The 144,179-nt window shown below is 42.6% G+C and overlaps 5 protein-coding genes and 1 long non-coding RNA gene across 13 annotated transcripts; 2 read left to right on the top strand and 4 right to left on the bottom strand.

The window, feature by feature from the left end:
* The first annotated feature begins 35,532 nt into the window (after nucleotides 1–35,532).
* foxp3.L (forkhead box P3 L homeolog) lies at nucleotides 35,533–50,127 on the top strand. Of its 2 annotated transcripts, NM_001127727.2 has the most exon segments (13): nucleotides 35,724–35,791; nucleotides 36,014–36,164; nucleotides 36,539–36,637; nucleotides 37,452–37,502; nucleotides 37,976–38,111; nucleotides 39,251–39,416; nucleotides 39,931–40,020; nucleotides 43,220–43,307; nucleotides 43,999–44,079; nucleotides 44,266–44,425; nucleotides 45,178–45,254; nucleotides 45,667–45,768; nucleotides 49,851–50,055. In NM_001127727.2, coding segments are annotated over 13 exon segments (1,374 nt in total). In that variant the 5' UTR covers nucleotides 35,724–35,744; the 3' UTR covers nucleotides 49,977–50,055.
* Nucleotides 50,128–51,544: 1,417 nt separating this feature from the next.
* ccdc22.L (coiled-coil domain containing 22 L homeolog) lies at nucleotides 51,545–60,840 on the bottom strand. Of its 2 annotated transcripts, none has more exons than XM_018241057.2 (17): nucleotides 60,692–60,840; nucleotides 58,951–59,128; nucleotides 57,859–57,991; nucleotides 57,611–57,717; nucleotides 56,582–56,660; nucleotides 56,328–56,497; nucleotides 55,914–56,120; nucleotides 55,481–55,546; nucleotides 55,075–55,191; nucleotides 54,880–54,999; nucleotides 54,404–54,520; nucleotides 53,750–53,851; nucleotides 52,856–52,963; nucleotides 52,585–52,680; nucleotides 52,444–52,503; nucleotides 52,284–52,358; nucleotides 51,545–51,905 (listed from the first exon to the last, which is right to left on the bottom strand). In XM_018241057.2, exons 1-17 carry the CDS (start codon nucleotides 60,808–60,810, stop codon nucleotides 51,792–51,794), a joined length of 1,968 nt encoding a protein of 655 aa, XP_018096546.1. In that variant the 5' UTR covers nucleotides 60,811–60,840; the 3' UTR covers nucleotides 51,545–51,791. The 2 variants fall into 2 exon arrangements, with proteins under 2 accessions (XP_018096546.1, XP_018096547.1); XM_018241058.1 differs by lacking the exon at nucleotides 60,692–60,840 and adding an exon at nucleotides 60,501–60,685.
* Nucleotides 60,841–61,917: 1,077 nt separating this feature from the next.
* cacna1f.L (calcium channel, voltage-dependent, L type, alpha 1F subunit L homeolog) lies at nucleotides 61,918–97,719 on the top strand. 4 transcript variants are annotated; one of them, XM_041573150.1, is made up of 49 exons: nucleotides 61,918–63,300; nucleotides 63,444–63,624; nucleotides 67,059–67,344; nucleotides 67,859–67,964; nucleotides 70,523–70,662; nucleotides 71,346–71,488; nucleotides 71,944–72,096; nucleotides 73,441–73,637; nucleotides 74,245–74,348; nucleotides 75,273–75,430; nucleotides 75,889–75,972; nucleotides 77,607–77,688; nucleotides 77,871–77,897; nucleotides 78,240–78,400; nucleotides 78,765–78,990; nucleotides 79,109–79,316; nucleotides 80,342–80,462; nucleotides 80,937–81,015; nucleotides 81,432–81,474; nucleotides 81,662–81,713; nucleotides 82,768–82,900; nucleotides 83,411–83,540; nucleotides 83,636–83,695; nucleotides 84,045–84,151; nucleotides 84,235–84,322; nucleotides 84,459–84,566; nucleotides 85,552–85,604; nucleotides 85,758–85,904; nucleotides 86,327–86,528; nucleotides 86,955–87,113; nucleotides 87,419–87,529; nucleotides 87,809–87,892; nucleotides 88,733–88,753; nucleotides 89,065–89,193; nucleotides 89,898–89,963; nucleotides 90,395–90,486; nucleotides 90,581–90,740; nucleotides 90,866–90,993; nucleotides 92,136–92,232; nucleotides 92,624–92,726; nucleotides 93,860–93,961; nucleotides 94,267–94,397; nucleotides 94,744–94,851; nucleotides 95,039–95,286; nucleotides 95,579–95,701; nucleotides 96,018–96,175; nucleotides 96,282–96,394; nucleotides 96,487–96,750; nucleotides 96,847–97,719. In XM_041573150.1, exons 2-49 carry the CDS (start codon nucleotides 63,597–63,599, stop codon nucleotides 97,126–97,128), a joined length of 6,105 nt encoding a protein of 2,034 aa, XP_041429084.1. In that variant the 5' UTR covers nucleotides 61,918–63,300; nucleotides 63,444–63,596; the 3' UTR covers nucleotides 97,129–97,719. The 4 variants fall into 4 exon arrangements, with proteins under 4 accessions (XP_041429084.1, XP_041429085.1, XP_041429086.1 ...); XM_041573151.1 differs by lacking the exon at nucleotides 88,733–88,753; XM_018241028.2 differs by lacking the exon at nucleotides 75,889–75,972 and having other exon boundaries at nucleotides 61,919–63,300.
* On the bottom strand, nucleotides 91,788–100,380 carry LOC121397114. 2 transcript variants are annotated; one of them, XR_005963465.1, is made up of 4 exons: nucleotides 99,671–100,380; nucleotides 93,813–93,908; nucleotides 92,601–92,707; nucleotides 91,788–92,205 (listed from the first exon to the last, which is right to left on the bottom strand). It is a non-coding gene; the product is annotated as an uncharacterized LOC121397114 (long non-coding RNA). The 2 variants fall into 2 exon arrangements; XR_005963464.1 differs by lacking the exon at nucleotides 92,601–92,707 and having other exon boundaries at nucleotides 99,671–100,379.
* A 1,467-nt stretch (nucleotides 100,381–101,847) lies between these two features.
* LOC108704465 (prosalusin-like) lies at nucleotides 101,848–105,535 on the bottom strand. Its single transcript, XM_041572946.1, is given in 3 exon segments — nucleotides 101,848–102,543; nucleotides 104,446–104,771; nucleotides 105,436–105,535. Coding segments are annotated over 3 exon segments (1,122 nt in total).
* Nucleotides 105,536–107,168: 1,633 nt separating this feature from the next.
* Nucleotides 107,169–114,464, bottom strand: LOC108704485 (procollagen galactosyltransferase 1). 2 transcript variants are annotated; one of them, XM_041573217.1, is made up of 12 exons: nucleotides 114,376–114,464; nucleotides 111,550–111,660; nucleotides 111,349–111,466; nucleotides 110,941–111,075; nucleotides 109,874–110,078; nucleotides 109,535–109,654; nucleotides 109,350–109,426; nucleotides 109,147–109,253; nucleotides 108,829–108,961; nucleotides 108,245–108,372; nucleotides 107,873–108,076; nucleotides 107,169–107,717 (listed from the first exon to the last, which is right to left on the bottom strand). In XM_041573217.1, the coding sequence occupies exons 1-12, from the start codon at nucleotides 114,378–114,380 to the stop codon at nucleotides 107,480–107,482; spliced, it is 1,581 nt and encodes a 526-aa protein (XP_041429151.1). In that variant the 5' UTR covers nucleotides 114,381–114,464; the 3' UTR covers nucleotides 107,169–107,479. The 2 variants fall into 2 exon arrangements, with proteins under 2 accessions (XP_041429151.1, XP_018096545.1); XM_018241056.2 differs by lacking the exon at nucleotides 114,376–114,464 and adding an exon at nucleotides 112,376–113,109.
* Nucleotides 114,465–144,179: the final 29,715 nt, after the last annotated feature.

The raw sequence follows: 144,179 nt of genomic DNA, 5'->3' as shown, positions 1-144,179 counted from the left end.
CACATATTTGATAGAAAAAATGAATCTGCGGATGCGCAATGTGGTAAAGTGCATGGGGCATCTGCAGAATTATGTGCAGGTCCTGAACAAATAGAATTATGGCAAGCTAGTAAGGTTGTCATCTTTACAATTTTGAAGGAAAGGGGGTTATTGACATCACAGGGTGAACTAGTGACATCACAGGGGCAGTAAATATGATAGTGAAATAGGCAGATCAGATCATATGAAGAGGGCCCGAATAGAAAGATGAGTAATAACAGTAGCAATAAATTTGTTGCTGTACAGAGCATTTGTTTTTTTAGATGGGGTCAGTGACCCCCATTTGAAAACTGAAAAGAATCAGAAGAAGAGGGCAAATTGTTTAAAAATGCTGCACAGTTGGACCTTGCTGCACATTACTATAGTAGTTGCTGCACATGTGTTTATGAATAGGCCACTAGGGGTGCTGTGCTAGGCTTTCTTTGTGCAGTAACTGCATTAACAAGCAATATGGCATTGCAGCTTTAAGTGCCTGGATCTTTTACAGTCTGCAAAATGGGTGTCAAAGAACCTCTGGAGAGGTTTATTTGGCGGGAGACAAGGATTATAATTACATGCAAATTAGGCAGCAATAGAGTAGTCAAAATATTGGGGGTTGTGGGGAAAGGTTTAATTGTTTCATAGCTTCCAGCTTATTAGCTTGGCTCCCTGCCTTCCACACAGTTTGTATTTAAAGGGACACTGCTGTCATTTTTAACCCCCTGCCAAATGTTCAAATTTCAATGGTTTAGGCCAGCGACTCAAGGCAGGTCCTGACTAGGTTCTGGCAAATGCCAGAGGGGCTGCTGTAAGATGCCATAGCCAATCACTTTGTATTGGACTGGTGAGTTTGGGCCTCTGTATTTGAAATGTCAGAATCAATTTTTAATCACAATCTGGACCTGGTAAGGGGCATTACCACCATGGCAAATGCTACAGGTGAATAGGAGAAAAAAAGAATTACCAAGATCTGTGCAGTTTAAGTTAGCCATACATGCCTAGATTTGGTTTTGATTTCAACCGTAGTGCCCAACTGTCTAGGCATTATGGCAGAATGAGTGCATGGTGCAGGTAAGGAGCCGTACACCATCCAAAAATTGGATTCACGGTATGGTGCCAGTAGAAGGTGGATCCCAAAGGTGCGCAGGGAGAATTAAAAATACAACTTTTGTAAGATAGGGCTGTTGTAAATTGGGAAATGGACACCAGCAGTATGCAATAATGTTGCCTCCAAGCATAATTTTGGAACAATAGACTTTAAGCCAGTGATTCTGTCAGTTAGATACACGACAGCTGGCAGGCACAGGAGCATTCTTAGAATTAGAGAAACTGGCTCAGAAGGCAGATTCTTTGCTGACAGAACATGGGGTACAAGCTGTGTCTTGAGTAGAGCCATTCTCAAGCTGCACAAGCACAACGTCACTAATCTTAAATACATTGCCTGTGGCCAAGGTCCCATACTAAGTACTAAGGCCCTACACCCAGGTTGCACCAATTATTAGCCCACTGATCACCTGGGTGCTGGACTCTCCCAACAAGTAAAATGGTGCCCAAATAAAAAATGCTCCTTGCAAGCATGTTCATGCTCTTGACCCACCGTGGCCATTATGCTTTCGATCTTAGGGTCCCCTCTGCAACAAGCTGTGCCTGAGGCAGCTACATATGGAATGCTGAAAAAACAGGGCAGGTAGCTGACTTGTGATATATACATACTTTGAGCTGAAACTAGGGATAGGCAGAAGAGGCATGTTCTTGGGGTGCAACAGTGGGGAGCTCCAGACATCTTTGTCCTGCCTAACTCTAGTTCAATATAGGCCCTTCTTGGCAGCCAATTGAAGGAGCTGGAGGGTAATGCATGAGTGGGAGGTGGAAGTGAGGGGGGATTTGATGGATAGGTAAGAGGTAATGAGCAGAGTGGTGGACAATCAAAAACTGCACATACTTAAGTAAGAAAGGCCCCACTGGGTTATGTCTCTCTTATTCCTCCCATGGGGGCAATTTGTTTGCATAGATTTCCAAACTGTGGGGCTAGCCGCCCGAGGGGGGCCCACATCAGTAGATGGGGAGTCCGAGCTTAAAAGTCAGTTGTGAACTATAATCAGGTGATTGACAAAATGCTCTACCATGTACCTCAGCCAAAAACCTACAGTTCTAATGTCAAGGAAACCTGAACAGAAAATTCAAGGAGCACTCTTCTCTTCTAAACTTTCCAAAAGCAACACATGCCAAGGAATTTATCTTAGAAGTGAATTGGGAACACAATGTAGGTCAGTGTTTGCTATAAATAGTACATTGTATTTCATAATGAAGAAGAATTGGGATATTTTGGGGGCACCTACAAAATTTTACCATTTGCAACAGGAACAGCCAATTTCAATGCCCTTTTCCCTGTGGCTCGTTTTAGGTATAACTACATTGCATGGCTGCACCAAGCACCTATTTTGGTATGGTTTAGGGCTTGGCATCATCTAGAGAAGTAAAAAAGAAAATGTAAATTCATCCTTACCGGAATTTTCATTTCCTGGTTACTATGGGCAGCATTCACACTAAGGGTTAATCCCCACCTCACAAGCCGATAGGACAGGTTAACATAACTCCTCCCAACAAAAAACCTACCTTAACCCTATATACACCCCTACTCCCTTCTCACTCTTGTCTTTTTGTCCGAGCTCTTACCTAAGGAGGGTTATTGTGAAAGCTGCCCATAGTAACCAGGAAAAGAAAATTCTGGTAAGTATGAAATAAAATTGTCTTTTTTCCCCTCGTCACTATGGCAGCCTTCACACTAAGGGTGATATACCTGAGCAATTTGTAAGGGAGGGACTTTAATGAAAAAATCTTTATGCTGTTCAAACGAAAATCTTTTATTCACACACTGACTCCAAAATCTTTAAAGCCACATTAGCCTCCTGAGTGGACCGCACATCCAAATGGTAGTGCTTTAAAAAAGTATTTGCAGAACTCCAGGATGCTGCTTTGCATACTTCTTCCATCGAGGCTTCTGCCTGGAATGCCCATGAAGCACTTATTGCCCTAGTAGAGTGTGCCTTTACCCCTCTCGAAAACGGACTCCTGCTTCTTGATAGGCTGTTTTAATGCAATTTACTATCCACCTACTTATTGTAGTTGTGGACGCCGCTCTTCCTCTTCTATTCCCAGCTGGAATAATCAACAACTTCTTCTCCTTTCTCCAACTCTTTTTTCTCTTTAAGTAGATCGATAAACATCTCACTATGTCCAGAGTATGCTGTTCTTTTTCCTGCTCAGAAACTGGCTCTGGGTAAAAAGATAGCAAAACAATTTAGTTGTTTAAATGATGATCTCTTACCACCTTTGGCAAGAACTCCGGCACTGTTCTCAGCACTACTTTATCTGCTTGAACCACTGTGTATGGTTCTTCTGATGATATAGCCTGCAAATCACTCTTCTTGCTGAAGTGACTGCAATTAAGAACATTGTTTTTAATGTTAACATCATTTCCGCAATTATTTCTAGCGGTTCAAATGGCTCTTTTGTTAAGGCTCTTAACACCAAAGGTAAACTCCATGTTGCAGAGAGTTTTTTAATTGGTGGTCTTAAGTGTAGCACTCTGTGTAACCTGAACCTTTTCTCCTTTGAATGGCTGCCCCCATTGCTACACAGCAGCTTATTTATATAAACAATAGTAGTGTTTCTTAAGCAAACACAGCAGTTTTACCAGTGCAGCGCAACACTGCATTATATTTTCATTACTTTAAAACACTTTTATTTTTTGACGTTACAGTTCCTTTAACATGAATATTAACAACGGATACCAGATTCTCCTGGGCCAGTCTGGGAGAATTGCTATTACATTGGCTCTCTCCCTCTTTATTTTCCTGAGCACTTTTGCAATCAAAGGGTATGGGGGAAAGATGTATAAGAGTCCTTGACTCCAATCCTGTGCTAGAGCATCCGCCGCTAGTGCCTGGTAACACTGGGTTCTCACATAAAACCGCTCCACCTTCTGATTCTTCAGAGTCGCCGTTAGATCTATTACTGGTTGACCCCATCTTTTTACTATCTTTAGAAATATTTCCTGATTTAGCTCCCATTCGTGTTTGTTGACTGTCGTGCGACTCAAAAAATCTGCTACTTGATTGTGTTTTCCTGGGATATGTAATGCTGACAAATCCTGCAGATGTCTCTCTGCCCATCTCATAATGGGGCTTAGCTCCTCCAGCAAACTTCTGCCACTAGATTGTCTATTTTTAGACTTTGCATTGCCATCCACACTGCTCTTACTTCCAAAATATTGGACGATAGGTGCTTCTCCTCTGTCTTCCATCTCCCCTGAACATAAATTTGATTCAGGTGTGCTCCCCAGCCCCACGGGCTTGAGTCCATTGTTAGTACTGTCCATCGAACCTCGTCTAAAGACCTCCCTCTGGCCAGATTCTCCTGCGACAACACCATCTCATCTCTTCCTGCACTTGATTGGAATCACAAAATTCTGATCCCATGACTGACTCCATTGTCGAATAAAACTTTTGTTGTAGTGGTCTTACATGCCATCTTGCCCACTTGACCATTGAATTGTTGAGTTCAATAGCCCTAGGACACTGGTTATCTTCCTTGCTGACCAAATCTTCATCTGAAGAAATTGCGTCATTACCATCTTTACCTTGACCTTTCTGTTTTCTGGTTACCAAAGCTTGCTCTGTTAAGAACCTCGCTCCTAGTTATACTAGGTCTTGTGAAGGCCAAAGCTGACTCTTCTCCATATTCAGTTTCCATCCATGACTCTGAAGGACTTCTATTACTATATCCCGATGATTTTCCAAAACCTTTGGATCTTTCGCTTTCAGCAAGATATCGTCCAAATAATGGTATATCAGGATGCCTCTCTTTCTGATTTCCACTATCAAAGCTTGTAAGACCTTTGTGAATACCCAGGGAGAAATAGTCTGAATTGATTCCATTCTGAATTTCTTTACCCTTAGGTAAGAGTTTATTGGCCTCAAATCCAAAACTGAACGATAATCCCCCGTCTTCTTTTCTAATAGGAACATCGTTGAATAGAAACCTTTCCCCTTGAATTCTTGAGGCACTGGAATAATGGCTCCATCCATCAACAGCTGTTGTACATAATTTACCATAATTTTTCTCTTTTCCTTTTTTACCGGAATCTTCGATACTGTAAACAAATTGTTCTTTGGCGTCTTCTAGAATTCTAGGTAATAGTCTTCTCTTATTGTCTGCAATACCCATTGATCTCTTATCAATTTTGTCCAAACCTTCAAAAAATGTTCTCATCTTCAGGGTATAACAAAAGGCTTGACTACCGAATCTTCAAAACATCTTTTTATTTTGACCTCCAATTCTTGATCCTCTGCCTCTCTGCTGTTTAAACAGATAACTTTGACCTCCTCTCCACTGATTCGAAGTGGGGTTCTTTCTTGTTGTTCTATTAAATCTCTGCTCTCTCGCAAATCTTCTGTCCGGAAAAAACTGTTTCGTTTGACTTCCTTCCCCTCTTGCTGAAATTCTCTCTTGTGGAAGAAAGACACTTTTACCACCAGTAACTTTTTTGATAATATCTTCTAACTTCTCTCCAAACAACATTGTTCCCTCAAATGGCAGATTACAAAGACTCATCTTTGATGCTTTATCCACTGACCATGACCTCAGCCATAGTGCTGTACGCGCTGCCACCGACGAAGCCATTGCCCTTGACGATGCTTTCATCAAATCAACTGATGCTTCTGCTATAAAATCCGTTGCTAGTTTTACCTCAGCTAATGAATCCACAATGTATGTTCTATTTACCCCTTCCTTTAGCGCTTTTTCTATATTTTGTATCCAACATTGCAAACCTCTTGAAATTGATGTTAATGCCAATGCTGGCTTTAAAAGTTGTGCCTAACGCCACATACGATTTTCTTAGTGATGTCTCTATTTTTGCAACGCCACAACATCTTCCACTAGTAATGCTGTTCTTCTTGATAACTGAGCTACTGCGGCATCAACTTTTGGAGGTTTATTCCAGATATTCTAATTGTGCTCTAACCGCCTTTATCAACGGCTCCATTAATGCAAGATCAAATGAAGATTTAATTTCTTCTTCTTCTTCATCTGAACATTCTTCTGTTGATTCATCTGATATCACATTCCTTCACGTCCACGTCATCAATACGCGCCTGAAGTAATCGCACCTCCCGTGTATGCGCCCAGAAGGAAAATGGCGCAGCTAACTTCTTTCCCTATTCTACAATTCCCTTGGTGCCGCCCTTAACCTGGTGTAACACGCAGGGATCCCTTTTTCACTGCATTTCTCCCCCAACTATGGTTTTACATGGCTGTAATAAAGCAAACCCCAGGCTGCCTAATAACGGGGTAATGGTTGGCTTGCTCCTCTGTGAGGCAGACTTAGAGTAACCCTTCCAGGGAGAGAGGATTAGAACTCCCCAGGTTAATGGATCCCATAATGGGTCCTGGTGAGCCATAAAAGACATTTTTTTTTAGAACCTTCAAAGCCCCACAGAAAAATCCATATCCTATCTGCAGCGAGGACAGGAAAAAAGATAAGAGTGAGAAGGGAGTAGGGGTTAAGGTAGGTTTTTTGTTGGGAGGAATTATGTTAACCTGTCCTATCGGCTTGTGAGATGGGGAATAACCCTTAGTGTGAAGGCTGCCATAGTGACCAGGGGAAAGAGTGTTTATGTCCTTACTAAATATTGTGCTGAGTTACAATGATGCGCCCGGTGACAACTTTATATTCTTCCTTGCCTGTCTATACAGCGCTCAGTAGAATGGCTTATAGGGGAGAGATAAATTGTGATGCACTGTGTCTCTTTTGCTGTAAAATATTCTGACTTTTATCGTTGGCTTCATTTGGATGTAGTAAGAATTCTTGGCTCCTGCCAAATAAACCTCTCCAGAGTTTTTCTAACACCCACACTGCAAACGATACTTCTAGGCATTTACAACTTCGTATTTTGAAATAAAGCAACCTCTTTTCTAACAGTAGCCTCGTAGACCCAGATGTGTAAGTTCCAGTACCTTTTGGCTTGCTGGTGTACGTTAGGAAAGGGTCTACCTGTTCTCCCACCAATTCTATAAATCTTAATGGCTTGAAAGCAGAACTGCATTCAAAAGCAACTTGTGTCTGTTCTAGGAAGTCGGGCAAAGTACCTGCCTTCAGCCTGAGCCAACTGAAAGCTGTCTGTGCCAGCTACAATTCCTTAGACCCAACAGAACTTGTGTTTACTTATTGTAATGCTTCCAGAAGGTCTCAATGGATGTATCTGAAACACACAGCAGTGCAGCAAAGCATCAACACCTTTCGACAGGGGTTAGTCACCCCACTTAAGCTCTTAATGGGCCTCAAAGGGAAAAGTGCTTTGGTAAGAAAACGCCTGATGAGCATTATGCCACCTGCACTGAAGTGATGTGTGGGCTGATCACCGGTTGGGTGGGTTTAGGTTGAAATTTGGTCAACCACTGTGGCTTATGGTAGGGTGCAGGTCATACTGGGGAAGTGCTCTCCTCCTTTGCTCACAAAGATTCTGTGTATTGGACCCAAAGATGTGCACAGAAGTAGTGTACAGAATGAAATGATGCTGTGCGTGGGTCCTACAATGGCAACATTTGTGAGTTAGGGTCAGGTGCGACGGCTACAGCAGTGCGCGATCTGCCGGAGGGCCCTGAGGGGGTGCGGGTCCTGGTCAACTTGCGCCCCCTGCTCCCTCGGTAGTTCCGCCACTGGGGGGCGTATTGAATTTTTCCTGACTAGCACATAGCCACTGCACTGGGATGGAGTGACTGCCCCTGCTTGCTTACTATATGCACTTGTTTTTGTTATTGCAGCAGCCGCACCAGGATAGTACACATGTACAATTCCATAGACTGAACGTATATGATTGAGTACTGGCAGGGGAGACTGGCTAACTCAGACTAACCTGAATCCAATTCCTATCACACAGAAGCCTGCAGTGTGCGGTGAGCCCTTAGGCAACATTACAGAGCTTGGCAATTGTTTTCCTTAATTACATAAAAAATGAGTTATTCTATTCATCATGTCTCCCCCAGCTGAGAGTAACAGCACCCCCTGGTACTGTATAGTCTAATATCAGTCAACGCTTTGAAAGTCGACTGAAGGCAACATAGAGTTTAGCATTTGATTGGCCAGGCCTGCATATTTCTGGTGGGGTGTCAGATTCAGAGCCCTTCATGAATTCTGAATGTAAGCTCCAAACTTTGTTAACCAGTAACTGGGAATCTTGTGATATTGGGAGTTTAGAAGGTCATCATTTAGCATGGCAGTTGAAGAATACTAAGCTTGCCATTTTGCACTGGTTGGACATAGCTGAGGGCTCCTTGGGGTATGGGCTCCTCGGGGGCAGCAATAGACTGACCTCCTATTACATTGGACTTTAATTCAGAAAACCCTTGCTTAGTAACCAATCAATGACGCATGTATCACAAATCGCCAAGACAAGGACTTCCAGCTTCCGGCTCCTGATCTTCATTCACAAACTCTTAAGGTGCCCATACATAAGCAGATATCAACTGTTGCTTATCGAGTTGGCCACCTATTGGTGCAGCTGATATTTTTCGGGGCTTGTTCTGATATTGGGGTGAGGAAAAAAAAATCTTGTTGGCCCATGAGTACATAGGGCCGTTCATGTGGTCTGCAGCCACTGTATTTGTAGAGGGCCCACTTGGTCTCATAAGGGGTTGCCACTTGGTTGATAGAACCAATACTTAATGAAGAACTATTCTTTTCCTACATGATGATCATTGTTCTGACTAATCAACAAGATTTTCCCTATTTGGACTGTTCCTTGGGATCCAGTTGGGCAAAGATCTGCTGGTTTGGGAACCTGATCCAAATAAACCTAGCGAAGGCTTGGCCACACTTTGCGCCACTTCGTCAAGTGCTAATTCGCTACCACTACACTAATTCACTAAAATGCAAAGTTGCGCCTCGGCAGTCGAACTCAACAAAGTTTCGCTAGCATAAATTCGTCAGGGCGAGCATTTCATAGCCAATGTTTGCTAACGTTAGTTTCTGCCTATCCAATCTTTGTTAGTACACTTCCGCTTAGGTCAATTTGAATAGGGCGGGCACATAAAGGTCGTATATATGTCTTTATTAGAGATGTTGGTGCAAATGTTAAAGTGGGCACTTATTATTACAGATCTCCAAGGTAGCAAAATAAAGACAAAAATGGTCCTCTAGATGTCCTAGACATGAGCCCACCCTAAAACAAATGTGGCATGCCCTCAAATGGTTAAAAATGAAAACTAACATTTTTAACAGTTACAACTTTTAAATACAATCACACTTTAAAATATAAAATATGTGTTTTTTTTTCCCATTTTTATAACATACAGTGCATACAGAATATGATATCACTGACATAAGATTGAAGAGGATGTACTGAAGCTTCATCTTATCAGTTCACCAGGTCTAAGGTGGTGAAGGAAACTCTGGGAAAGTGGCGTAATGATCGTTCGCCTAAGCGAAACTTCTTTAGCGATGTACTCTTTCACTAGCAAATTGTCCTCTACACGTGCAATGTAAATTGGTGATGTCCCTGCAGATTGGATTTCTGGTGAATTTTGGCTAGCTGCTTTAAGCCCACTGGTAGCAACAGCTAAGGGGTTGGTGAGAAACATGTTGCTTGCGAGCCACTGGCTGGGGATAGGCACAAAATATGTCAGACTGCCTGAGTAGTACCCAATGTAATATTTAAGAGCTTTAGCCAGCAAAAAAATTTATGTTAAAAAGTCCATTAACCCAGCTACATTTTGAGAGTATGGTTACAAGGCTAAACTCTGGACCATCTTCTGGCATCCATAAAAATGCCCATAACAAATGTTGGTGTACACAAAATGTTTGTCTGTCTGAGTAGTACTGGATGCCATCTTATTAATGGAGATAAAATAAAAAATATATATTATATATATTATTTAGGTTAATAACTTTCTAGAAATGTGGGGATGCTGTTCTGCTTGGATGTTCTATACCTAATCTAGTCTATAGTGGTTGCTGGGTGCACCATGATAGAGTTTACAGAGAGAACTGAACACAGTTTTGTTGGCATACTGATGCAGTACAGAAGGGGATCCCTGGACTTCACGCCTGGTCAAGGGCAGGTATAAAGTACAATGCAATGTAAAGGGGCGATGCTGTGACATACAGTAGGTGGTCAAAGCAGACATATTATTGGTGAAAAAGCAGGGTTAAAGAGGTGATTGGTGGGATGAAGGGGGAGCAGGGATGGGAGACTGGGGTGGATCGAAGGAAGCCAGAGTCAGAACAATTATTTACGGCATGGCCAGGTGGCAGCCCTAATGGAGGCTGAATTGTTGTTCCACCCTAGGCCTAAATCCAGACCTGACCATAACTCACTTAAACCTGGAGGTGCCCTAGGCATGCCCCTTCACCCCTTCCCCGTTTATCCCCCCCCCAAAATATCCACCACTTGATTTCCACTAAGTGTCAAGAATTGCGCTTATGGCTAGAGAAAAAAATGAGACTTCTTATATTTCTATAAAGATGCTGCCCCCCATGACATGGGTTCTTGGGTGCCTATATAGAATAGAGCACCATTACAAATAAATACTTTTTGCACCAGCACTGCTCTTAGAAAACAACAGTTTCTCGCATAACAATCACACATTATACCGTGACAACCCCACAGACTGTTATACTGAATTGTAAATAGAGGGACCCTGGGTTATACCGTTTATACTGTGCAGTGCCAATGCCAGGCCCCAAGGAGAGAGTCTGGTGAATGTGTAATTAGCAGATATTACAGATATTATCATCCCAGGCTGCTGGAGGGTGAAAGGACGTCAGAGAGAAAAGGGATATTCCCGTGCTGCCTTTGATCCCCTCCTCTACCCTGACTATCCCTCCTTCCTTATATTTCTATCTCCCCTGCTCTGTGCCATTACTCATTATTTCTGACAGTAACTAGGCCGCTGCATTATATCCCTGCCACTGGATTGGTTCCCCCTGCAGCATGCCCAGCGCTGCCCATCCCTGCTTTCGGTACAGTGCATACCCTGGAACATAAATTCCAAATGCCCACTGGACCCGCCATGACCCACTTCATGCCAGGGTGTCTGTTTTGTCTTAATAAAACCTTTAAATGAAGGTGGGAAATATATGAAGCTCACAGCAATTCCATGAGTCACGACATAAATGGCAGTCCCTTCCCTATTAACGAATGCTGTGTTCCTGCAGTAACATATGTGGCCTACGGCTACAACATATCATTAATAGCAATCACAGCTAAGGGAAGCACTGGCTGCCTGATATATTGGGGAGGTGGGTGTTAACATTGGGGGAGGGGCTGCTATATCTCTTCACCCTGTATTAACCTTAAGGAGCTAATAACGCTGGCCATAAATTGCAGGCCCTTTTGATACGTAAAGGGTAAAGGCAAATGCAGTGCCGAGACCCCCAGACACACTATTCAGGAAGAGAATAGAATGATGTCTCCACCCTCCCCCACTCATTTTACAGGGATGTGTTTCTTCCATGTAAGGAAGAAAAGATGGGAAATAGAATAAAGGGGAGATAAAGACGCACAATAATAAATGAGAGTGGATGCAACAAGGGAGTGAGATGCAGGGATGCTTTGCAGAGGCACAGAGTGCCATTCAGTAGTGAAGATGAGATTAGAGGGGGTCTATGGAGGTATAGAGGCTCTATAGTATGTAGAGATGTAATAGGTGTTTGGATGGATAGATTGGTTGATGAGATGGAGAGACATAGGAACGGGAACAGCCGGTTCCTTCCCAACCCCTCCAGGTGTGAAGCCCACAAGACAAGAGCTTATGCCTGTCTTACCTGCCCAGCTGCCAGGTCTCGGGTGCGACCCCGCAGGAGGCTGCAGCGGTGGGGAGTTGTATGGATTGTGAACCCGTCTGAATTTTCCTTCCAGGCCGCTCCAGCAAAAGGGGACCAGCCATCTTCTACATGGTGGGGAGGGGGGTAGCCGAGAGTGAAGGATAGAAAAGAAGGAGGGCTGAGGATGGGAAGAGGTATCCGCCTCTAGTTGCCATGGATACAAGAGCCTGATGACTTACCGGCTCCGGATATTCTCAGTGATACAGCTTCATCCCTCCCCTGCACTGCTCTGACATCATTCAAGCCACAGAGACCCTCACTTGCTGTCAGGATACAAGATGCTCCATTAATCTGCTCAAAATTATACTGATGGCTTATTCCCTGGATATGGTGCTTCTGCATGCTCCGTTACATTGGGATGTGCTGAGAACTCTGTGCATCATCTTCCCTGCCAGGGACCTGCAGAGCATCATGCATCATCCTCCTACCACAGACCTGCAGAGCATCGTGCATTGCTCTCCAACTCCCACGCTTCCAGAGTACTACTGCGCAACCCTTTCCCTGCCTGAGCCCCGCAGAGCATCACTATGTAACTCCTTCCCTGCCAAGGCCCTACACACTGGAGCAATGCTGCAAAATATCTTTCAGGAAAATGTGTGTCTGTGACCTTGCCAGGAGCCCACAGGGTATTATATCTTGCTATTTTAACCTTTTCCTGCTAGCAATCCCTACAAGAGCCTGTAGATAATTATATACTGATTGGTAACTAGCAGAGTATCTGTGTAACCCCTTCCGCTACTAAAGGTCAGATTTTACTCTTTCTTAGTCAACATAGTTATATTAGAGTTACGGCCTACTCTTCCAAGATGATTTCATACCCTTACTTAAGAGCTTCTACTTTTTCTTTTCATATTTTGGTTTTCCTAAAATAGTCTATTGCATATTAAGCATGGCTGATTCTTGTATTTGTAACAGGGTGCATGGTGCTGCCCAAATACTTTCCTCAACCACAGCTTTTAGCCTGCTGAGTGAATGTCACAGGTCTTGACTGTAGTGAAGTGCCAGTTGATCCGAAACCCTCAGTGACCTGCAGGTTGACCAGTTGGGTGGCTTGGGGTTGAAATTTGCCCAACCATTGTGGGTTGGGGTTGGGTGTGGGTTCACTCCTCCATTGTTCCCACAGATTCCCTGTCTTGGGATCAAAGGTGCTTAAAGAAGTAGTGTACATAGTGAGAAGACCCTGGTACTGATTGGACACGGGTCCTTCAATGGGAACATTTAGCGGGTTAGGGTTGGGTGTGGGTGAAAATTTTGCGGGTTATGGTCTGCTGCGGGAGTTTTTCCTAACCTGCACATTACTACTGGACTGGGATTTAAAATACACCCTGTCATTTCAGGCAGCCCCCAGCCCAATAAATAGCGACTGTCTATGGAATCTTACAGCGGCATTTGCCACAATCCACAAATTGCCAGTCCGGGCCTTGTTGATGAAACTATATTGGCACAACCAAACAGGCTATTACCTGGATCTGCTCCCAGTTGTGAACGCCCATGTCTTGGTATGTGCCTGCAAATTCAGGCCCACACATGCACATATTCTCTGCGTACCACAGAATCAGGGCACGCGGGTACAGGTATGGCGGGCATAAATCAAAGGCTGGCAAATATAAAATTACGAGCTAGTACTGGTAACATAATTAAACCAGGGAAGTCTTTTCACAAGACACTGTAAGTGATAGGCAGGTGGTGAGAAAAAAAAAGACAGGGAGTTGAGAAGAAGACATCTGCAGAAGCACACTGCTGCTAGACCAAGCAGAATATGGGGCGGGTGGTGTGACAATAAACAGCGAAGTTGCAATTACACTTCAGGTAAGAGGAATTCTGTAATATTTCATATGATGGAAGGGGCTTTAATTAAAAAAGCAAATTCAATTATTTAGTATCACATTATGAACAGGTTGTTTTAATGGGTCGAAAAATGTAAGACTTGAAGTGCTTCTTCAGCTGTAAATTTAATGTGAGCCATAGTTGCATAGTGTCATTGCATACAGTTTTCGTAAGTAACAAACTGTAGCTTCTGTAGTAAAACTAGAGCCATAGCAGAGTATGGAAACCATTTACTACATAGACAACTACCTGTAAAGGAATGGTTTTGAGATTGTCAAACCAATTGTTGCATTGGCCATGGAGAGTTGCCATGTTAATAAACTTGCACTTCTGTCTTCAGGGCCGGATTTATATAGCGGGTGCCCCTAGGCCCGCTGTCGTTCGTCACCCCCGTCCCCTCGCTTTTATTTGCTCAAATTTTCATCCTCGGGACCGGTATTTCAACTCTTCTCTTCATTTTACTGAGATATATAATCAAGGTGTTCCAATGGAGAGTGATATAATATGAGGAGTTTGGGCTAGGGGTTCAGTCTATCCTGACCTTATTGTCCTCTTTTAATCCCTCGATATGATACATTGGGCCAGATTCAATTCAGTGAGAAAAAGTTATCTCATGGTTTATCACGTGAAAACTCATGGACAAGATTAGACTGGAGGAGAAAAAACTTTTCTCCTAATTCAGTTCCAGGTTTTTCACACAGACTTCAAAAAGAGTTTTCACATGATAAACTGTGAGATACGTTTTTCTGAAATAAACCTTTATCTATAGTATAGAAAAGAATCACCCCTACATTTACAATAGCAAATTGACTTATTTTATATATTTCAACTGTTATCTTTATTTTAGATATATAATCAGGGCGTTCCTATGGAGGGTAGATAAAATGGGAGGAGTTTGGTCTTGGGGTTCAGTCCACCTTGACCCTATTGACCTGTTTAAGTCACCTATTATGATGCATTGGGCAAGATTCAATTCAGTGAGAAAAAGGTTTATCACATGAAAACTCATGGATGAGATTAATTTGAGATGCAGTTTAATTCAGAAAAATTTATCTCACGGTTTATCACGTGAAAACTCTGTTGAAGTCTACGGAAAAAAACTGAATTTTTTTTTCTCCTCAAATGGAATCTCATCCATGAGTTTTCACATGATAAACCACGAGATAACCTTTTCTCACTGAATTTAATCTGGCTGTTGTTGGGTACTGTGATGTCAGTCTTAAGGTCCCTATAGACGCAACGATTCTTCTTTGGTGAACGACCGATTTCAGAGAAGATAGCGTGTGGTTAGTGGGATTCGAACGATCGTACATCTTACGATTTTTCGGCCAACATCTGTCAGAAAATTGATCGGCCAGGTTTAAAAATCTTTATCGGTCCCAGTGCAATCTATCTATGTTTACAGGACCAAGCAGGCAGCTACTCTTCAGTTTTGCTGGCAATATCTCCTGAAATGGTCTTTTAAGTTGATGGACACATCGTCCTTTTAAACGATCATTTCAAGATAATCGTGGTCTCACGATAACGATTGGATCTTTTAAAAATCTTTACATCTATGGCCAGCTTAACTCTGCTCCACGTTTCTTATAACTACAGGTATTGCGGTATCCTAGACTTGACTGGCATACCTTGCCTTTCTTCTTACCCGGAATAAAACAAATTTATCAGTGCACCATTATCTAACTTCTTTATAACATTTGGTTAGAGTTTGTGTTGTTGGACCCACATAGAGAAGAACTTACATGGAGTATGAGGCCTAGATCACAGTTAAGTGCATGGCATGTAAAGCTGAAGCTGGGAACTGGTCTGCACCTACAGTATTTTTGACATATAACTTATTCTGGTGTTTGTTGTGTACAGCCATCTTTTAGTTAACAAATGAATTCACTTTTGGTGAATTCAGTGGAGCCTTAAATCATGAATATTCATAATCTGACTACAAAAGCCCTAAAACTACTGGTATCTGTATAGAACAAGTGAACGCAAACACATTTAGGGCATTTTAATTTCTAAGTGTTTCTTGGTAAGTACTGGCTTGAATGAAACTACATGAAAATTTAGAAAATGCAATTATGTCTTAAAAAAAGCTGTGTTATCATAGAATAATAAGGGTGCCAAGGGCCGTATCTTATCCAGAACACTCATGGTTTTCATCATTCCTGCAGCGCAACACAAATCTTTCCAAAGATGGTGCCAAGTAAAAATACAAACAGTGACCACGTAACTGGGGTCATTGACAGTACAACTGAATCTATTCAATGTGAAAATAATTGTCTTGGGCTGGATTTAGAAATGCCTGCAGAAAAACGTATTGATTTTTAGGGGAGTTCACAGGACCCCTCTCACCACTGAATTTAACATATGTACACAGAGAGAAAGGCAGAAATGTGCAAATCAGCTTTCGATTTAGTAGAAGACCTGCTCTTCTTAAATAAGAGATTTGAACCCTTGCTTAATGCATCATGGTTAAGAACATTTAGGTTCCTCCTTTTGTCCCTTTTAGACTTTACTGAAATGAAAAAACATGCAAATTTTAATTTTGGTTTAGTGAGCTATAGCAACCAATCAACATGTAGCATTTGATACTGTAGTCATTGTTACCAGGGCCACCAATGCCCACCACAAGTCCTGCCACTTTAATGCTACAGGACCCTGAGAGGATTTGCACCAGTTCCTCCTGGATGGCTGCCCTGGTTCTCTAACTCACTAAAATTAAGAAGTTTGGTCAAAGAAGCAAAAAGAAAAACAAATATGAATCCATCTCTTACTATTAACATTTTATCCATAAGACAACACATAAATGAGATACAAAAATTAAGGCTTCAGAGTTTCATCTAACATTTTCCTAAACCTTAAATAATTTTATAGGTATTTGGCCTGTGGGCTTGCAGGGTAACAGACAGCTGGCTCATTTTATAGGAAACATTTTGGACAAAGCCTGTCTAGAAAACTGTTCTTAAATGTTTTATCTGATAAGGAACATTTCAGGATAATTCAGCCAGAAATAATATGAAATGCTCCATCAAGATGAGGAATAAATATTTTTCCTTAGGTCTAACTGGAAAATAGTTACGTTAAATGTAATCCAGGAAGGGTAAGAGCAGCGTGAAGGAAATTGGAAAAAATCATTTATTATAGAGGAAAGTTCCTCAGGGGAAGGTACTTTAGGAGCAACATGGAATGCTATAAGCTTTATTGGCATATTGGTATGCTAACTTTGAAGTCTACTCTCATAGGTTACAACCACAGACATTCCTATGGTTATGGCCAGTAGGAACAACACTCACCCTGCAGTGTTTTGTTATATACAGCTTTTTACTATTCTCATAATTATCTGTGTATGGAGCACAGAAGTAACAGAAAAGGGCAATAATGAGTCCAATTTAAAGGTGATGTTCTATTGAGTGCCCCTGTGTATCACTGTGTCACCATGTCTAATAGGTGATAAGATAACTGAAGATTACCTGGCATTCTTTGTCACCACTTGGAGCATCTCCTGACTACAGCATAACCTGAAAATACAGTCTAAATTATCAAAATAAAATATACATAGAACCAATCATCTTCCATTTGGAAGGCTTAGGTTCCAGTTACATCAGTGTAAGAAGAAGATATCTTTTTACACTCCGTTCCTTCTACACTCTACTCCATTCTGTATATTCATGTATAACCACTGTATAACCATATTTTAATAGTTCAACTTCCTTTAATACATTGAATAGCCTTTGCTGAGTCCTTTCAAGGCAGCAATTGTGTTCTTGGTTCCCTTTTGAGGTCTCCTATTTGCCCAGGTTCCCTTAGCTCATAACAAGATCTTTGTTTGGGAATCTTTGCTGTAAGATTATCCAAGAATATATTTCAAGCAAAGCTGCTTTTGAATTCAGGGGCACAATTAAAACTATTACAAATACATAGAATATCTCTCGACTCTTTGAAGCTGTCTAAAATTGGTGCTTCTGTTGACCTATCCAAATATTGTCTGTGGTGGAGCATGACTTACAATTGGTGGCCTAGTGGTGATCTGGACCTTCAAAGAACTACACATTTCAGGTCTTAAATTATTACTATGGGTGAAAGTGGATTACTATTTCCACCAGTGCAATGAGCAAAGCTGGTAGAGATTTAAGGGGAATAAACAAATGGGTTAGTCCATTCCTTGGCCAAAAATATTGCTTCAGTCCAATCATACAGAGTTAGTAGCTTAATGGCTTAGCGGGTGTATTGAACAGTTCAGAGTCAGCCAATTGGCTGCCCTACTATCTGCTGTGCTAATGGCTGTTGTAGAATTAGAATGGTTATATTTGGTGATCTCCAAAAATAATATATTGCCATGATACTGTGCATCAAGCCATTTGAGTAATGGGATTTTTTTTTTCTTTTTATCAGTAGTTTTGAATGTACGATGACTTGCAGCACAAGGGATGTGTTTAAGTAGTATATTTTACTTTGTTCTAGAGTAAGAATATCATTACATGGGTATCGACTGACTTTGTAGTTCTGCTGTACTAAGTATGAAAGTGACTTCTAGATCTTGGTCCAGTCTGCTATAACATTTTAGGTCTGGGTGCAGCAGTCTGTGTCCCTTGATCGGGCAGAATGGGTTGACATGACGTCAGCTCTTGGCTTCAAGATGAAAGGGCTCTCTTGAGATAAAAGACAGAGTCTGAACCTAAAAGGGCTACTGGAGCCCAGATGTATGAGAAGAGCAATGTGTTCACCTCTACTGCTGATAATATGGAAGCGTTGTCTTCAATGCCACTAAGCCAAGGTACATGGCAGAAGTGGGAAACAAGGAGGCAACTGCAACCTGACTTCACAGGTGAGCAAGGTTCCTTACATTCCTATGGGAAGAAAGGGGAGAGAGCTGGTGGAATCTTCTTGTCAATTTGTAATGTCCTCACTTCTGTTGTGGGTGGATGATTGGAACATCTGAACAGGCCTGAAGAAAGTGGCGATAGTCATCACAAATGTATTATTCCACAGTCAGTCACAAGTTCCAGTTATCTGATCACACAGTCTGTTGTCTCAGAAGCTCGCTTTGTTTGACCCTTTCCATCCCAGTCAGTCTTTAAGTCTTACAATCTGCATTTTAAAGTGTAACCAAATTACAATGCAGGAAATACTTTTTTTGTAGAAAAAAATAAGCCATTAATTAGTAAAATATATAGTTATTATCTTTGCTGATTTAAAGCCTGCCGGATCATTTTATGGCTTCAAATATGTTCTGGTGAAAAACGTAATATTAATAATGTTCAATAATGTGTTACTTGTCTTTCAGACTGAAAAATGGGGTCCGCTAAATGAACAATATATATAGAGGGTATCCTCCCCCTTGAGTTTGGGTACAATGGAAAGCACAGCGTTATTTATAGTATGAGGCTTAATCTTGGTTTATCATTTGCCTGTCCCGTCCACTTTATTTGGGAATTGTGCCACAGACATTAGTTCACTTAAGTCCTTCTTTGACAAGAGAGGCAAAACAACGTTGTGAAGCCAGAAAACATTTTAATTGGATCAAGAAACCATTTGGATCTGTTTCTTAATAGTTGCTCCTTGTAACAATTGTTCTATTTAATGTCTTAGCTTAGTATTTGTATCATAGAGTACGGTATATATATATATATATATATATATATATATATATATATATATATATATATATATATATATATATATATATATATATATATACCCCAAAAATTCCATTATACATAAAATAAACATATTGATCAGAAGGCAAAAAGAAAGAAGACTTTGGATCAACTATTGTGTATGTTCTTTTATACTATAATGAAAACTTGTGATGTGATAAAGTTACTATACATTTAAGTCAAAATGCAAAAATATAAAATGTGAATAAAAATATTTTTCAAATTTCGCAAATGACACAAGTGAGAGAGATTATTTAAAGATAAGATGAATATAGATATCCTCTTCTGAACTTTGTATCTTTTTTTATGTGATATTTCTCTTCCCCTGCGGTTTCATATTTCATATAACCTTTCCTCCAAGTGAACAACAGTTTTCTCAAAAATACCTACCAAAAAAAAAAAAAATTCTCAAAAGATGTTGGTTTTGACACCCAACGCTTAAATGTCCAATTCCGTGAGGTCAGAGGCAGAGCCAGTGGTGGCGATGTCACTGCGTTTCCTCGTGCTATAAGAAGGGGACTGTGTGGAGAGCGGTGCTGAAGTCATCCGACCGTCATCAGGAAAAGAGAAGTAAGTAAGTGTTAAGTGATGTCTTTCTTTATGGGGGAAAAAAAGAAATAATAGCATTTTCCATATTCATATTTATATGAATTTTTTTACTCTTTTGTATATTTTCTTCTCCTCTATATCTCTTAGTCGCTGGCTTTTTTATTTTTATTTTATAGTTATAACTTACATTTCTATATGACAATTATTTTAGTGTTTAGAAAAAAAAAAATATATATATATTTATATTTATTTGGACTGAGTGACAGCCCTTCTTAGAATGCCAATTACCCCCCTCACTATGATAAAGTAGTTTCAAGTTAATTGGTTTTTCCAAGTCTCCCAGTTTACATGCCATTTCTACGTCCATGGCAACCCTTCACAAACACATCTGTCAGGAGATAAATTATACAAAAAATCAAAGCAACTGGTGAAGGGTGAATGGGGACTAATAATGGAGCTTAATCTCATAAAATAGGGATGCTATATTCAGAAGGCAGGCTGTATGGAAATGAATCCCTAATTTTCATTCGACTGATCAATTGGGGTCTCAAGTATTCATTATTCCACAGATTCCATTTAATCTACTCTGAGCTTAGTCCTCTTTTTTTTGTGTGCCACCAACCGATTCCTAGAATCTGATGGGAGGCACGTCTTTTATGTTTATGCAGATTGAGTTTATTGCAGAGACAGATGACTCTTTTCTCTGTGTGAACACGTTTAAGTTAATCTGTAGGGAGGTGAATCATTTTGTTCCCCTGATTTATATATTCTGGTGGGATACGATGTTTCCTTCTTCTTAACCACATCACGCGTCAAGAGAGGTTTTGGACAATTTGCATCATCGTCGTCATTTATTTATACAGTGCCCAATAGTTGTGCAGCACTTTACAATAATTTCTGAGCAAACTGTGGTCTTAGAGTTAATTACGGAATGAAAAAGTAGGATTATGGGGCCCTGCTCCCAAGAGCTCTCTAATCTAAATACACTAGGTAACCCTTAAAAATCTAAAACAAGACCTTGTTTGTTGAGTGAGATGTTAGCAATGGGGGAATGTGATGTTATTACTCAACAGATTATGGAACTGAATAATATTAAGAAGTACCAGGTTCAAGAATTGGAGCTTTACTGATATAATGTGCTAGGACGGTCAAACCTATGGTCCTTCTCCTCCAGATAAGGAAAGCTATAGTGTCCTAATAAAGGAAACCTGGTTTCAAGTCTGTTTTTGCATGATGTGCTTCCCTGGACTCAAAATATGGTGTTCCCCTCCATGTCCCAACTACAGTACCCAGATGGAATTATGCCTAGTTTCCTTCTATATATGTTTACCCATATGAACACATTCTTATCCCCAGAAGATGACCCTTTACACCACCCATGTACTTTTTGTTGCTAGACGTTTAGTTTTGAGCTGTGTTTGTAGGTGCAATAGAAGGGTCCAGTTGGTTCTATAAGCATTTTTATTATTGCTTGTGAGAGAGAGAACATTCCAAAAACCACACAATCCAACATTCTAAAGTGTTCGTTGTGTACTAGCTATAAAGTACAGATTTAGTAGAGAAGATAAATTTCTGCAATTAACAACGCAGTAAATGTTCTGTTGTGGAACAGTTCCCCTAAATATGCTGGTCAAGCACATCATTTACTTCCAAGAGATAGTCCTTGCTTTGTTTGTTGGCTTTCTGACCTATCAACAAATAGACACACTTGACTCACACTTGACACGGACTGTTATGAGGCCAATGGGTAATAATCTACTACAAAGCCAAGAGAGGGTGATAAGATGAGTTGGGGGGGAAGGTTGTGATTATGATAGGAAACAGCATTTCAAAGCATCTCCGTAATAGATATTAAAATGCAGACTCACGCATTCTTTTTTTTTTATCGCATATTTTCATTGTTGTGTAGGGATGGTGGCTGTGTTACTCTAGTCTAATTCAAGATATTTCTCTTGCACCGATATATATGTGTATATATATATATGTGTGTATATATATATATATATATATATATATATATATATATATATATATATATATATATATATACACACAAAACAAAAAAGGATCAGCACTCAGGTCTTAAAAAAAAAAAAAAATTATTTATTAAAGAACTATGGACTAAATAAATAAATCTTTAATAAATTATTTTATTATTTTTATAAGACCTGTGAGTGCTGATCCTTTTTTTTTTGTTTTGTATAATTTATTTACTGATCGCGCACCCAGGCACATTTATTTGTTTTGTCGTGAGTGCTGACACCCCTTGGAATTTATATATATATATATCCCAACATATCAATATATTTAGGAACTACCTCTTTGCATTTGCCCATCTATGTCTATTTAGTAGCACCATTAAGTCCCATTAATCACTTATCACCAGCAACAGGGAAGGAGGGTTAAATTTTTCCTTGGAGGCTAATAAAAATTTAGAATAATTAAATATGAATATATAGCAGCTAGTCTCTGGCTAAGCCTCCCTAATTCTTCATTATTCTCTTCCTACTAATGGAGACACATATCCAGATTCAATTTTAGATCGTACCATAGGCAAAAACAAAAATTAATGAAAATGAACCTGAAGCGAGTTTATTTTCTCCAGACTGAACCTTGTCTAAATATATTAGAAATGTTTCACCATTGCCTTGAATGTGGCACAGAGAACAATTGCCAAGAGACCTAAATTCCAAGGGTAATTACTCATTTCTGACTCTCAGCCACAGGAAATTTATGTCCCTGGGAATGTCCCACGGTGTTTAAAACTTCACCAAAGTATTTACATTTTCTTGTGTCCATAAAGCAAGTCCAAAATGTCTGATCACTCTATAACTAAGCTGCAGGAATCCATATTGGTGGCAAAACAAAAAATAATTTTGGGTTTGTTTAATTTCTCATCTTTTTTAATGGTATGGTGATCCGAATTACATAAATACCCATGCATTTCAGATAGTAGATACCATACCTGTACTCTTGTTTTTTGTACAAGCAATATATGATACACCAGCCACAAATTATTTTAAAATCTGGCAAATGGACAGCAAGGAATTAGAATTTTTATTTGCCTGTTTTCAAGATTTTATTCATACCCATCAAAAGGGGTGTACAAAAATAAGCAGAATTTAACAGAAAATATGTTAAAAATATTAGGCACTTCTCCTCCATAATTTAGAATTTCACATTACATTTTAACATTTATTTACATTTAAAATGTCTATATTACAGGGGGGGGGGATTAGATTATTAAATTATTGTGTCCCACCCATGCTGGTATACTCCACCTATGTTTCTACTACAGCTTTGGTGAAATTGGATCTTCCATTTGTAACAAACCCATTTATAAATCGTTCCAATAAAAAAGAAAAAAAAATATTAAGAGGCCTCGGAAGATACTGCAAATATGTCAAATTGCACTTAGAATTTTCCCACATTTTATGGTTTCATGACTATCTGTACCACCGGATACGCTTCTACGCCTTTGTGCCACAGCACTCATTTTTACAGCAAGTGACGTGTCCAGGAAAGTACCAGCCATCTAATTTCCCGCAAACCCCACGCTACCAATACCCGCTGCTGCGCAACCCGCAGCTGATTCAAAACAACCGCAATGACGCCAAAAGCAAGACATATTCAAATGAGATTACTGGAAGGATTTCTAAGAAACGGGTCCCCAAAAATGGCATTTTTCATTTACGGGACCAAAATCTGCTTTTTTTATTACTCTTCTTTCTATTCAGGTCTCTCCTATTCATATTCCAGTCTCATATTCAAATCAGTGCTTAGCTGCTAGGGGAATTTGGACCCTAGCAACCAGATGGCTGAAATTGCAAACTGGAGAGCTGATGAATAAAAAGCTAAATAACTCAAAAACTACAGATAATGGAAACAAAAAAATGACAACCAGTTGCAAATTGTCTCATAACATTATACTAAAACTTTATTTACAAGTGACCAACCCGTTTAGTCCAGAGCTGTGGCTGAATTTCAATACAATTTAATGCTACTGCAATTAGCATTTTAATAAATGAATCAGGATACCAGATAGGGATTGTTTATTGATGTAAGGGAAACTTGACCCAAAGATAATGCATACAGACAGAAATTCAAATTTTAATCAATATACATGAATTAAACCATGTCACTGGTTTTAAAGGTATGTGTAAATGTAATTGCTACTGGAAGCAGTATTTGTTTATCTCTTTCTGTTGTCTGGTTCTGACTCTTGTATGTATATAGGTATATTTTTATTTGTATAGCGCTTTATTTGTATAAAGCATTATTCAGCAAAGCAAACAAGGGGTTACTGCAATAATAAGCAATAATAAGTGAATTATTAGAATTACAATTCACATAAACATAAAATATAATTACAATTCAGATTAAGTGCTCAGTGTCAAGGAGACAAAAGGATCGAGGACCCTGCCCCATAGAGCTTACAGTCTAAATGGGAGGGTAACTTACAGACACAATTCGGAGGGGTATTAAGTGCTCTAGGTTACAGTGTGTGACACTGCCATATAAGTGACTCTTGAAACAAAGTTGCTTGGAATTATTATTATTTTCTTTTTATTCAGCAAACACATCTGCAGAAGTCAACCTCCTCACGTCACTATTTTTAAACACCATAAAAGAACTGCAGAGGGGCATTTGATTGGGGAGGGGGTAAAGTATGCAATTGGACCCATGTGCCTAATATATTAGCGTTTCCCATGCTATTCGTACTACATTTATCAAGTCACGTAACTCCAGCAATGACTCACTTACAGAACATGCACTTTAACATGATAAATACGCCAGTGGAATAAATCTCTCAAATTGTAGTGTTATTGTACGGAGGCATTTCGGCAAACAGACACATTAAAACACTGATAGGACAGACAGATATATATGTATATATATATATTGTTGCAGTTGAAAAAACAGACATTAGTCACATTCGGCCTTTGAACAACCCCACACCCTTTCTAGAAAGGCTTCCAAGCAACCTAATAAATATTAGGAAGTTCCATAAATCAACTGCTCTATTAATAATGAACCCCTTACTACGTTGGTGGTGAAACCTGCTTTTTTTCTTCCTGGGCAAGGATGTCCTTTTGTGGCCTGCTTCATCTCAGAACCCATATTGTGCACATATTCTAGCCCTCTGTAATGCAGTTGATCTCTAATATAATTGCATGAACCATGTTTCGATGTTTTTGAACTTCATCTCCCTGCAATGGACCATTGATGAGCTGCTGGGAGTTGTAGCGTATCAATAAGCTGGAGGGCTTTGGGCGGCCTATTCCTTTCTTAGATTCTATAACAGTCACAATTATGGTGATATATAGATTAGCAAAGCCAATGTTTTCATATGGCATTAAGGGGTGGTTCACCCTTTTTTAATATTTTTATTGCTTTTAACATGAAAAACAATAACATAAAATTAAAATAAAATACATAAAAGAAAAATATGTGGGTAGTCAAAATACAGTACCTTTGTCTTTTAATTACAGTCTTTCTACATATGCAGTCCATGACAGGGTTACTGAAGCAAAACCAATATACATCATTAAGATACATGTAATAAATGAGTTATATTAACTGTCCCCAGGGGGTGGTTCACCTTTAAGTTAACTTTAACTTTTTTTAAGTATTTGCCTTCTTCTGACTCTTTCCAGCTTACAAAAGGGAGTTGTTGACCCCATCTAAAAACAAATTTCTGCTCTTCTATTCATGTTCCAGTCTCTTATTCAAATCAATGCATGGTTGCAAGGTTAATTTTAGCCATAACAACCAGATTGTGGAAATTGCAAACTGGAGAGCTGCTGAATAAAAAGCTAAATAACTCAAAAGCCACAAATAATAAAATTAAAAACAATTGCGAATTGTCTCAGAATATCACTCTCTACATCATACTAAGGGGCAAATTCATCAAGGGTCGAATTTCGAGGGGTTAAATCCCTCGAAATTCGACTGGGGAATAGAGTCGAATAGACAATTCGGGCGAATTTACGCGCTGGCGAATAGTCGAATTGGCGAATAGGCGCTCGATCGAATATTCGCTCGAAGGATTTTCATTCGATCGAATGCCTTTTTATTCGATCAAAAACTTGGAAAACAAGCCTATGGGACTTTCCCATAGGCTTTTAAAGCAATTCGGTAGGTTTTAGGTGGCGAAGTAGGCAGTCGAAGTATTTTTAAAAGAGACAGTACTTCGACTATCGAATGGGCGAATAGTCGCAGCGTTTTTGCGCTCGATCCAGTACTTCGACTATCGAATGGCGAATAGTCGCAGCGTTTTTGCGCTCGATCTATTCGAATCGTTCTACTCAGGCGAATTTACGCCAATTCGATAGTCGAGGAGCACAAAAATTCGAAGTTTTTTTACTTCGAATCCTTCACTCGAATTTAGTGAATCGGCCCCTAAAAGTTGATATAAAGGTGAACAACCCATTTAACGGTGTTTATTTGAGCAGGCATGTTTTTGTTTTTTTTTTAATTTGCTCCTTTTTTCACTATTCCTTCCCAATGTTACTGATATATAATATTTGTGTGTATCTAAATATATACAGCAATATAAAACACTGGAGCTGTGAATATCCTGTACAATATGCCCTTATAAACAGAACTTGGTGATGTCATTTATGTAACATAAAACTTGTGTACTATGAAAAAATGATGTACCCACCAGGGTTGGAATTAAATTTAGGCACGTAAGGCATGTAGGTGCAAAGGGAGTAGGAGTACAGGGGACCTGGGCACATGCCTCCACTGTTTTGTCTAATGTGGACCTTGTGGGTGTTACACATACAGACGCAGGGCCAGAACTAGGGGTAGGCACATGTCTGGGGGAACAGGTGGTGCAGTTCTGAACCTTGGGAAGGCCAGTGAGAATGGGAGCTACAGCCAATGGGGGGGTGGAGTTGGTTTTAGCAAAGCTTTGGTGGCAGCATTGGGGGTGGTGGCAATCTGTGGGGGTTCAGGGGATAATGAGCAGGCATACTTGCCTTGGACACCAGTCCCTCATGGCCTGGCTCTGGTGTAACCCAGTAGACAAGTATGGCTGGCAAGCCAACGAAACATTGTTTGTTCTTGGCATAATAAAGTCAAGGGGCTAGTCCCCATTGCAATAACCTTGTGTGCCGAAAATTCTTTGCCTTCTATGGAATACTGGGGAGTAGCATCAAGGTTAAAGTACGGCAAAGGGCAGTTTTTCTAAGTATGGCTGCCCATGGGTGGAGGATTTATCTCAGTGGTCCCCAAACAATGGCTTGTGAGCATTATGTTGCTTACCAACCCTTTGGCTGTTGCTCCCTGTGGCCTCAAAGCAGGTGCTTATTTTTGAATTCTTTGGCTTGAAGGCAAGTTTTGGTTGCATAAAAACCAAGGGACCGATTCATCACGAGTCGAATATCGAGGGTTAATTAACCCTCGATATTCGACTGGGAACTAAAATCGTTCGACTTCGAATATCGAAGTCGAACGATTTTGCGCAAATCCTGCGATCGATCGATCGAAGGATTTTTCGTTCGAACGATTAAATCCTTCGAATCGAACGATTCGAAGGATTTTAATCCAACGATCGAAGGAAAATCCTTCGATCAAAAAATCACAGGCAAGCCTATGGGGACCTTCCCCATAGGCTAACATTGACTTCGGTAGGTTTTATCTACCGAAGTAGGTGGTCGAAGTATTTTTTAAAGAGACAGTACTTCGATTATCGAATGGTCGAATAGTCGAACGATTTTTACTTCGAATCGTTCGAATTCGATCGAATTCGATCGAATTTAACCAATTCGATGGTCGAAGTACCCAAAAAATACTTCGAAATTCGAAGTTTTTTTAATTCGAATCCTTCACTCGAGCTTCATGAATCGGCCCCCAAGTGTACTGCCAAACAGAGCCTCCTGTAGGCTGCCAGTCCACATAGGGGGTACCAATAGTCAATCACAGGCCATGGATCTTTTTGCACGATTGTGTTGCTCCCCAACTATTTTTACATTTGAATGTGGCTCATGGGTAAAAAATGGTTGGGGACCCCGATTTATCTTATGGCAGTGTTGCACAGGAAGATACTGAAGGCAAATATTCTTTGTACCCCTACTCTAAAAGTTTTCATGCTGCTGCTGTTATTTTACATGTGGTTCTGATGTCTGTGCCCCATTTACAAGGTTTAGCCCCAAGCCCCGTGCTCACTGACAGCTCTGGGCAGGGGATGTCCCTGGAAGCTCTTGCAAGAGCTCGAGCGGCTCAGATATCCGTGACTTATTTTCAGCTGTTCACAGTTGGCTCCACTAACGCAGCAAGGGTTTTTTTTTCTCTGTTTGTAATGACAGATATTTGTATTTTAAATCTAAAGAGCAGGACTGATTTATTCAAATTCACACTCATTTTAATATCAGAGTGATGCAGCCCCCCGCAGTGTGTATGACTATGTGATCTAATGATATGTTATAATGTGACTGCTGCCCTAATGATGTGACCTGGGATACTCGACTGCATAAATCAGGAGCTTTGTCTCAGTATCATTATTTGTCTATTGGTCACAGCTGAGTGCCAGTAGGGAGCTTGGGGCATATATATTTAGCACCATGGGAAGGGGTGGCAGGCTCACAACATCCCTGGCAACAATACAGTGCTGACAAACTTGTGGCCGGTGCTCCAGAGTTCAGCTACAGGGGCAGTAACATCTACAGCACACAAAGCCTTTTAGCACCATGAAAAATAGTAAAGAACAGGCAGTGGTTATCAGACTTTTTAATTTCAAGTTCCCTTTGAAGGTCCAACCGTTGCCCCTTTTTGTAACAAGGATACAGATATAGAAAAAAATGTTGTATCAGAGAAGTTTTTGCTCTAAATTTCACTCTTTGATTACCTTGAAGCTGGTGTATTTAAGGCAGCTGTTTCATTGGACCTAAACACCCACAATAAGTCATTGCCCTAAGGCTGATTGCTTGCTCCCCAACCCATGGATGTTGCTCCCAGTGGAGTTAAAGCAGGTGCTTATTTTTGAATTCCTGGCTTGGAGGCAAGTTTTGGTTGCATAAAAACCATATGTACTGCCAAATAGAACGCCCTGTAGGCTGCCAGTCCACATAGGGGTTACCAAATAGCCAATCACAGCCCTTAATTGGTACCCCCCAGGAACTTTTTGCATGCTTGCATTGCTCCCCAACTCTTTTTACCATTGAACGTTGCTCATGGGTAAAAAATGTTGGGGACCCCTGCCAGAAGAGCTGAATATTTGAGCTAGTCAAATCTAAATAGTTGCCTTTATTGTTTCCTACCAGTGGGATAACCACTGGAGGAGCTTACCCCACAACTTCAGGGGCCACTGAGAAGAGAGGGGGTATTGTAAGCACCTGCAAAAGGGAGGTGCAGGGGTTAAGGGGTATGTCATGTCCCCATGTCCCCTCTGTTTGCTACCATTGCTTGAACTACAAGTGGTATAGACTGGAAACAGCTCACAAAAGAAAGAGCAGACCCAGAATGGTTGTTGTAAGTAGTGATGAAGCCACCAGGGCCCCTCAACATACATCCAGTGATACCCCAAACTTGTCCTGATCTGCCCAAACTCTACTCATTTTGCAGGTAACTCCACTCTTTCGCCCTGTCCCCTCCCTGGTACCCTAAGATACCGCAATATAGAGAGCTTGGTGGGAACAAAGACTAATGCACAGCTGCAATATATATTCCTACAACAAATTAGGAAGACCCTGGCCTTTTGGACACTTACAACAGGGCAGGGTGCAGAGTGCTGAGCACCTGTTTGTAGCACTTTACACCCTGCTCCACTGGTAGTAAATGAACTTTCATATTTTTGTTGTCGGACTACACACTGTGCAGCCCAATAAAAGCAGCACATTGTTTGTCATTGATGCCTTGTAGTATGTGGGTCTTTTGTTTCATACTGATCAGGGCACCATAATATTTTGAATGGGTTTCATCCAGGTGTTCTGGTTTTCTCCCATAACCCCCACATACTGGGAGGTTAATTGGTTTCTGATAAAAATGACCCTTCTGTGCGTGTTTATAGTAGGGAAATGAGCTGGTAAGCTCCTCTGGGGTGGGAGCTGAATGACATGAATAAACATTCCCTGTGAATAGCTGCATGCTATATAAATAAAGGATAATAATGATAATGTGTGTTTACCCTTCATAAAGTGCAATGCAAATCACATTGGGTAGAATAGTACAGTTGCAATATTCCACCCTAGTCAGATATCTTCCATATTGTATATAGTAAGGGCGACAGATAGAATTAAGCCTACAAAATGCTCAAAAACCAAAGAACAAGCCCCTTCAGCCTTAAACTGTTTCCTGGTTGCACGATTCAGTGACAGTCCCAAGTTGGAAAGAGAATGGCAAACTGGAAGGGGAGTAGGTCGAAGGGGACACAATGCTAGAGTTAGTAAACTGCCCCTGTGCAGCCTGGGAAAAGGTCCTTAAAGGGGTTGTTCACCTTTGAGATAACTTTTAGTATGATGTAGAGGGTGATATTCTGAGACAATTTGCAATTAGTTTTCATTTTGTATTATTGAAGGTTTTTGAGTTATTTAGCTTTTTATTCAGCAGCTCTTCAATTTGCATCTTAAGCAATCTGATAACTAGAGTCCAAATTCCCCTAGCAACCATGCACTGATTTGAATAAGAGACTGGAATATGGGCCTGAATAGAAGGATCAGTAATAAAAAGTAACAATAACAATACATTTGTAGCCTTAGGGTTGGGGCAGATTCGGGGAGATTTAGTCACCTGGCGACAATCTCCCCAAACTGCCTTCCGTCTGCTTGAATGAAGAATCGCCTGCGCACCTTTAAGGCAAGAGCAGTAGACTAGTGTCAGCTTTTGGCCAGGCAGACGATGGTCAGGCCGAACCTGAAAACTCAACCAATAACAGCTTTGTAGAAACCAGGGGGAAACAGTGATCAATGCTATTTTGGTTTAACATACCCTTTCATATTAGACCAATACAACTATTTATAGCAGAAAATGAAATGACTGCTAGACATTCAATTCCCTTGGTGTTTCCGGCCTTAGAGGCTTTTTTAGGGCCAGTATTACTATAACAATTGTCTTTGTTAAGCTCAGGCCCAGCATTATATTTCCAACATGCCTGAGAATTTCTGAGAAGATCTGGTAATTTCCCCTTCCGGTAAGCTCAAAGCACTGACAGTCACGCTGCCCACACTCTTAGACACCGTATAGTGACTTTGGAAGAGCGGCTTCTGTCCCCGCCGTCTGACATATAACGCAAGTATTGAGTTTCGTGCTCTGTTTTGATGTGCGCTGCCTGTTGGTGGTTAGCCACAAGGCACTGACTCGCTGTGAAGAACAGCTTGGCATGGCTTCAATCGCTGGGGGGCAGAGGCAGGTCTCTCTTCCCTACAGCTTTTACTTTGAGCTGGTAATCCCATTCCACAAAACAGGTGCAAAAGATGATCCCTCTTCAGGCTGTCCTCAGTGAAAGGAAAACAAACAAGATGTAGGGCCGAAGGGCAGCTGCCGCTTCCTCGTCAATCCCTAGTGTAGGGCACCTTTCACTTATTCCTCTGAAACCTGAGTGAAAATCATTTGGCTAAAATGTTGGTAAATATAGAAAATACTCGCAGTCAATGACTTTCACCTCCCAAAAATTGTTTTGTAATTTTGTTCTATCCCTGTTAAACATTTTCAGCCTTTCAAAAAACACCATTGTTCTCCAAATACTTGGTCATAATCTGAAGAACTCCCTACAAGAAGGGAACTTGGTTAGCAGGCAATAGGGGTATTTTATTTGTCTCCAGATGCAAGAACACTAAGGGGTGTAAAAGCATGCCGTTTAGGGCTCATTTAAAAAGCACTTTCGGGTCTGCATCTAGCCCTAGCATTGGAAATCCAGCACTAGGAGCACAACGCTAGCAGACACAAGGAGACCACGTCACCCCCTAGTTTATGTGTTTTAGCAATGTGTAAGTTAAGGGACCATTAGGGACCTCCCTCTGCCTGCCTCTCAGGAATACAGTACCGCCATATTGAATACAGTACTCTATTCATAGGGAGGAACGTAGTTCGTAGGTCTCTGTACTTCAAGAAGTGTAAAAAAATGTATTATTCCTTTCGGTCATCTTGTCAAATAAAATTGGGGCTTCCTGCAAATTGGGCAATGTTGGACGATGATCCAAGTGCCGTGAGGCATGAAGTGTGTAAGGCTTTTGGTGGACATGTCATTTGCATAATAAAATGCCTTTTACTTATTATACTTTGGCCTGTAAAATGAAATTCATTGCAGATTCATGCCACTTACTCAAATGCTGGGGTGGTATACCCTAAAGGACAAGATGACATTACACACCACTTATTTTTTGGCTACAGCAAAAAGTTCCCCTACAGTTTCCCTATAGCAGGGGTCCCCAACCTTTTTTTACCCGTGAGCCACAATCAAGTGTAAAATAATGTTGGAGAGCAACAAAAAGACCCTGGGGATAACAAATAAGGGCTGTGATTGGGTATTGGGTATTGGCAGCTCCTATGTGGACTTGCAGCCTACAGGAGACTCTGTTTGGCAGTAGACATGGTTTTTATGCAACTAAACCTTTTATTTAAGGCAAGAATTAAAAAAGAAACACCTGCTTTAAGGGGCAACATCCAAGGGGTTGGAGAGCTCCCGAGCCACTGGTTGGGGATCACTGCCCTATAGCAATAAGGTTTGAACATCTTGTTTTGCATTTCAGTGCATCGAGGATTCTATAATGTGCTACCACGAGTTGTATCAAAGAATAGCACTTTGATATCGGAAACTCTGTAGCGATAACCTCATTCCTAATTGATATTTACTTAGAGCAACTCCCACGCAGACTGCCTCTCTCTTACCGGCATGCTCACCCGTATGGTTATGTAAGCGCGCCACACATGTAGAGCCAACTTCACAGCCAAGTATTAAGGGGCCGAGGTAGAAAGGGGAGCCGGCGTTGAGATTCCTCAAAGTAAATTACAGGCTCTCCCTGCGCAGGCGTTTAATATGCAGAGGCGGAAAGCAATCTGCCTTCTACTTGGGATATACTCCTAAAAGAAATCTATTTAAAGATGTGGAACTAGCTAGCAGTGTTCCTACCAGCATCGGATGCTGGGAATTTGTAGCTGAAAACAGCTTCAGGGTGGTGTTCTTTGCCTTTCTAATTTAAAGCACCTCTCCCTCCATATGGATGTGTCTGTTTAACACCCAGATATAAATATTGTGCAGTCATACCATGTTAAGAATCAGAGGCAGATTGTCTATAGGATGACTATCTGTTCTGCCTGCTTCATCAGACTGGTCCATCAGGCTGGCCTGGAATAGTGACAAGATGTCTTTGCCTGAAGGCTAGGTAGGGAGAGATCCAACAAAAAGCCCAACTTGAAGGCCAGTTAGGGTAAGATATGTGGTGTCCTAGATGATCTACGAGCAATGTCAGATGCACCAATGCTTTCTTTTATCTATAACCTTGATATTAGCTAGGCAAGACCCTGATCATATCATAGTTTGGAACTTAAAAAGTCCAACATCTACAGGCCAGAAAGGACTTACTTTGCAGCCTGCCCTTGCCTACCTACTGTCTGCTTCCAACAACTGCGAAAGATCACCTGGATGACTAAAAAAAATTATTTGTATACCCTTAGGGATGTACTAAATTCAAAATGTTTTGAGTTGGTTTGTCTTCTTACTAAGGTTTCCATGGAATCTAAATGTTGCGAAAGGTTCTGGGATTGAGCTGAAATGTGAACACCTGCATAATTGGCAGATAATAAACTTGAGTAACTCTGTTTTGATGTCTGCTGCAGATTAGAGACTTCTGAACAGTAAGTGAGGTGTGCAAAAGAAATGGTCTGATAATTAATTTCAAGTCAAACACATAGAAAATGCTCACATGGATCAGTTAATGCCCAGCCTATTTAAATACCAACAATGTCCTTGTACCCATTTTACCTTTCCATTCTGTTCATTCTCATAGTTAAGCAGACATTTGTTGTTAGGGTCACCATCTTGGACAGACAGGGGTCCTGGTCCCAGGGGGTGGCCCATTCTGCCACATATCTCCCAGTGGTCCAGATTCAAAGATCCTGAAAAAGGCAGGATTGGTGGATTGAGGCAGATTGGGGACATGTTTGGTACAAAAGGTCACTTGGATGACAATTTTGCAGCCCGTTTCTTCGTAGTTGGCAGGGTTCATCCTAGGAGGTGCTGGAAGAGGTGGGATAATAACGCATGCCCCCTCGGCTGTGCCATGTATTAGAGGACTCCATGATCTCTGTTCTGTTTATTACGTAAATATGGTGCTGAACTAACATGAAAGCTGCTCTAGTTGATGGTTCTTTGGCAATTCTCAAAGTGCAACCGGCTGCTTCCTATTATAATGAGTCAGTAATTTTCTCTCAGGCAATAATATTTGTTTATGAACTCTGAGTAGGACAGTTTGTCAGGATCTGCGTTGATTTGTGCATGTGGTTTGGAATTCTGTCCCTCCGACTCGGCTTCCTTGTAAGGCATTTTTCTCCAATATATAATCACAACATAGGAGTTTACAAGGATCCTTCTAACCCAGAAGAACAGCAGTTATTAGTGATTCACATCTGCCCTCTAGAGCCTGATGGTGGCATTGTCAGACCAAGCTCGCACACAGGCAGATCTGGCCATCTGAACAACCTATAATGGAACCACCAGTTCCTGGGAGAGGCTGAAGAAAAATTAGGCACCACTACTGTTTGCCCGATGCCCACCTACACTGCCCAATACAGCCAACCAAACATAGCATTTTGTTGGATCTGATCTTGCATTATAAGGTGCCAACATATTCCTTGTGGCTATACAACCGTAGTGATGAGTCAACGCTCACTGAAAACTGCCTTTCTTCAGCAAAACTGTTCACTTAGCTCTATAAGTGCTAAGTGTCAGCAGTTATCCTCTTATCTGCTTTCCTTAAGGCTTAATGACTGAAGGCAAATTGCAAAGAGTCTGAGCTGACTCATTGCTGCTTTGGAACTTTTTAGGTACCTGACTTACCTTATACTTTGCATCTTGGTACAGGAGACCCAACACTTTACAGATAAATATCTATGTCAGCAAATGTGTGTTTAGCCCAAATCTTACCCTAAATGATCTTTAAGCTGGTTGTTCAGGAATATCTAGGAGACCCAAGAGGCATTCTCCCCAAATGTCACCCTAACTGTCATCAGGCTGAGCCCACCTACCAATGCCTCAAGCACCCCCTGCCAGGGGACTCAGCCCCATAGTTTAGATACCACTTCTGCTGGGTATGACATCATCAAGCCTGCAAACATGTAGTATGTCAGCTACCTGGCCCACTGCATGGGAAGAGCTGAGCAGGGCTGATCTAGTGCACCTTCTTTTTGGCCTGTGAGTTTTGAAAAAAGGATTCAGGTTACATATTATATGTATTTTTCACTATTGTGTTGGATTTTTTTGAAAGCCACTTCTTTACATTTTGTTCGATGGAGTGTCTCTTATTTCTGTAGATAATGATATTCTTTAAACACTTGCTTCCCTATTCTCTTTCAATTTACTTCTTGTTTGCTTTAGTAAATATATAGCTATATACTGTATATAAGTTAGTGTACAGTGAAAATCAGTCCGTGAGACAGGAAAGGGAGCAGTGGGGTTAATACAGATGTATCCTACGTGGGCCACATTTCCTGTGCAGAGCTGCAAATATGGCTCAGAGAGAAACCAGCATAAAGCAATGTAAAAAATTCAGCCCAGAGAATAAAGGGGTTTGTCACAATGGAAAATCATATTATATGGGTGGGGGGAGGAGATTCTGTGGGAAGTGACTCTTATCAGAAGTTTTTTTTAATAGATGGCACGGTTGTCTGGAGACAGGTGGCTGTGTCCAAAGTGGATGGGGTGAGTAGAGAATGCCTTCAAAACATTACATTTATTTGGAGTCATAGGACATGTGGGGTTCAAGCACCCTATTCAAGGTCTAATGCTTGTTTCGATGGGATTATGGTTTCCTAAGACAGATAAAATCACATTTTATAAATATATTTGCTGTCACTCAGGACCCAGTGGATTATTTCCTTTGAGTATATAAATGCACATAATATTACCCTATTCTCTTGATAGGTCTTTGAATTGTAGGATGCCCAACCCACAGAACCCCAAGGCTACATCAGCTCCTTCAAAGGAGAGTGAAACACAGCCTGATGGGAAAGGAAAAGAGCAAATCAACCCTTGGAGCCGTAGAGGTGCCGGGGTCATTTCCCAACTTCAACAGGTAATGTTTAGGCTAGGCTTTATCAGTCAATACCTCACTGGTTGGTCTGTATGTACTGCATAAGCACCCAAGGGCCTGAGCCTAGGGCAGCAGGTTTAAGTGAATGGCCCTAAGGTGCCTATATAGATAAAAATGTCTCTCCAGAAACATACATTTCTCCCCAGCCTGCTGGTGCTGCCACCTTTTGGGCATTGGGTGTGGCGGGTACAATGAGAGGTGGGATTATGATGTAAAGGGGCAGGGTATGACAAAACAGGGACTGGCAGTAATGTAGACAAGGCAGTGAGGGACAGAAGAAGAAGAAAGAGAAACAGGCCATCACCAATTCAAACGAGACACTAAAACCAAATAAAGAACATTTTTGTTTCCTTCAGAATCATGGGGTAATGGTTACCCCTTCAGCTGGCTTTAGTCCGCCCTCACAGCTACAGGCTCTTCTTGAAGATAAGAAACAAACAGTTGTATTCCATCCAGTAAGTACTTAACATTACTCTTTGGGAGTATTGCATTGAACTATTATGCAATGTGGTTGTTGTTCTATATTTGGAAATGGCAAGGTACCTTCAAATTTAATCAAGATACACACAGATGGTTGTATCAACTGCCACGCACGTTCCACTTCAAAAAGGAAACAAAGACCACTAGTAATGTATATTTAAAGACCGGGTGCAATCTGCCTCATCGCATCCAATGCACCACTCATTCCTAACAGAGGTCCAAAACCTGTTGGGCTGGTGTCCCATTCCGTTTTTCCTTACTCTGTGAGGTTCAGGTGGCACTCCCTGAGAGCTCTGTCCAGTGCTATAAGGAAACAATGAGTGGAAGACAAATGCAGAGACCAAAATGGATATTTAAAAGTTTTAGCTTATCCCACATAATTTACTGATAGCACTGAACAGAGTTCAAGGAGATCCCAGTGGACCTCACAAGCTTCCACAGAACTAAGAAGAGTAGCCCACTCCCCAGTCCCCACAGTGCCTTTAAGTACAGTTTGGATGGTTCAAGTGCAGGCAAGGGGAAAGGTGCCAGGTGGATGTGGGCCCTTATCCCCTTGGTTGCAGGGTCTTCTGATAAGTAAATACACCGCTGATGTTCTCATTTGTGTGTCACTGCAGGTGTGCCCACAGCTCTAGGCCTCAGTCGAACATTAGGCCCCTTTTCCATCACACTTACTGTATTTTCTCTAACTTACTTAGATGAGTGGCTTGCTCCAGAAAGGGGGAAAAAATCCAAGATTTTGATATGATAACTAAAATTAGCCTTGTGGGCTTCCCTTTGTTATCCTAGAACCCATCACTGATGCAAGTAGGTGTGCTAAACACAGAGCTCTTATCTAAAGTAAGTACTGGCATATCTCTTCTTATGTTGATTAACATGTATAATGTTTTATAGCTAGTGTTGGCTAAGGATTTGGGAGCAGCCAACACTAGCAATATTTAAATTGACATAAGCGTAAGTATGTTAACGAAGTCGCCGAAGAGACCGAAGAGTATCCAAATGGACAGAAAATGGCTCCTAGGTACACCGCTGCACTGATCTGATTTTTTATCTCAGGTTTTCAAACAGGGACACTTTTTTACATAATAGACTATTCGGGAAGGGAGAGATGAGGGGGGGCGATAGAGGGCAGTTGAACCTAAGGGTGTTTAGTTCTCCTTCAAGTTCATAACCTATTTAGACTTCCTCCTTAAAGCCTACATTTGTAGCATTGCCCATACTAATTAGCTTTATAGAGCAGAAAAAAAGTACTTTTAGGGCACATTTTCTTTTTGAATGACTCTCCGCCAATACTTTTTTTTATATTTCGACAGCTCTCAAGAGACACAGCCTCCCAGTCTCCAATAATCCATCTGTCACCTACATCCTCCACTTCCATACTGAACCTGCAGCCTGCAAGGCTCTACCCTGTGATGGCTAAGCACAAAAACCAACATCCCATCACACAAGGTGAATATACTCATACAATAATAAACTGGTATTTTATTGGGAACTGTTGTAGAAGAGTTATTACTTCACATGACTGAAATGGTAGAAAAGAAATCTGCCACATTACCTTCCCATAGACTATTATCCCACTGTTACTATAGGCACTATCTCTCCCTACTATACCTGCTATCCCCCAGTCACACTCCCTTCCCAGAGACTATTATCCCACTGTTACTATAGGCACCATCTCTTCCTACTATACCTTCTATCCCACAGCCACACTCCCTTCCCAGGGACTATTATCCCACTGGTACTATAGGCACCATCTCTCCCTATTATACCTGCTATCCCACAGTCACACTCCCTTCCCAGAGACTATTATCCCACTGTTACTATAGGCACCATCTCTCCCTACTATACCCGCTATCCCACAGCCAACGTCCGTTCCCAGAGACTATTATCCCACTATTACTATAGGCACCATCTCTCCCTACTATACCTGCTATCCCACAGTCACACTCCCTTCCCAGAGACTATTATCCCACTGTTACTATAGGCACCATCTCTCCCTACTATACCTGCTATCCCACAGTCACACTCCCTTCCCAGAGACTATTATCCCCATTGGTACTATAGGCACCATCTCTCCCTACTATCCCTGCTATCCCACAGCCACACTCCCTTCCCAGAGACTATTATACCACTGCTACTATAGGCATCATCTCTCCCTACTATACCTTATATCCCACAGTCACACTCCCTTCCCAGAGACTATTATACCACTGCTATTATAGGCACCATTTATCTCTACTATACCTGTTAATAGCCTGCAGTTATACGCAAGCCATTATCAGGGACTCAGCTGTACATCTGTAAGTTATCCTTGTTGCCATATTGTTTTGCTTGTTTGACTATCCAATAACTTAAATCCAAGCAATGTCATTAAAAAAATAGTCCAGACCCTTTTTCTTATTTATTTTGTTTAATCAAAGTAAGTGAAAGATGATATGCCCTCTGGTAACAGACTAAAGTCTGTCAAGTGGTAGGTAAGAACTAAGAAACACACCCTAAACATGTCGGATCTTTGATCCACCCTGGATCCTTAACCTCTACAAGTTTGTCCTTGGCAAGCTGATCAGAATCTGCATGTTTTGCTTCAGGATTCAATCTTACTAGCCTGGGTTGGGCGCAGCAAGAAGCGCGGCTGGGAAAACCTGAAGAGGTTATCCTGGGTAAAAATAGTTCTACATTCTCATCTCTGAGCCATTCGCAACCCCTAAATACAGTGAAAACCCAAAAGAAACTTGGAGTGCAGAACAAGGAGAGGTCAGTGCTTTGGTTTGTTAGTAATGGTAAGTTAGAAGCCACTTGTATTCTTCTCTTCCCATAATACTTTGCTCTTCTTATTCTTTAAAGCTTTGCTCTTCCCTTCCCATAATCCTTTGCTTTTCTCATCTTGTAACTCTATGCTTTAAAAAAATTGAGATAACCCTGGATTCCATGTTACCAACGTAATGAGAACTTTATATGCAGCTAAGTTTTCCCAATTGAGCCAGGTGACTCCATGTGCCATTATATAGTAACATTACTAACATTTTGTGTTGTGCATTCCATGATATGCCATGGAGACAGCTGGATTTACTTGGGCTATTTCAGTACTGGAACAGTAATCCAACTTATATGTGCTTGTTTACCTCATGCAAGTCTTACATACAAGCTTATTTTTGAATCTACCATTAGCCATCCCGGGTCCACTGGGCAGCAGATGGGCAGACAATGTCTGTTTTTAATCCATGTTAAGGCTTCAATACGTATCATTGTTTTTCTTTTTAACATCTAGCCCTGAGCCAATCTGCCCTGTATACTACCGAGGGGCCTGCACATTTCCAGGTTGTGGGAAAGCCTTTGAAGACCATCGCCATTTTCTTAGGTAAGATCTGAATGCTGGTGGAACTCCAGTCAACTCAACTATTTACAGTGTCTGAATGAAGCAGTGACGGCTGACTTAGGACGATATGGGAACTACATCTCCACAACAGCTGTAAGCACAGAGGTTGTACATGATTTAGCCAATACATGGGGACATATTGGCTACTAGGCTGCAGTTGACATGAGACTAATGACTGTGCGCAAACTCAAAACAAAGGCGTAGCTGATTAATATGCAGGAAGAGCTCAATTAGGCCTTCAATGTGGGTCCTAGTAAGCATCTCATCATGACTGCACCTCATCATATGATACTCTTTGGTGCCAAGTACGACACAGATCCATTCAGTTGAGTGTCTATACCAAAGGATCAGATCTTCTCTCTTTTTTTCTCCAATTTACTGTGTACTTAATGGATTATTGTCTAGCAGCCTCGGTTCTACTATGACTGGATGGTTAAAAGGAGAACAAAAGCCTTGAAGGCCTCCCAACCCTTATCTAGAACTGAACCTACTTAATAGATTATTGTCTAGCAGTTTCAGTTCTAATATGACTGGATGGTTAAAATGAGAACAAAAGCCTTGGAGGCCTCCCAACCCTTATCTAGAACTGAACCACTTGGGACACCTAATATTTCCCTGTTTGCTGTATCTGGTTTTAAAAAACTCTTTGCAGCAATCTCATGCCAGCTGAAGGCAATCCAAATCTGTGCATACTTCTGGTTGGCAACAGCAGAGAAGAGGACATCAAAAAGCACACTTCTCTACTCAACTTTATATGACCAGTCACAGCAAAATGAGTAGTATTGGGGGTCCCCAGTGGTGCATTTCTTAAATGGGAGGCAGCCTCTGAAGTTGGCCTAGGATTCCAATTATGGAATGCCATTTGAAGACTTGGTCCAAATACTCATATGCTACACTAAGTCTACTAAAATTGAATCAGTGAAAGTAAAACTAACCAGGGTGTGAGCAAAGCCCATTATAGACTATAACCACAGTCTTCCAAAGCCCAATAAACTACTGAGGCATGCCTGTATGCTCAGTGTTACCCTAGGTGATACCCTTATATTAAGGATCTTCCATTGTACTTGATCTGCTAGCATCACCTGGAAAGGCATTGACTGTCAGAGGATGCTGGGAGTTAAAGTCCACTATTGGTTAACCATCTCCCACATTAAATAAGTGTGCTAGTAAGAAGCCTCTTTTGGTTGAGATTTTCTGTTAGATATTACAGAATATATACCATATCGGAATTACAGAAGATGGGACGGTTGTGGGATACTAAGGGCTGCACGTTGGGCATCCCTGGAGGCTACAATCAAATGCCCGCTTTGCCCTACAATAGAAACCAAGCGTGAATATACATAAATAAAAGAATTCCTAGGTGAGCAAGGTGGGGAGCAGGAGAGTTACTGAAGCCCCCTGTCTAGGTCAAGAATCCAATGTTTGAAATACAACAGCCGGGAGCGACTTCATTTTTATTCATCTTCATGCATCTTTCCTTCAGAATGAAGCACTGGAGTGTATCTGCCCTCTCCCCTTTTATATACTCATCCATATTCATTGCAGAATGGGGGGAAAAAAGCGACTTTTTTGTCTTTGTCTTGCTGAATATATCTATGTATTTCTCATTTTTAGCCGCCCCTGCTGTCCAAATTAGCATTGCTCAAGAGCATCACTTCCCCTTGGGGATTTACCCCTTGCGTCTTATGTTTATTCAGCTCCTCCATTGTGACTGCACAGGATGAAAGTATCGCCAGTGGTACATAAGGGAATCCAGACAAAAGTCAAAAGGGATACGTTTTCTGCCTCTCATTTTAGAGGTCATTACCCAGAACCCATTGCCATTCCAAACACTTTCTGTTCGAAGCCATTGTATGAATTGCAAACGACTTTGAAGATAGGATTTTATTTAATTTGCAGAAAAATGGACGCATGCGTTTTTGCCAAACCATAATGCTCCTTTACTTGTCTCAATTGTCTGTGAGATATTAATCACTTGATGACTAGCATGGCAGCGTCTATCTGGTTTCGGAGCCTGGAGACAGTGCTAAGTGAAGGTGATATGTTACTACCCCACCCAATTGCCTGAAATGTTGCTGCAGGACATAATCCACCATTATTCACCGCACTTAAAATTCCTGGAAATACTCCTTGTATCATGTGCAAGTACCAGACGTGCCTCCTCCACATACACACCCACACACACACAGCATCTCCTTGCATGAACTCAGGTAGATTCATCACTTATTATTATTATACAGTAAGAACAAGGATGAAGTCAGTTATTTGTATTCTTTACTTAGGGCTATGGGATTGGCCCCTCTAGAGAAGGGTGGGGGGTTAAAGCATTAAATTGGGGCCCAGCTTGGAGGCCATTTAGGGTAACATTTGGGGTGAGTTCTTATCTGTTCCCTTGGTACCCCTGGAACTTTAGCAGGGTGACTGATACCTGAATGTTTCTATATATCTGTAACCTTGTTATGAAATAAGAGGACTCAATCTGAAGGACAGTTAGGGGGAGATTTGGGTTGAGTTCTTATTTTTGCCCTGGGTACCCCTGGAACTATAGCAGGGTGACTGTTACCCCAATGTTTCTATATATCTGTAACCTTGTTATGAGCTAAGGGGGCCCAGTCTGAAGGCCAGTTAGGGGGAGATTTGGGGTGAGTTCTTATTTGTGCCCTGGGTACCCCTGGAACTATAGCAGGGTGACTGTTACCCCAATGTATCTATATATCTGTAACCTTGTTATGAGCTAAGGGGCCCAGCCTGAAGGATAGTTAGGGGGAGATTTGGGGTAAGTGCTTATTTGTGCCCTGGGTACCCCAGGAACTATAGCAGGGTGACTGTTACCCCAATGTTTCTATATATCTGTAACCTTGTTATGAGCTAAGGGGCCCAGTCTGAAGGATAGTCAGGGGGAGATTTGGGCTAAGTGCTTATTTGTGCCCTGGGTACCCCTGGAACTATAGCAGGTTGACTGTTACAACAATGTATCTATATATCTGTACCCTTGTTATGAGCTAAGGGGGCCCAGTCTGAAGGCCAGTTAGGAGAAGATGTGGGGGTGAGTGTTTATTTGTGCCCTGGGTACCGCTGGAACTATAGCAGGGTGACTGTTACCCCAATGTTTCTATATATCTAACCTTTTTATGAGCTAAGGCCAATACACTTACTAACTAATGACACTTAATTTTTGCAGACACCTTCACAGTGACCATCATCTGGATGACAAAAGCACAGTGCAATGCCTCATTCAGACAGAAGTTGTACACAAACTAGAAGAACAGGTGAGAGACCAGTGCACACTGCTTTATAACAGGGTACATGGTTGGTAGAATGAAGGACATTGTGTCAGGTGCCATGTTTCTGCCATCTGGAGAAACACACCCAACTCACTTATGCTAACTAAGGATATACCAGGAAACTGGAAAATTAACAAAGGTGGATGTTAATCTCAAGATTACGTAAAAACATGTACTTCATAGTTTCTCTGCTTCTGCCAGTCCTGGATTGGTCTAAATTCTGGAAAGGATGAACAGGAGTGGCCCAGAATGGGGAGTGGGGCAAGGTGAGCCAGAACAATAGGTACTTACCTTGGGCGCAAGTAGGTCTTGGCCTGGCACTGGATGCAACAGGGGGTACAACTGCACTTGGAACTGCCAGCAGGCCTGGTTCAGGAAGCTGCCTGTTTGGGACAAGGGTGGAATGCAAAGGGTTGGGCCACATAAGAACCCATACATCTCTAGTTATGCCAGCAGCAGATGCCTACAGTGGAGCTTATCTCAGGTCATGGGACACAAGACAAAGAGACTAAAAAAGCGAAACCCAAAAGCTTTACCACACATATGCCAAGCATCCTTAGTTAGCTTGGCTAGAGGACCACATTGTGGGGAGACTGACTTCATAAAGACAAGGGATTTAGGCCAAACTTCATACTGGGTCAGCCATGAGAACTAATGTGCTGTATTCTTATTTCAGCTTGCTGTAGAGAAAGAGAGACTCCATCATATGCAAAGTCAGATGAGTGGGAAACTGAACACGCAAGCCTTGCATCTGTCTGTAAGTCACCTGTAACTGCTTCTGTTGCCGAATTTCAGCTTCCAGTCTGATAGCTCATCAGTGGCATACAGTGCTGGGGGGTGGATAGAATTAGGCAACAGCTGAGGTCACCGTTTGCCGAAATCTAATTTTAAAGGCTCAAACACACCTTATAATATCGCTGTGCCCTTTTTGTGTCTTGTCCAGAAGCAGAGGGAATGTGGCCTCATTCTGCACCCGACCCATCCCAGTATTTCGGCTTGGTCCGGCCTCGATCTCTCCAGTCCTCTGCAAAAGGAATTCTCTGATACCATCTTGGCGCTGAGAAGGCAGCTCTGGGAGGGCAGCAGCCTCAATATATTTCAGAGTTAGTATGTTTTATATAATTGCAAGATAAAGCAGTATCTGTCTGCCCCTTTCTGTTATCTGCACTGCTGGTTCTGACCATTAAAGCAATGTTTTAGTAATTTATAGACCTGTGAATAAAAGGCTTTTTTGGGGTAATGGAATCTTGTTGGTATAACCAGAAATTAGAGGCCCCATGGCAGTAGTGTAACTACATATCAGCAGACCCTACGATTGCAGGAAGGCCAGAAAAGTCTAAAATCCCCCTGCACCCTCCTTACAGCATAACATATACTCAATTTCCATAAACATACTAAAAACTGCTTAGCAGTCAATGCCCCATTCGGCCTCCCCAGCAGTCAAACAGTCTGCTTCCTCTTTAGTGATGCCCCTGGATCTTCATTGTTCATGTCTATAGTTCCCATTGAGCAGCAGCTGATTTGGTTCTTGACATCCGTAGCTCAAGGTTATGGAGACATTTCCCTTCTGCATCCTCTTAGATTTGAGACGAATAAACAAAAAAATCTCCCTTCTCATCAGTTTCTTCTCTTTCTCTGTCGAGTGGAGGAAAAAAAACCTTTGAGATAAGGCTTTTCTCAGTGACAAGGTCACCTTATTGTATGAGCCTCATGTTAATTTCTCATTGGTATAACTGACAAAACACTGGCTGGGGGTTCTACACTTACTTTTTACTGAGAAAAAATTCTTTGTTTCATTAAAAATGACAAATTCCACCAGTTCCTCCTTTATTAAATGTATTTTTCTTATTTGCAGACATGGCTAACTGCATTGAATATTACAAAACAAACAATGTCCGACCACCATTCACATATGCCTCGCTCATTCGATGGGTAAGTGCCGTAACAGAGGTGACCCAATGGAAGGGAATCCCACCAACAATGTTCCAACCTGGGAACCTTCCCAAAAGAGTAGGGACTGTAATTGCATCAAAGGGAGGGGCAACTGCATATAAATCCCCTTGAGATGTTGGACAGGGGGTGTCCAGATACTTTGGCCATATAGTATACTCCCCTTAGATGATATTTATGTATAAATGGACTCTCCATACAGGGAAGCCATATCCTTTGCATTTGGATTTGATTTTCACCTCATACCTTCCTTTTGGCCTAAGGGGAAGGGTCACATTCCTTATAAGTTGAGAATATTTCCATTTAATTTGTTTGAGGAAACGAGCCATGAATGAGCTCTCTGAAGGCTACAAACGTTCCCATGTCTGAGCAGTAACGTGTGTGTGTTTTTTAGGCTATACTGGAGTCCCCGCAGAAGCAGCTGGCTTTGAACGAGATCTATCACTGGTTCACTAGAATGTTTGCTTTCTTCCGATATAACACAGCCACATGGAAGGTAATGTGCTGATGCTTAATAAAAAAATGTACCGGGGCTGGTTCCGAGCATAGGCACAAAGTAGCCCAGAGCAACCAATCAGACTTTTGCTTTTATTTTTCTTTTCTAATAGGTTCATATGGGCTGTAGGGCACTGTATACCCACATGCCCCTCTTCAATTCTTCCCACACCCATCAATATCATAGGAAGCCTGCCCCTGTTGCAGAAACCCAGACCCCATCCCAATGCATGGGGCCAATGTTCAGATCTACCCAATTTGGCCCTTGTGTGTAGTGTATATATATATATATATATATATACACATATATATATATATATAATATACACACACACACACACAAATGTAGCCCATTTTTTTAGATCTTTGAATCCCTCCCCCCACCAGGTCTTACAGATCCTGCTAAATCCAGACCAAGTCTGATGCCAGTTTTAATAACAGAAAGATTATGATCATTTTAGCAGTGGATTACTTGCCCTTGACATTCCTCCCTGCCTCCAGCAAAGCCAATTCACTAAGACCTTCTCTGAATTAGATGCTTCCACCAGACTCCCCAGGGCATTCCTCATTAAGACTTCCAAGAACTATCTCGCTTCCCTTTCTTTGAAATCTCCTTTTTTTATACTCTGTTAAATCCCTTAAATGTTAGAAGCGCCACATAAAGTCATTTTGTGCCCAAATGAAAGAGCAATAAAAAGATTCCATCTCCTGTATGCCAAATGGAGTGCGTGCCCCGCTCTCTCGGAAACAGCATTTCCTTCCCAGCACTGCCAAGTATTATTTACTAATAGGGCAATGCATGAAATGTCAGCAGCAAGTGATATTATATTTGTACAATATTTCTTATTGCTATTAATTGCAATTTAATGATAGTTCAGTTAAATGATAATTGGTAGTGTTTTGTACCCTGATACTTATTTTTGGCCAACCAAATTGTGGGGGGGCCTTAGCATAGCAGTTGATGAAGTATAGGGCATTAGCAAAACACTGCCCCTTAGCCAGGAAACACATGATGGAAATGAATCAATATTACTTTAAGGTGGTTCCAGTTATTATATACAGAAGGCAACTGACTGTCCCCCAGCTGTTGTAGGATTACAATTTCTATTTGTAGTTTAAAGAACAGAGGGCCCCAGGTTGCCCATATCTGACAGACAGCAAAGTTAGGATGCAATGTGCAGCTATATCTCTGAACCACAGTGTGCAGTTATATCTATGAAACCGCAATGTACAGTTATACCTCTGAAACGCAATGTGCAGTTATATCATTGAACAGCAATGTGCAGTTAAAACTCTGAAACTCAACGTGCAGTTATAGCTCTGAGAAGCATGTTGTTATACCTCTGAAACACAATGTTCAGTTATATCACCAAACAGTAATGTGCAGTTATAGCTCTGACACACAATGTGCAGTTATATCTGTTATACCTCTAAAACACAATGTTCAGTTTTTTCACCGAACAGCAATGTGCAGTTATAGCTCTGAAAAGCAATATGCAGTTATAGCTCTGAAACGCATTTTGCAGGGATACCTCTGAAATGCAATGTCCAGTTATACTGTATTTCTGAACAGCACACTGTTATATCTCTGAAACAAAATGTTCAGTTATATCACTGAACAGCAATGTGCAGTTATAACTCTGAAACACAATATACAGTTATACCTCTAAAACGTATTGTGCAGTTATACCTCTGAAGCGCAATGTGCAGTTATACCTCTAAAACGCATTGTTCAGTAATACCTCTGAAGCGCAATGTGCAGTTATACCTCTAAATCACAATGTGCAGTTATACCTCTGAAACGCAATGTGCAGTTATACCTCTCAATCACAATGTGCAGCTATACCTCTGAAACGCAATGTGCAGTTATACCTCTCAATCACAATGTGCAGCTATACCTCTGAAACGCAATGTGCAGTTATACCTCTCAATCACAATGTGCAGCTATACCTCTGAAACGCAATGTGCAGTTATACCTCTGAACAGCAATGTGCTGTTATACCTCTGAACAGCAATGTGCAGTTATATCAATGAACATCAATGTGCAACCAAAATGTTACAATTTACAAAAAAAATTCCCTCGATAAACGACAATATGATCATTTACTTTTATCTGGTAAAAAGTTCAAGTGTACGTTTTTGCAGGTGGAGATGTAGTGTAAGTTCCAAAACAGAAGAGGGGAAGGAGGAAGTGAAAGTGCCGCTGCTGGAAGAAAGGTTAATGCCGTTATAGCAGTGCAGCATGGCGTCACAGCCGGCAGAGAGTAGAAAGTGAAACCAGATAAGAAGCTGTTTTGGCCTTTCCCTGCAAAGGAAACAGGATATTTTATCTACCTCACGTTCTCAGTGGAGAAACATTCAGGCTTAAAGGGGAACTACACCCAAACAATGTTTTTCACATATAAAAAAAAATAATTATAAGCCACTTCTCAACATACAATGGTTTTAAAGCTATGTGCACATATAATTGATAAAGCAGTATCTGGCTGTATCTATTCTCTGCATTTTTTGGTTCTGACTCCTGAAGCAATGTAGTTGAAGCCAGATTATGAACATACTTGCTACAGTTGATTGGAAAAATATTTGGCTGGTTTAGATGAATGTGATCAGACTGGAAGGACCGTTGTGAAGCATGAGCTTTAGTTAGGGATAAGAATTTCTGCTGGGTGTAGATGAGATAAATAGGGGAACATAGAAGATAGTCAAGGTCTAGAGCTGCCATAATGAATCCCGGGGCCCCATATTAGCAAGTGCTTCTGCCCTAGAAACTTTTGATCCAATGTGTTCTATTAAACCAACCCATTTAATAAAGAGAGCAGCAATAGCATTTAAATACATTTATTGGGAATTTTTCCCTTTAGAACAAAAAAAACACGCACAATTTTCTTACACGTAGGCAGACACATCATTTGTTTGTGCCATGGACGCTTCGAGCAGCAGATCCGTGTATGTCCATGAGTGTTCCCATCTGCTTTTCCATGCGAAAACAAACATTTGTTTATAAGGAAAGGCCAGCGATGCTTGGAAACAACATGAGCCCAGAGCATGTGGCTACAATCACACACACACAGACTCTGGCACGTACCCTGTGCACAATTAGCTGAGAAATCCGTACTTGTTTTGCTGTTTTTCAGCAGTTTTCAAATTGCCAGGTTTTTTTCTCGAGGACAATGAAATGGGGAAATAACGTAGCATCAATGGACCGCGCTACTGCCCCACAATACCCCAATGAGGTGTGCGTACAGTTGGGAGGAATATCAAGCGAGTGTGAATATACTAGGCATAATTATGAAATGATTTAACTTTACTTTCCGTAGCTTTCTCCATGAGTCGTATGAAGATACATCTAATTCCGCCCATTGTCTTACCCCTTCCTTTACCACCTGCCATTGCCCTCCTGTTGTGTTACAGTCCCCTAACATAGAAGCAGCTCATCCTCTAAGGACATTGGAAAGGGGAGGGAGCATTAGATAAATACTGCACTAGTGAGGTGCCGGCCAGCCAAAAGCCCCGTTGCCACTAGTGGTAGAGTTCTTTTATACTTTTGCACCTGTTCGTCCTGCCCCTTTCTGTGACATCAGAGGGGACTGGGCAGGCACAGGTGTATAAATACAAGCACCTGCGGGTTAGGGCCGGGTGTGGATTCCCAACAGCCGGGTTAGGGTCAGCGTTGAATTTTTGTTGAGCAGCACATCACTATACAGCACTACTGCTTGCTACTCTTTTATAACAGAAAGCAAACTTCCAGCACTGTTCTTAATCCTAACCTAACATTGTCCCATCCATAAAGGCTCTGCACCTTCCTGGGAACATGCTGCCGAATCTGGAATCCTGAAGGGAAGTATTAAGCTCTAAATCTGAGTTGCCATTCGCAGGAACCACTGGCGATTTCTCTTGGCCTATGCTGAGAAGCGTTGTTTGTCCAGAAGGAGCCTTGGCCTGGCTTTGCTGTTATTAAATGTATACAGGCCTGGGTCACATTTTATACTCCTGGGCTTTATAATGCTTATGTTGGGTTATGAGTCTAGCAGCTGACACTGTATTTTATGCTTTATTCTAACCCGATATTTTTTCATCCCCTAGAATGCAGTGCGGCACAACCTGAGTCTCCATAAGTGTTTTGTGAGAGTTGAAAATATTAAGGGGGCCGTGTGGATGGTGGACGAGTTGGAGTTCCAAAGAAAGAGAGGCGTGAGGAATTCCCGCTGATTCCTTGTGCCCAACGGAGAGCAGGTCCTTTCTTATTGATCAAACTGCGCCATGATCCCTTCCCACAGTGCACCAGGCCAACCAGTATCAGCTGGGTCCGACTGATCCAACAACTGTATGAATTATAATGAATAAACATGGCAACATGAAACTATTGTGTAAACCAGAAATTGTCTTTTTTGGTCTGTGCTCTAGGGGCAGGGATTTGAATTATTTGCCTTCGGACTCTTTCCAGCTTTTAAGTAGGGGGTCACTGACCCCATCTAAAAAAAACAAATGCTCTGTAAAGCTACGAATGTATTGTTATTGCTACTTTTTATTACACATCTTTCTTTTCAGGCCTTTACTATTCCAGTCTCTTATTCAAATCGATGCATGGTAATTTGGACCCTAGCAATCAGATTACTGACACTGCAAACTGGAGGAGCTGCTGAATAAAAAGATAAATAACTAAATAACAACCACAAATAGAAAATAAAAACCAGTAGCAAATGGTTTCAGAATAGCAATCTCTAAATCACACTAAAAGATAATTTAAAGGCAAACAACTCCTTTAACTAAATTTACTAACGCTACATCTAAATGAGCTGTGTCTCACAGGGATCTGCACAATTCTTCCCTTGGGTACGAATGAGCAATTTAGCTTATCTCCCAGCCAATTAATGACCTTCTTTCTTGTCTGGTACAAAGTCTTGCCAGTACAACAACTGGACACCAATGCTTGAATATCATGTTCAATGAAGCTTACAATCTAAAATGTAATGTAATAGGAGTGTCCTTGGAGCTATCTGTACCTATCACTGGGATCAGATATTCACTTTCAAGTAATCTCTTTATCTAGAAGTGAATACTAGCCAGAAGAGTGGAACCCAGGCCTTATTTCAAACATGGCTCTCTACTGCCATCCATAGCTCATTTGGAGAAGTGCTATGGCTACACCCCTGGAAAATACTGTCGTTTGGAAGGGGCTTTCTCCTCTTTTGGGCAAAGCCACAGTGCTTCCAGCTGCCGGCACTGAATTGAGAATCCACCTAGGGAAGGCTTTTGCAAGTCCAACCATTTTATATACCCCCTTGGCCAAGCAGTCTGATTTCTGCTGCCTTGCTTTAATATAGTGATTGCATCTCCTAAACATATTAAAACACTTCTGCAGAAATTACATTGGTCTGTGGCCTTGGGGGTGGATGAGCAGTAGAGAAGTATGGGAGGAAAAACTAAAACAAAAAAGGTCTGTAAGGCTTTGGAATCTATATACCTACAGTATAAGCACTCTACTCCCTCTTTCATTGGGTGAGGCCATTCAGTGAGTACCTTTTGGAATAATGGATTATTATAATATGGATTGCTGGGTTTATGGAGTAGAAAGAAACTAAATTATATAATTGTGTTATTTCCTGCTTCAAAGCACCATGTGTGTGCAGCATTCCTGCAAAGGCAGTGTTAACAGAGCAGCAGCTCCACCTTCTGCTTAACAACCAGCACCAGGGCTACAGTATAAATGTCAATATGGTAACCTCATGAACAGAAAATGAAAACTCAGCTTGTACAAATATTCAGAACTCACCAGAGATTTTATAGCATGTGTTTATTATAATGATTTTGTATTATTAAACTAACATTACGGCTCTTTGGAGATCCCGAAAAAGGTACAAAAATGCTCTACTCACATAATATTTGCGGTATTTTGGCCGCTTCTGTTTAAAGGTAGAAAACAGGTGGAGCAATCCTCTGTTTTGGTAGGTGGGTTTTCTTTAGTGAGGGGAAATGATTTGTGTTACAAGTTTAACTGCAGGTGAGGATAAGAGCAGGGAGACATTAAGCCTCCCTGATCCGGGCCAATAGCTGAGCATTCTCCTGTTTAATGGCCCTATAATCTTCCAGGATCTTCTGTAGATTACTCAAAGTCTTCTTGGTGGTCTCTGTCTCTATCTGTAGGGGGAGAAAAGGAGCAGTGAGGTGGTTGTATCCATGTGGCACACACTTCCCGAGTGACTGCATGGAGAAATGGTAATGGGGAACTTGATTATCTAGAACAGAAGTTCTGGAACTATTGGGATGTCCACCCTGTGGGGCTTGAAGCAGTTGAGGAAGCTTATCTTGAATGATGGGGGGCTGCATCCCCATTCAGGATCAAAATGTGGGGTGATATATGTAGATTATAGGTGCCACTCTGCTCAAAGATCCAGTTTTTTAATGGCAGCCATGTTGCTGTTTCACTTTGTGCTCTTGAAAGCAATGGCGATCATTATTAACTTTAACGATCCTAGTTACACAGCGGTGGCACTGAATGAACAGAACCCAGATTACCTGTTCCTCTAGGTCACGAATTTCTCTTAGGATGGTCCCAGTATCCTCAATGGTTTGGATGAGCTGACTACAGTTCTACAGGAAGACAACCGCAGGACAGCGTTATTATAGATAGACTTTATTGGACAAATACCCCTGGGGATGGTTCATGTTTACTCACCTCATGGAGTGCTGCCAGGTATTTATACGCCTTTCTTACAGGCTCATCTTTCTTAGCGTCCTAATCAGGAAACAGTAGAAGTTTTTGTTACCACTCAAACCACATCAAGAGCACTGACAAAGCGATGGCAGTCGGACAAACCTTAAAGACGAGCTCGTCTGTGACCACAAATGTCCTGTCCACCTTGCCCGTCAGGTTGTTGATCTCCTTTTGCAGTTCTTTAGTGTCTGACAGGATCTGGGCACACAAACACACAACAAAAGTCACGGGTGCACCCTGTGGTTTTTATCAGCTGTGCCAGCCCACCAGCACAGAATACCCAAAATAAGTGAACTTAAAATCCCATCATCCTTCCATAAACAGGACATGGGAGATATATTTCTTTAAACCCACAATGGCCAACCCCTAATACCTTAGTGATTTCTTCTTTTTGCTTCTTAATATTGCTCACAATTTCAAGGATGCGTTGGGTGTAGGCAGCTCGGGACACCTCTTTCGGGAGAGACTCGTATTCTGACAGCTGTGAACATAACAAGGGTTAGTGGGGTGTAGCCAAGGCTGATCCTATCAAATGTGGGGCCCAATTGGGACCATGTTGGCGGGGCCCCTAGACAAAGTGTTGCTGGCTACTGACACACCAAGTATTTAGGAAAATAAGGGCATACAGGCACAAAATAGAAAGGAAAGGGGCAGACAAGGTAAGAGAGTGAGAGGGATGAAATAGGGGCACATAATAGGGGCACACAGGGTAAGAGAGAGAGGGAGGAAATAGGAGAGTGGACTGGGCCAATTAGTTTGGGGCAGGCTGGGCCGATTCAGCTTGGGAGCAGGCTTGGTTGGATTGGGGGCAGGCAGGGCCTATCAAGGTTGGAGGAAAGCTGGGCCTATGAGAGTTGGGGGGAGGCTAAACCTATGGAGTTGGGAGATAGGCTGGCTTATCAGAGTTGGGGGTGGGCTGGACCTATGGATTTGTGGATGGGCTGAACTCTCAAAGTTGGGGGCAGGCCAGGCAGCATCATGTGCTGAGGGAAATATTATCTGTGCTGCCCTGTGGTGCGGGGCCCCCAGAGGTGCGGGGCCCAATTGGTCCAATAGGCCTAAGGCCGGCCCTGGGTGTAGCTGTACATCTCTGCACTTCTAGCTCCATACAGTTCTGCTTTTGATTTAGACAACCCTAATTCATGTTTTATTAGCACCTGACTTGTGTTCATAGATCAGAAAGCCAATTAGAGCACCCTTTGTTGGCACAATATGGCTGAGCAACACTCCCCAAGAATGATATGGGAACATGAGCTGTAATACTCACCAGCTGCTTGTACAGCTCCTCCTTGCGTTTCGCCTCATCAGCCGATCCCCGAATCTTCTCATACAAATCCTTGGCATCTTTCATCCAACGGGAGGACTCATCCTGTGGTAATGCAAAACATGATACAGTGGTAGGCAAACTTGTGACTTTCCAGTATAAAGGCTGGTATAGCCAGTAAACGTTATTTAAGCAATCGTCCTCTGCACACACACACCGTGGGGTACTTGTCTGCTAACATGTACGCTGTGTGCACCAAGACACGTATCCATTGCAGCCAGTCAGCAAAAAGCTATTATCTGTCCCACATGCTTCCCATAATGAAAAATGATTGGCTGCAACAGCTTACTGCCCTGGAGCAAAGCTGAGTTCATGTTAGGTCCTTCTGTCTGCAGCTGCTCCTTCATTTGAAAAGCAAAACAAACTTTTAAGGAGATTAAGCTTGAAAGGTTTATGTAACTAATTTGAAGGCCGTATATGGCTCTTGTGGTCTTAGCTTGGATGGAAATCACTTGCTGAACACCCTGGCCCTGTGTAAAGTGTCCCAAATCAGCAGATTTGCTGTTCACTAGTGATGATTACCCTTTAGGCAAGGTGGGTAGTTCCTAGAGTCTGACAGATGTCGGTCGCCCCCAGAAAGCCTGTGGATATCCATACCTCTTGCTGCTGTTGAACTCTCTTCAGTTCTCTGTATTCATCGTTGAGCCGAGCTTGGTGAGACTCCCATTGTCCTACGAGATTTGCCATCCTCTGAGCACTCGCATCCACCAGAGCCTGCAAAGGAAAGGGATCGGATATCTTGAATTAACTGTTTTTTAAGGGGGTATCACATGGGCGGTTAGTTCAGTAGAATAGCTCAAGGCTGCCAGAACACTGAATTAGTCTATAAAAAGGACCTAAGGGCTAATCTGACAAACATGCATCTCACAAATGGCTTGGTTTAATTCTACTGTTGCTATTGCTATCTCTCTCTGGGGAGCTGTGGATCCTAGAACAATTATCTCTGTCTCTGGTACTGTGGGAACTGTGGATGCTAGAAAAAAATTACCCCCCTTTCAGTAACTGCTTGTGCTGGGCGACCACATATATTCTAAAATGTATCCCTTAGTCTGGCGTTAGAGGTTGTGAGATACCTGTAACTTGACAAGGTTGTTGTCTGCATCAGGGAGCAGCTCCACCGCGCGTTTCTTAACCCGGACGATGTTCGCTTTCTCCTCACAGCTCTGGCGCATCTCGTTCGCCTCTCCCTCCACCTGAATGAAACCAATCCATTTAGGTTGCCCACTCTCTTCCCTTTCCCTATCCCTGCCTCTCATTCAGGACCTTACCTGGCTGACAGTGAGCTGAAGGCGTTTGTTGCTTTCACTCAGCCCTCGGATCTCCTGCTCTATGGAGTCGATCTGCTCTTGCAAGGATGAGATTTCCTGCTGCTCAGCATCTGCATCCTGGTGGGGGAAGATATGGAATGAACAGCATTTATACAGAGCTCACAATAAAATGCTATGAACAAAGCCTTAGGAGTGTGCTTCCTACACTGTAGCTTAGCCTCTCTATTGGGCTCCAAAAAAAGGCACAATACTATAGAGGCCATGGTGCTTACACCTACCTACAGAGAGACGTGGTACAGATCATTCCCTTTTCTATCTTACCTCCTACACCCTCCCCTGAAACCCTAACCTACGTATATTCCACCTTAATACCCCATATCTCTCCACAGCCATTAATGCTCTTTACCTGTGCATCTTTTTTGGGGAGAATTTCGGCTGCTCTCTGCATCCGTTCCTTTAACGTGTGAGGATCCTGATGGTGGAAATGGAAAAGTTCATTATACAAAAATAAGTTAAAGGGGTTGTTCACCTTTAGATAAAAACTTTAAGTATGACGTAGAGAGTGATATTCTGAGACAATTTGCAATTGGTTTTCATTTTTTTTTTTTATTATTTCTGGTTTTTGAGTTATTTAGCTTTTTATTCAGCAGCCCTCCAGTTTGTAATTTCAGCAATCTGGTTGCTATGGTCCATCCACTGATTTGAATTAGAGATGGGAATAAGAATGGGAGAGGGCCTGAATAGAAAGATGATTAATAAGAAAGAAGCCTTACAGAGCATTTGTTTTTAGATGGGGGTCAGTGACCCCTATTTGAAAGCTGGAAAGAGAGCTACAGTACCTGTTGGTAAGTGAACCTCTGGGTGCGAGTGAATCTGGATCCCTTCTTTTGATCAGAGCCTCCATCCAAGTCGAAGGCCCTCAGCATATCAGTGAGGTCCTGCGAGGAGCTGGACGGCAAATGATTTTCAGCAAGAAGTTGAGTGCACTGTCGGAGCTGCTCCTGGATCCGCTTCTGCAGCCGCTGCTGTTTCCTGCTCCGGTAATCCTACAGGTGAGAGCGCATACAACATTAGAGGGGGGGAGCTACCAGTATCATTAGCGATCTGTCTGAGGAGTTATGCTGTGCAGTGACAGGAACAATAACATACTGCAGCACACTAAAAGGGGAAGTAAACCTATGTGGTAATGTTGGTACCTGAATTCAAGTAAAAATACAGAGATAGGGACTCTATTTCTATTACACAACACTGACCTCAAGGGATAAACGAGAAGCCAGACCCTGACTCTTCCACTCTGCTTCCCACTCCTGCACGGCACTGAGCTTAGACGTGTTCCTTTCCAGCAGGGAAGCAGCAACGGACGGCAGATGAGGCAGCTGTGAAGTGACGGAGGGCAGGTATCGCTGCCAGTACTCTTTCCTTTCTACAGGAAGACAGGAAAACTAAGAGGTGACTGCGGAATACCTGTGTGTATTTAGCTGGTTTCTGCTCCTAACTCCATACTTACCATCTGGGATGGATTTCAGGGCAGGGTCACTGGCTAACGACAAGGGCTGGGAGTGAAATCTGTGCAACCGACAGGAACTCTGCAAGTAAACCAATGTGTCAGGTGAAAGTAACACTGTGTATTCCCCACCCTGCCTGAGACCTAAACACCTGCACTGTATACTTCCTACCCTGCGTGAGACCTACAGAGCAGCACTGTTTAACTGCTACTCTGACTAAGGACTGCAGAGCAGCACTGTATTGTTCCTACCCAAAATAAAACCTACAGAGCAGTACTGGGTAACTACTATCCTGCCTGAGGCCTGCACTGTACACTTCCTACCTTGCTGTAGACGTACAGAGCAGTACTGTGTATTTCCTACCCTGCACTGTATAGTTTCTACCTTGACTGAGGTCTATAGAGATGTACTGTATGGTTCCAACCCTGCACTGTGTAGTTCCTACCTTTTGCTGAGGTCTACAGAGCTGCACTGTGTAGTTCCTACCTTTTGTTGAGTTCTACAGGGCTGCGGTATGTAGTTCCTACCTTTTGCTAAGGTCTACAGAGCTGCACTGTATAGTGCCTATCTTTCCTGAGGTCTACAGAGATGCATGTTGTAGTTCCTACCCTGGGTGACACCTATCAAAAAGCACTGTATAACTTCCACCCTGTCTGAGGCTTGCACAGTTGCACTGTATACTTCTTACCTACAGAGCAGGGATGTATAACTCCTAACACTGGGAGTCCACTTCCTTGTCCGAACTGGTTTATATGGTTATCCCTTCCCTAGAACCCTATACTGTAAGTCACTTTATAGCCCTACACGGACCTTGTTAAACATCAGAACAATTAATACATGTAAAACAGCTTTCCTGGAAAGTACACAGCACCCGTCCCTTTCCAAACCCTGATGAATATGTGTGCCTAACCCTTTCCCAAAATCTTCAACTTGTTATAAGCCAGAGCCATCTTTTAATCATTCCCACCCCACAGGCTGGCTTCTAGTTGGAGTCGAAAGGTAAATACTGCCCTCCAGTGACAACACTGTACCTGAGACCTCCGGAGAGCACCGATTCTGCACGACGAAGGCAGCCAGGGGAGAGAAAGCTGCTGTTTTATGGTGGCTGCAATCTCTCTTTGAAGAAGTGCAGATTTACCTGGAAAAAAAGAATCCTGATTCTGGGCACTATGGGTTGCACCACTGGCACTGGGTTGGTATGGTTTGATAAAACTGGATGCAGCCATTGCTGATAAGGCGATTGGCCATTCTTGCACAGGACTTTTTATTCTCTAGTTACCTGCGGGCTGGTGCGCATCCTCGGGGGAGTCCCTTGGGAGTTTCTCAGCCAGGAAAATGAGAAGTGCTCGGATATCAGGCTCGCTGCTGTATAGGAATGTCTGGTAGCCCACTTCTCCAGGATACCCAAGATCCTATGAGACAAATGCTTGTATAGTTCCAGTAGTACATACAATAGTACATTATAACCCGTAGTTACAGTAGAGTAAGTAGTTCCAGTAGTAGAGAATATCAGGTAGTTCCAGTAGTAGTGTATATACACTAGTAGAGTATATACGGTAGTCACAGTAGTAGATTATATACATTAGTCACAAAGGGAGGGAATAGTAAGTGCCAGGCTTTATACTGTACATTAGGCATGACATGGCTTTCCAGTTACAGCGGTTCCAACCTCTGGCAAACACCCCCAAGGGCAGGGCTACCTTGGAGGGCATATCCACTTACTGGTTTATAGATTCATGCACTAAGAGGGTCATTAATTCCAATAACAAGAGAAAGTAATGTTACGGCCAGGCTTCAACTGAAAATGCCTGTTCCATATAATAATATGAAACACCTATATTTTATTACTTTTAAAGCATTGTTGGGTCATGGTTTTGTTTATTACCTTTTCTATCCCACCCAACCAAATGGAGAGTTCTGCATAAATGAGCCCCTCCCTTTCCCCCTGTTGCTGTGTCTCATTTTTACAGACAAGGAGGATTTTATTATACAAGGTGAATTGGGATCAAATGTTAAATGAAAATGCTTTCAACTAGGGATGCACCGATTCGGGATTCGGCCTTTTCCAGCAGGATTCGGATTCAGCCGAATCCTTCTGCCCGGCCGAACCGAATCTGAATCCTAATTTGCATACCTTTAGTGAAGGATTCGGGGGTTTGGCCGAATGCAAAATAGTGGATTCAGTACATCCCTACTTTCAACTTCACTGTTACACACAGTTTAGTGCAACAACAAATTACAATTAGTATACACACAGATATATAATGACCCTTTATGATCTATATTCCTAAATAAGTAGGGTGTCTATCTGCCATGATTCATTTTACCACCAGGGTACAAAAGCAAACGAGAAGCAAGACATTTAGCTCACCTGGCAGGCCTGGGCCAAGCTGGTGCCGATGCGGAATCGTGCAGACATGCCCGGGGGTAGAACATGGCTGAGGGTGGTACCTAGAGAGGGGTTGATCACACGCAGACATCTCACCACTGCCTCCACAATAAGCTCTGTGTTGAACTGGCGGATACTCTGTATGTCCTCGGGTACCTCGCTGCATAAAGGAAGGAAGGGCATTACTAAATTGCACCAGACAAGTTTTGCAACTTTCAAAAGAATGAAGCCCAACTGAAAGGATACTGAGAATAAAGATGAACTTCCCCCTTTCTATGCACATGCAGATTGGATACTCTCCTTATCTTGGTGGGATCTTGTGATGGGTTTACTGTAGTATAATACCGTTCTTGCCCAAAGCTCAGGCCTAATTTGAGGTGTGAGGGGCGGGGGGTTGTACGTTGTACAAAATACAAAGGTCTCAATGTACTCACAGCAGCAGTGAGCATTTTACATCATCTGACATGTATGTCACATGGAGCTTGTACCGTGCATAGTGATTTGCATGCTGGGAGCAGGTCACATGATCCCCCATGCATAGAGAATGTCACATGACCCTACTAATCCAATCCAAGTCAGGTTTGAGTAGATGTAACTTTTATGCAGGGGTGCAACAAGGGAACAATGGCCATGGCATTACCAGGCATAGAGTGAGTGTGCCAGTAGGGGCATGGCATTACTACTAGACATAAAGTGAGTGTGCCAGTAGGGGCATGGCATTACTACTAGACATAAAGTGAGTGTGCCAGTAGGGGCATGGCATTACTACTAGACAAAGTGAGTGTGCCAGTAAGGGCATGGCATTACTACTAGACATAAAGTGAGTGTGCCAGTAGGGGCATGGCATTACTACTAGACATACTGGGTGTCCCAGTAGGGGCAAGGCATTACTATTAGACATAAAGTGAGTGTGCCAGTAGGGGCATGGCATTACTACTAGACATAAAGTGGGTGTGCCAGTAGGGGCATGGTATTACTAATCATAAAGTGGGTGTGCTAGTAGGGCTCATGGCATTACCAAGCATAGTGTAAAAGAGTGAGTGTGCCAATAGGGAGCATGGAATTACCAGGCATAGAGTGGGTGTGCCAGTAGGGGCATGACATTACTACTAGACATAAAGTGAGTGTGCCAGTAGGGGCATGGCATTATTACTAGACATAAACTGGGTGTCCCAGTAGGGGCAAGGCATTACTAATAGATATAAAGTGGTTGTGCCAGTAGGGGCATGGCATTACTACTAGACATAAAGTGGGTGTGGGTGTGCCAGTAGAGGGCATGGCATTACCGGGCATAGTGTAGATGTGCCAATAGGGAGCATTGCCAGTCACAGTGTAGATGTGCCAATAGGGAGCATTGCCAGTCACAGTGTAGATGTGCCATTGGGAGGTATGGCATCACCAGGGATAATGCAGATGAGTGAGAATGGAGCCTGACATTCCAAGTGTAACTGCCCTGGTGCCAGTAGGAGCACATCACATGATCCTGGTGTCAGAGGGCATTCCCCAGTCCAGAGAGGCTGCTGGGTACTTACGTGCCACAGGATCGCAGAGAGTGAATGAGGATCCGATCCACCTCCTCCATAGCCCAGTCGGGACGGCCGCTTGTTTATCCCCCGGCCGTGTATCTAAATGCATGTATGTGTGGGGTGAGAGTGCGCCCGGCTCTGTGTACGACCCTGTATGTGCCCACCCTGCTCCAGCCTCTTCCCTCTATAGCACTTACTATGGCACAGGAAGCCGCTCGCCTCCGGACTCCACTTCCCACAGTACACCGCGCGCGTTCCCACTGTCCAGGCTAACTTGAAAGCAGCATGAACCGGAAGCTAACGTGCCGCGCCCCATGCTGGGAGATGTAGTGCGGAATACGCGAGTGATAATCAGCTGATGTTCCTAAATAGATTGAGAGTGTGTGAGACAGGCAGATGGGAGTTTGTGGGGTCGTTTCTATAGAGCTGTTACTGACACTTCCAAACTCCAGTTAGCAATGCAGTGTCTGGGGGTCTAATGGCTTCTAGTCTTGTCTTTGTTCCTGTTGTACAGACCATGTCAATATTAAGCACAATAAGCATGTAATGTCAAGCTCTTTTATACAGAGGCCTGAGGGACTGCTGACATTTCTTTATAGTTACCTACACACAGTGCATCTATCCTGGGCCCCCAGCTTATGACTTATACAGAGGTGGCCCCTAAATGATTCAATAAAACCCTGTGAGGCACCTGACCCTTTCATTGTGTGGCTGTCCAACTAGCTGGGGTGGTGCTTCAGCTTCAGGTGCCTTTGGACTACAGTTCCCAGCCGTCACCTCAAGAGGCAAACAGTGGCGTAACTAGGGGTTACTGCTAGGGTTGCCACCTGGCCGGCAGATTACCGGACTGGTCGGTAAAAATGATGCTTGATGCCAATGTTATTAATAGCAAAAAAATGGCAAGAACATAGCGGAAGGTCAGTATTTTTTTTTCCAGAAAAGTGGTAACCCTAGTTACTGGGACCCAGCAAATCTAGGGCCCCAAAAAGTTGCTAAATTGACGTATTCTACCAATATAATTGCTCATTAGGCCATACTGGGCCCTCCTGCAACCTTAGGGTCTCCTTCCTCTGTAGTTAAGCCCCAGGGGGTGTATCTGCCAATATATATTGCAATTGCTCATTATTTTAGGGCATTACAAAGTCTTTTACACTCTTGGGCTCCCTGTAACCGCAGGGTCTGCTTCCTCTGTAGTGATACCCCAGGGAATGGATCTGCCGATATATATTGCAAATGCTCATTAATAATGGCCTTGCTAGGCTTTCTACACTCTTGGGCTCCCCTGCAACCGCAGGGTCTGCTTCCTCTGCAGTTATACCCTAGGGAATATTGCAATTGCTCATTAATTAGGGCCTTATTAGGCCCTCTACACTCTTCGGCCCCCTGTAACCACAGGGTCTGCTTCCTCTGTAGTTACATCCCAGGGAATGGGTCTGCCAAAATATATTGCAATTGCTCATTAATTAAGGCATTATTAGGCCCTTTACACACTTGGGACCCCTATAACCTCAGAGTCTGCTTTCTCTGTAGTTACGCCCCAAGGAATGGGTCTGCCAATATATATTGAAACTGCTCATTAATTAGAGCCTTACTGGACCCTCTACATTCCTGGGCCCCTGGCAACCACAGGATCTGCTTCTTCTATATTTACAACCCTGGAGGCAAAAAAGGGGTCAAGCATTTTCCTTGTTCCGTACCACCACCAAATTAACTTCACATTAACATCAGTGGCGTAACTAAATATTACTGGGCCCCACAACAAGTAATTTCATCAGGCACCCAAAATGTCTAGAGGTTGACAAATTTTACCAATATGTATTGAAATTATACACATTATAATTAGGGCATTGTGGGTCCCCTATAACCCCCCCCCTGCAGCAGCAGGATCTGCTTCCTCTATTGTTATACCCTTCGCACCATCATATTACTGTCTTTATTGGCATTGCCCAAACTGTGTCCTCCTAGGGGGGCCCAAAGCAATGTGGCCAAGCTAGAAGGCTATTTGAGGTCAGCATTTTAGGTGACTGCTAATTTAATTTAATTGGCTAGCCTTAGCTACAGAAAGCTGACTTTGTCACCATAATTTCATATACGGGACATATTGCTATGTAAGACAGGGGGGCTGCCAAAATCCGCCCATTTCCTCTTTATCCTAAAAGGTGAGTAAATAATGTTTGGTCCTGAAGATGACGATGTCCAAAAAACGGTATCCCTTTAGCCTTTTAAGGCCCCAAGAGAACCCTGGAATTAGCAGCAGCCTGAATGTAGCATTAGTTCCATAGTTCCACTTGCGCAAATAGGTGTTTTACAGATTTAACTCACTAATACAGTTATTAATGCAACACCATTCTGACTGATATAATATAATCACCCTACAGTCAATCAATTTTGTGAGTGCAAGCAAGCAGTGCTGCCCAGTCTCCTCCTCTTTCATAGCAGCTTAAACTGAATAAGTAATTCCTATAGCATACTATTAATGGCTTGTCCCTGAGTTCTCTGTCTCTGTGTCTCCTAATTAATCCCTACACACTAACGTATATTATTCCATTATTATTCCTGTGCATCACTGTTGGCTATTTATTTGATGAGCACTTTATATACATTTCCAATATCAGGGGAAAAAAAGAACAGATCCCTCCCCCCCACCTGTTTTAAAGGCTCAGCATTCAATCTGTGGTAATCCCTTGATGGCCGGAGGGGGGGGGGGAGAAGAAGAGAGAGCAGAGGGAACCCTGCAGGATGCGGGCACAGTCTGAGAAAGGGCACTACAAGATGAGGAGGTGACTGGCACCCATATGTCCTCCTGGTGAGTACCTATAGCTGCCCCCAAAAAATCCCTTACCCTGAACTCCCCAGTTCATCTTCTACTGACTCCAGATTACATGGGTCCATTTTATCTGTAGCCTCATGCGTCCATTAATCTCTTTTTCTCTGTATCCTTCTTTCTAGCGCTGAACTGAGGAAAGAGGCGAGCGAACAATATGATTGGGGTGCACTAAGGATTTGGAGGTGCACTGAAGAGCAAAGGGATTTAAGCTCTTAGAGCGACTTGATGAGTCCTAACCCATTCCCAGGCCCCCATAAGCCATTTTTTTGGAAAGAATGTCAGAACCAGAAGAAAATGACAAAGGTATGTCTGGGCTAAATGGTGGGGTGCTGTATATAGTGTTTGGGGAGTAACAGCCGTGCAGGGCAATAGGGAAGATTGTATTCATCCCTTCTCTGCTGTAGGCCTCAGTTATATCCCTGCAGCATGGCACATGATAGGGCTAAAACTCGACAGCCAGTCAGCAGTTAGGTCTTATTGAACTGTGCAGGTCGATTTATGAAACAATTGGTTGCTATGGGTTACAAGACTGAGATGCTTGGACCTTTTGTTCAGCCTCCTGGTTTAATTTTTATTACTTAATTCTTTAGTGCACCTGGGCAACACTTTGCAGCAGAAAACATGCCATCAGCTTGCCAGGGCAGGGTGTTGGCAGGCTTTCTGGCCATAGGGGGGTATGTCCCTAGCAGAGGTGCAGCCCCTCCTCCCTTGGTAATTATGGCACTACTGCAGTGCATAAATGTCTCGCCTTCACTATTGGCCTGTTATAGTGTTTTCTAGGCCTTTCTCACATTTACCCTAGTGCTGATTCCCGCTGGTGCTTGGGGGTTTGTAGGCCTTGGGCTGGAACAGGAAACATATTTGACATTTGTTATATATATGTTCTATAGACATGTTCATTCATTTCCCTCTCACACAAACGCAGGACAATGAATCATGTTTATGTAAATATAGACGTGATTAATACGAATTATCCAGTGTTTCTGCGTTGGGTGACACAAAAATACCCTTTCTAGATTAAAGGGACACTGCACTCAATAATTACATCGGATTTAAACAGTATCGCTCCACTAGGGATTACCCACATGTTGTCAGACTACAGCCTCCAGCATACTCAAACATGCTTTCAACAGCTAAAGAATGCTGGGAGGTGTCTTCCAGCAATGTCAGGAATGGCATTTAAAAGGGCAAAGAAAAACATCAAGAGAAAATATTTTATTTACATTCAAAAGTTATATCCCTACTTTCTACATATGGCCTGGTCCTGTCCACAGGTAGCCAAGTTCTGGACGGAGGTTATGAATCTCCTTGCAGACAAACTAGATTTTCCCACCCATCAGGTGTGTATACTAGGAGTATTAGACGGACTTATAAATGGCAACCATGCCAGAACCAGATACAGTAGACCCCCCATTTTACGTTTTTCAGGGGACCAGGAAAAAATTAAATGTAAAATCCAGAAAAATGTAAAATCAGGGAAATGTGTTAAAGTAACTTTTTCTTCAAGTACTGAAAGGATATAAGCACAGGTGTTACGGCTAGTAGTGTTGAGAAGCCGCAACTCCCGGGACATTCCCCTTAGGTGTAGCAGGAGAGCCCTACCAGCTCCGGTCTTCACCGACGCCTTTTTGGGGGCCCGGAACTCTCTGCTGTGAAGCAGGCAGCGATCCTACCAGCCAAGGTAGAAGGAATTGCAGTACCAACGGGTCAGGCAAGGTCAGAGTCGATATCCAGGCAATGGTCAAATGGCAGGCGGCAAGATGCAGTAGTCAATCCAAGCAAGGGTCAGTGGCAGGCTGCAAGATGCAATAGTCAAAAACAAGCAAGGAGTCAAAACCAGAATAGTTGTAGAGAAATAGCTTGAGCAGGATCAGTAAACTGAAAACTATCTTGGGCAATGAATTAATAACAGAAATCGCTTTTTATTTTGAATATTGGCGACTAAATGACGTCAGCATGTATGCTGAAGAGAGCGTCATGCATGCGTGTCCCGATCCGGACGCGCGCCTCAAGGATGCCCAGGAACTGGCGCGATTAGAAGTGCACGCGCCTGTCTCCCAGGGCTTCTTACAGTAGGAGTCCGTTCTACTTTAAGATAAAATATTTACTGTGTTAATAACAAGGGTTAAGCATTGCAGTGTTAATGTTATACAATGGGGGGCATGTGTAAGACTCTCTATCAGAAACATACACAATCTAAAGCAATAAGTGATTGGTGCACGACTGTATAAGGGGCAGACTAATTGCAATTGACCATTTACAGGCAGAACCATGGCAAAATATACATCTGGTTAGTATTTTAAACCTCTTAATTTCACAAATAATAGCATTCATAGAGGGGAAAAAAAGCAGTTTTTGGGAACATCAGGACAACATTTTGATGTAAAATCCAGGAAAACGTTACAAATGTCCTATTCCATTCCCTGTGTAGTGGACATCTGCTGTCAAAAACTGTGAAATTGGTAGAATCTTTATCACTAATGAGCAGATACTTGCACAATGACCAATATACCAACCACAGGACTGTTCTAAACATGTTGTTATACTCACTTCATTTTATTTTTGATGTATGCTTTTTTTTTGTATAAAAACAATAAAACTTTACCTAGAAAAAAAAGTTATATCTCTTTGCAGCAGTCCTATTATTGTATATACGAGAGGGTGTTTCATCCTGTAGGTGTATGGAGAGCCATGAGTGGCATTTATCTTGTGTCCATCATCACTTCATTGTTGCATGCAGTCCCCTTTCATTTTGTGGTGGTATTGGTCTTTTAAAAGAGAACAACCCCCCCCCACCACCCTTTTGCCACAATGGGCCCCCTTTTTCTTCCGGAACCACACTCCTCCATCATCTTACCCCTTAAAGGAGAAGGAAAGGTTAAAACGAAGTAAGCTTTATCAATATAGTCTATATAAATACACCAGTAAACCCTGAGAGCGGAGACACACACTCAGATTTGGGGAGATTAGTCGCCTGGTGACAAAGCTCTTCTTCTCAGCGACTAATCTCCCCAAACTGCCTCCCCTGCCTTCCCACTGGCTAGAATGTAAATCGCCTGCGGAATGGCACTCGGACTCAGATCAGTGTTACTTTAAGGGTCAGGGCAACACGCTCAGATTCTACAGATTAGTCACCCTGAAGAAGAGGAGGTTTGTCGCCGGGTGACTATTCTCCATGAATCTGAGCGTGTGCCCTGACCCTTAAAGTAATGCTGATCTGAGTCAAAAGTAACTTTCCGTCTATTGTGTACACATGGGCTTCTGTATCAGACTTCCTTCTTTCATCTTAAACCTCCATGGCTAGGGTTTGAGCATGCTCAATGTGCTCCTCTCTCCCCCTTCCTTCTACCTCCTCCCCTCCCTGCTGTAATCTGAGCTCAGAGCTATGAGTGAGCAGGGAGAGACTCAGGCAGGAAGCGATGTCACACCTAGCTAATATAGCAGCTGCTATACTAAAAAAACAGAAATAGCTTCTTGAGCTGTTTGAGATATGGAACAGCATTCTACAGAATAAAAATGGTGGTCTAGCTTGCACCATTGTGGCTTATCTATTGGCAATAAACTGCTTCGGTAGCTTTCCTTCTTCTTTAACCGGGCTGAGTAGTATAGGGAACTTGGCGCCCCCAAAGCTGGCTATGTCATGTCTAGTATCACCAACCAGGAGCATGCATACTAGATACAAAGACCCAGTTGGCTTTCAGACCCCCTTTAATTCTATGTTTGCTTGTGCTTTCCAGTTCCAGGCCCCGCTCCTCCGTACTCCAGCGAGGAGGCGGAGCCATTTATGGCAAGTGCAGAGGCGGCTCTGGTCTGTTGGCGATACTCCATTGATGGAGGGCCCATGATGAACGGCACTGACACCTTAAATTCCACCGCTAGCTCCCAGGCACAGAAAAGACGGCAGTACAACAGCAAGCACAAGAACCAGGGAACCGGGGGTGTTCATAGGAGCCCAAGGGCTCTCTTTTGTCTGTACCTCAACAACCCCATCCGAAGGGCCTGCATCAGCATTGTAGAATGGAAGTATCCTTTGTCAGTAAAGTGTATGTGATGATACAATGAATCATTAGTTCATCCAAAAGTAAGAGAGAGAAGCTTCATATTGGTACTCCTTCCTGAGATCCTCCATTCCAACCCAATTGCAACCTCTGTTATCTTGATGGGTGTATCTATAGTAAATATATAGAGGATGCAGACTCTGCTACCGCTAGGGGTCCAAGTGATATAGGAAGCCCAGTGGGGCACTGACTGATAATCAGTTTAAATATATGTTAATGAAAAATGTTTTATTCCTAGAGTTTAGGGGGCCCAAAATGATTTTGCTGTGCGGCCCAGTTCTTTCTAGTTACAGCAGTGAATAACCATATCTATATTTCTCTCTAGTTATGTATTCATCCTGCTGTCAGGATAAAATAGCTAATGCAAGGCTACATATATCACAGTACCACCTTACCATGTTGCCCTGTTTGATAATTAAGCAGCCATATTGCCTTAGTCGATGGACATGATGTTCTCTTCCTCAATGCTATAACTTCAGACCATTTGATATTCTCATTCTCATGACGATTTTCGCCAACTGCGTGGCGTTGGGTGTCTACATTCCATTTCCCGAGGACGATTCCAACATTGCCAATCACAATTTGGTAAGACTGCTTTCATTGCTTTTTATACCACATGCCCAGAGGCTTTGGGCCTACATACACTCACTAGTGGGTGAACTTTGGTATAAATATTGCAGGCAAATGTCAGGATGTTTTGAGCAATCCATGCATTACTACTTCCCAATAGTACTGAATTTCAGGCCCCAATTAAACCTGTCCAATATCTCACATGGCATGCGGTCATTTCTCCATAATGGTGAGTTTATTGATAGCCCAATAGTGTACCTATAAGCTAGTGGCTACAGAGAGTGGTACTGCCTTTAGTAAGTTACCAGTGTAAGAATATTTAATGTGTCACAGGAACAAGATAATTGTGTATGGGCTGGTCTTGCACCCTAATGCCTACATCAGAAACCTTCTGGAATCTGATTTTTAGATGGGGTCAGTGATTCCCATTTGAAAGCTGGAAAGAGTCAGAAGAAGAAGGCAAATAATTTAAAAACTATAAAAAAAGAAAAAATGAAGACCAATTGAAAATTCTCATATACCGTAATTAACCGTTCTATAACATACTAAAATTTGACTTAAAGGTAAACCACTCCTTTAATTAGTTATTGGTTCAGCAGCTCTCCAGCTTGGTGGTTCAGCACTCATTTGGTTGCTTATTGTCAGTTTACCGTAGCATGAATATGAAACAGGCAGATAATTATTGGGGGGACAGAATAGAAATATAAGGGATAAAACATGTCACAGAACAATACTATTTGTTGCCTGCTGGGGTCATTTAAAAGCTGGAAAGATGCAGAAGAGGAAGGCAAATAATTAAAAAAAATATGAACAAATGAAGACTAATTGAAAAGTCACTAAAAGTTGGGCATTCTATAACATACTTAAAGTTAATTTAAAGGTGAACTACTTCTTTAGGAAAAGATCCCTTCTATGGCACACTGGATAACCAGACTACTAGTGCTTCCCCCTGAGTCCATCTGACTGCTGCCCACTGTGGAATTGGTGGCAGGCAGTTAAGTTTAGCCAAGGGTTCCAGGGCCCGCTAGTATTTTTTCCCCGGTGCCCCAGTGGACCAGTATGTCCCTGGTTAAATTTCTTATATAATTAATATATTATATACACATCAACTGGCTTCTGCACAGGTTTTTCAGAACCAGCAGTGAAGGAAATAGAAAGGGATGGATATATACTACTTTTATGCAAGTAGATAATGAAGGGCTGGCACATACCAGACCACAGGTTGATGTAGTTAAGGCATGATGTTTTTTGCTAAATAAATACTTTTTTTTAACTACATCAACCTAACGAGTGTGGTTTGATATGTGCCAGCCCTTCCCTTCATTATCTACTTGCATATCATTTGCCTCCCCGAGCTGAAGGTCGGGGGCTTGAGTACCTGGACCCCTTTTTTTCTGCATAAGTTAACCCCTTGATCTACTCTACTCGACGCTGAATGCTCCTCTATAAGCTATTTGTTATTATACTACTTTTAATTGCAATTATTCCTTTTGTTTTGGGCAAACTCCAGCTCTTACTGAATAAACCTATTTGAAGACTTGTACACAAAGCACTTGGCTTGCATTGGTTTCAGTCTATGTGTTGGCACAATACTACAAGCAATGGGACGCTATTTAATCAGATATAATAAAGATGCGTGTAAATGTTCTACAATGCAAAGGGGAGTGTAATGAACAGGCATCTGGGTTTGTGCCTGATTTACAGCCTAATCTCCCTGTAGTTACGGCTAATTTTAGACTGTTCAGCCAGTAATGAATTGTAATCCTACAATCTCTGGGCTTTTCCCTGTAGCTGGAGGGATCCCCTTTCATGAAGCATGAGGGGTATTACCCTGTAAATCCAAGCTATTCACTTAAATACAAGATGGAAGTTATAGTTCAGACGTAGCTGGGGAGACATACAAAACAGTAGGCTCCTGTGTCTAATTCTACTGATTTCAATGTCATCCATCTCTCACTGTGTTCCAGAGATTCTCAAATGCACCCTATTCTGGATTTTACAGTCTTTTTCATAAGGATTTGGCTGAATCCAAAAGTACTTGTCCAAGTGCTTAAAATTGCAGCAACTTTCTCAACTCAATTCATGGCAGAAACACCCCTTCCCAGCACACGCTCACAAGCTTTAGGCCTACATACACTCACTAGTGGGTGGGCTTGGGTATAAATATTGCAGGCAAATGTCAGGATGTTTTCAGTTCAATGGATTGCAACCCATGCATTACTACTTCCAAATAGTACTGAATTACAGGCCCCAATAGAGACTATGCTCTTCATATTGTGGGTGTGTTTTTTGGGGTAAATGGAGAGATGTATTTGGGCATGGTAAACTTTAATTATAATGACTGGAAAAGCATATAAGAAAGCTGAACTGTGGCAGAGCAAACAAAAACATTAGAATTTTGAAATGTCTAATGTGTAATCTGAGCCTCTGATTGAACCTGTCCAGTATCTCGCATGGTATGGTGACATTTCTCCATAATGGTGACTTTATTGAAAGCCAAATAGTGTACATGGTACAGAGAGTGGTACTGCCCTTAGTAAGTTACCAGTGTAAGAATATTTGATGTGTCACAGGAACAAGTGGAGTACATCTTCCTCATCATCTTCACCGTGGAGTCCTTCCTAAAGATAATTGCATATGGGCTGGTCTTGCACCCTAGTGCCTACATCAGAAACGGCTGGAACCTGCTGGACTTTGTGATTGTTGTTATCGGGTAAGTGCTGGTACTCTCCATATATTCCAGCTGATCTGTTTGAAATGTCCGCTAATAAAACATAATATTGTCCCTTTAATTGGTGCCGCTGATATAAGCAGAAGCAAAATTTTGCAGACTTTGAACCACTTCTTCACACTTTACCGTCACCCTTACTTGAGATAAAGGAACTCTTCAAGCAAGGTCTTGGAACTTGATTAACAGTTGCTCTAAGATGTCCAACCCTTTCAAAGAGCTTGTCCCAATGACAGTGCAGTTAAACGTTGCATGTAATCCCAACAATATTTTTCTATGATAACTTGATGCCTTAGACCAGTGATTCCCAATCAGTGAGCCACATGTTGCTCACCAATCCCTTTGTTGTTGCTCAAGGAGCCTTAAAGTAGGTGCTCATTTTTGTATTTCTGACTTTGAGGCAAATTTTGGAGGCACAATGACCATGTATACTGCCAAACAGGCCCACCTGTAGTCTGCCAATTAATCAATTACAGCCCTTACTGAGCACCCACTAGGAACGTTTTAAGGCTTGTGTTTTTAAAGTTTTTTAATATTTAAAGTGGCTTATGGGTAAAAATGGTTGAGGACCCCTTCCACTGCCAACAGAAATATTATTACCTTATTTGGTTTAGAAACACTTCATACTCCTAAGCACTTTGTTAATGGATTGTTGGCTTTGCCTGCAGATTATTCAGTGTAATTTTGGAGCAGTTCTCTCACAAGCCAGGAGACGCCCATCACATGAGTGGAAAACCTGGTGGGTTTGATGTGAAAGCTCTGCGAGCATTTCGTGTCCTGCGACCTCTCAGGCTCGTATCTGGAGTCCCAAGTAAGTACACTGGAGAAAGTGTTTTATTATTATTATTATGATCCTCTGGGGTGGATTTTAAATGAAGTCTTAGTGGAGGCAGTACTTTAATCTTACTAACTAATTTGAGACACAGTGGGATTTACCCATTGTGCTTAAATTCCATATACGGGATTGGATGAGCAAACAAGTTCATTGGGTAAGTCCAAGTGTAGTCAACTCTCCAGGCAGCAGCTGATTCAGGATTCCCAGAATTCAGCTGAGTTCCCTTTTGAACACTTCCTTTTTTCTAACTTTCATTGCATTAGTTCTAGAAGAGTTGAACTTTGAATGTTTTACTTTCCCTGAGTTAGTTCTAAAAAACTGGAACTCAGAATCCTCTCTATTTTTGAGTTGGTTCTGGAAGCTCTGGAGTTTCGTTTCGCCTCAGTTACCGATGTTATAAGTTGTATAAACACTCCTTTTTGTTTTTGCAGGTCTACACATTGTATTAAATTCCATAATGAAAGCCATGGTTCCCTTATTGCACATTGCCTTGCTAGTCCTCTTTGTAATCATCATTTATGCCATTATTGGGCTGGAGCTTTTCATTGGTCGGATGCACAAGACCTGTTTCTACATCGGTTCCGGTATGCTCCAGATAAACTTATAATCGACTTTTTGTGTTCACCCAAAATGCAATTGCTGACATTTGAGAGTAAATTACAATAAAATTGTAATGTTAGAAAGAAGACTGTGATGCCCATAAACAGACCACATCTGGACAGGCCTGCTTTATTATATGGCTTTACTGATATTCCCCAACACTTACAGGGGCTCGTTGCTCATTGTTAAACACAATTGGGTCAATTAAATATAATTAACTGGCAAACTTAGGCAAATCAGTGAGGAGGAAATACTTAGTGTTTATTGTGCTAGAACACATTGAGGAGGCCATGGTGTGTTGAAACATCAGCATTTAATGGTTGACCACAAAACCTCTACCTCAGGAGCAAATATTCTTTCCCAGATGGAACTGCGCCCAGCAGAGAGCTCACCGGAGGTGTCACTTTAATCATGTGACTTTTGTGTGTCTAAATGTATCTAATCTTCTTTCCTGTCCTACATCTCCTTAGTTCAAGAGGATTAGCAGGTAATGCCCTACTCCTTCTGTCTAATGACACATAATAAGAAAGTGAGTGCCCATATAGCACAGAGTTTTCAACAAGATCCCACCAAATACATACATATTTCTAGACCCTTAAATGCCTTTTCCCATGTAGTTCATCAGTATACCTATGGCAATGTCAGTCTTGTCCTTTTGTAATGTCTCATATGCATACATGCAGATGCAATCATAAACCTGCTATTTATAACAATTAAGCTGTCTGGTTGGTTTGGAGAGGAAACCAGTTACCTGTAAGAAAGCCACACAAGCTCAGGGACAGCATACAAACTTGCAGATAGTGCCCTGGCTAGAATTGAACCTAGGTCCTCATGGTGTCATGACATCTCCTAATTCAAGAAAAATGTAAGTGACGTTAAGGTAGGAACATACTAGCACAACAAAGATGTGAACCCCTGCTTTATTTAATGTTTATTGTCCTGTGGTATTCGTTCTGGTCCAGATAGGACTGTCCGTTGCTACCATTGACTTGTTTGTATGACATCATTACTATATTATAATTCATCGCTTAACAAATGGTATCATGTATAACTGGTCCTACACATAGTAAAAATATGACTGTACTAAGTATAAGAACTTGCCATTCTTGACCTCAGACTATCATATCTCAACGTAGATCCTATCTAGTGGCAGGTGCCTCTTCTTCTGGCTATCAAACCACAATGAAGACCCCTCTTCATAAACAAGCACAGAAAGAGGGCACAAAAAGAACATACAAATACAAAAAGTATATTAGACTTAGCAACTTGGTGGTCTTAGCAACATTTTTCATACCCAAGTATGTCCCAACTTGTTTTTTTTATGCTAGATCTAGTTTCAGAGGAGGAACCAGCCCCCTGTGCATTCTCAGGACATGGAAGAGAATGTCTCCTCAACAATACAGAGTGCAGGGGGAAGTGGGAAGGGCCCAACGGAGGAATCACAAACTTTGATAACTTCTTCTTTGCCATGCTGACTGTTTTCCAATGTATCACCATGGAAGGTTGGACAGATGTCCTCTACTGGGTAAGTGGCACTGGATAACAACATTGCTTGTTTGGCACCTTGGAGTGTGATTCCACCTATAATAACAACTACATTGACTCCTTATATGTGCAGTTCCTTCGAGTCCTGAGGGTCTGCAAAGCCAGAGGAATATCAGACAAATAGTAGTGGGTAAAGACATAGGAATATTTATCAAAGAGTGAAGTTAGAGATCGCCACAGTTCTCTAGAGTGAAATTCCGCCACTCTCCATTCATTTCTATAGGATTTTTAAAAGACACACAGGTCATGGGTGAAGAATATGCCAGCCCCACAGTTAGGATAACACCAGTTTGTGGCAGCCAGATATATCACTGGGAGTATCACACATTCCCTTGGTAGTCATACCATTTATTTGGCTGAAAACGTATTTAGCATCTTTAAGAACAGCAGAAGGTTCCACCAGAGCTCACAGTGAGGCCTTGCAAACAATACTGCAGCAGGATTAGCCAGTAGTCTTTTTTTTATTAAGGATTTTCACCAACAAAATAACCAAAACACAGGGTTACCATTATATTTGTATAACCCCAAACAGGTGAAATAATAGTAATGAGCTTGTCTGTTTCTAACTGAAGTTTTATGTTTCTCAGATGCAGGACGCCATGGGTTATGAGCTGCCCTGGGTATATTTCGTCAGCCTTGTTATTTTTGGATCATTTTTTGTCTTGAACCTTGTATTGGGTGTGTTGAGTGGGTAAGTTCTTCATACAAAATATAAACCTACTGTAAAAATATAGACATATTATGGCTATTTCATCTTAATTTTTCTGCAGTAAAGTTATCCTCGCTGTTAATAAGAAAAACATTTTTATAAGGATAATAGGCAGAGATTATACAGGGAACTTTGTGTATCACTCTTATATTATAAGGGATAATGCACCCCCTACTGTTAATTATAATATTAGATATTAGAAGTGACTGAGAGGTTCTATGACAATATAAAAACACAAGGTTGCAGACTGAGTTATACAGGGAACTCTTGAGTATCACTCATGTATTATAAGGAATAATTTACCCCCTACTGTAAATGATAAGGATATTAAAAGTCACTGAGGGGTTCTGTGACAATATAAAGGCACAAGCCTGCAGGCTGAGTTATACAGGGAACTCTTGAGTATCACTCATGTATTATAAGGAATAATTTACCCCCTACTATAAATTATAAGGATATTAGAAGTGACTGAGAGGTTATGCGACCATATAAAAAGTCCAAGGCTACAGGCCAAGTTATACATGGATCTCTGAGTATCACTCATGCATTATAAAGTATAATGTCCCCTCTATTTTAAACTATACATATATTTGAAGTCAAGGAGGAGTGTGACTATAAAAAGGCAAAAGGCTGCAGGCTGAGTTATACAGGGAACTTTGAGAATTGCAATTGCTCATGTATTATAAAGGTTTATGTACCCACTACTGTAAACTATAAGGTAATTAGAAGTCACTGAGGAGTTCTGTGATCATGTAAAAGGCACAAGGCTGTACGCTCAGGGCTCATTATCTCATTATTTAAACAAACACTTCTGACTGCAGGTGAAGGTAGTAAGAGTAAAAACTACTGTATCTCTGTAAGTATATATTTCCCATTTTACCCAAATGTATACTATCTCCTTTTCAGAGAATTTTCTAAAGAAAGAGAAAAGGCCAAAGCCCGAGGTGACTTCCAGAAGTTGAGGGAGAAACAGCAGATGGAAGAGGATCTCAAGGGATACCTAGACTGGATCACCCAGGCTGAGGATCTTGAACCTGATCAAGAAATCAGAGATGAGCGGCACCGTAAGATACTGCCAATTTTACATGTCTCCTATACAGTCTCCATGTACAGTCTCCTATACAGACATTTATACAGTATCTCTAGAAACGCACCCACTAATTACTGTTCTTGGTTATAATGTAACATAATTCCTGTTGCTATTAGAGCATAGTAACAACAGATCAACCAGGGAGGGGTTCGGGAGTACTGAGGTCCTCCTGACATGTAAATATTTTATATGTGAGAAACTGATCACCTTAATTGAAAAGATTTAGGGCTCATAAACCCCCAAAGGCTTATATTACTTTTTATGTTCTTGTTGCCTGTCCACTCATCTCTAACTTGACTTTAACCATTGTTGAGTTTGCCTTAAAAATGACATCTCTTGTTCAACATTGTTATGTAATTCTCATGTGACTGTCACATGGGTTGTCTGCATGTCTCTCTCACTTGCAGCCGTCCGTCTGTCTCTCAAATGCAGGCCTGTCTCTGGCTGACATCACTGGCAGGAGGAAGCGGAGACTCCAATGGCTTTTGCATGCTAACCATTCCACAGAGACCCACAGTAACTCTATGACTTGTTTCCCTGGTGTTTTGTGGACTTATCCCTACTGTGACTTATATTGTAGACCCTTTCAGTGGACTGTGGTTTCAAACTTCTCTTCAACAGATTCCACAGTCACATGGGGTCTTCACCCTTTAGTGTTTTGTGACCTTTCCACACTGTGACTATCACTCTAGATCCTTGCAGTGGACTGTGGCATCTAGAATCACTTTAGTAGATTCCGCAGTGACATGGGGTCTTCTCACCCAGTGATTCACCTTGTGTTGTGGAGTGACATTGCTAGATTTAGTTATAACAAGAGGTGTGCACAGGATTTCCCAATAAAGGGAATCTTTGTAGACCTCACTAGAGCAAACTGGATTTTTTTTATATTTACGTTTGATGTGACTAGCCAATACCTTAGTTTCAGTTGTATATGTAAAGAGTATTGGATAAAATTTGTCTTTATAGATGTATCCAGGATTCTACTTCCTTTTTCCTTTTAACTGGTCTTTGAAAACCACTGCTTAATTAGGTCACTCTATATAAAAGAGTAGGAACACTGTAAGTCTAACAGGGTCACTCAATAGACTAGGAAAGAGGTACACATGATAATACTCTAGATCAGGGATCCCCAACCTTTTTTACCCATAAGCCACATTCAAATGTAAAGAGAGTTGGGGAGCAACACAAGCATGAATAATGTCCACAGGGTGCAAAATATGGGCTGTGCTTAGTTATTTGGTGGCCCCTATGTGGACTGGCAGCCTACAGGAGGCTTTGTTTGGCAGTACACCTGGTTTTAATGCAATCAAAACTTGCCTCCAAGCCAAGAATTCTAAAATAATCACCTGCTTTGAAGTCACTGGGAGCAACATCCAAGGGGTTGCAGAGCCCAGGAGCCACTGGTTGGGGATTAATGCTCTAGATTTTGCAGGATTACACTATAGACCGAAAAACAGTTACATATCGTAGCACTGTAGAACTGACAGCATCACTCTATGGACTTGAGTACTATAGAGTTCACAGGATCATTATGTAGACTGGAGAAGAGTTGCACGTATGATGGTAGCACTCTTGAGCTGGCAGGATCACTCTAAATACTGGAAAAGTGTTAAGCATAATAGAATTGTAGGGCTTGCAGGTTCACTATAAACTGGAGTATGGTTGCACCTGGGAGCAGCGTAAAGCTTGCCAGGTTATTTTTCAGACTGGAGAAGACTTGCACACAGTAACTTTTTAAATAGACAACAGGGTCATAGAGAAGCTTACACATGGTTGTCTGTACAACTGGCAAATTCAATGAGAAGAGTTAAGCTTGGCATGACTGTAGAGTTGGCACAGTCACACTACAGGTTATACATTGTAGCAATGAAGCTGGTAAGATCATGGAAAAGAGATAAACAGGGCCAATTTATATAATGAGTTGGTAAATAGGATATGTAGTAGTAAACAAGTAGTAGTATCTGGAGTCTGTAGCCATACACTGAGTTTTACGTGCCAGGTTTTGGAGTTTTATATTCAGGTCTCATGAAATTCCATAATTCTAATTTGTTGGGCTTCAAAACCATTTTTAAGAAAAAGGAGTAGATCTTTAGAACGAACATCTCATTTATGCTTGTTTAATGGTGTCTGTCCTTGCTATGTGCCTCCAGCTAGCCTTCCTGCAAGTGAGACCACTTCTGTGAACACCGAGAATATAGATGAGGAGCATGCTAACTGCTGTGCCCGATGTTTGTGAGTAATATAACTCTGACTCTCAGTCTTACATGCCCTGTGCCGCCATGTGTGGCTTAAAGCTGGTGACAAGTATGTTACAGTAGAAGCAATGAAGCTAAACTCCATTTATGTGTGCCATAAGCCTGAAATTCTTGAAGAGCCTCTTGGCCTTTGTGACTCCATCTTTGTTTTCTCCTCAGGAGCAAGCTGTCACAGACTGGGTGCTGGTGAGTGTCTCATTGGAGATCTGACATCTCTCAAATCAAGTGCTGATAACTGCAGTTACAATACTATATATTCAATAAACAAGGGTCAAGGAATAAAACAGGGAAATAAGAGGGCATAGTTCAGTCTAAAGGGATGGGGAACAGCACACATATTACAGTTCAGCAGGCCAGGAAGCTGCTCCTAATCTCTATTGTAGGGCTCTTTTAAACCACAGCCTGGCATTATGCTGTGACATCATGAAGTTATCGGTGGCAAAGTTCAGTGGTTATAGATGGTTTACTCTCCATTTTAGGACAGGGATACCTTCTGTTCGCTAATCTATACATGTCTTCTCCCTGTAGCCGCAAGATAAGGAGGTGGAACCGAGCTTTCCGACGGAAATGTCGCCTGGCTGTTAAATCGGTCACCTTCTATTGGATAGTTCTGCTCCTCGTCTTCCTCAACACGCTGACCATTGCATCGGAGCATTACCAACAGCCAGATTGGCTGACGGAGATTCAAGGTATGAGAGCAAAGGCCAGAAAGTTGGGATTTTAGTCATCAAAGTGCCACAAGTCTTGCAAGAAGGAAATACAGCAGAGTCAAGCAACATTTTGCTCTTCAGCATTTGCTGGCCTACCTGACCTAGTCCCAGAATGCACTTGCAATAGGTTGTTTATATTGATTGCAGAGGTAATAAGAAATATAAAAATTATTATAATATGCAGAGTCCACACTGAATGCAGTGCAGAGGGCACTTTTCGGACACACCCTATGCCCATTTTAGCAGGGACACACTTTAGTATCTCTTTGCTTCTTTTAAGTGTAACCAAATGGCCTCAGTAGGAAGCACATTTAGATTACAAACTTTCTGCTCTTATTTATAGCATATGCTAACAAGGTACTCCTGTCACTATTCACACTGGAGATGCTTCTCAAAATGTACAGCCTTGGGTTGCAAGCCTACTTTGTGTCTTTCTTCAACCGTTTTGATTGCTTCGTGGTGTGTGGTGGGATCTTGGAGACCTTCCTTGTAGAATTTGACATCATGTCTCCTCTGGGAATCTCCGTCCTGCGTTGCGTACGGCTGCTGAGGATCTTTAAAGTCACCAGGTGAGTAAGCCGGTGCTGGGGGTTTCTCTTATTGTTCTAGTATAATGTGAGTGGCAGATGTAAGTTTCATTGTATGGAGGAAAATATGTGTTATTGCATCCTTTCTCTCGGCCTGCAGACACTGGGCATCATTAAGTAACTTGGTGGCTTCCCTTTTGAACTCCATGAAATCTATTGCTTCTCTGCTGCTGCTTCTCTTCCTCTTCATTATAATCTTCTCCTTGCTCGGGATGCAGCTCTTTGGGGGCAAATTCAACTTTGATGAGACCCAGACCAAGAGAAGCACATTTGACACCTTTCCTCAGGCTCTGCTTACTGTCTTCCAGGTAAAAACCATTAAGATATCCATTTGCAATGCATACTTGCTTCCTGTATCTGCATGCACTACACCATGAACATTTGAGTCGCACCATGGGTAACTCTGAGAGTTTTGGAGGACTTTATTATTTAGTTTTTAGGTGGTGAAAAATTAGTATGACTCCTACAAATGGAACCTCTTGCATGCGAGTGATTGTAGGATTCTAATTGGTAATCTAGGTTCATGCACTGCCATATAGCAGCCTTTTTTTCAATTTGTTATGTTTTAATGGTGTGTGTGTGTATATATATATATATATATATATATATATATATATATATATATATATATATATATATATATATATCCTTGAGAAAGGTCCCAACAGGGACCGAAACGTTGGAATGCAACAGATATTTTTTATATATGGGAGTGCTGGTTCTTCTAAAAAATTTAAATATATATATATATATATATATATATATATATATATATATAAATATATAAATAATAGAGCAATTTGGGTAGTTGTTAATGTATATGCAGTGCTACGACCAACCATGAGACTACAGAGGAAGATCTTATGATCACTTGTCCAGTGATATTCATATTTCTGAATAAGCTTGGATTAATAATGTTCTTAACTCCCAGATAGGATAAGGAGTGAGCCCTAAGATCACCATAAAGTGGATGTCCTAGGGCTCATTCTCACAGCAATTTGATATAGACAGTGCCAAATGGCATGGGTTCCACAGTCAAAATAAGGATGGGCTTATGGGAATTTGCCTAACCTGGGGCCCATTAGGGAGATCATCTGGTACTATGGCAGGCCAGTCCGACCCTGGGTAGGATATATTGGACAGTTTGGGAGTGCTTGGTTAATATTAGTGACAATAATAATTACTCTCTAGTGATTAAGCCCCCTCTGTTTAACCTCTAATTTGTAGAACTAATCGTGATATGCAGCAAGTTTTATTCATTGTGATTTTTATTTCTCTTTTCATGTCTTTCTTCATTGATCAATGACTTGATGGCTCCATTGGTGTCAATCAGATACTCACAGGTGAGGACTGGAATGCCGTCATGTATGATGGGATCATGGCTTATGGGGGACCATTTTTCCCCGGAATGCTGGTCTGTGTGTATTTTATCATACTCTTCATATGTGGTAACTGTATCCTTAAAGTTTTATAACCAGATAAAAAAGGAGAATCTTTATACTAACCCTCAGGACACTTCTATGTAACACTGTTCATACCCAAGGCAGAATCAGGGTTGGACTGGCCCACTGGTATACTAGGGAAAATCCCAGTGGGCTGCAGTTCTGGTTGGCATAAATAGTTTTAATTTACAGGCACGACTGCACCGCCAGGTGAATGAATTCCCTTTGTACTCTCCTGTCCTGTCCCAATACCGTCTGAAGGTATCTACAAGAGACTTCTGTTCCATGGTGTGTAATAATTCCAGTTTGGGGGGAAAGGGGAACATTTTTAACATTTATTGTAAAATTAGATTATTGTTTTTAAAACCTGCATTGTAATAAATAATTAAAAGGTTTACCAACTTTATCCTGAATGAGCAGGTCAGTGAAGAGCCATGCTCTTAATATTCCCAGAATCATCACATGTTCCTTGACCTACCTGCTCAGACATCCTACTCAATGTCTTCTTGGCTATCGCTGTGGACAATCTGGCTGATGGTGACAATATCAACAGCAAAGATAAAAAGTGAGCAAATACCTAGAGACATATTGAACAGTGGTTCCTAAACTGTGGGGCTGACTCCACAGGGGGGGCTGGAGTAGTTGGAGGGCTCATCATGAAGGCCATATTGGGTAACATTTGGGAAATGCTTATTTCTTCTCCTAGCTACATCTAAAAGTTTATCTTAAAGGTCAGTTAGTGTGAGATTTTGGATGAAAACGTATATGGAACTTATTCTTGGAACTATGGCTAAAGTTCTGATATACTAAGAGTTTTCTGTAACCTTTTTATGAGCTAAGGGGGTCCTGACTCAAGGTTGGACCTCCAAGGTGGACTGACAACCTCTGCTGTACAGCATTAAGATCCTTCCCATTTACCCTATTGTACATGCAGGGATTTCATGTCATAACACTGCTCATATGTATTTTTTTTTCTTGTAGAGAGAACAAGAAATCAGAGAAGAAGGATGAAAACTCTGTGAAGGTAATTTTAAGGTGGATAATCACATGACAAAGAATTCTGGGAAATATTCCCAGCACAGTTGTGTTGTAGGAAAAATGAATGACATTATTGGTTTACCTTCAGCCATAGAAATACTGTTCTGGCCTTATTCACCCGAGTTAAACAAGAAAACCCATTCATATGATTTTCTATCACCTGTTCCCTGCAGGTTCCGTGTGAGGATGAGAATGAAAACCAGCAGGAGGAAGGGAGTGAAGCATGTAAGTGTGAAAGGCACTGTGTTTCTTTCAGTGAACACAATAATAAATAAGATGGAACAATAGAATCACTGGGGGCTGCCAAGTTTTTAGGCACCATTATTGATTCTAGTTGCTCACGTCAGACCCCTGACTGGCACTTTTTCCAAAAATACACCAGCCTGTAACAGTTATCTTTTTCAACTGCTGCACCACCATACTCTTTTGATGCCTCAGAACCCTCTTGTGCATGCATCAGCGTTGTGCTAAAAAGAAAAGTACCCATGGCTGGTGGACTTTTTTTGAGAAGAAGAACACTGGCCCACCCCAGTGAATCTACTATTATTAGTATCCGGGGCTAGGCAGGGTAGGTATGTGCAGAGCAGGGGGGAGAGGTACTTATTGCAGTGGTGATGGAGGCAGTGACGACAGAGGCTGTGACAAGGGAGAAGGAGGGCAAAGTGGCAAAGGGTGGGGGAGATCCACATGTGGGGGGCAGTCTGGTGAGGTGATACTCCTCGTGGAGGTGTCTTCAATTGGTTAGGCAGCCATCAGTGACCAGACTTCCCATATGCACTGGCCCAGAGTATCTTCTATGTGAGCACCACTAAAGCCATCTTTGAACAATTTACCAGAAGTTCTTCTTGCTGCTCGTGTGCTAATCCAGGTCTGGCGCATGCTCAGTACAATAAAATGTCCAACTCTAATGTGCATGCTCTGGCCATGGACTGGAACCATAAGGAATTTGATGAAACATGGAGTTGTGTTACTCAAATAGAAGGTACCCCAGTGCATTTTACAGTGAAGATGGGTACCAGCCCTGGTTTCAAGGTTAGCAATGTTTTCTGGGAGAAGCCTGACAAGGTGGTACCTTCACAAACCTATCCCCATTCAGTGTATATAGTCATGGAATTGTTTCATGACTTTAAGGATCCTAATCTTTATATATGGTACTTTATTCCCTGTATAATAGTACTATATACAATTGTCTCCCTGGCTGCCTTTGAGTGATGGAGCATGTTTACTAATCCTTTCCCACCGATATGTCAAGTTCCAAACCTTACTCTGTCTCTTTCAGCTGAAGAGGAGGAAGATGATGAGGGCAGCCTCCCAGAATCACACTTAGATAAAATTGCAGACTTTGCTCCAAAAGAAAAGGTTCTTCCCATTCCAGAGGGCAGTGCATTCTTCATCCTTAGTAATACCAACCTGTAAGCATCTCATTAATCTGCATCCTCTTTCCTTACCTTCCTTCTGACTTTACCACTGACTTTATAGTTTTATGTGAATAGTATTTTAGATAGACCTGCTGATTAGAGGTATGTAGCCGAAAATGTATCTTATATTATGATTTTTGAGCTGTTATTATTCATTGAGATTTAATTCTTCTTAGTAACATAGTAAGTTAGGTTGAAAAAAGACCCACGTCCATGAAGTTCAACCTTTTAAGTATATATATATATATATATATATATATATATATATATATATATATATATACATATATATATATATATATATATATATATATATACACATATATATATATATATATATATATATATATATATATATATATTATGTATAATATACTTATATAATATATAAAATAACATCTAAAGGCTCTCCAGTTTCAGAGGGGGAAAAAATCCTTCCTGACTTGCAAGATGGCATTCTTCTTCTCATCTTTACCTTTTTCTCTCTTTCTTTTTGATACACAGGCTCCGTGTTGGTTGCCACAAACTGATTCACCATCATATTTTCACCAACCTCATTTTAGTCTTCATCATCCTCAGCAGCATTTCCCTGGCAGCTGAAGATCCAATCCGTGCCCACTCCTTTCGTAACCATGTGAGTACACATATTTACCTTCACTTGTTGAGGTGGCAGAGTAACCCCCCAAGTCCTAAGAATTACCTATGTCACATGCTACACTTGTTTTGCAGATCCTGGGATATTTTGATTATGCATTTACTTCTATCTTCACAGTGGAGATCTTGCTGAAGGTGACAAGAACAAACGACCCCCCTTCTCTTGTCCTCATGGCTCCTTCCTCCAGTTAGTGTCCCTTTATCCTACCTGAAAGCCTGTGTCCTCTTTTATATTCCTTAGGGTTGGGGAACCTATAGCTACCCTAATTTTTCTACTATTACTCCAAGTATTTTGTTCTATCCTTTTCTATTTTCATGTATTTCTATGCCTTTTCCTAGAGTTTCCTCTTTCCTAATTCTTTTCCATCCTCCTTGGCTTTTACTCTTTCTTCTCTTTGTATCCCCTTTCTTGATATTTACTATTTTAATTCTTCACATTTTTCTTTCTTGCTGTCTCCCCTCCTCTCTTTACTATCTCTACCAGATGACAGCATATGGTGCGTTCTTGCACAAGGGCTCTTTCTGTAGGAACTGGTTCAATCTGCTGGATCTCCTTGTTGTCAGTGTATCTCTCATCTCCTTTGGAATTCAGTAAGTGAGAAATTAATGGTGTGTTCCCCAAGAATCAGTTTTGCCCCTTCAGATCCTGCTTTAAAGATGTGCATCTGTTACAGTTCTAGTGCAATCTCCGTTGTTAAGATTCTACGTGTGCTGCGAGTGTTGCGTCCACTAAGAGCCATCAACAGAGCCAAGGGGCTTAAGGTATAGTAACCTCTATACAATACACCGGCCTGGGGTGTGCCTTGCATGGCCTCAGTTGCAGGAGATTCTGGTCATACCTGCTATAGTTGTTTTGTGCATTAATTCATTGGTTAACACCCTGCTCCTCTCTTCTCAGCACGTGGTTCAGTGCGTCTTTGTTGCGATCCGAACAATCGGTAACATTATGATAGTGACCACTTTGCTGCAGTTTATGTTTGCCTGCATAGGAGTTCAGCTTTTCAAGGTGGGAGGCCAAAATTCTTGGTTGTCAGCATGTCAAACTATTTAATTGTGGACTTTTTCCTCTTTAATTCCCTACTGCTGGTGTCTATATTTGCATCTGACAATATTGGTTAGACCTTTTAATTTGCTAATGTGGATTTCCACTGCTCCTGTTCTGTCTCTGTGGCTCATAAGAGGAAATGTAATAAAAGTCGCAAGTGTTATTTAATATGTTGTTTTTGCGAATGTTAAGCAATGCTCACAATGTAAAATCACTCACAGGTGAATATAACATTGTGCATTATCGATAAGCAAAAGTTTAGCATGGAGTTTCATTGAAGAATTTGTCGCAAAAAACGCGTTGCAATTGCGAAATTTTATTACATACACTGCAAATGTTTGCAAAAACCATTTGGTTGCGAACTTTGGAATGAAGTCGATGAGGTCTGTAATCCGTTAAACAGGACCCAACATGGTCGCTAACGTTTGCAAGCATCTTTGCGCTTGTTTTTTGCGCTAACAAAACATATTACATTCCCCCAATAAACTTTTTGTGTTCTGCTGAGTCTTGCTTTGGCTCAACTTGTGTCCTTTTGAGTTTGGGACTATGCACATGTCTCTTTGCCCTCTGTAACTTTACTTATGTCCTCCAAGGCTCTACCTATGATTTTCTATGTCTTTCTCTGTTTCTGGATTCCTCATATTTCTGTCTTCCATCATTAGCTGTGTTAGTGGTTACCTTTTGAGTTATGACTTATATCTCCCTATATATGTTTGGGTCACTATATATGGCTTTGCTTTAGTCTGTGTCTACTTGTCTTCCTGCTTGCATCCATAGTGTTGGTTGCTACATATCCATTTCTGGTCTTGTGTTGCTATTTTTCCTTTTTGTTTCTCATGTAACCAATGCCATCTTGTCTGCTCTTTATCCTTGCCTTTCATATGTTTGTTACTGTCTTGATGTTACGTACACACAGAGGCATATTAATTATGATGTTTCTCTACAGGGAAAGTTTTACAGTTGCACGGACGAGGCTAAACGCAGCCCAGAGGAGTGCAAGTAAGGGATCTGCATACACTTTCCCTACCTGAAACACTTGTATTACATATCTGTAAACATAGACCTGTATACAAGTTCAAAGTGAATGTTTCTGATTTTGACCCAAGGTATTTACAGACAAAACTTACTGGCATGTCTTCTTCTTCCATGCAGAGGCACATTTATTATTTATAAGGAAGGGGACGTTTCACACCCCATGGTGCGGGAGAGAATTTGGCACAATAGTGACTTCAACTTTGACAATGTCCTGTCAGGCATGATGGCCCTGTTTACGGTGTCCACTTTTGAAGGCTGGCCAGCGTGAGTATAAAAAGGGGTTATAGAGGAATGAGTATACATATTTTGAGGCAATGTTGCTGGGGAACAGTTAGCTCGCTGTCGTTATTCCAGGTCATAGGCCTGTGTAGGGCACACAGGCGATATGCAGCAGTCTGTCTTCTATCTCATGGGAAATGTTAGGAATGATGGCCAGAGCACTTTCCTGTTTTGTCTCCTCTTTTTCCTCCCATAGTCATTAATGTGTAGCTTAGGTCAGTAGATTATTGATAGCAGAGGGCAGAATAGTCTGCATTTTAATGGCGCATAAATATGACTCACCTATGCCAGTTTTGTGGTGGAACAAATTGCAATGTGCAATGCAAATACATCAGGGAACTGAGAATAGTGGTGTCACACAATGAACAATGAGTCGGATGCAGTGTATTGCTTTACTTTGCCCTTAGGTTACTTTACAAAGCCATTGATGCCTACGGAGAGAACGTAGGACCTATTTACAATTACCGGGTGGAGATCTCCATCTTCTTTATTGTCTACATCATCATCATCGCTTTCTTCATGATGAACATCTTTGTGGGTTTTGTGATCATCACTTTCCGAGCACAAGGAGAGCAGGAGTACAAGAACTGTGAACTGGACAAGAACCAGGTGACCTGGCTGCTATATGCCTGCACCACTGACTAGATAGCCTAGTAATAGCATGATTGCTCTAGTAGCCTGCACTTGTTTTACTCCACATTATTATCCCATCTTGCTGCTATGTAATCTTGGCTTATACTTTTTCAGTGAGGTCCATAAAGTGACAAGCTAATGTAACAATCAGAAAGGACCTGGTGTACATTAAGGAAATACATAAACCAGCAGGTCTGACTTTCTCTTAAGGCCTCTGCATTGGCTCATATTTGCATTCAGTGTATCACCCTAATAAGTGTTCGCTTTGCTAGACTAGCAAAACTGTGCCATTGTTTGGTAACCAGGTTAAATCAGGTGATAAGAGTACTGATCTTACAAGACGTTGGGCAGCTACACCTATTCTTACACTGACTGTATTCTATTCCTTCTTTCATTCTCCAGCGCCAGTGTGTGGAATATGCATTGAAGGCTCAGCCTCTCCGGAGGTACATCCCCAAGGCAAAGTGTCAGTACAAAGTCTGGTATATGGTCAACTCAACCGGCTTTGAGTACATCATGTTCGTCCTTATCCTGCTCAACACTGTCGCTTTGGCTATGCAGGTATACTCCAACTGAATTTCCCATAGGTCAGCAAAATAACTGGCTAATACAGGCCAAGAAATAACATCAGAAGCTTCCCTGCACTTGATAGTAGGGCAATTAGGGAACAGTAGCAGATATAAAAAGCCTAAATTGGCCAAAAGAACCTTCATAGAAGCTAGATGTGGAAAGAAGAAGATCTGAGGTTTGCAGTTGTATTTTTGTTTAGAACAAAAACACACAAATATACTCTTCCCCTTAGAACTATGCCATCTCAAACCAAAAATTAGACTTGACTAACACTGTGTGGTTGTGTTTCCCGATAGCATTATGAGCAGTCCAAACCTTTTAATTATGCAATGGACATCCTGAATATGGTCTTCACTGGACTTTTCACTGTGGAAATGGTGCTAAAGCTGATGGCATTTCGACCCAAGGTCAGTCCTATCCTGCCCATGGCTATCCATGTTTTATCTTTTTCCTGTATCCACCTTTTCATTTGTTCTTTTCTTTGCATAAATTATGCCACTTGTAGTTTAACAAATGTTGATGGGTTTGTGGTTGAGTGACTCTCTATATAGTTTCATTAACTACACAATTGTAACCAACCCACAGCAAGATATCAGTTAACCTTTTATTGGGAATTCACTGTGAGCATTTCCTGCCATGTATTTACACTCTTACTGTCTTTTTCTGCCTCCCTTACATGCCACCAGCATTATTTCTGTGATGCCTGGAACACATTTGATGCTCTCATTGTAGTGGGCAGCCTTGTGGATATCGCAGTCACAGAGGTCAATGTAAGTCCCACGATGGTTCAGTAAGATGTGAATTTATTTATGTACAAAGGGGGATTTGTGAATACGTTATACTGTCTTTCTACAACTGTAGTGTAGGGAACTGTGATGGCTAGTTCCAATGGTAACTCATATAGCTCTCAGTTCTATTTGCTCTGTCGGTTGGTTCCTGATTCTCTTTCTCCTGCCTCAGCTTCTGTAGCTATTTTGTTCTCTTTATGTGCTATCACTTCTCCTTCTCTCCATTTCTCCTCTTTGTTCATATACAGAATTGGGGAATAAACAAAATATAAGCACATAGGGCCAAGTGGCAGGGTTAATGGGAAAACCCACTGACATCTGGACCCATCTTGAGTTTTCCTTGTACCCTGATGAGCCAATTAGACATTGCATGGCTTATCAAGCATTCTCTCCACCAGCAGTAATTCGCTGCTGGAGAAACACATGGGTTGCTTGCCATAGACCTAAATGGCAAGCAATGGTCTTCAGTGGTGACAGGAGGATTCCAGGCCACAAAATGTTCCAATCTCCATACAACATTATACAACCTTTTACTGTGGAGTGGAGCTTTGTGGTAAAACACCACCTGCACCATTTAGTAAATGACTAGTCTCCAGCCTCTTTGTCATATTTTAGCCCCTCTATAACCTTGCACCACAGAGAACATAACCTGGTGTGCCCAAGTATAGAACACAAGCTGACCCTTGGTAATCGTTTCATTCATTCTCTCTCTCTCTTTGTTTTATGCATCTATGAAATCATCACCAAACCACCATTACCATTTGTCTATGACCCAATTCATTTCCAATATTCATCAAACCAACTCTCTATATCTGTCTGTAGAATGGATGGCATGTTGGTGAGGTAGGTGGCATCATTATTATGAGATCATCTCTTCATTCTGTTCCTAATAACCATTGAACATGTGCAAGTTCTGTGGGTCTTTATAACTTTCTCCTGGGTCATCCTGACTACAATCTACATTCAATGCCCAATGTAACCAAGGCACCTGAATGTTATATACATTATAAATAATAATATATTATACAGGTTTTATTATATCACTAAACACCATTCAGAACAATAGAAAATATGACTTCTTAGTCCTTTTCCAGCTTTTATCCTTCTTTCAGCTATTCTGCCCTGTTTTTTTCTGGTTTCTTTTTTATCCCCAGAGTTCGGAGGATAGCTCTCGTATTTCCATCACGTTCTTCAGGCTCTTCCGCGTAATGCGGTTGGTAAAGCTTCTCAGCAAAGGAGAAGGAATCAGGACACTGCTGTGGACGTTCATCAAATCCTTCCAGGTAACTGGTACTTTATGTGGCTGTATGCAAAGGGGAGCACAGACATAGGGTTCAAATGTTAATCGCCTCAGTAAGAAACCTATATAAACTGCACTGGATAACTGTCTGTTACAATCAAATCAGGCCCATGTGATCATTGGACTATTCAGGATTTCTTAGCCAGCCTGATAGATAGCAAGCGGTCCATTGGGAGGGCCCCATACTTGGGCCAATAAGTTTTTATCAGCCAGTGGATGGCCACTTTAATTCTAAATTAGCATATCAGTTTTCCACTTTAGTTTTCCACTTTCTCTCTCAGTTTACCCTTTTTCCCTTACTCAATTATACTGCATTGTATAGCCATCTCTTTATGGGGTCATTATGCATACTTTGTGGCCTCCTCCATGGTTTTCATAATCTTGGACTCTTTCAAGATGGGTGTTTCCATTCCACACCATACTCCAGCTTGCCCATATTTTGTTCTTCTTTATGTTGTGTAGTCTACTCCATCCCTGGGCTTACTCTTTCACCTACATAATTTGAACCTCTTACATGATATTGAGTCTCTTCCACTCTCTACTAAAGTTTACTCCCTTGTTTGTTAATATTGAGTGGTCTCTTTGCCCATACTCCAATTTCATTCCTCTTTCTGTTGTCCACACAATTCTATGTTCTCTACTTTCATTATGCTCCATTTCCCATAATTTATTTCACTCCAATTTCAGGCTTTGCCGTATGTTGCTCTACTCATCGCTATGATATTTTTTATCTACGCGGTCATCGGCATGCAGGTGAGTCATTTGCCTGTGATCTCCATTAAATGCTGTTCAGTATTCTCTGGTGCTCCTGCATTGTGCATATGAGATTAAAATAACTAACCCTTTATTCCTTAAACTCTGTTAGGGTAACTGACATAGGAGCATTGTTAATAGTAGTTATCACCTGGGACCTAATGTAAGATTTAGGATGATTTTAAGGAATACCAACCTAAGCCTGAACCCCAGAATCACCATCACCCCCAGAATCCACCATCACCCCAAGCTCCTTGTTCTTCTGTTTATATCCTGTATCCTTCCCTTTTCAAGTGATTTAGGGAGAATAGAATTGAAAGTCCAGGCACTAAGAGAAAACGAAATGGTTGTGGTCCCGACTAACCATGTGGAACACTTTTTTTTGCTTCCCCATAGCAGGGCTCTCTGATCTCTTGTTTTCTCCTCTGCAGACATTTGGGAAAATTGCAATGCAAGATGGGAGTCAAATCAACAGGAATAACAACTTCCAGACCTTCCCTCAGGCTGTGCTTTTGCTCTTCAGGTACTAGGACTCAGGAAGCATGAGAAACAGAACTGCTTAAATGTGGCGCATTTTGGTAGGAAATTAAAGGCCCTTTCCATCTTCCCTTTTCTAGGTGTGCAACCGGGGAGGCCTGGCAAGACATCATGTTGGCCAGTCTGCCTGGGAAGCGTTGTGACAGCGAGTCTGACTATGGTCCTGGGGAGGAATTTACCTGTGGGAGTAACTTTGCCATTGTGTATTTCATCAGTTTCTTCATGCTCTGCGCCTTCCTGGTAAGTAGCACCAAAAAGAGACTGGGAAATTATCTCAATGTAGGAATCAGCCCACATGCTGGTAGGTTTAGTCACCGTGAAATTTGAAACTGGGAATAACTATCCGTGATTTTGTCTCCTAATAGATCATTAACTTGTTTGTGGCTGTCATTATGGACAATTTTGACTACCTTACAAGGGATTGGTCAATTCTGGGTCCACACCATTTAGATGAGTTTAAGAGGATCTGGTCAGAATACGATCCTGAAGCCAAGTAAGAATTGTCCCAACACCTTTTTGCCTGAAATAAAACTGCTGATTATGGCTATCTTCCAAGAACTTTATCAGACTGTCTGAATGGGGTCATACCACCTTTACCCTAACATTTCCACCATCATCACTGTCACCTCCATTAACAGTGCTTTTTAGCTACCAGTTACTTTGAACCCTTTCTTTGTTAGATCTCCACTTGTAACTGTTTGTCATACATGGACTCATATTTTACAAATATTTTTCAAATATTCTACCATTGTTTGGCCAGTAGAGGTTCTCCGTTTTGTGAGTGGCAGTTACATGCAGTGGAGGATGGTAGTTTGGGTCTCCATTGTGCTTCACAGAGATCTCAATAGGGCTGTCCACCTTGCAGCTTTCAATAACCTGCAACTTCAGTACAGCACAAAGACTTCACTGGCCCCTAAATGAAATATTAGGGATGTAGAGCTGTAGGAGACTTACGTACAGGTATATGAGAACCAATGTTTAGTACACTTCAATGTGGCACAGTGGGGACAAATACACTTGCCCTGGTGAAAAAAATAGAGATGCACGAATCCACTATTTTGGATTCGGCTGAACCCCTGAATCCTTTGCGAAAGATTCGGCCGAATACCGAACCAAATCCGAGCCCTAATTTGCATATGCAAATTAGGGGTGAGAAGGGAAAACATTTTTACTTTCTTGTTTTCTGACAAAAAGTCAAGCGATTTCTCTCCACGACCCTAATTTGCATAGGTTCGGCCTGGCAGAAGGATTCGGCTGAATCTGAATCCTGCTGAAAATGGCCGAATCCCGAACCGAATCCTGGATTCGGTGCATCCCTAGAAAAAAAAGAATACCTGTTGATCACATGTCCAGTACAGTGATTTATTGTTTGGACTACAGAAAGGAAGGGGGGGGCACTTTTCATCTATCTGTGCTGTGGGGTCACAAGATGACGTGTCAAAACTGGCTGCCATGAGAAATGATGGATGGGCAATTGATCACAAATTGATCACAAAGGGATGACTTACCCAAATATAAAACTATGGCCAACTGTAGCCATACATTACCACCTTCAATCTAGTACCTTCCCTTCTGCACCCAATACATGACTGTGTTATGAGTCTTGTGAAAATGTCATTATTTTTCCCTTCCTAGGGGTCGCATCAAACACCTGGATGTAGTCACCTTGCTTCGCAGGATCCAACCTCCGCTGGGTTTTGGAAAACTGTGTCCCCACCGTGTAGCATGTAAGGTAAGAAATACAAATAAAGGGAAAAACTATATAACTTAAGTACATGTTGCTCCTCTTTAAATAACACAGAAATGATATAAAAACCGTCATGCCTTTGTTGAACTTTAAGGGATACATATGTTACTGTGCAGCTGTCATGCTTGGGGTTTTTAAATGCTGTCCATTTCATGCCAGGGCTTGGGATTAATGCTGGGGATTGTTAGAGTAAAATACTAAATATGATTAGACCAACAGGACTGCAAAACCAACGTTTTTTTCCCTGATACATAAACCACTGGGATATACTGTATAGTTGTGCAATCATGTTAGTGCTGGATTTGATGCAAAACTTGTCATACACAAAAGGGCAAGGAAAAGTAGCAATAAACCTTTATATCCACTCTCTACCCAGAGGCTGGTGGCCATGAATATGCCATTAAATGCAGATGGGACCGTCACCTTCAATGCTACACTGTTTGCTCTTGTTCGAACCTCACTAAAGATCAAAACAGAAGGTAAGTACCTTAGAACAGCCAGGTGAGGCCACAGTTTGCTAGTAGGAAGGCTTTATATGTGTGTGTGTGAACAAGCCAGGAAATTGCATTTTTAGGTGTAACTAGTGGTTTAACAATAGTGAGAGTAGACAGACCCAGGGGCAGAGAAGACCTGGTAAGGATCTGTGATCCACTTCTCTCCCCCACTGCCTGAACGTCTGGGTTCAGCCACTGAGTGTGGGTTGTACATGGTGCAGGGGGATCCGAGAAGGAAAGTTTCACCTTTGCTGTACTTGAGGTGGCAGATAAGGAGTTTTCATGCCGTCTGAGTTGGGTTTATCTATTAAAGTTATCTGCTCATTATACCACGAGGAATACCTCAGCATAAACCATCTTTCTTGCCACCTATTGTAGAGAATAATCCAGTAGCACACTGATTATGGTGTGATAAGTGATAGCCCACATACATACAAGGTAAGGGCAACGTTCCAGACTCCACTGGGCTCTTTGTCAAGCCTTGACAAAAGGGCCCAGTGGGGTCCGAAACGTTGCCCTTACCTTGTATGTATGTGGGCTACTTAAACAATTTATCACTTATCACACCATAATCAGTATGCTACTGGATTATTCTCTACATTGTATGCTGGACCTGTTGGGCAGGAAAGGGTCAACCTGATTAAGCACCTGACCTTACTTGAAGGGTTGAGCACTCCGAACATTGTAAATATTGATTGTTCTTGCCACCTATTGGCCTATAGCAGCTTTCTGGGTGATTTGTCCAATCCTGGCCGATCCAGGCATTTGGCCCTTGGCGGGATTCTATGGGTAGTTATTTGCAACGTCAAACAGATGTGCTCCCTGCATAATCCTAGAGCACATGATGTACTAAGGTAGCAGTGCATTCTACATGACATGCTTTCATGCCAACAAGGCATAATACATAAAATTTCATGCCTCCCTACAATACACAGATCCCCAAGTACCACTCTACAAGAGGAGATATAGATAACAGCATACAATACCCACCAATCATGTGCAATAAAGGTTTTCTTTAAAGCAACACAACACTTTTCTTCATGTAACCAAATAACATTAATGGCTACTCACACTTTGGTACTGCAGGTCTGGAATAATATCTCTGGTGTTCCTCCTAGGTAACCTAGATACTGCCAATGAAGAGTTAAGAGCTGTCATCAAAAAGATCTGGAAAAGAACCAAGCAAAAGATACTAGATGAGGTTATCCCCCCTCCTGAAGGTTAGTGCTGAAGAGGAACAAAACACCAGACTAGTCTCCATACCCTGTTATACTGTAGGTAGATCCAATGGAGGTGTCTGGTCCGATACAAGAATGTTGTGTACAACTGGGTGTGTCTAATGTGAATTGGGGTGTGGCCAAAAATGTCTGCCAATTAGGTCAGTTTGTAGATATGCCAATTCAGATTTTGGGATGCAGGAATTTCCAAATACTTCTTATAGCCCATTAGAACACTCCAACAGATCCAGGCGAATGTAATGCATACAAGTATATGACTCCCATGTGTTCTCTTTGTATCTCTGTAGAAGAGGAGGTGACAGTGGGGAAATTTTATGCCACCTTCCTGATCCAGGATTACTTTCGCAAGTTTCGCCGAAGAAAGGAAAAGGGGCTCCTGGGAACAGAGATTTTGCCTTGTAATTCCACAACACTGCAGGTCAGTAGACGTAGCCCAGAATTTCCTGTAACTAGGAACTACTTGCAGCAGCAACCATGCAGAACAGCAGCTAAATCCCCACAAAGAATTAGCTTTAATATTATATACCTTATACACAGTATGAGCAGTCCAAAGAATATGTGATGCCACTGGCACCAGGAAGAAGGTTGGACTTGATCATATGTTGCTACATATGGATTTCTCCTATTATACAACTGGCTTCATAGAATCAGGTCTACACATAAGGCACATCATTACTAACCCACACTTTCACTAACCTGGATTTATTTGTTAGAGACAATAAATAGTACATGTTGTCACTGAATCTATTCTGCAACCTTCCTAGGCAGGGCTGAGGAGCCTACAGGATCTTGGTTCAGAGATACGACGGGCAATATCCTCTGAGCTGGAAGAGGAAGAAGACCTCTCTGGATTCAGAACAATGGGACTTCAGGTAAGAAAAACATATATCCATAAATTTGCAGTTTGCTCTAAAATATAGGCAGGGCTTACTAGAAAGCAGGTCTAAGATGTGGGAGGCAATTTTTAGGTGAGAGGTAGGGTAAAGGAAGCAAAGTAATGGTATTAAAGTGGTATTAGAGCTAGTGTAAATGGATATAACTGTTGTATCTAATTTTTAGGTTTCAGAAGACAAATCGGTATGTGAAAACGTAACTTTGGTGCAGGCCACTGAAAAGATTTTTGGGTCTGTAGTATCTCTTACTAACTCGGTTGGAGGAGGAGGAAGAGAGGATCAGCTACCCTCATCCAGAAGATCATCACTAATGAATCGATCTGTAGGAGGATCTAAAGACAGTTTGCTGGTCCCACCCACACCACCACCTAATGTACCATCCAGTATGAAGAGGAGGCAGATGAACTCACGGAGGTAATAAAGGTGGCCATAGACGCACTGATAATATCGTACTAAACATATTTAACGTCTATGGCCACCTTAAGGCAGCTATACATTGGCCAATCTAGTACAAAATCCAAACGGAGAGAATGTCCTTTCTATAGTTCTGATCATTCGGGAATATAATCACACAAAGGTGGATGGGTAACTTGCTGGTTCAAGCAGTTCATAAAGAAGTCACTGTTTTGAGAATTTATGTGTATAAAAGTGACAGAATTGATCTTTTCATTATACTTTTGACAGAAATTATTTTTGCCCCAAACAGGAGGAGCTCAGAAGGCAGCGCCATCACTCCCACTGTACATGAAGAGGAGGAGAGTGCAGCAGAGGATGAGCTAAGATCTAGACCTCCCTCACCAGGGAACATCCCAAGCAGTGAGCTACAGCGGTGGGTTTCCTTAGAGCAATTTTGCCACTGGCAGTTGCTTTCAGTTATGCCCTAGGGCACTGGTCCCATAACTGTGGGACTTGAAGCAGCTCCCTGCCCAGCCTGAACACTATTCTGGAATTCACTCCCGTGTGCCTTAAACCAAAAAAGCCAAACAACCACTGCTCTAAGGGTTAAACTGAACTCCCCAAAACTGAGTTCCTTATAAGAATGGTGCCCCCTGTCATCAAGAGTATATAGCTGACCACACAAGACTTATGAATCAGAACACTATGGAAGTAATGGGCTAACCAGGTTTTTGTCATTCTCCATTCAGTCAGTCTAGTTTGGAGGAGTCTCAACGGCGCTCAGCATCTCCTCAGGAGGGAGTGAAAGTTCTGCCTCCTCCAGCTGCACCTCCACCTGGTCTCAGGGCTAACGGCACCCTGGAGGGAAGAGCAACCCAAAGAAGGCGTTTGCTGCCCCCTACCCCAGGTAAGCAGACCTACCTGCTTCTACCTACATACAGTACATAGAGAATAAGGATTCTTTTCACATTTGAAATATAGGCAGTGATAAGTCACAATCAGTCTCTTTCCAGGTACCAAGACTGCATTCAGCATCCAGTGCCTGAAGAGACAGGGGAGCTGTGATGATATACCCATCCCAGGAACATACCATCAGAATGCACCACCATGCAGAACAAGAAGCCAGGTAAATTTACTTTCCTCGTTTCTTTCTTCCATGTCTCCCTACCTGCTCCCTCTCTCTTATTTTCCGTGCCCATAATTCACTGCCCTGTGTAGGTTTATGGAAGTACCGATTCCTGGCAAAGAAACAGTTACTCCGCCAATGGAACTCACTCATGGGCCAATCCACCAAAGCGAGGACGCCTCCTTTATGCACCCCTAATACTGGTGGAGGAAGATAGTGCACTACCTACTATTCCCTGCGCTCACTGGTATCAGGAGGAGGACGGGAAGACACCCTATTGCCACTACACCCAGCTGCATGTGCCAGGGCAGAGGCTTTCTGAAAAGAGAGGTAGCGCTGACAGTCTAGTAGAGGCAGTAAGTAACAAGCCAGAAATCTCCCATTTGCTGAATTAAACATTTAATTAAACCTTTAAAAGGCAGCTGCAATAACAAAAACTACATTTAATGCAGGTTTTGATATCAGAAGGCCTTGGGGTCTACGCACGGGACCCCAAGTTCGTTGCTTTCGCCAAACGTGAGATCGCAGACGCCTGTCAGATGACCATTGATGAGATGGAGAGTGCCGCCAGCGACTTGCTAAGTCAGAGCAGAAAAGGCAGTTGGACTGGAAATAATGGGCACTCCTACCGAGATGAGACGTGGAATGGACTTTTGTACAGCGATGAAGAATCTATACACTGCCGAGAAGAAGAGGAACTAAGAGACGAGATGGCCTGTGTGTCTTCATTCTAAGACTTTAAAGAACAAGTGTAAATCAGCAGTAAATGCCTATATGCTATGCCACTCCTATAATTACAATCACATTAACCCTAGGCTGGTGCTCCTCTTCACTTAATATTGCACCAACTCAATCTTGAGGAGCACTGGTCCAGGGTTTACAGTTAGCTGTAAAAGTTGGGGCTGCCTAACATACAGGCAACCCTCAAAGATTTGCACTGTCCTTTAACAGATGACTTCCTCCTGAGATTGTCCAGGTTTTGGCAGAACAGTCCCGAATTGCAGTTCCCAAAAGATGTAGCTCTTTCCAAAAAAGCAGGTAGGGTTTTGGGTGGGTTTGTCTCGAAGTAACCAAATGTTGGTTGGTATGACGTTTTCTCTCAGTGTTAAGGCATTCCGTATTAGATGGAGATACTGTGAGACCCTTTGCTGAAATAATGGTGGTCTCTCTACCAACAAGGGCAGAAATGTAGGTTAGAAGTTGAATTCACAGCCAAACCTTGTAATTCACAGCACAATGCTAAGGTCTAATTGTAATGTATTATTTTTTTCACATATTTGTAAGTGTATATAGCAAATTTAATTTAATAAAAAAGTGGAAAAACAGTGCAAAATGAATACTGGAGGATGCTTCACGATGATCCTCTTTCCCCACCTCTCTCGAAGTAAAAGCCCGGTGCTGGTTAGAATGTCTTACGAAGGGGCACGCCCCCGAAACGTTACATTTGACGCAATAAACACGCAGGGGTCACCCCCGCTTCACTAGCCATCGAGTGTCTGGTATCCTTTACTGATACTGGAGGATGCTGCCATGTCTTACCAAGGACACAGTGCTATTGCCCTCTTTACTGTCCTTATCATTATCCTGGGTCAGTTTGAAGGGCTGCCTTCCCTAATATCCCCCCATTCCCATAATGGATGTAATTGCCCATCTCTGTGTTCAATCTAGTTCCGGAATTGGAGATTTATACTTTCCAACCCTTTCAGTACGGGGGAATTACTAGGCTCACATTGATGTCATATGTATGTTTGTTATAGCAACACCTAGTTCAGGTATAGTGCAAATGTCCCAGCACAGCTACTTTGGGGGCTCATTTAAAAACCAACCCTAGTCTGTTTTCAGCTAAAGGTGGCCATAGAAACACAGATCCTATTGTACGAATCGAGGATTCGTACGATTTTCGGATCGTGTGTGGCATGTGCCGACATCTTTCGTCCGGCGGAGATCGGTCGATCGGTCAGGTTTGATTTTGACCCGACCGATCCCGCCGGAGCCCACAGCACATTGTTTGGCGATGTTGCCAAATGAGTGGATCTTTGCATCTATGGCCACCTTTAGGTTCCCTTCGCACAGTCTGATTCAATTTGTACATTGCCTGCAAATATTTCACATTCAAAAAATAAACTTCATCGTCCCCTATTCACAGTTACATACCCAAATTAAGAACGGGGCATAAAAGAGACATTAGAACAGTTGTTAAAGGTCAGTACTTGGGTTGAGTAACAGAGAACCTATGAGTTTCATTTCAAGCTCTGTTAATGTTTCACCTCTCCAGCCAATCAGTGTAGAGCGCATGCTGGATATACAAAGCTCTGAAGCAGCTCTCAGAGACTGTTCAGGCCTCCTATGGCAGGGGTGCATGAGTAACATCACCCACCTGGTATCATCCAGCAACATCTTCTTGCGCAAGATTATGCCGGGTGTGTTTTCAGAGACCTATCCAAACTTAGTTTCACCACCAACCAAGACTCCCAGCAAAGAAAACACCTAAGAAGGAGGCTCTTCCCAAATGTCATCAGAAGGCAGGAGATCAGCGGCAGTAACATCAAGAAAGGAAGCAGCCCATTGTGCATGGAGGCAGCTTTGAGATCTTGGTCATGCTCAGGATGTAGAAGGTAGGAGAATTGTGATTGTACATTAACAATAGCGGCATATATATATCATACACACACCTACATGCACACATTCACATACACTGAGCCAGAGATTTCTGTGCCTAATGCAAGCTTAGAAGCATCTGGGAAAGCACTAACCTTAAAAATGTTGGCAATATCTTAAAATTAGGTGTTAACCCCTTATGGTAGACCCCAGTCCTGAATGGTCCTCTGTAGATTCCGTCAGATGCCACAGGCAACCATGGTGTTGGGCCTGTTGAGGCTGCTTGGGCCTCTGTATTCTTGGCATTCCAGGGCCTATTTTGAATCCTAGTCTGGATGTGTTAGACCCTCACTGTAAGACTAGTTTATATACTGTATTCACTCTCATGTATAAGAGCAGAATAGTGCAGGCTGGAGAGATGCACACAGAGTTTCTATAACCTAATTCCAATAATCCTATTTTCTCTATTTGTTACAGATCTCTGTAGGAAGATCAGCAGTGGAAGAACAGCACCCGATGGAACAGCATCTTCTCATTGTACCATCTACAGAGCACCAATGATGTTATCCAGCTGGCAGGATGATGTGACAGGGTGCTACAGACATTATACAGATTTATAACCTGACAGACTTCTTTCCCCCCAGCGCAGGTGTATTTGCCAACAGACGGCATACGTACATGGGTCTTACAGCCACACGGAGGCGTCTGTATTCCTCTCCCATCCATCTGTCAGGCTGCAGGTGCGGGGGTCTGCAGGCCAACGGGGAGGCAAATGGAACGGAGAGGAATGCAGAGGACACCAAGCGGCTGGAAAGCTCATGTGCATGCAGCCATATTCTTGTCCAGCAAGATCAGTGGCATTGATCCTGGGAGCAAATCCGATCGTCGTTAAGGGGTCAGGAAGGAATTTTTCCCTCTAGAGAAGCAGATTGGCCAAAGCTTTTCAGAGGTTTTTTTTTGCCTTCCTCAGGATCAAAGGGCTCACTACCCAGCTGCGGCTCTCAGGGAAGGGACATAGGAGGCCCTCTACCATCTTGATCTCCACCTTTGGGCAGTGTCTCTTATTTGGGAGCTGCAGATGGGAGGGAACTCCATTAAAAGCCCCACGTTCTATCTTATTTATCTTGTTAATAAAGCTGCGAATTCACAGATTGACCCTTAATCCATTGTCCGTGTCATTATTCTGGGGATCAGGGGACTGGGGGGGTACAGTTCTTATTTTCATTATACAGTTTGGGTAACACACACAGGGAGAGGGAGAGAAAATGGTCTGGAATGGGGAGTGATAAAGCAATTGAAACATACACAAAGGTAAGTGCATCCACTTAAAGGGCCTTGGGATCCTATAAAACCTTCCAGGAACAGCAGCCCAGTACAACTTCGGATATGACCCCACTCCCAACAATAGAGACAGTACTAGTTGGAGAGGTAGTACAGTTCTTTTAGGGTGCAGTTGCAATATTTTCCAAGGTGTTGGAAAGATATTTTCCAAGGTGTTGGAAAAAGGGGGTCCTTAAAGATTTGTATAGAGACCGGTGGTAACAATGGCCAACAGGCTTTGGTTCCTGGTAATTTTACCAGTGAGATCTGTGGGGGGAGTACATAGGGATCCCCATGATGTGGCTGCTGGGGAGAGCAGTGGGATTTGTACAGGGTTGCTAGGAGTACATAGTGCAATCCAGTACCAGCTGGCCGGGGGTGTAATCTACTGAATATGGGGCTAATATGCACAACGTTAACTTTTTATTACTCATGTTTCTATTCAGGCCTCTCCTATTCATATTCCAGTCTCTCATTTAAATCAATGCATGGTTGCTAGGGTAATTTGGACCCTAACAACTAAATTGCTGAAATTGCAAACTGACTCAATAACTCAAAAATGAAAACCAATTGCAAATTGTCTCAGAATATCACTCTCTACAGCATACTAAAAGATAATTTAAAGGTGAACAACCCATTTAATGGAAAACAAGTTGCAATGTCACACCAAGCACTAATATTGCAACAAAGCAGTGATTTTTCCCTCTAGAGTCATATCAGCTTAAAGCATCAATATATACATACATAGATCCCATATAGGGTGGTATGGGATCTCTTATCTGGAAAGCAGTTACTTGTATCCATTTTGTTTATCCCTCTGCGTTCCCTAGAAATACAACGTTGACATTCAAGTTACAGAGTGCTTGTGCCATCAATTCTAGGTTTCTTTATTACTATTTATTCAGTGCCAGCACCTTGCATTTTTCTTCACTGGAAATCTGCTGGCACACCAAGGGTTAAATAAATATAATTATTTCTGAATATACTCACCCCTACCCTACCTCTCTGGAATCCTGTGTCTCAGGTTTACAGAAAAGGAGGAGTTTGTTATACCACTAGTTTAAATGGGAAGAGTCATTTTTGAACTGGCTCCCACGCAACTCCTTTCTTAAAGGAAAAAGTAAGGAAGCAGTTATGGTATCTCCCCGGGCCCATGGGTTTTTTCCCAGTGTCCCGCCGGCCCAGTCCGACCCGGTCTATGAGCCTGTGCAGAGAGACACTATAAAGCTACATTATTCCCCTGTAAAACCACAGTACTCCCCTGTACTAAGAACTATTAGATATGAGGGTAGAGTGGTCTTTTAAATGTAATATGTGGATTGGCTGTGCACCATGGAGGTTATCAATAAACCCGGGAGATTTACCAAAGCATCAGCAGTAACACCGTCTTTCCATTTTCCAGTTATTGAATTTATTTTTAGTTTCTCTCTGTTACCCAAACTACCAAACAGCACTTTAAGATGCAAGCTGGAAGGAGCCAGAAATAGAAGGCAAATCAGATAATTGAAAAAAAAAAAAGACATACAAAATAAAGATCAGCTGAAATGTTTATTCCAGAGCTGATACAATTCCTGCCATTTTCTGTAATTTTTTAGAAAAAACATTTTACATAAGAAAGTGCATAGGGAATGGACTACGCATTGGACACCAGGAAAAAAAAAAACGACAAGCCAAGAGCCAAAACAGAGCATATAGACCTGCGGCAATACAGGAAAAGTAGAACGCAATGTGCAAAGTGTAAAAAAAATGCCCAATTGCAACCTTGTATTTTGGCACTTTGCATACTGCTTTCTACTTATTTTTTGGCACTTTGCATACTGCTTTCTACTTATATTTTGGCACTTTGCATACTGCTTTCTGCTCACGAAAAAACATGTGTGACATTGGGAAGTCATGTGCGGCGGGAGTGGATTGAGGGAAGTCGGGTTGGGTGCGGGTCGTGGAAAACTCCACCCGCACATGACTAATGCAGTACCATTTAGTCCATACCTGAGTAAAATAAATATAGATTTTCGATAGGACACCCCATCTATATTGTCATGATAATCCAGAAAAGGTTTGATGGCATCGATAAGCCCTGAATGCATCTTGTCTATCTCATCAAATACAAATAAGGAGTAAGGACACTGAGTGACATTCCCACGGATCCACGATTTTAGCTGCTCCTGTAAAACAGATGCACAGTTTGTGTTTTTACATATTTTTATATTGTATTTCCTCATAAAGTAAAATCACAGGTTGAGGCCTTGGGGCTAACTCTACAGCAGATTAGGGGGCATCAAAAATATTAGAGTGAGTGCTTATTTGTGCCCTGGGTACCCCTGGAACTATAGCAGGGTGACTGTTATCCCAATGTTTCTATATATCTGTAACCTTGTTATGAGCTAAGGGGGCCCAGTCTGAAGGCCAGTTAGGGGGAGATTTGGGGTGAGTCCTTATTTGTGCCCTGGGTACCCCTGGAACTATAGCAGGGTGACTGTTACCCCAATGTTTCTATATACCTGTAACCTTGTTATGAGCTAAGGGGGCCCAGCCTGAAGGCCAGTTAGGGTGAGATTTGGGGTGAGTGCTTATTTGTGTCCAAGGTACACCTGGAACTATAGCAGGGTGACTGTTACCCCAATGTTTCTATATATCTGTAACCTTGCCAGTGTTGGACTGGGACACCAGGGGCCCACTCAAAAACCTTAGACCAGGGGCCCATTTCAGTACTATTATTCTTCTTCTCCTCACTCACCCTCTATTCTCCTAGTCTCTTTTCTTTACATACTATAATCTATTATTCCATCTATTTAGCCAACTTGTTCTCAAATAAATAGGGAATGGCCATGAAATAGGCCAAATGTTTAGCAGCATGAGGGCCCACTGATACCTGGGCCCATCAGGAGTTTTCCTGGTATCCTGGTGGGCCAGACCGACACCGAACCTTGTTATGAGCTAAGCAGGCCCAGCCTGAAGGCCAGTTAGGATGAGTGCTTATTTGAGCCCTGGGTACCCCTGGAACTATAGCAGGGTGACTGTTACCCCAATGTTTCTATATATCTGTAACCTTGTTATGAGCTAAGGGGGCCCAGTCTGAAGGTCAGTTAGGGGAGATTTGGGGTGAGTGCTTATTTGAGCCCTGGGTACCCCTGGAACTATAGCAGGGTGACTGTTACCCCAATGTTTCTATATATCTGTAACCTTGTTATGAGCTAAGGGGGCCCAGTCTGAAGGCCAGTTAGAGGGAGATTTGGGGTGAGTGATTATTTGAGCCCTGGGTACCCCTGGAACTATAGCAGAGTGACTGTTACCCCAATGTTTCTATATATCTGTAACCTTGTTATGAGCTAAGGGGGCCCAGTCTGAAGGTCAGTTAGGGGAGATTTGGGGTGAGTGCTTATTTGAGCCCTGGGTACCCCTGGAACTATAGCAGGGTGACTGTTACCCCAATGTTTCTATATATCTGTAACCTTGTTATGAGCTAAGGGGGCCCAGTCTGAAGGCCAGTTAGAGGGAGATTTGGGGTGAGTGATTATTTGTGCCCTGGGTACCCCTGGAACTATAGCAGGGTGACTGTTACCCCAATGTTTCTATATATCTGTAACCTTGTTATGAGCTAAGGGGGCTCAGTCTGAAGGCCAGTTAGGGGGAGATTTGGGGTGAGTGATTATTTACTGGAACTATAGCAGGGTGACTGTTACCCCAGTGTTTCTATCTGTAATATTCATAAGGCCAAAGGGGTCTAGTCTATCTGGTAAACCTGTGATCCCCAACCAGTGGTTTGTGAGCAGCATGTTGCTCACCAACCCCTTGGATGTTGCTCCCAGTGGCCTCAAAGCAAACTTATTCCTGGTTTGGGTGCAAGTTTTGGATGTATAAACCCAGATATACTGCCAAACACAGACTCTTGTAGGCTGCCAGTTCACATAGGGGCTGCAAAATAGCCAATCGAAGCCTATATCTGGCACCCCCTGGGACTTTTTTGCACACAGGTAAAAAACACAGGTAAAAAAAAGGTTGGGGACCCCTGTGTTGGACCAACAAAGTTGGAAACCTGCTGATGAGATGTGACTGCACTTGCACACATATACAGTATGAGCCATTAGATGTTTCATTTCAATACTGTGTCTGTAGAATTGGCATCAGATTACCTTGTACTGCAGAACCTTGCTCTTATGAGGGAAATGGTAAGATGCAACAATGAAATTGAAACATTTACTCTTTGCACCCAGGTTGAACAGATATTCTGCAATGATTTTGCTGACAGAGCTTTTGCCGGTGCCAGTCCATCCATGTAGTGAGAGGACCAGTGGCTTCTGGGGATTCTTATTATTCTTGAAACCCAATATAGCTCAGTCAATTACCCTATGAGCCAAGTGCTGCCCAAAGAATCTCTGCCTCAGATTTTCATGTAGGGCTGAGAGAGACAAGAATGGATTACAGACAATTACAGAAATAAAGAATGTCCTACCAGTTTCTATTTATTTCCCAGATCTTTTCAATGTAATCAATAGGCGACCCTATTTTTATCTGATAAAATGAGCAACAGTAAAGAGTGTAATATATCAATAATCATTATCTTCAATATTTATTTTCCCCTTGCCTAATAGAAATATTAAGAATATTATGGTTTCTTTGCAAGTGTAATTTGCACTCTTATCATGCATTTCCACAAAGTGGAAACTTGACAGCATATTCAGAAGGGTAGGTGGTGGAGTGCTAAATCGCACCCTTAGAGACCCACAAACCCATAGCAGAGGGTTGCGGCCTTTTTATGTGTGGGGCAACCTTTCAGGGAATAAGTGTGAATTAATTTAAAGCCATAGCTCATTCCAACCCGTGGCCCTATAAGGAAAAGCTTTGTCACTTCAAATGTTCACTTCAAAAGTGAGAGTGACAGATATGAATTGAAAGAGCATGTGTGCAGAATGGCCATGATAGTGGTGACTGTTGTAACAGGGGCTGCCATTGCATCTGGGGCAATGCAAACTAACATTTTTATGGCCGTTTTTAATAGCCTGCCCCCAACTCACTGTGTGGTGGTCCCTTCCCCATGTTTAGTGATTCACCTCTTTCTACCTTGCCACCACCCACCTACCCTTCCCCAGCACTGTCTGTGACCACTAACCCAATCCACTTACCTGTGTCCTTTAATGGCTGCTCCAGCTTACAACACTCATACCAGAAGCAGGAAAGTCTTGGGTGGGATAAATAGAAGGTGAAAAACACAACTCTTTTCATTTTGATTACTGTTTACATGCATTATCCTGTATATGGATTTTTGTGATTACTCATTGTCATTGTTCCTGTATCATTCTTTAAAATAAAAAAATAAATAAATAAAAAAAACACAGCAGTAACTACGGTGGCACAATGACGAGCCATGGATATACTGCCAGACAAAACAGCAGTAGTGCCACCAAGACCGACTGCAGCCCCATCACTCGGGATCCACGTTCCCTCCTGGCAGCCATCACATCAGAGAACTACAATTTGATGGTATAGCAATTTATGTTACAGACAAGTGACCAAAATTTGGTTAGAGAGGGCATGATACCACAACGGACATAATTTCTCCATGTATATTTGACTGCTCCAAGGAATGGGCTACAGCTACTCTTATCAGTCAGGTAGTGTCTAATAAATAATACTGTACGGGTTCATCTACCATCCAGAGAAGAGAGGATGAGAAAAAATAATAGTGGAAAGGTGTTACACTAGAAGGATGGGTGTGCAAGAGCTTTAAGGTAAGAAGAAGTTCAGTGATATATGCATTAGGTGTGAAGGGAGGTGGGATGTGTGTTGCTCCTTGATTGGGAGTGGTGCACAGAAATATACACTGGGGGAGGGAATAGGGACACGTACAGGGCTGCTGGGGGAGAGAGTATGGATAAGTACTGGGCTGTTGTAGAAGAGAATAGGGATAACTACAGGGCTGCTGGGGGAGAGAATATTGATAAGTACGGGGCCGATGGGGGAGGGAATAGGGATAAGTACAGGGCTGTTGGGGAAGAGAATAGGGATAAGTACAGGGCTGCTGGGGAAGAGAATATGGATAAGTACATGACTGTTGGGGAGAGAATATGGATAAATACTGGGCTGTTTGGGTAGAGAATAGGGATAAGTACAGGGCTGCTGGGGGAGAGAATAGGGACAAGTACAAGGCTGCTTGGGGAGAGAATATGGATAAGTACTGGGCTATTGGGGAAGAGAATAGGGAGAAGTACAAAACTGCTGGGGTAGAGAATATGGATAAGTACTGGGCTGTTGGGAGAGAGAATAGGGATAAGTACAGGGCTGCTGGGGGAGAGAATATCGATAAGTACAGGGCTGCTGGGGAAGAGAATAGGGACAAGTACAGGGCTGCTGGGGAAGAGAATAGGGACAAGTACAGCGCTGCTTTAAGCTGCATTGGCCTGGATTCCAAGAATCCTGGATTCGGTGCATCCATAATATTTAGTTGAAGAAGGCACTACATTCTTAAAAAGCTCCTGACAGACCAGGTCAGCAGCTTATTGGTCCGTGTGGGGCCTTCCAACGGGCTTCCCTGATCGATATCTGGCCGAAAGTCTGGCTGAAGACCCAGTTGTGTTAGTAAATGAACACCCACATGTACAAAAGGCTGATTTGGAGCTAAAATCCACATGTGCAGGAGGCTGTTTCAGAGCTGAACACCCAGGTATAGATGAAGCTTCTTTGGAGCTCTGGAGCCACAATCGCAATAATGCGGAAGTAGCTGCACCCAAGCTAATTATCCATTGAGTGATTCCAAGTCCAAACTCCAAAGGGAGTCTGATTCGCAAACATTTTCTTATCTGGGTATAAATTACAGCATGTTGTTGATGAGTAAGAAATGACAGCTCCAGTATGTGGCTCAAAGTCAGAAAAACCTTTACCCCATGAAGTCACATAGCATAGAAAATACAGTACACTTTTTTTTTGTAGCACCAATTTTTTGTGCCAATAAGTGTGGCAACACATTTCTTCCCTGCCTTGTAACATACTGCTTACAATGACAGCCAATGGAAAATAAAGTCTCTCTACTAACAAGAGTCCTAATGTAATCATTCCCTCCATGCACAACCATCTTGCACTGCAATAAGAGGTCACCATTCCCTCCATGAACAACCATCTTGCACTGCAATAAGAGGTCACACGTCATCATGATCAGTTACTGCTGATAGGTCACAGCTCATCATGTGATGCAGAGTGTAGTACGTAGGGGGAATCTCCCCTTGTGTCCTTCAGGGTCTTCTGCGACCCGTTCCAGTCTGTTCTTACATTATCATTGTCCCAAAGGGTGGAGGTTTCTGTGTCACTCTGCCAACTGGGCTCCCCTGTGTAATGAGTCGGGGACACGAGTAGGGGATGCACAGAAAACACGCGCAGGTTCCTGTTCACAAAATGTTGCTTGTATTCCTTACTAAGGGTACAGAATTGAGAAGGATGGCAGTGTAAGCAAGTAAGGAACATATAGAAACACACAATTGGTTCTGTAAAATGTTCTAAGGCATTGATATATTATATATAATATATATAATATTATATGGCTACCTGAGCTCTGCAGAGGGTACCTACTTGGGGTGTGTGTCAGACATGATTGGCAGAAACTCATCCACTGGGAGCATTTTGGAGAGCGGTTCTGCATTGAGCAGCTTCTGGGCACCCTGCAAGGAGATGATGTAGCACAGGGTCCAGTAGGAGTAATCAGCAACCACCAAATGCTGCACGTTCTTCACAGGTTGTTCTGGGTCCATGGTCACCTGCTTCCTCCCTATGTAACTACAGATAGGAGAAACCCGTCACTGCAACGAATAGAAACTACACATTAACCCATATCCACCAACCAGAATATCCAACAGAAGGGGTGCTAGTGCTTCTAAAGCACACACATAGTGTTTCCTATTACTGGTCCTTTAAGCTCTTGCATTGTGATCACTACACTCATACATCAAATCCCAGTCCAGCCCAGCACTGCGAATATCATTCATAAGGCGAATTATCTTCCGCTTAAAGAACGGCTGGAAGCGTACGTCATCCTCGAACACAACTGCTGTATCCAGCTGCCGCTCTGTGATCTGAGGGTAAAAATAAAAGTTACATAATACTAATACATTTAAGGCCTTTTCTGTACTAGGGAGCGTGGTTTCTGCTGCTGTCTATGTATCAGCACTCTAAGGTGCTACCTATGAGCTGGTATCTCATGGAAAGATCTGCTTGCTTGACCAACTAACCCTCATGCAGCTGGATTGTCTGTAGGGCCTGAATGATATCTGAAGGAGCCGTGATTAGATATTGAGGACGGGATTGTTATGGGCCTACACAGAACCCATTTAGCTGCACACTCACCCAAGAGTGTTTTAATTGGCAGCCCATGTCTGTTCTAATCTAGACGTCTCAAGTCAACTTTATTTTCCTTCAGCCTCAGCAAGCTGTGCTCCCCAACCACATAAAACAACCACATAAAAACACCAGCCCAAGTCAAGAGGGGTCAGTTTACTTAAATTCCCTGGGTTGGAGAGGCATCATTTTACCTCTTTCCAGATCTGGAAATGGCTCAGGAAACAGCCAACTTCCCCCTTGGTAAGAGTCCGGCCTGAAAAAGGGTCGTAATACCCGGGAAGTAGGTTGACACCCAAACGCTTTATGTCACTGCTGTTCATGGCGCTAAAGCAGAACAAAGAATAGTTTACAGGGCAATAAAAATAAACAGAAATAACATTTTGGTTGAAAATAAATGATCATTGCAACTGTACACTCCCGGCAGATGAGATATGACAGAACATGGCAGCCTCCATGGCACCCAGCGCTGCCTCCCCTGGGTTCACTTATGCCATTTATATGACAGTTACCCTCCATCGATGGCATCTATGATGCGGCAGGTGATCTCCTGCTCATACAGAGAGCGAAGCATCCTCTCCCGGCGCTCAGAGCGGCGGCGCAGGTTAATAAGGAAGATCTGAGAGAGACATAATGGAGAAATATTAGCACGAGAGAAAGGAATATGTATGTATATATTATGGAATATATAATGGAGGCTACATTTTGCTTTTACCTCGTCAAATCCCATTTTGTCTGGGTTCTTGGGTTGTGGATACACAAACTGAGATGAACGGAATGGGGTCCCATCCACTACAAAAAAAGGTGACAATAAATCCAGCATCAGCACCACAGTTGTTCTATTGGCCCCCTCCTTGTCCCTATTCTAGATAATGACACCGCAACTGTCATGTTCCTCACCCATAGCCTCCAACATAAGGTGCACAAAGTTCAGCTCATCGTCCTCTATCTCTTGATGCGGAAGCGCTGGGACATTGACGTAGCCGTAGCGGTGGGTGTTGCACACGTAGCCTTGAACTCCTGCAATTCATATACACAGCAACTGCTTCAGATTTAGGGAACTGTCTATCAAGTTAGAAATTAGGGCTCACAATAAGCTATACCCCCATACGTTATGGTCTAAGGGAAACAATATATCAGCAAACACATACAAATATATCAGGATGGAATGCAGGGTCACTGTCACATGCAACGATCTACAGCAAAAACCTCCAGTGCATAATATCTAAGACCTCTCACCTGCTGCCAGACAGGAGTAGGCAAACACAATGATATCATCAAAGGTCCACGTGTACTTCGGATGTGGGGGGTAAAAGGCCAGTCCGTGGCTTTCCTCCTTCTGCAGGTCTATGAGAAACGTAGAGTGGACCATCGGGACAGGGAAGCAGCCGCTGCGCTGACGATTCCTAGTGGGGTAATAGTCAGGAGTGCGGCGGTAGAATCCCTGTAGGTAGGAACAGAAACAGTAACAGGGGTAGTATAAAAAGAGAGCATATAATGGGGGAAAGGGAGTCTTCCTTAACTTAGAGGGCTTAAAGGAGAACTAAAGCTTAACTAAAGAAGTAGGCTAGAAATGTTGTACAATATGTTTTGCAAAATAATGGGAGTGCTCTGACCTTATGTGACATATCCCTTAGGATCAGTTGCTTGAACAGTATTAGATCCAACCTGCCACGGGTCAGAAAATCAATACAAAAGTCCAATATACTGCAGCACACTGCGAAATTAATAATTTTTCAAAAAGTGGATTTATTGGCTCAAAACATATGAGCAGACAATAAGTGGCAAAGTTTCGGGCTTGATATAGGATCCTGTGAGGCCCGAAACTTTGCCACTTATTGTCTGCTCATCCGTTTGGAGCCATGATGATGTTTACAAACTGTACAGAGTGGAGAGTAAAGCTGGAGCTTCTCAACAGCTGCTCAGAGTCCACTGAGCATGTGAGTGTCACAGACACTTTCCAAGATGGTGACCCCCTGTGACAAGTTTGAAGACCTGGATCATTGCTGCTATTGACAAGCTGAATTTTTAGGCTGGTGCAATAAGTTCAGTATATAAAATATGGCATTTTAGCCACATTCATTTTTAGGGTTTAGTTCTCCTTTAAGGTGACCAAACACTGACTTTTCATAAAGCTCGTTGATGGAGCATCGTTGCTTCTAATGGCCAGAGCCAGAAATTGTCTTAAAAGCAGTACTAATTTGGCAGGTAAGAATGAAAGGGTCTCTCTATGTGGGAAATTCTTTCTGTGCAAGCAAAGGGTTAGTTACAGGAGAATTCTGTAAGGGTTTGCTCTCCTGCCTCACCTGAGGGGTTATCCCACACCAGAAGTTAGAGAAGCCAGTCTGTGAGTCCAACATGGGGGCCACAAGAGTCTTGTTCTCCGCCATCAACAGCCGCAGTGTGTGTTCATTGGTCAGGACGTTATCCGCATCCACGTACTGTAACAGAGACGATTAGAGATGAAACAATCCCCGGGGTTCAGAAGGGGAAGGACCAGAGCCAATGTACTAGGAACCTTTTTGTTTTACAGGGACTGATAGTGTTGCGCACTCTGTACTACCTGAAATCATTCCTCCATTAGCACAATACGATCAAGTGTTTCAGGAACATCCAGGTGTGTGTTCAGCTATGGTGGCGCCATGAACAGCAGTGAGAGCGGGGATCACATCCAGTGCCACTGCTGGTTCTCCCCACAGCTAGCCCCAACCTACCATAATATAATGAGCCTGCTTCTCCCGTGCATAGGTAAGTGCCTCTTGCCTCAGCTTCATTACATGCTCATATCTCTCCTTGGGCCAGTCCTTAGGTCCAGTCTCCTGAGGGTACCACCTGTCAAAGGCAAAAAATGAGTTTGGATGAATCTTTGCTCAGTGTCCCAGTATATTTTATGCAGAAGCAGAATTATTGGGTACCTGGGGGCCACATCTGCTTTCCACTGCAGAGAGTGGTACAACGGGTGCACGGCTTCCACCCAATCCTGCAGCACATCAAGGGTCTCGTCCTCATTGTGGTCTGTGGCGCACCTACAAGCCATAATATAATGCAGCTTATATCCCATCATACAGCATCCAATTAGAATGATGTGTAAGTGGGTGGGGGGAGTTACCCAATTTACTCAAGGGAAAAGAATCTACTGGGGAAGAGTAATACCCCCCCCCCCATGCTCAGTGTCCTGTGCCTGTAATAAATGGGGTAAAATCATTTTAAATTACACAAACACATAAAGCAACAGTGGCACCCACCCACAGACACAGTGACACCCACCCACAGACACAGAGTCACCCACCCACAGACACAGTCACACCCACCCACAGACACAGTCACACCCACCCACAGACACAGTCACACCCACCCACAGTGACACCCACCCACAGTCACACCCACCCACAGACACAGTGACACCCACCCACAGTGACACCCACCCACAGACACAGTGACACCCACCCACAGACACAGTGACACCCACCCACAGACACAGTCACACCCACCCACAGACACAGTGAAACCCACCCACAGTGACACCCACCCACAGACACAGTGACACCCACCCACAGACACAGTCACACCCACCCACAGACACAGTGAAACCCACCCACAGTGACACCCACCCACAGACACAGTGACACCCACCCACAGACACAGTGACACCCACAGACACAGTAACACCCACCCACAGACACAGTGACACCCACAGACACAGTGACAGCCAGTTAAAGTAATAAGAGAGAACGTCTGTACCAGAGTGAGATCCTGTCCCTTGGGTAGTGCAGCCTCTCTAGCGCCCCCAGGCTGTAGGGCAGTGAATGTGCAGCGTTACGGGCGATCAGTGCGATGACCAGGGAAGGGGGTCCCTCCGGGCCGGACTGAACAACAGCCAACAGCACCAGGCCGGGGAGTAGGAGCAACACAGCGGGCCGGGCCATCAGCAGCACAACCGGGGGGTACGTGTCAGGGTAACAGCGGGGGGGAGTGTGGGAGGGACGAGCCGGGGGAGGAGGAGGTGGGAGTTGAGGGAGGGTCTGACACAGCCAACCTGGCAAACTGGAACCCACACTTTAGTCACCGCCCCCCAGCACCGGAACCAGCACAGTCCAACTGAGTGACTATGGGGCGGGTGTATAAAGTCATGTGAATGGAGCGGAACCCCCGATCTCTCATTGGTTCCAGCTTTACTCTCCACTCTGTACAGTTTGTAAACATCATCCACTTGCGCCTCACTTACTTACACGGCTAACTTCTAATTGGTGCGCTAGACTGACCCTAACTGTACCCCGTACAATCCCCGCACCCTATCAGCAGAGGCGCTGCCCTCACTCACTCACTTACACGGCTAACTTCTAATTGGTGCGCTAGACTGACCCTAACTGTACCCCGTACCTCCCGCACCCTATCAGCAGAGGCGCTGCCCTCACTCACTCACTCACTCAGTAACGCAAATATTGATACATATAGTGACAGCAGTCAGGTAAATGTCACACACAGCGGGGACGCCTTACGTCTAAATCCCCCCTCCCCCCGGTCCCCTCAGTAAATCTCTCCCCGTAACCCGTCTGTAAATCTGCTCCCCCTCTCTAACCCCTGTATATCTGCCCCCTCAGAAAATGTCCCCCCTCTTTCTAAACCCTCTGTAATTCTGCCTCTCTCTCTCTAACCCCCTCATTAGAAAATGTTCCCCCTCTCTAAACCCTCTGTAATAATGCCCCTCTCTCTCTCTAACCCCCTCATTAGAAAATGTACCCCCCCTCTGTAATAATGCCCCTCTCTCTCTAACCCCCTCATTAGAAAATGTTCCCCCTCTCTAAACCCTCTGTAATAATGCCCCTCTCTCTCTAACCCCCTCATTAGAAAATGTACCCCCTCTCTCTAATCCCGCCTCAGTAAATCTGCTCTCTCTCTCTAACCCCTTAGTAAATTTGCCTCTTCCCCTCTATTAGCCTTCTCTTTCTACCCCCAGTATATCTGTCCCCTCAGAAAATGTTCCTCCTGTCTCTTATCCCTCTGTAAATCTGCTCTTTCTCTCAAATCCGCTTAGTAAATTTGCCCCCTCTATCTCATCCCCTCAGTGAATCTGTCCCCTCTTTCTAGAACCCTCAGTAAATCTGACATCTCTCTCTCTCTCCAACTCAGTAAATCTGCCCCCTCTTTCTAATCCCCTTTGTGAATCTGCTTCCTCTTTCTAGTCCTTTCAGTAAATCTTCCCCTCTCTCTAGTCCCCTCAGTAAGTCCAACCCCTCTCTATCTCCTTAGCCCCCCCTTCTAAATCTGCCAATTCTCTCTCTAGCCCCTTCTGTTTTCTGCCTCCCTTTTCACTCCTTTGTTCCTTCTGTAAATTTGCTTCTCTCTCTCTCTAAACCCGCTCTTGTACATTTTCTTCTCTCTCCCTCCCTCCTCAGTCACTTCTGTAAATATGTCCATCCCATGCCCCTAAAGTTCTCTACTGTGCAGTTAATAGAAAGCATTGTGATGGAGCAAGACCTCTTCCCCGTGTGCAGATTTTGGACCAACCTATATATTTCATGAATGGATGGTCTTTTAGCTGGATAGTCGTACAGGTGTTACAGCGGAACAAACCAATGCTTTAAATACTTTAAAGGGGTGCTTCACCTTTTAGTATGTTGCAGAATGGCCAGTTCTAAGCAACTTTCCTGTCCTTCCGCATGGCAGTAGGCACTAATGGGTTAACTCCCTCGCACAGCGGAAGGACAGGAACCAATAAACCTAATTCCCAACCCCCTTACCCCATCTCTTTTTTCCTGTCCTCGCATCAGGAAGGATTCCCCTGTGCCGGTGTGGTTCCTCTCTGCCTCACCGAAGTGACCGGTTCACATATAGCCGGTGGAGCCTGGTAGCTGGGCTTTTAGAACGCGGTAAGACGCGGGGTGTGCAGTAAGGCGTTCTGAGTGCAATAAGTCGGATCCCGCGGTAAGACGCTGTGTAGACTCTTGATGATGTCATCTCGAGGCGCCCTTTGCTCTTAAAGCGCCCATTACCTGTTGCTCAGCAGGAGCAGGTTTTGTATGCAGTACATGCAGCAGGAGCCGTTTGCTGGTGGGAGAGCCTGAATGTAAGCGGTGTTGCAGGCCTACCTGTTGGGGACCTAGGTGAACTGTACAGCTACTTATGTTTACTCCTCTTTTTTCAGAGCATGAGTTCTAGGAGCCGGAGATCCCGGTCATCCTCTAGGGGGTAAGTGTATCAGAGAGATGTGTGGTGACTCCTATGTGATGGTAACAAACTCGTTTCTTTGTAGGTCACCTAGGAGGAGGAGTCATCATTCAAGGAAGGCGGTGGAAAAAGAGTGTTCAGTATGTGATAATCCAGCGATGCATAACAAAAAAGTATGCCTAATGTGCTGGGAATCTATGTCTGGCAAAAGAGCAGATGATCAGTGGAGTGCTATGAGAGACTGGTTTAAGGAGTCTATGTCTAAATCACTGGAGGACCTAGTAGGAACTGTGACAGCTAATGTGATACAGAAAGTGGGTCCCAGTGCCCCAGTAATGGGGAAAGAGAGCCGTGATCCTAAGGTGCCTGCGGAGTGTGAAGCACGTCAGCAGGGGGCAGCAAGGTGTAGCCTTTCGGCTACTTCAGAGGAGGAAGAGGAGCTAATCGTATTGGATGAAGATTCCTCGTTTGATTTGGATCTATTAGAACCTCTAGTAAAAGCTGTCCGGAAAGTATTGGAACTAGAGGACACTGAACAAGAGAAAAAGCAGGACAGAATGTTTAAATCATCAGGAAAGAAAGATCTGGTATTTCCAGTCCACGATGTACTAAAAGATATTATTAAGAGTGGGCAGTACCAGATAAAAAGTACTCAGAACCTAGACACATGAAGAAGATGTACCCGTATGCGGAGGGGGATGTGAGTCGGTGGACCAACCCCCCCAAAGTGGATGCTGCCATCACAAGGGTGGCTCGTAAGACCACATTACCAGTGGATGAGGGGGTTTCCTTGAAGGATCCTGTAGAAAGGAGACAGGATACAGTGCTGAGGAAGGCCTATTCAGTTTCGGGGCTACTCTGCAAGCCAGCGGTAGCAGTCACGTGTGTGGCGAAGGCATCCAAGATCTGGCTGCAAGAGATAGAAACTGAGCTGCAGCTTGCTGGAGACAAAGACAAGGTGGGTCACCTAGTGGATGATATAAAGGTGGCTATTGATTTCATCACGGATGCATCTTTGGAGGTGCTGAAATTGGCAGCCAGAAATATGGGGTATGCAGTGGCAGCTAGGAGGATGCTGTGGCTAAAACATTGGCAAGCAGATACCCCTTCCAAGTTCAATCTGTGTGCGCTCCCTTTCGAGGGGGAGTTGCTGTTTGGGCCAAAACTCGACAGTATTATTTCTAAGGCTTCGGCGGGCAAGAGCTCCTTTTTGCCGCAAGAAAGGCGTGTGAGACGTCAGCCAGTCCGTGCAGGCTGGGCGGACAGAATGCCGTTTAAGGATGCCAAGACCTATAGGCCTGGAAGGCAATTTGATAGGCAGCCCTTTTGGAGAAATCGCGGGCAAAATCAGCTCAAAAAAGAGTTCAAGCAGGGTAAGCCTAAATCGTTCTGATGGTGTTCAGGCCCAGCTGCCGCCAGTAGGGGGAAGACTACTTCAATTCCAGGCAGTCTGGGGGAAAACTACGAGGGACAGTTGGGTCCGGGAAGTGGTATCCTTAGGTTACCACTTGGAGTTTTCAAGAAAACCAAACAGAAGCATTTTTGTGGAATCAAAGGTTCCGAAAACGCCGGAAGCTCATCGAGCAATGAATCACATTTTATTAGATCTGCTGGAAAAGGAAGTAATTTTAACAGTGCCGGAAAGCCAGAAGGGACAAGGTATCTGTTCTCCGATCTTCCTCAGGAAAAAGGCGTCGGGGGAGTTCCGAGCTATCTTAGATCTCAGAGGATTAAATTCATTCCTGAAGGTAAAGTCATTCAAAATGGAGACGTTGAGTATTATTTCGCAGAACCTACGGATAAACGATTGGCTAGCAAAGATAGATTTGCGAGATGCATATCTTCATGTCCCTATTCTCTTAAGTCACCAGAGATTCCTCAGGTTCTCGGTAAGGGGGAAGCATTTTCAATACCGAGCACTTCCCTTTGGGCTAGCGTCTTCACGAGAACCTTTTCAAAAGTTCTGGCTCCAATCATAGCCGCCCTATGCCTGCAGGGCATACAGATCTTCACCTATTTGGACGACCTGTTGATAAAGGCTTCAAACGAACAACTTCTGAACCAGCAGGTCCAGGTGACCATTATGGTTCTAGAGGAACATGGATGGTTAATAAATTTCCAAAAGTCACAACTGGTCCCGTCACAACGGATGGAGTTCTTGGGGGTTCTAGTGGATACCAAGCAGTCGCGACTATATCTTCCCCCAGGCAAAGTGGAAGACATTATTCGAAGAGTGCAGAATGTTATCAAATTTCCTTATACCACGGCTCTGAGCTGTCAAGAGATAATAGGGAAACTGGTAGCTACGAAGGATGCCGTCAGGTGGGCAATGATTCATCTTCGACAGTTCCAGTTCGGGTTTCTTCAACAGTGGAAAAGAGTTACTCAGTCTCAAATCATTATTCTGTCACGACAAACAGTGAAGAGCCTGGAGTGGTGGCTAAATCCGTTCAATCTTTCTCAGGGCAAGCCAATAGATTGCTCATCGTGGCAGATGGTCACGACGGATGCCAGCAGCCTTGGATGGGGGGCTCATACGGCATGTATATCAGCACAAGGCATATGGCCACCGGAGGCAGTAACGTGGTCCTCGAACTTCAGGGAACTGAAAGCGGTGTTGCAGGCGCTAGTGAGCTTTCAAAGTCAGCTCAAAGGGACAGCAGTCCTCATTCAGTCAGACAATATAACGACGGTAAAATATATAAAGAAACAAGGAGGGACTCACAGCAGGAAATTGTTGAGTCTGACTTTGGAGATTTTCGAATGGGCAGAGAACAATCTCCTCGACTTGTCAGCAACTTATATCCCTGGTCGTCAGAATATTCTGGCAGATCTGTTGAGTCGGAGGACACTCCACCCAGGGGAGTGGGAGTTGTCGCAGGGGAGTTTCCAGACATTGGTGAATCGTTGGGGCCTCCCGCAGATAGACCTCATGGCTACATCCAGGAACAGGAAGGTGAGACTGTTCTGCTCCTGGTACCCGGAGAGGCAAGCATTGTGTCAGGATGCTTTCAGTCTGAAGTGGATGTTCAAACTGGCGTACATTTTTCCGCCGATCCCGATCATATCAAGGGTATTGAACAAAATTCAGAAAGACAAAGCTACAGTTATAGCAGTAGTGCCTTGGTGGCCGAGAAGGCCTTGGTTTGCCCAGTTGTGGGAAATGGCATTGGACAATCCAGTCAAACTACCCTATCACCAGGGTTCGCTATGCCAAGGCAAAATATTCCACCCAAACCCACAAAAATGGGCTTTGACGGGGTGGCTTTTGAGCGGAAAGAGCTGACAGAGCTTGGGCTCGCAGAAATGGCTATTGACACACTGTTGGCAGCTAGAAAGCCATCAACAGAGAATACCTACCATAGGATTTGGGAAAGATTCAGGGAATGGTGTACATTGTCAGGAGATTCATTTACATCACCAACCGAGTCGGCAGTAGTAAATTTTCTGCAGTCAGGCTTAGAGAAGAATCTCAGCTTGGCTACCCTGAAAGTGCAAGTGTCAGCCTTGTCAGCATTGACGAAAGTCAAATGGGCGGAGTATCCATTAGTGACCCGCTTTATTCTTCAGTCTCTCATGACGGAACCATTTGAGCCTCTGGAGTCAATTAGCTTGGACCTCCTGTCAATGAAGACTGCTTTCTTGATAGCGGTAACGTCAGCACGGAGAGTGGGGGAGATACAAGCATTGCTGAGGAAAGAACCATATCTGAAAATGTTACATGATAAAGTAACGTTAAGGCTACCAGAGAAATTCCTCCCGAAAGTGGTTTCCTCCTTTCATGCTAGTAAGGAGATTGTGCTGCCGGCTTTCTTCCCTAACCCCGCGACGGAAGAAGAAGTAAACTGGCATAAGCTGGATTTGGTGAGGTGTTTGTCAGTATATTTGCGAAGAACCGAGGCATTCAAGAGGTGTGATAGTCTCTTTTTGCTATTTAAAGGATCTTCTATGGGCCATCAAGCTTCTAAGCGTGTGATTGCAAGCTGGATAAAAGCTTGTATGAAAAAGGCGTATTTACTCAAAGCTATGCAGGCTCCCCATGTTAAGGCTCACTCCACTAGAGCGGTGGCTGCGTCCTGGGCATTCGAGGCTCAAGCTACGCCGGAAGAAATTTGCAGTGCAGCCGCATGGTCCTCTATATCTACTTTTGTTCGTTGTTATAAGCTTGATGTTTGTTCCGTAAACAAAGCTGGTTTCGGGCTTAAAGTCCTCTCTTCTGTTCAATTTAATAAATGATTTTCCCGCCCAAAGTCTGTACTGCTTAGTTAATTCCCATTAGTGCCTACTGCCATGCGGAAGGACAGGAAAATGGAAAATTCTATCATACTTACCGTAATTTTCCTTTCCTGGACTGAAGCATGGCAGTAGGCACGACCCACCCCTTCAGTACCTGAGCTCGGACAGGGAAAGAGATGGGGTAAGGGGGTTGGGAATTAGGTTTATTGGTTCCTGTCCTTCCGCTGTGCGAGGGAGTTAACCCATTAGTGCCTACTGCCATGCTTCAGTCCAGGAAAGGAAAATTACGGTAAGTATGATAGAATTTTCCATTTTTTAATTGGTCTTCGCTTTTGCTTTATTAATAGTTTTTGAATTTCCCTCTACTATTCATATTCCAGTTTCTCATTCGAACCACTGCCTCGTTGCTAGTGTAAATAAGACCCGAACAACCAGATAGCTGCTGAAATGCCAAACTGGAGAGCCGCTGAACAGAAAGGTAAATTACGTAAATACATTAAGAGATACTGACACCAGAAATTAAACAACTTTTTACATCTATCATAATATTGCCTTTGAAAGCGACTTATAATTTTGCCATAAAGTAATTACCCAATGCTTTTACATTACCTGTCTGATGCCCCATGTTCCTGTATGAGGGCTGCCATATTTCTGCAGCAGGAGTCCATGAGCATTAGAATCTCTAACTGACAGGCTCAGATGGGACAAACGGGTTGGCAAAACAATCATGGTTTAGTAACTTTAACTGACAATTACTTACAAGAACAAACCTCTCCGCAAAAAACAATCAGCATGACCTATAGGTAACTTTTAATGTACATTCATATTTTAAAAAGTAGTTTTTTAGTGTCAGTATCACTTTAAGGTTAATTTAAAGGTGAACAAACCTTTGTAAGACACTTTGCAACTTGAAACTGAAGGGGTAGTCTATCTACTGCTGCTAAGTATGTACCAGAAACAACTGTACAAAACACAAGTGTTGCAGTTAGCAAACTCGCCACTAGATGTCAGCAAAGACTAAACAGTCCCATCTGTGTTGAGTGCTCCAACTCACAAGCAGCCCAATTCCTGTCTCATTTATCACACTTATTTTCATCTCCACTGTGCCCAGTAACCAGTCCTTTCAGCTGTCATTATGCCAAGGGATGAGATCTCAGCAAGGAAATATGCAGTGAGGGTGGAAGATGAGTTGCATTAACCTGGAATTAGAATGAGATGGGTGTAAGGTGACCTTTAATGCAGGTTAGGATAAAGCGGATTTCATTGAGTGTTGCAGGCAGCAGCCCTACACAATAAATTTATACCCTAAATTTTTTTTGCTGTAGGCAGTGGCGTAACTATAGCATAAGCAGACCCCACAGGGGGGTTCTGCTTCTTCTATACCAGTAGATAAATCCCCCTTCCCTTCCTCCTCTCAAGTAGGGGGTGCGGGCAGGTGGTGTCCTGTAGTTGCACTACTGGCTGTGGGGCCCAGTAATGTCTAGTTACACCATACCTCCCAACATTTTCGAAATAAAAAGCAGGACAAAACAGTTTGATGAGTGTCGCTAAATTTTTGACCACGCCCATTTTTGTGACCACACCCCCTAATTACCATGTTCATTTTACAAAATTTGTCAGGTTATGAAAGTTTGAACATATTTCTGTGTTTTTTTTTCCAGTTATTACAGTTTTGCTAATGAAGGTGAATTGCCCTTTAAGCTGTGAGTCTAACATTTGCCAAGGGACCTGTTAACTTATATTTACAATTACTTATTTCCTTATCTTGAAATTGTTACAAAAGTATCTTATAAGCAGCTGTGGCTGTTCTGGGCTCTCTGCCAAAAGCCAATTAAGTTAGAAACATTGTTGCTTTTTCTGGCTGTTCAGTGCAGAGAAAAAAGGGACTTTTGAGTAAAAATGAGGGACTGCAGGTTGAGCTGTCAAAAAAGGAACTGTCCCTCTAAAAATGGTATGTTGGGAGGTATGTTACACATTTGATTCTCACCAGTCCTTTCTCTTTAAGGAGCCAGGCCCAAAAGCTAAGGGTGCCCAAGGCAAGCCCCCACTCATTCCAGCTCCCCAACCTTTGCCCACCCCCACCTGGGTCACATCCTCGCTCCACTTGCCACAACCAACTGCCAGCTCATTTGTTTTCCTGCTGTAGGATTTTGACCCCTAACAAGATAGAAAGATGCTGAGAAGGATGGCAAATAAGGCACAAACTACCAAAAATAATCATTAAAAAAACTAAGACAAACTGCAATTATGAATGTGTACATTACACTGTGACTTAGTCGGAGCATGAACCTTTCATTTAACCCATTCCCTGCTGGCATAAATACTATAGGGGTGCAACCTGCTAGAGGGTCTGATAGGGTCAGGTACATGAGATGGGGGGCCATGTCCTGGGAAAGGGAGAAAAAATCTGGTGACCAAGATTTTATACCCTTCCATTACCTATTTACCCCAATTTTAGCTCAGTGCCCCAAATCTGCTACCCATGGGTCTCAAGCATTCTGCAAGAAAAATTCCCACACTATGTAAGCAAAGAATGTAAGCTCTTGTGACCTTTGGTACGGCACTGTTATTGGCCGTCACAGTTCAAACAAAAATGCATGTCATTATAGAAATACCATAAATATATATATACTAGACATTAAGCCCGTTAAATTAACGGGCGCTAGAACATATGTAGTCCGTTGCGCGTCTATCTACGTCGCTAGGAGACGGTCTGTGGGGCACATGCGCAGTAGCGCAATCCCATGGACACAGGGACTGGACGCAGAAACACTTCAACTTTATTATATAGGAGGATATATATATATATATATATATATATATATATATATATATATATATATATATATATATATATATATATACCCATTAGCCTATGAAATTCTCCAGCTCTCAGCCACCCATTATATTCAGAAGATCCTGCCTGTTTAGCAGGATGCTCCAATCTGCTCTAATACTCTCAGCCGTTGCCTCCTGGCTGCACATGTATTTCCTATTACTGAGTATCACCAGGCAGCCCACATGTCTGCTGGATCCATCTAACCAGGTCTGTCCAACTCTTGTCCATCAGGCAGCTGTTAACTCCCAGCAGCCACCCTTTACACTTCAGGATGGCTGTGCATGCTGGGAAATGTAGTTCCTCAACACCTACCTGTGGTTAATAGGAAGTAGCAGTCTCAAAAGAATTCTTTTAGCTCATGTATGCCATTTTTGTTTTCTTATTTAATATTTTAATGCATTGATAGCAAGTAAAGATATAAATAATTTTCATCTGGTCAGCCTTTCTTTGGAGTCTCAAGTAGACTATACTTTCATTGTGCCTCAGCAAGGGAACAGTATGGCAGCTATCAGTATTTCAATGACAGTTTGAAGGAGCCGCACACACGCATTTATATGCAGTTGGGGAGCTGTATTTAATAATACACCAAAGTATCGACATTTCGTGCAACCCAATCTTGGTCACGGTACAGAATCAAGTGCACACATGCACCTATAAAGCAACAGAGGTTCCCACCTCCCTATCCCAGAGTCCCTCACTGTACAATTAGCCCATAATGGGATGAAAAAGTCCAAAAAAAAAGTAGTGTAGTGGTTATAGAAAAAGGTCCAACCACAAAAAGCATCCAATAAGCATTCAAATAAACAGCCATAGCCATACTTAAAAGGGTGGTTCACCTTTAAATTAACTTTTTGTTATATATACTTTATATGTTATAGAATGGCTAATTCTTATTAACTTTTCAATTGGTCTTCATTATTTATTTTTAATGTTTTTTTAATTATTTGCCTTTTTCTTCTAACTCTTTCCAGCTTCAAATGGGGGTCACTGACCCCATCTAAAAACAAATGCTCTGCAATGTTACAAATGTATTGTTATTGCTTTTTTACTTTTATTACTCATCTTTCTATTCAGACCCTCTCCTATTCATATTCCAGTCTTTTTTTTTCTTCAAATCAGTGCATGGTTGCTGGGGTAATTTGGACCCTAGCAACCAGACTGCTTACAAAATTACAAACTGGAGAACTGCTGAATTAAAAGCTAAATAAGTCAAAACACAATTAATAAAAAATGAAAACCAATTGCAAAATGTCTCAGAATATCACTCTCTACAGCATCCTAAAAGTTAACTCAAAGGTAGAGTCCTGTGCAGAAACAATTTTCTAAGACCCGGACCAGATCCGCAATCCAATTTGATCCGCTTCCCGACCCGGACCCACAACTGCCTTATCTGCAACCCGCCAACCACCATCAAACAGGAAGTGATGGTGTTACAACCGAAGTGACGTCATCAAAAGTGGGCAGGGACAGAAACAAGTTTTGTAAAACTTTAAAAGGAGCAAAATATAGAAATATTACATAAGATAAGAAATTTAGATGAGAGCCGCAGACCTACGGCTATACCCGCACCTGAAAATCCTCTCCACATTCCGCAGGGTGCCCGCTATTTTTTCGGGTACCCGACTCTGCAGGACTCTACTCAAAGGTGAACAACCCCTTTAAACTTTCAATTAATATAAACACAAGAAAAAAACTTGTATAAGTAAAGAGTAATTAATACTCCCTACCTGCGGAGCTGTTAACAGACTCAAGTCACTATTATAGATATGAGACCTGTTATCCAAATTGTATGGGACCTGGGGTTTTCCGGATAACAGATCTTTCTGTAATTTGGATCTTCATACCTTAAGTCTACTAGAAAATCATGCAAATATTGAATAAACCCAATAGGCTGGTTTTGCTTCCAATAAGGATTAATTATATCTTAGCTGGGATCAAGTACAAGCTACTGTTTTATTATTACAGAATAAAAGGAAATAACTTTTTAAAATTTTGGATTATTTGGATACAATGGGATTTATGGGAAATGGTCCTTCTGTAATTCGGAGCTTCCTGGATAACAGGTTTCCGGGTAACGGATCCCATACTGTATCTTAACAATATCCTTGATACTATACAATTTAGAACGAGTATTGGTCCACAAACGGTAAATCATTTGCTTGTACATGTGACATTTGCTTATTCGTATATGAAAAAAACCCACAGATAGAAATAATATATTATTACATAAAGAAAGTTTTCACCCAGTAGGGGTCACTAGAGGGCTCTCAAAAAGTCAGCTTATAAGGGCAAGAAGAATCACTTCATCTGACACGTTGTATGAAAACCAAGCAGATGAAAATTGGTTGAAAAATTTTGTAAGAGGGGGTTATAATAAGGCAGAACTGCACTCCACTAACAAGGAAATGATCTCTAAAGGGGTGGTTCACTTTTAAGTTAACTTTTAGTATGTTTTAGAATGGCTAATTCTAAGCAACTTTTCAATTGGTCTTCATTATTAGTTTTTGAATTATTTTCCTCCTTCTTCTGACTCTTTCCAGCTTTCAAATAGGAGTCACTGACCCCATCTAAAAAAAACAAATGCTCTGTAAGGCTACAAATGTATCGTTATTGTTACTTTTTATTACTTATCTTTATATTCAGACCTCTCCTATTCATATTCCAGCCTCTTATTCAAATCAATGCATGGTTGCTAGGGTAACTTGCATCAATTTCCAAAAAAAAAAAAATGTTGCTGAAATTGCAAACTGGAGAGCTGCTGAATAAAAAGCTAAATAACTCAGAAAACACAAATGATAAAAAAACATTGTCTCTCATTTTTTTTTATAGAATGTTTGTCTTCAATAAAACTGATGGCCTTTCTCTTTCCTCACACAGATAAGAAGTGCTGGTGGGGATAACAAAATGATTCAAGGTTTAACAGCTGGTAGTGAGTATTTTTTACTCTTTACTTTGATTGTTTACTTATACAATTTTTTTTTTCTGCATCAGATTCCAGTATTTGCCCTGTCTTAGAGCATGTTAACTGAGCTGCTGCAGAACATAGTTTACTCTGAATGTTGGGCTGCCCTGGGCATGCTGGGATTTGTAGTTCAGCAACCGCTGGATCTCTGTTAGGAAATGCTTTAGTGCTGCTGTGCTTTTAAGCCAGCAGAAAGCTCCTGCTTATTGATCAAACTAAGGGCAAAAGGCCTGTATGAACTGCAGGATAAGAAACAGTTAACTGCGTTTCAATTCAGCTTGGAATGGGTTATTTTGTTCCGGGGGTGTGGGTTAAATTTGAGTGCCGTTGTTCTCTTCCAGAACAAGTGTCAGGCTTTTATTTGTTCTCTCTTGGAACCAGTGTTATTTAAATAATGGATTTTCCAGCTAAGCTGCACATACCAAGGCAGACATTAAAAAGGAGAAAAAAAATCCAATCAAATCCTACCAGGACACTGACCAATCGGAGACACCCACTTATCTTAACCAGTTTAAATGATTCATCGGCCAATCTGTGCGTTTATTTCAACCAGTAGGTGGAAATGTGCTGATCAGGTGGGTTCTGCTCAGATTTGAGGAAGGGGATATAACAGTCCTGGTTCTGCTCAGATATTACAGTGAAGTAGGCTATAACAGCCTGTTTCTGCTCAGATTTGAGGAAGGGGATATAACAGCCTGGTTCTGCTCAGATTTGAGGAATGGAGTATATCGGTCCTGGTTCTGCTCAGATTTGAGGAAGGGGGATATAACAGTCCTGGTTCTGCTCAGATCTGAGGAAGGGGGATATAACAGTACTGGTTCTGCTCAGATCTGAGGAAGGGGGATATATCAGTCCTGGTTCTTCTCAGATCTGAGAAAGGGGATATATCAGTCCTGGTTCTGCTCAGATTTGAGGAAGGGAGATATAACAGCCCGGTTCTGCTCAGATCTGAGGAAGGGGGATATATCAGTCCTGGTTCTGCTCAGATTTGAAAAGGAGGGCTATAACAGTTCTGGTTCTGCTCAGATTTGAGGAGGGGGGTAAATCAGTCCTGGTTCTGCTCAGATTTGAGGAGGGGGGTTTATCAGTCCTGGTTCTGCTCAGATATCAGGAAGGGGGATATAACAGCCTGAGAGTGAATAGGGACATAACACTGTGGTTCTGCTCAGATCTGAAGAAGGGAATATAACAGACCGGTTCTGCACAGATCTGGGAGGCAAGGTGGATAAAATAGCCCTGCTAGCCCCCCCCCTTGCCGATGGTTCATTCTTGCCGGTTCCATTTGATTGGTGCCGGCTGACATGGAGAGAACAGCTGAGTTATGGTAAAGAACAATGTACAAGGGGGAGCTATTGAGTCCTCAGTAAAGACTCAAGTGAACCATAAGTAAAACCATTAATCAAAGCCCAAACAGCCATCCTTCAACTCCCCGCAATGAGATCATCTGGAATAATGGGACTCGGAGCCAGGACTCTGCCCAAAGGCACCTTCAAAGCATTTGCTCCTGCGCTGCTCCCCTTGTTCGAGATGTTGTGGTTGTGGGATTCTCTCCCCGAATTGGCTGTACTGTCACATACATTAGATATCTTTAAGAAAGGGCCGGATGCCTTTTAGCACAGGGATAAAATACAGAGGAATTAAATTTATTCTTAGCTCAACCTTGACCCCAGAACTGGTCCGATTACCCTCTTGGAATCGAGAAGGGATTTTTGTTCCCTTGGAGGCAAATTGTAGAGGCTTACTTTGGATCAGCTGGCAGTTAGGCAGGTTAGATATAGTAACTGGTGTTACTACAGAGGAAGCAGACCCTGGGACTGTACGGGGGCTCAGGAGGAATAGGAGCCCCACGAGGCTCTATATATATTTATTGTATTCATAAACAATTTCAATAAATATTGATAAAACAAGTCAACCTCTAGACATTTTGGGGGTCTGAAAAATAATTTGTTGAGAGGCCCAGAGATATCTAGTTAAGCCTTTTTTTTTCAACCTCATTTACTACTATGTATGATACAGGGGGAAATGTAGTTATTTGGGAATCCTTTGCCTGGGTCTAGTAACCCATAGAAATTAACCCTGTCTGGTTTCTAAAAGCAATAAAATGCTTACTGCTGGCTGGTTGCTATGGGTTACTAGATCTAGTCAGGCGTTGCGCCTACACTTTCCATGTATCCATGCCCTGGGCTTCTGCAGTGCATTGCTTACCTATCGGCATGTGACTCTGAGCAGGGTGTTAGATCTATAGACAGAGGCTGCAAGTGCTGTTATTCCATTAATGAGGCACCCGTGTAATGGCCCTGTAAATGGTATTGTATCTTACACTCAAATGCTCTCAAGGGCCCATTAAGGCCCCCCCCCCCGCCGACAGAGGAATGAGGCCTGCGTGCTAAAGTGGCAATATCAGCGGGGAGTGGAGAGTCAGTGCCCAAGCAACATCAGGCATAGAATGGACCTGCCCTAAGGGTGTGTAGCTAATAGTTGTGCTGCTAAGAACTCTGGGAAATGTAGTTCACTAACAACCAACATATAACTAACTCCAGTAGAGGTTAGGCCTACATAAAGGGATTCTGTCATGATTTTTATGATGTAGTTTTTATTTCTAAATTTACATTGCCAATAATTCACTCTACCATATAACATTTCATTCCTGAACCAGCAAGTGTATTTAGTTGTAATATTGGTGTGTAGGTGCATCTCAGGTCATTTTGCCTGGTCATGTGCTTTCAGAAAGAGCCAGCACTTTAGGATGGAACTGCTTTCTGACAGGCTGTTGTTTCTCCTACTCAATGTAACTGAATGTGTCTCAATGGGACCTGGATTTTACTATTGAGTGTTGTTCTTAGATCTACCAGGCAGCTGTTATCTTGTGTTAGGGAGGTGTTATCTGGTTACCTTCCCATTGTTCTGTTGTTAGGCTGCTGGGGGGGAAAGAGAGGGGGGTTATATCACTCCAACTTGCAGTACAGCAGTAAAGAGTGACTGAAGCTTATCAGAGCACAAGTTACATGACTGGGGGCAGCTGGGAAACTGACAATATGTCTAGCCCCATGTCAGATTTCAAAATTAAATATAAAAAAATCTGTTTGCTCTTTTGAGAAATGGATTTCAGCACAGAAAAACATTTTTATCCCATGACAGTATCCCTTTAATGCCTCACCCTGCCTGCTTAATTCTTACAGGTTAGAGATCCACTGACCCCCACAAATTGAATCTACCCCACCCTTCTCCTCTTCTGTCACTCACAGCTGTGGGGAGGACAAAGGCCAGTTCCCATCACATACACACACACACAATAGCTCTGTGTCCCTGGAGTCCAGATGCTGGACAGTACCCAGGCTCAGGAGGGACTGCAGGGCTGTGCCAGGCTCCTACTGGCAGCACTCATTGTCACCAGTGATGAAGAGGAGGCACAGTGACCCACGACCCCTCGCCTCCCCCACACACATACACACCGACCCATCCATTCCTATAGAACTCTGTGACATTTATGACCCGGGAAAGGTTCGTTCTAAGCCCAGCAAGAAAACAAAGTGTCAGCGAGGTGTCAAGATTACCCTGGGAAATTACACATGAACCGATCACTCTGTATCTACTGGGGAAGCAGCGCATCATGGGCCTCCCCTTTGTTCTAAACGAGGGATATGTGACTCAGCAGCTTTGACTGAAGTGGAACTCCCCACATTGTTGAACTACAAGTCCCGGAATCCTTTGCTCCATTACAAAGTCATCGTTATTTGTCCCCAAATCTCACCCTGTCCCAGAACTGGTTCCCATGAGCCACATGGCTCTGACCAGTCCCTGATATGTTGCAGGACATCCACCTCACAGGAACACTATACCCTCAGTTTTGGGCCACTTCTTTGTCATCAAATACACAGAAAATATACTTACATAGACACGCTTATGGGAAATGCATTGTGATGGATAGAATATGTCTATGATATAGGCATGCTTTTGGGAATGCATTGTGCAAAGCAGTGCTAAAAATCTCAGCAGAACCTATTTAGGTATATCCCCCCCCCCACCATTCCCCTTTATAAATATCCATTTATATTAAATATAATGTGCAGGACAGAGCTAAAATCACAGCAGAGCCACTTCCCCTTTGTATAAGGGATGCAATGAATCCAGGATTCAGTTTGGGATTCAGCCAAGATTCTGCCTTTTTCAGCAGTGATTCAGACGAATCCAAGTGCCTGGCTGAACCAAATCCAAATGATGTGACTTTTCGTCCCACAAACATGGAATTTTAAAAAAATTTCACCGCTTTTACTCTCTCTCCCTTTTGTTTCCCTCATTTACATTTGCAAATTAGTGTTTGGGTTAGATTCAGTATTCGGATGAATCTTTCACAAAGGATTTGGGATTCGCGAGTGGATTTGGTGCATCCCTACTTTAGGTAGATGCATTTATGGAGAATATAGTGTACAGGACAGTGCTAAAATTTCTGCAGATATGCCTCACACACACATTCCCCTTTATATAGGTGCATTTATGGGGTATATAATGTACAGGACAGAGCTAAAATCTCAGCCGAACCACTTTAGGTGTATTCCTCTCACCATTCCCTTTTATATAGGTGCATTTACTGTATGTGAAATATAATGTACAGGACAGAGCTAAAATCTCTGCAGAACCACTTTAGGTGTATTCCTCCCACTATTCCCTTTTATATAGGTGCATTTATGTGAAATATAATGTGCAGGACAGAACTAAAATCTCAGCAGAACCACTTTAGGTGTATTTCTCCCACCATTCCCTTTTATATAGGTGCATTTATGTGAAATATAATGTACAGGGCAGTGCTGAAATCTCTGCAGAGCCACTTTAGGTATATTCCTCCCAACATTCCCTTTTATATAGGTGCATGTATGTGAAATATAATGTACAGGACAGAACTAAAATCTCAGCAGAACCACTTTAGGTGTATTTCTCCCACCATTCCCTTTTATATAGGTGCATTTATGTGAAATATAATGTACAGGGCAGTGCTGAAATCTCTGCAGAGCCACTTTAGGTATATTCCTCCCAACATTCCCTTTTATACAGGTGCATTTATGTGAAATATAATGTACAGGACAGAACTAAAATATCAGGAGAACCACTTTAGGTGTATTCCTCCCACCATTCCCTTTTATATAGGTGTATTTATGTGAAATGCAATGTACAGGACAGAGCTAAACTCTCGGCAGAGCCACTTTAAGTATATTCCGCCCAACGTTCCCTTTTATATAGGTGCATTTATGTGAAATATAATGTACAGGACAGTGCTGAAGGTGTATTCCTCCCAACATTCGCCTTTATATAGGTGCATTTATGGGGAATGTAACACGCAGAGCAGTGCTGAAATCTCTGTTTCCCCCCATTCCCATTATATAAATGCACTTTTTGCAAATGTGATGGTATAACCAGTACTAGATAAAAATACCTGTATCTATGTCACACGTAGGTGGGTGATAAAACAACAGATACATTATGGGCTAAATATCCACACATTTGTATGATCTTCTTATTCACAGATTAATAAATATGTGATAAAACCACAACTATTATGCGCGTCCAGTTCAATGTTTCTAGTATTACAAGTACTGAATAGAAATACCTTTGCGTTTGTCACAGTCCACACAGACAATCACTCTTACCTGAGAAATGGTGGTCTATCCTGACTCAGCTCAGCTTCTCGGATCCAAAGGATCTGCTGTCACCTCTCCGTTTTTAGCTGGAATATCACTTCTCTGCCTGGGAGGGTCTGAGTAGCCTCCCCTGACTTTTAAACTGTTTTTCCTGGCAGGACACGTTCATAGCTTTGCACGTTGAGCAATGTGACAGAATATGCTGCTGAAAAATGGACTTTCATGTGAGCACCGTTAACCCTAAATATTACTGTCTTTTTATCACTGCCATGGTTTCTGCCTTTGTAATAACCAACACCCAGTATGACTAAGTAGCAACAGATTTATGTGCAGCCCTGTACATTAGGCATTTTACATGACAAGTGGCTGCAAAAAAACTAGATGCACAATCCATAGTGTGTTCTGAACCTTGCAACTCCTAAGATGTACCTTGGGTATGACATGCAGGTAATAGGCACCTAAGGGGACTCCCATTTAGAGTCCTGTGCTGGCCCAGTTGGGCAGACCTATGCCCAACTGTGTCCCGCTAACTCAGAACCCAAACCATTCCCTCTACTTATCCCCATTGCCGGAATTGCAGGTGTCTTAAACTTTAGCCCGACCCAGGATCCGTGCAAAATGGAAGTGACTTCACTGGTGGGTGGAAGTAAAGTCACTCTGGAGGCAAATCAACCAGGTCAGGGGGAAAAAGTTAATTTTAACTTTGGGAGGTGGGGGGAATGCAAGCTTGCAATCAACCGGGTGCCCAGGTACCCAGACTCGTGGACCACCCACATGGTCAGGGAATTGGGGTCTTTCTGTCCAAATAGCAACAAAACAATAAAGGGTGTATGGCACACTGGAAACCACACCAGGTCAAACCAAAAAGTTAAAAATACTTTATTGAACCATCATCTCAAGCCTTACCCATTTCGTGTCCATCTGACACTTAATCGTAGGCTCATAGTGTTCAAAAAAGTATTTTCCTTTTTTAACTTTTTGGTCTGACCTGGTGTGGTTTCCAGTGTGCCCTACACCCTTTATTGTTTTGTTGCTATATGGTCTAAATACTCTACCTTGAGCACCTGGGCCATCTCTCTACTTGGTGAGTCTTTATCAGCAGGAGTATTTATGCTAACCATTTATTTTTTGGATGACAATTCTTTCTATCCAAAACCCAACCACTTTGCGGGTATCCTCTACTCCCATGCCATACCCACTTGTCGCACCTTACATGTGTAACTTGTGAATGGCAAGCAGGTAATAAGCCTCCCATATCTTGCCCACTTGTCACACTTTGCATCTTTGCTGACAATGCACAGAAGAAGCTCCAGTAGGTGTCCAAAGGAATACCCATGTCATCCTTGTCCTCGTTTGCACATAAGTTGTGCCTGTCAATGTATGAAAGGGATGCCCTTGGGTGTCCAATCAGGGTGCCCATGTTATCTTCACTTGCCACACCTTACATGGTAGTCACAAGTTAAGCCATTTAAAGGCAAGTGCCAATCTTTGCACACCAAACAAAGGCACCTGACAAAGGAAAGGCGGAAAGGCGCATTGCTGGCAAAAAATGGAGCCCTCATTCAGGCAGCACAGTGCTCAGCTCAGCACTTTATTAATGTGTCCAGCAATTGTGAGGGAGACAATATATATGGCATCTCCCATGAACTGGCCTGAAACTCGTCACCTCCACGACATGACACTAATTTATTTGCTTCAGCAGTTTTGAGAACAGATGGAATCTGGAATCGGGATGGAATCTGAATAGTTTCACAAGTCCCCTCACTGCTGTGTGAAAGGGCCTTAAACCTGCACCTCCCTCCCTCATGTGAGGGTCAGCAAATGAAGGGGAGGGTAAGGCCATTTTATGGCAGTCCTTTTCAAACAGAGAGGTCACATGTCAGCAAAATCTGTGCCTTTGTCGTGGGATTGGTCACATTTCACTCCAATTTCGGGGGGGGGGTTTGTCTCTCCCTCGAATGGTGTTGCCATGAGACCGGGTGCAGTGGGTCAGGTATGCCCAGCTTTCAGGGAATTAGAAGGTAAAAAAAAGCTGAGCTGGCAAACACAATTTATAGGAGCATGTTACTTCATTATCACTGATGAGGAGGAGGGAGGACAGCTTATATTATCTGCACATGTCCTATAGAAGCAGCAGGGACTGAGAGAGACTGAAACAGAACCTCATGCCACTCTGGATTTGGGCATAGTTCATTACAGTCATCGCTAGAGGCTTATATAATAATAGGGATGTTCCTGAGCCAATTCATGCAGGTGCACTAACAAGGTGCGAGGCATTGTTACCCTCAGGGGCATGCAAGGCACTTTGGACTCCAGTAGAACAGTCAGGTTTTTTGTGACAACCACCCAGCTGACAAACCCGTACCAAGCCAACTATAGGGACTATTTGGCTCCATGCTGTGTCATTGCAATGCATAATACCTTGTAAACTATCCAGGATAGTCAACTAAACTCAAATGTTTGGTGGAGGTAACTGCTGGAGTTGTCCTGGCCCATCCCTGGGCTTCCAGGAGTACCTAGAATTGTAGAAAGATATTCTTACTATAACTGGCGTTCAGGCTGGGCCCCTGAGGGGAGCTGGTGAATGGTGTAATTAGATGGGAGCAGACCCTGCAGCTGCAGGGCAAACTGTTGACACAGGGGCTAAGGAAGGACTTGTAATGCCTGTTCCATCTTGGGCCACGGCCAATATTATTATTATTAACATGTATTTTAGAGTGCCAACATATTCCATAACGCTATACATTACATTGGTTTATACAAAGAGCATACAGAATTACACACATAGCTACCTGTAACTGATACAAAAGGTGAAGAGGGCCCTGCCCAAAAGAGCTTACAATCTATGAAGTATGCTGGCCCCCTCGCCCTGTGCCACTTGCAATCCCTATTCCCACAGCCCGTGACTCCTGCTTTGGATGCCCATGGCTCTTAAACCCTCTTACAGATACACCCCTCCCCTGTGTTTTAATCCTAGTGCTGGAGTGGGGGTAAAGTGGGGGCTCATGGGTAAGTGTAGAAGGGGGGGTTATGCCACTGCTATAGAGGAAGCAGACCCTTAGACTTCTAGGGAACCCAAACATTATACAGAGCCCAAATGCGCATGAATGATATGGAGCTGCAATAAAGGGCTCATTTACAAACGTAGACATGATAAAATGGGCATAAATTTTGCGCTGCTTGTAGCCATTCACTACAGCTAAGTTACAAGGCTGTTTTGATGAATTTGCTATTGATGCTGGTGAACCTCGGAGCTACTACCACCATTAGTGGCATAGCAATAGGCATAGCGCACTTGTGCTAAAAGTATCATATGTGTTAGACTGGGTTGTCCAAGGCCCACCAGGGCTATCAACACTAGGGTCTCTCATTTTTTTTTGAAGCCCGAGCAAGTGCTTCAAAACAAACCACCCAGTGCAAAAGTGCAAACACAAAATTGCAAACGTGCGTAAGGGTGCGTTGGACTTATCTTTAAAGAGACATAGTCTCAAAAACCCCAAGGCACCGGGCAAAATGTACAGCGTGCCTTGAAGTCTTTGGGTCTGCCCCTTTATGCCCGACCTCCCAGGCACGAAGCACAGACAGGGGGCAAGGGTCTTCCAACCTCCCTTTGCCGCATATCTAGGGGGGGGGTCCCTGTATCCAAATTCCTTTCGGCCTAATGGCTGCCCCAGGGAAGAGAAAACTATCACCTCCAATGAGGTCTAAGTCTTTGCGCCCGTCCAGGGCCAGGTTCAAGGGGAGAAGGAGCCTAATGGCCAAACATCTCCCCCCTAGATCAGTGTTGCCCCGGAGGACCACACCAGATACAAGTGAAAAAACAAAAATAAAGTGCAAAGTGACGCACGAGATAAAATAAATAAATAGGATAAAAATCCATAATCAACGCTGCTAGCCTACACCTAACCCACCCCCACGCGCCATGTTGCTTCTTACTTGCAGCTGTGATCGGGGTGGGAAAGGAGCAACCAAAGCTCCTGGTTGAGAGCGGGGCTGGGTTTTTCCTGGTGTCCCGCTGGCCCAGTCCAACCTTGGACACAATATTGACTTTAAGGGCAGAGACACACGTCAGATTCGGGAGATTTAGTCACCAGGCGATTAATCGCCTCTTCTTCGGGGCGACTAATCTCCCTGAACTGCCTTCCTGCTAGAATGTAAATAGCCGGCAGGATGGCACTCAGAGTGATTTGTTTTCCAAAGTCGTCCAAGTTTCCTCATGAGGCAAACTTGAACACAATCTTGACTTTAAGGGCAAGAGACACACGGTCAGATTCGGGGAGATTAGTCACCCGATTAATCGTCTCTTTTCGGGCGATTAATCTCCCCAAACTGCCTTCACCTGCCTTCTCGCCTGCTAGAATGTAAATTGCCAGCGGGATGGCACTCAGAGTGCTTTGTTTTCCAAAGTCATCCGAAGTTTCCGCTTGAGCGTGTCTCTGCCCTAAAGATGTTGGTGCATCCAACATGCACAAGAAACTGCATTCGTTTTGTAATGGGGGGGCAGAAATGCTGCATTGTGGGTAAAACGCATGTAGAAATTACACTTTTCACCCTACACTTGTGGATGTAAATGAAACCATATAATCCTTATGAACGTCGTCCTATCCCCAAAGTTTAGAGGGCCCTTAAATGGTTTTGCCATGCGGGCTCACAAAGTTCTACTTACTCCACTGGTGATAGTATAAATATTTACTTATTCACCCAAATTCATACACATATTTTGTTTAATAGGGTCATAATATGGATTTATTTATGACACGGAAAATGTGGGAAATACATATTGACAAAAAGATTTTCATTAAAACTACTCTCTAAAAAAAATGGCAAAACTGTGCATTTCCTCTCCCTGTGAGTAGAACCTATCGATCGCTAACGTCGCATATTCTCAGCAGAATAGAGTTTAATAGAGGTTTCCGTCTCCGTGGATGTTTGGCTTTGTATCAGACAGTATCAAATATCCCCTGGGTTTATACTCTCTCCGTGCTGAGAGGAATCACCGCCATTCAAGAAATACTTTGGCTTTCCCCCCTGTTTGGAATGTTAATGTTATTTTCAGTTGGGTTCGTAGTCTGATTTTCTCATTCGGATTGAAATGATACTGTGATTATTACTGGCAATAAATATAATAAGGTTCATTGGTTTTTATTGTTATATACAATTTGGTACAAAGTATAATTATTATCTTTTATTTATATACTGACAAACATATTCTGCTGTGCTGTATGAATATTATATGTCATTCCCTGCCCCAGTGGAGCTTACAATCTAAGGTCCCTATCACATTCACACACACTAGGGGCAATTTTATCAGGAGCCAATTAAAGGGTTGGTTCACCTTTACGTTAACTTTTAGCATGTTATAGAATGGCTAATTTTTCAATTGTTCGTTTTTTTTTTTTATAGTTTATTTTCTTTTTTGCTCTGACTCTTTCAAATTAGACTTCACCTAAAAACAAATGCTCTGTAAGGCTGCACATTTATTGTTATTGCTACTAATTATGTTATTACATATTTCTCAGGCCTCTCCTATTCATAATCCAGTCTCTTATTCAAATCAATGCATGATTGCTATGTTAATTTGGACCCTAGCAACCAGACTGCTGAAATCATAAACTGGAGAACTGCTAAATAAAAAGCTAAATTACTCAAAAACTACAAATGATAAAAAATGAAACCAATTGCAAAATATCTCAGAATATCACTCTCTACATCATACTAAAAGTTAACTCAAATGTGAACAACCCCTTTAACCTGCCTGGATGTTTTTGGATGTTGGGAGGATATTTCAGCAAATTCATGCAGAACCTACATATTCCTTGCCCTGGACAGAGTTGAACCTGGGACCTAAGGACTGTAAGGCAGCAATGCTACCCACAGCATCACCATGCTGGAGTTGTCCATACATTAGCTACCATCTTAGGCACACCACACTGAATTAGGAGCTTACTGACCTATGTATGGGGTCTAATTAACAGCCTGACCGATATCTGGCTGGGGATCAATCGGGTATCTCTCAAGCAGAGTTGAAAATGATGTGAAAGAGGGAACGTTGATCAGTGTGGTATTTATGTCTAGTGGTGTCCTAGGCACTGGTCCAACATACGCTCCCCAACAGCACTTGCACATGTGTAAACCACAAGTGTAGAGTTATTAGAATATTGTGCAACCACAATTTCCAGGGGGTTCCCCCTTTTGTTCCGACTCTGTATTCCTGTTTCTCCTCGGGTAGAGATTCACAATGTCAAAGTCTTTGTGAGTTAGAGCTAAAAAAGCTCAGGGAAACAAGAATGCAGCATAAAGGGAAATCTAAGTGTAGTAGATTATCGATTGTTGTAGTTCCACAACTTCACAATCTTGCTATAGGCTATCAGAGCCTCTGATGAAGTCCTAAAGTGACAAAACCCGTAACGCGAAGGCAACTGGCGTCATACCCAAGCGCCCCGGAAGTGTAACAGCAAGTGGAGGCGACGCGGATCGGAGCCAAACCACAATACCAAATACAAACTTGAGCACGGACACTCGAGGATGAGAGGGGATTTGATGTGCCTTTTTTAAACTACACAAATGTGGGTGAAATCGGTGGTTACCTGACACCCTATAGTAAGATTGGGAATTTGTGCAACTACAACAACCTATAATCTACTAATTTAGATTTCCCTTTATGCTGCATTCCTGTTTCCTCAAGCTTTTTTAGCGCTGACTCACACAGACTTTGACATTGTTAACCACAAGTGTCCTGTGCATGGAGGGATTTTGGTTTTTATACGTTGTATATAGGCACCCAAAGGTCGCACTCCCAAAAGCAGGGGTGCCCAAAAGGTAGATCGGGTTCTACCAGTAGACTTTTAGCTGGGGATCAGTAGATCTTAAGACACTGTCAACAATCAGCTTGTCTAAATCACCCTCCTATTTAATTACTTTAATTCAGATATTTATTATGTTATGGTTACATAAGAAATAGTATTTGTTAAATATAAATTTTCTCATAAATCATTTATATCAAAGGTATAAATCAATATTTAAGTAATGGAGCAAATTGGTAAAGCTTTTATGGATGTAGATCATAATGGGAAATCATGACTAAAAGTAGACCTCACATTAGTAATGTATGGGCACTCCTGCCCTAAAGCTATCACCCCAGGCACAGACCCTTTAGTGCATTTATAGAAATACGGCCTTGAGGTTGAAGCAGTCGTCTCCTAACAGGTCTAAGTTATGATCTGATATGTGACCCAGGGTGTAAAAATAAGTGGATCAGCCTAATAAACAGGACATAGAACTAACATATAGCAGACCCTTGGCCTAGGCCCCAATGGTGTAGCTACAGAAGAAGCAAATCCAGCTGGTGTGGGGGGCTTGGGTCTGCTTCCTCTGTAGAGAGTATTCATTTTACTGGCCTGGCCGGTAAAAATGATGGTTGATCCCAATGTTAGTAGGGGAAAAAGATAAACATACTGTATAGGAAGGCCGGTAACCCTAGTAGAGAGGCTTGTGGGTAACCGTCAATGCACATGAAATTGCACCCACCCTCGCCCCTACAGTTACTCCACTGCCGCGGCCCCCTGCAACCACGAGGTCTGGTTTATGGTAGTTATGCCACTGTCTGAAACCCCAACAGGACTGAGTGATGCACATGCCGGGCAATTACAGGTCACAGTGTCAAAACCATGCCCCCGGACGTCACCGACCGGCCCCTGAACGTTGCCAGTCAACCACGGAGATCATTATATTTGCACCCACTGTCCGGAACATCCAATATTCAAAGATGGAAACCCTCGGGCCTAGAGTAGCATTGTAGCAGCAACGCATCATAGCACCCATTCAGTCTTAGCTCCATGGATTTGAAGTCTTGACATAGGCCAGGAACCCCATACAAAGGGAAAGAAAAGCCATCTTATAAGAGGAATCAAATTTAGGGTATTTTTGCGACAATATATAGAGGCAAAATATTCTAGACAGACTATAAACAAGATATATTAATATTAGGGATGCACTGAATCCACTGTTTGTGATTAGGCCGAACCCCCGAATCCATTGTGAAAGATTCGACCGAATCTCAATCCTAATTTGCATAAGCAAATTAGTGTTAGCAAAGAAAAAAGTGGGGGAGAAAATTTTTTACCTCCTTGTTTTGTGATGAAAAGTCACGTGATTTCCCTCCCTGGCCCTAATTTCCATATGCAAATTATTATTCGGTTCGGCCAAGCAGAAGGATTTGGCCTAATCCTGCTGGAAAAGGCTGAATCCTTGTCTAATTCCAAACCAAATCCTGGATTCGGTGCATCCCTAATTAAATGTATCCTTATGTATCCCTCTACATTGGATCAGAAGCCCCACTCCGACAACCTCAGGTATATTGTCCCACTCCGTACACATAACAACCCTTTCTACACCATGGTTCCTCCTCTGTTCCCCTCTTCCTTGTCTTGTCCCATTAGAAGGAACCAAGCTGGAGCCTCCTGCTGCTGTCATGCTTACAAAGTCAGCAATATGCGAAAATGAGGATTATTTTCCTAAATAGACAGCAGTGTCTGTGTGTAGAAAGTCCAGTGCGAGTACCATGCGTCGCTCTATGAGTCAGTGCATTGCGGATCTGTCTGCAGGCAGCTGTGCATGGATACACAGAGCTAACTGGCGTCCATACTGCTGTACCACCCTGTACATGCAACTGTCAGCTGATATATGAGACAGTGCCATTATTGTGGGGAAAGGTTTATAGGCCATATCCCTCTGCTACTATAGGCACCATCTCTCCCTACTATACCTGCTATCCCACAGTCACACTCCCTTCCCAGAGACTATTATCCACTGTTACTATAGGCACCATCTCTCCCTACTATACCTGCTATCCCACAGTCACACTCCCTTCCCAGAGACTATTATCCCACTGTTACTATAGGCACCATCTCTCCCTACTATACCTGCTATCCCACAGTCACACTCCCTTCCCAGAGACTATTATCCCATTGTTACTATAGGCACCATATCTCCCTTCTATACCTGCTATCCCACAGTCACACTCCCTTCCCAGAGACTATTATCCACTGTTACTATAGGCACCATCTGTCCCTACTATATCTGCTATCCCACAGTCACACTCCCTTTCCAGAGACTATTATCCACTGTTACTATAGACACCATCTCTCCCTACTATACCTGCTATCCCACATTCACACTCCCTTCCCAGAGACTATTATCCACTGTTACTATAGACACCATCTCTCCCTACTATACCTGCTATCCTACAGTCACACTCCCTTCCCAGAGGTTATTATTTTACTTTGCCATATATGCTTTTCCACAGCCAAAGTACCTAAACAGAGTATATTCTCCCCACTCCTGCCTAGTTATGCGGTGAATCTGTTGTATGTTTTTAAAACTTAGAGTAATTGTTCATCGTGACACGCATATGCATGCCCAAAGCTCTGCTTAGACCCCCTAATGTCAGTTCTGCTGGCAGTGCACATATTTGGGAAACTAAAAGTCAACATATACATCATTGTATCACTGAAGGAAGGGTCACTTGCATATGCCCCTTTATATTAAATACATAGCTCATCTCAGCAAATGTGCACCTATAGGAGCCAGTGTTCATTATAAGACCATTGAAATGAAGGCTATTATATGTACATAGATTTCCAATTAGGGTACATTCTTATGGGAAATCCTTGAGATCATTTTTTAGGATGGGGGACTCTTTGTCTTATTCCCGATAATTGGAAGTTGTGAAAAAACAAATAACTATGCAGAGCACTGGAGACACCACTGTTACACCAATAAATCACACTAATGTTACCCTTCATTAAGATGTGTTAATTGTATTATTGGATATTTATTTTAATCATAAACAGCAAATCCATTCCAAGATAAAATACAAAGATTCAGGAGCTTGCTGTCTAGAACAACGACATCTAACTTAAATTGTTCTGGAACTACAACTCCCACCGTCCCCTGAAAGCCGTAGGTGCCAGCTGGACATCTCTGATCTAAATATTCAGTGTCTCCCTCCCAAAGGGTTAATGGTTTAAATTTACATTATTAATCACGTGCCATACAAGGAAAATCAATATGGAAGGCTCCTAAGGAACCATCATGGTAACTGCATCATCTAAGCAATTCATTCTCTCGGTCTCTCTCTCTCTCTCTCTCTCTCTCTCTCTCTCTCTCTCTATATATACATATAAGAGATTAAGGACCCCCAGCTGTAAATGCCAAGGAGTTTCTAAGTCATTGTGATGTTATGGAAACATAAAGGCGCAAGATTGAAATTCAGGCTTAATGTTGAGTGTCTTTGATCTAAAATGTAAAATTGTACTAGGCATTTGGTTTTGATACTGACCAGGGCATAATCTTCATTGCGTTTGTAAGTACCCATGTTAGTAGTTTGATTAGCACCTGATTGAGGGTGTGAATGTATTGGGGACCTTAGATTAGGGATTTGATGTTAATGAAGAACCCTGTCTGTAAAGTGCAGTGGAATATGGTGGTGCTCAATAATGAATGGATAATAATCATAATCATTATCAATGTTTCAAATTCTGAAAGGAACAAGCCTTTGTCATCAGAGGTTCTGTATGCAGGTTTGGATCTCGTAGTTTGGTCCCAAGGATAGGGAGAAATCCAAATATTACTCATCCACCCCTACAAATAACAGCAACCATACAGGGATTTCACCTTAGTCCTCTTGTCTAACCACCAGTCTCATAGATGCCAAATCTTTGAAAAGAATTCCCAAAGATATTTTAGGTCAGGTGCACCTCGTTTGTTTATCAACTTTTTTTTCCTTTCAAGTTTGTAATTATCTTTTTAACTGAATTCAGTGATTACATTTTTGGTGCTACAATAAGTAATAAGTAGACTCTCATCGTTGGTGGCATTTGACTGGGACGCTAAAATTAAAACTACTTTTGGACTGTGGTCACTGCTCTCTTGAAAAAAAATCTGCCTTTCCAAATGTGTATGGCGATCTTTGGTCCATAACAAGGTTCATAACGCTACCATTTTTTGCAAGGCAAGGGCTTGCATGGGACTTAATCACTGCTCTACAGAATTGGCTACCCTTAAGCTCCCCATAGACGCGGCGATTCTTCTTGCCGAACGACCGATTTTAGGGAAGCCCGACCAATCCTTCGAAATTATCGTGCGGTTAGTGGGATTCAAACGATCGTACATCTTACGATTTTTCGGCCGACATCTGTCAGGAAATTGATCGGCCAGGTCAAAAAATCTTTGTCGGTCCCAGTGCAATCTATCTATGTTTGCAGGGCCAAGCAGGCAGCTCCCCTTTGTTTTCCTGGCAAATTGGCCTTTTTAGTTGATGGTAAATTCGTACGATCGTTCTGAGAAGATCGTGGTCTCGCGATCAGGATCTGATCTTTTAAAAATCTCAACATCTATGGCCAGCTTTACAGTGATGAAGACATGCAGTCTCCCAGATGTTTCAAAAAGCATAATATATGGTGGGTGGCTGGGTTGGCAGTTCACGGTAACTGAGACCCACAAACCTGACAGAAACCCAGGCCTGAGTAAGACTCTGTTATCTCCACGATGAATACGCATGAAGCCAAGAAAAGGTTTAATTGCTCATCGAGATTGTATTGTAGCTTTTAAATCTTCTACCAACATTTTGGTATACTCTAAGTTTCATTGTATGCATGGTATGTGTCATTGCATTTCCTTGTCTTGTTGTAAAGCAATTTACAAGAAAATGTAAAAATACTATTCCTGGAGAATAGGGCAATGTTGGACAACCAAGTCTATTGTGTTAACTTGGAGTCCTATTGTAGAAATATTGACCGAGAGGAGCAGAATGGAATTGTAAAAGGCATGAGTTGAGCTTTCTTTTATGAAGCTCACGGAGTTAGCCTTTTTGATGCCACAGCCACCCACCAGTGTTGTTTGATTTGTTTCCCCCCTGGCTGCGAAGGGGTTAGTCTTTAGTGACAGAGGGACAGCAGAGCCTGAAAGGGAACTGAAAGGGAAATTTGCAACACAAGGAAGACAATCCATCAATTTCCCAAATAATAGGAGAGGCCAGAGTGAGAAAGTAAGGGACTGTCTCCTCCTCTCCGCAACCTTTAATTCTAGGATAAGGGGCAGAGAGCAAGAAAGCAGAAATAATTCCAGAAAGGGAAAAAAAAATTTTTTGTTAAAGTTAGTAAGGGTCATGTAAAGATCACAGTGGGACAGCAGCTTCAAAGTGAATTGAACTAAACGGTGTCCTTTCTTTCCTACGATTCGGTTTGGATAATGAATCAGCCATTAGATCCTAAAAGCCCCAGCACCACAAAATCATCTCCATATAAATTTTACGTTTAATTTTTTTATGTATTTTTCGTTTGTTGACTGTCAATGAAACAACTGACATTATAAAAGGGCCAGTACATGGAAACCATGGTGACAATGTTGATTTCAAAATCAAAATGCCGTGTCTCTTTAATATATAACAAGGAGGGTCGAAATGCGTCTTATGTTGAATATGATACCAGGGCCCAGCATCACAAGGGTGTAAAATTCAGAAAGATGGAATTCTGGGAAAAAACGGAGATCTGACAAGGGGGGATGTGTTATGTATGCAGAAGAGACTGGGATGCACTGAGCACAGGAATAGAACACCGACGGCCTCAACTGCTGTTGCCCAGCATGGTCCTAAAGAGGCCTAAAGCATGTTTACTGTCAAGCCGCAGACTGGGCGCTATGGGAAAACCAAGTGGAATTTCTGATTCCGTTAAAAAAAAAAAAACAAGTCTACCTTTCACTCTCCAAAGATGAATTTGATTTCAGATGCCGGGCCTGCAAGCCTAGAGTAGTGTGTCCCTTATTCTCCTATGACAGTGTCACATATTGATGGGTATCAACAACTAACAGTTCTTGCATCTATATGGACCCTGTGGAAATTATACCTGAAACAGGCTGGGCTTTCTATAGCAAAGAAAAGCATCAACATCTTCCTAATTATAATAGACCCTGGGACCAGAAGCACTTGATGGTTTAAAGGTCTTTCCGTCCTGCTAAGGGGTTAAGCAGCCTGCCGCTTCACCCGCTTTACCCTTTCGCTGCCACCCCATAGTAAATTCCTTTACAGATCCCCCACATCTCAGTTCCATCAGAGAGAAATATCCTGCTTAAGACCAGAGGCTTATATGGGAGAGAATGGGAGGGTTCAAGGAGGTGATGGGGAGGGGAATCTGTTGCAGGTTCCTGGGTTAAGAATCCTCTTTTTTTTTTTGGGGTGGGGTGGGGTGGGGGGGCTTTGTCTTTAAGAGGTGGCAGGCTCCAGATTGCAGCTGCCGCCTCTGTGCTATGGAGACAGTAGAGATTCATTACTCCAAAAACACAATGCCCATTTATCATCCTGTGGTGTTATTCAAATTCAGTACCAAGTAAAGGCCTGCCCCATTCTTTACTCTCCCTCCTCTGCAACACACTCATTGTTGTGTGACTCAAGTAAAAAAGCCTTGAAGGACCCAACCAAGCATCAGAGACAACCAGCAAAGCCTAGGATGAGGTCTCCAGAGCTGAGCGACGGGAAGAGATAACCTATACCATACTGGGGTATTTTTTTTTTCCGCATGGGGTGGTCAGATGCAATATGGAGATTGTGGATGTGAATCCATCAGCGGATGGATGTTCTAAGGTGGACCTCAGAAGATTTCATGCCTCTCCTCATTTGCTTCAAAAAAGCTGTGGATCTTCAACCTTTTGGAA

Source organism: Xenopus laevis, chromosome 8L (genome assembly GCF_017654675.1).
Source record: "Xenopus laevis strain J_2021 chromosome 8L, Xenopus_laevis_v10.1, whole genome shotgun sequence".
Classification (NCBI taxonomy): Eukaryota; Metazoa; Chordata; class Amphibia; order Anura; family Pipidae; genus Xenopus; species Xenopus laevis.
Note: the sequence above shows the minus strand (reverse complement) of the source record. Positions and strands in the feature narration are given on the sequence as shown.

Coding starts and splice junctions, on each gene's coding strand:
- foxp3.L (XM_041571864.1), top strand. CDS start 35,982: ATGCACATAATATTACCCTATTCTCTTGATAGGTCTTTGAATTGTAGG. Junction 38,112..39,250: donor CCAACATCCCATCACACAAG/GTGAATATACTC, acceptor GTTTTGCTTCAG/GATTCAATCTTACTAGCCTG. Junction 43,308..43,998: donor TACACAAACTAGAAGAACAG/GTGAGAGACCAG, acceptor TTCTTATTTCAG/CTTGCTGTAGAGAAAGAGAG.
- cacna1f.L (XM_041573150.1), top strand. CDS start 63,597: ATGTCAGAACCAGAAGAAAATGACAAAG. Junction 80,463..80,936: donor ACTCTTCATATGTGGTAACT/GTATCCTTAAAG, acceptor CTACCTGCTCAG/ACATCCTACTCAATGTCTTC. Junction 81,475..81,661: donor AGGATGAAAACTCTGTGAAG/GTAATTTTAAGG, acceptor TGTTCCCTGCAG/GTTCCGTGTGAGGATGAGAA.
- ccdc22.L (XM_018241057.2), bottom strand. CDS start 60,810: ATGGGGCGCGGCACGTTAGCTTCCGGTTCATGCTGCTTTCAAGTTAGC. Junction 56,661..57,610: donor GTGCTCTCCGGAGGTCTCAG/GTACAGTGTTGT, acceptor GTTTACTTGCAG/AGTTCCTGTCGGTTGCACAG. Junction 53,852..54,403: donor GAGTTCAACAGCAGCAAGAG/GTATGGATATCC, acceptor GCATTACCACAG/GATGAGTCCTCCCGTTGGAT.
- LOC108704485 (XM_018241056.2), bottom strand. CDS start 112,560: ATGGCCCGGCCCGCTGTGTTGCTCCTACTCCCCGGCCTGGTGCTGTTG. Junction 109,655..109,873: donor CTACTCCTGTCTGGCAGCAG/GTGAGAGGTCTT, acceptor TATGAATTGCAG/GAGTTCAAGGCTACGTGTGC. Junction 107,718..107,872: donor ATGTCTGACACACACCCCAA/GTAGGTACCCTC, acceptor CTGTACCCTTAG/TAAGGAATACAAGCAACATT.